The sequence below is a fragment of the Hydra viridissima genome, unplaced genomic scaffold, assembly GCF_058129835.1.
Source record: "Hydra viridissima isolate aposymbiotic clone 2 unplaced genomic scaffold, HvirCarnegie_v1 scaffold_14, whole genome shotgun sequence".
NCBI lineage: Eukaryota > Metazoa > Cnidaria > Hydrozoa > Anthoathecata > Hydridae > Hydra > Hydra viridissima.
In genome coordinates this window covers 8,767,167-8,911,345 of record NW_028324313.1, presented here as the reverse complement: position 1 = coordinate 8,911,345, position 144,179 = coordinate 8,767,167, and the positions used below count along the sequence as shown (strand labels likewise).

General features: G+C 29.8%; 10 protein-coding genes, 2 long non-coding RNA genes and 2 pseudogenes across 31 annotated transcripts; 3 read left to right on the top strand and 11 right to left on the bottom strand.

Moving 5' to 3' along the window:
- Nucleotides 1-6,550: 6,550 nt before the first annotated feature.
- On the bottom strand, nt 6,551-8,370 carry LOC149879175 (5-hydroxytryptamine receptor 1E-like). The gene is made up of 2 exons (XM_090072153.1): nt 8,285-8,370; nt 6,551-8,061 (listed from the first exon to the last, which is right to left on the bottom strand). Exon 2 carries the CDS (start codon nt 7,762-7,764, stop codon nt 6,679-6,681), a length of 1,086 nt encoding a protein of 361 aa, XP_089928279.1. The 5' UTR covers nt 7,765-8,061; nt 8,285-8,370; the 3' UTR covers nt 6,551-6,678.
- A 16,978-nt stretch (nt 8,371-25,348) lies between these two features.
- Nucleotides 25,349-26,505, bottom strand: LOC149879174 (uncharacterized). Its single transcript, XM_090071291.1, has 2 exons — nt 26,475-26,505; nt 25,349-25,917 (listed from the first exon to the last, which is right to left on the bottom strand). The coding sequence occupies exons 1-2, from the start codon at nt 26,503-26,505 to the stop codon at nt 25,349-25,351; spliced, it is 600 nt and encodes a 199-aa protein (XP_089927417.1).
- A 1,822-nt stretch (nt 26,506-28,327) lies between these two features.
- LOC145181985 (5-hydroxytryptamine receptor 1E-like) lies at nt 28,328-34,809 on the bottom strand. The gene is made up of 2 exons (XM_090072152.1): nt 34,225-34,809; nt 28,328-29,757 (listed from the first exon to the last, which is right to left on the bottom strand). The coding sequence occupies exon 2, from the start codon at nt 29,659-29,661 to the stop codon at nt 28,558-28,560; it is 1,104 nt and encodes a 367-aa protein (XP_089928278.1). The 5' UTR covers nt 29,662-29,757; nt 34,225-34,809; the 3' UTR covers nt 28,328-28,557.
- A 3,173-nt stretch (nt 34,810-37,982) lies between these two features.
- LOC149879173 (uncharacterized) lies at nt 37,983-39,435 on the top strand. The gene is made up of 2 exons (XM_090072155.1): nt 37,983-38,706; nt 38,854-39,435. Exons 1-2 carry the CDS (start codon nt 38,047-38,049, stop codon nt 39,091-39,093), a joined length of 900 nt encoding a protein of 299 aa, XP_089928281.1. The 5' UTR covers nt 37,983-38,046; the 3' UTR covers nt 39,094-39,435.
- Nucleotides 39,436-41,206: 1,771 nt separating this feature from the next.
- Nucleotides 41,207-43,554, bottom strand: LOC145181986 (uncharacterized). Its single transcript, XM_090072154.1, has 3 exons — nt 43,316-43,554; nt 43,063-43,176; nt 41,207-42,319 (listed from the first exon to the last, which is right to left on the bottom strand). Exons 2-3 carry the CDS (start codon nt 43,172-43,174, stop codon nt 41,487-41,489), a joined length of 945 nt encoding a protein of 314 aa, XP_089928280.1. The 5' UTR covers nt 43,175-43,176; nt 43,316-43,554; the 3' UTR covers nt 41,207-41,486.
- Nucleotides 43,555-46,005: 2,451 nt separating this feature from the next.
- LOC145181839 (uncharacterized) lies at nt 46,006-50,381 on the bottom strand. Of its 3 annotated transcripts, none has more exons than XM_090072149.1 (2): nt 50,196-50,381; nt 46,006-47,470 (listed from the first exon to the last, which is right to left on the bottom strand). In XM_090072149.1, the coding sequence occupies exon 2, from the start codon at nt 47,412-47,414 to the stop codon at nt 46,137-46,139; it is 1,278 nt and encodes a 425-aa protein (XP_089928275.1). In that variant the 5' UTR covers nt 47,415-47,470; nt 50,196-50,381; the 3' UTR covers nt 46,006-46,136. The 3 variants fall into 3 exon arrangements, with proteins under 3 accessions (XP_089928275.1, XP_079913138.2, XP_089928277.1); XM_080057012.2 differs by having other exon boundaries at nt 50,229-50,381; XM_090072151.1 differs by lacking the exon at nt 50,196-50,381 and adding an exon at nt 48,883-49,838.
- On the top strand, nt 50,051-52,038 carry LOC149879172 (uncharacterized). 2 transcript variants are annotated; one of them, XR_016446999.1, is made up of 3 exons: nt 50,051-50,240; nt 50,936-51,148; nt 51,606-52,038. It is a non-coding gene; the product is annotated as an uncharacterized LOC149879172 (long non-coding RNA). The 2 variants fall into 2 exon arrangements; XR_016446998.1 differs by lacking the exon at nt 50,051-50,240 and adding an exon at nt 50,516-50,714.
- Nucleotides 52,039-54,159: 2,121 nt separating this feature from the next.
- Nucleotides 54,160-63,988, bottom strand: LOC145180880 (uncharacterized). 2 transcript variants are annotated; one of them, XM_090071376.1, is made up of 5 exons: nt 63,846-63,988; nt 55,749-58,992; nt 55,352-55,471; nt 54,558-54,844; nt 54,160-54,271 (listed from the first exon to the last, which is right to left on the bottom strand). In XM_090071376.1, exons 2-4 carry the CDS (start codon nt 58,963-58,965, stop codon nt 54,576-54,578), a joined length of 3,606 nt encoding a protein of 1,201 aa, XP_089927502.1. In that variant the 5' UTR covers nt 58,966-58,992; nt 63,846-63,988; the 3' UTR covers nt 54,160-54,271; nt 54,558-54,575. The 2 variants fall into 2 exon arrangements, with proteins under 2 accessions (XP_089927502.1, XP_089927501.1); XM_090071375.1 differs by lacking the exon at nt 54,160-54,271 and having other exon boundaries at nt 54,526-54,844.
- On the top strand, nt 60,176-70,180 carry LOC149879171 (uncharacterized). 7 transcript variants are annotated; one of them, XR_016446828.1, is made up of 5 exons: nt 60,176-61,943; nt 67,934-68,085; nt 68,447-68,525; nt 69,598-69,631; nt 69,767-70,180. It is a non-coding gene; the product is annotated as an uncharacterized LOC149879171 (long non-coding RNA). The 7 variants fall into 7 exon arrangements; XR_016446830.1 differs by lacking the exon at nt 60,176-61,943 and adding an exon at nt 64,744-64,964; XR_016446829.1 differs by lacking the exon at nt 60,176-61,943 and adding an exon at nt 65,155-67,735.
- On the bottom strand, nt 69,391-73,113 carry LOC145181994 (uncharacterized). 4 transcript variants are annotated; one of them, XM_090071378.1, is made up of 5 exons: nt 72,807-73,113; nt 72,287-72,500; nt 71,764-71,924; nt 70,865-70,910; nt 69,391-70,520 (listed from the first exon to the last, which is right to left on the bottom strand). In XM_090071378.1, the coding sequence occupies exons 3-5, from the start codon at nt 71,901-71,903 to the stop codon at nt 70,335-70,337; spliced, it is 372 nt and encodes a 123-aa protein (XP_089927504.1). In that variant the 5' UTR covers nt 71,904-71,924; nt 72,287-72,500; nt 72,807-73,113; the 3' UTR covers nt 69,391-70,334. The 4 variants fall into 4 exon arrangements, 3 of the variants coding, with proteins under 3 accessions (XP_089927504.1, XP_079913347.2, XP_089927503.1); XM_080057221.2 differs by having other exon boundaries at nt 71,764-71,863; nt 72,807-73,101; XM_090071377.1 differs by lacking the exon at nt 72,287-72,500 and having other exon boundaries at nt 71,764-72,249.
- A 189-nt stretch (nt 73,114-73,302) lies between these two features.
- Nucleotides 73,303-97,076, bottom strand: LOC145181982 (oxysterol-binding protein-related protein 8-like). Of its 5 annotated transcripts, none has more exons than XM_090071500.1 (23): nt 96,928-97,076; nt 95,340-95,377; nt 90,294-90,392; nt 88,660-88,761; nt 88,283-88,363; nt 88,062-88,184; nt 87,829-87,913; nt 87,533-87,596; nt 86,058-86,119; nt 85,786-85,811; nt 85,179-85,224; nt 84,918-85,000; nt 84,531-84,596; nt 81,566-81,678; nt 81,290-81,371; nt 80,997-81,192; nt 80,808-80,906; nt 80,561-80,658; nt 80,384-80,473; nt 80,004-80,204; nt 79,703-79,854; nt 73,831-74,019; nt 73,303-73,748 (listed from the first exon to the last, which is right to left on the bottom strand). In XM_090071500.1, exons 1-23 carry the CDS (start codon nt 96,983-96,985, stop codon nt 73,502-73,504), a joined length of 2,400 nt encoding a protein of 799 aa, XP_089927626.1. In that variant the 5' UTR covers nt 96,986-97,076; the 3' UTR covers nt 73,303-73,501. The 5 variants fall into 5 exon arrangements, 4 of the variants coding, with proteins under 4 accessions (XP_089927626.1, XP_089927627.1, XP_089927628.1 ...); XM_090071501.1 differs by having other exon boundaries at nt 90,294-90,383; XM_090071502.1 differs by lacking the exons at nt 90,294-90,392; nt 95,340-95,377; nt 96,928-97,076 and adding an exon at nt 88,846-89,081.
- A 12,026-nt stretch (nt 97,077-109,102) lies between these two features.
- On the bottom strand, nt 109,103-111,129 carry LOC149879170 (uncharacterized). Its single transcript, XM_090071841.1, has 4 exons — nt 110,697-111,129; nt 109,824-109,967; nt 109,591-109,729; nt 109,103-109,449 (listed from the first exon to the last, which is right to left on the bottom strand). The coding sequence occupies exons 1-4, from the start codon at nt 110,874-110,876 to the stop codon at nt 109,313-109,315; spliced, it is 600 nt and encodes a 199-aa protein (XP_089927967.1). The 5' UTR covers nt 110,877-111,129; the 3' UTR covers nt 109,103-109,312.
- A 23,824-nt stretch (nt 111,130-134,953) lies between these two features.
- LOC149879169 (uncharacterized) lies at nt 134,954-135,647 on the bottom strand (annotated as a pseudogene). The gene is made up of 2 exons (XR_016446869.1): nt 135,519-135,647; nt 134,954-135,357 (listed from the first exon to the last, which is right to left on the bottom strand). The product of XR_016446869.1 is annotated as an uncharacterized LOC149879169 (transcript).
- A 545-nt stretch (nt 135,648-136,192) lies between these two features.
- LOC149879168 (uncharacterized) lies at nt 136,193-138,165 on the bottom strand (annotated as a pseudogene). Its single transcript, XR_016446868.1, has 4 exons — nt 137,911-138,165; nt 136,932-137,813; nt 136,398-136,678; nt 136,193-136,275 (listed from the first exon to the last, which is right to left on the bottom strand). The product of XR_016446868.1 is annotated as an uncharacterized LOC149879168 (transcript).
- Between the last annotated feature and the right edge of the window lie 6,014 nt (nt 138,166-144,179).

Genomic DNA, 144,179 nt, shown 5'->3' with positions numbered 1-144,179 from the left:
CCATTAATCGAGTTTTTTTGGGGACTAAACAAACAAGGCATTTGATATCAGAAAAGAGTGATCAGAGACAACGATACGAAGATGCCTAAAACCCATTAATCGAGTTCATGTACATAAAAATCTTTGAGTTAATTCCGGCCTCAAAATTTTTTACCACGCATTATTAGTAAGCAAAAATGTTCTTCCGTTTTGAATATTCGAAACACTTGAAACATTTGAAACGTTTGAATTCCTCTCTTGATGTAACTTTGAAAAAAAAAACAGCACTTGGATTAAACACATATTTATCTTTATAGACATTCAGAAATGCCGATCTCATGACATTTTTTACTCTTTAATACCTGAATAATAACCAAAGACCTTTTCTTTGAAAATATTCATTTACTTCCAAAAACCGCATCTTTTTCGGCTGCAAAATTTTACCTGTTGGGCTTTTTGTTCTTTTAAAAAACCGCATCTTTTTCGGCTGCAAAATTTTACCTGTTGGGCTTTTTGTTCTTTTAAAAAACCGCATCTTTTTCGGCTGCAAAATTTTACCTGTTGGGTTTTTTGTTCTTTTAAAAATCCTATTTTAACAATGAATAACTCTTTGTGTGTAAAAGGAACTTTATCGCATTTCTTGTTTCTATACTTTCCCAAACTGAAGTTGTATGCCTTTTCGTGTCATAGTAACGAGGCACGCAAAACATTTTAAGGCTAAAGCGGGGAAAAGTAAGGCCGAGAGGCAAAACATGAGCTGTCTGACCATTAAAAAAGCAAAAACATAAACAACAAGAAATTTTAATTTTATTTTTCATCAAAATCTAAAATTGTTATCTAGAAAATAGATGTTTAAGATGTGTAAGTTGTTGACGTAGAGTAATTTTAATTGGCGTCTCTTTTCACTTAGTTCAATTAATGTTTTTTCTTCTGTAGTTTAAAACGCATCCAATGTAAACTAAACTTTAGCAGGAAAAAAAATATTTTTCCACATATTCTTTGCTTATAAGCTTAAATTTTAAAGATATTTTAGAAGAAATGAAGACATTTATTCGAGTTTTGTAAAAATACTAGTTTTTCTATGTAATGGTAATGTAGCGGTAGTTCTTTTACTGTTATTTATTGACAAGAAATTTCCAAAATATTTGCTGTAAAAGGGGTCGTCTACGTATTACGTCACACAATTTTGGACCATTTTTAACCTCTCCCATCCCCCCTTGTAACAATCCATATGCAGAAAAAAGTTACTTTCGAAATGATAACAGCTGGATGCTCTTCAAGTGCAAATACGGGATTTACTACTGTGAACAAAAAGTAAGGTGAATTTTTTTATAAAATGAAAAATCTTTATTTATTCTTCCAAATCTGTATCGTCCCCCTCAAAATAATCCCCCCCGGCCCCAATGCACTTTTGCCAACTTTTTTTCCAGTCTTCGAAGCATGCCGAAAAGTCCTCGGTAGGGATAGCCTTCAATACGCGTGCCGATTCACGTTGGATCTCTTCAATGGACTCAAAACGATTTCCCCGGAGTGGTCTCTTGAGCTTTGGGAACAGCCAGAAGTCACACGGTGCTAAGTCGGGCGAATACGGTGGTTGTGGAGCAACATGGGTAGAGTTTTTGGCGAAAAACTCACGAAGAACCAGTGCTGTGTGCGAAGGCGCATTATCGTGGTGCAAAATCCAAGAGTTATTGGCCCATAATTCCGATCTCTTTTTGCGAATAGCTTCACGCAAACGTCGCATAACGCTTAAATAATATTCCTTGTTGACAGTTTGGCCAGTTGGAAGGAATGCGTAGTGCACGACACCACAATAATCAAAGAAAACAGTCAACATGACCTTGATTTTTGAGCGACTTTGACGTGGTTGCTTCGGTCTCGGCTCGCCTTTTTCACGGTATTCACTCAATTGGTCGGTTGTTTCAGGGTCGTATGCGTAGACCCAAGTCTCATCGCCAGTAATAATTTGTTTGTAGACGTCTTGATAGTCAGAAAGCATTGCTTCACACGTTTTAACGCGACGCTCTTTTTCAAAGAAATTGAGAAATTTCGGCACCAAACGTGATTTGAGTCTTCTGAGGCCCAAATGATCCTTCAAAATCGCTTGCACCAACCCAAATGATATTCCAACCATGTCAACAAGGTCTCGAATGGTTAACCGACGATTTGCAAGCACCAATTCTTTGATTTTGTTGATGTGGCGATCATCAATCGAAGTCGATGGTCGTCCGGAGCGTTCCAAGTCATCAACACGTTCTCGGCCTTCTTTGAAGTCTTTGTACCACTTGTAAACATTTTTTTGAGTCTCTTCACCGAAGGCCTTTTGCAACATTCGATACGTTTCAGCAGCAGAAATATCATTCCGCAAACAAAATTTAATAGCACTTCTTTGCTCAACAAAATTAGACATCGTGAAAATCGCCGAATGCACTTTTGGTACTTCAGAAACAAGCGTAAACAAAAAAAAAAATTATGAGTTTGACATGTAATTTGGCGCAAATGTTAATGACATTCCTACCAACTTAAAAATAAAAAAGATTGGACGATTCGAATAAGGCGGGAAGTTTAAATTAAAAATTCACCTTACTTTTTGATCACAGTAGTAGTTTTAGGGAACACAAATGGTGCAATGTTTTAGGGATGAAAGTGTGCGCCAAAAACGAGATAAATGTTCAAGTTTATGGTATTAGTAGCATAAAAAAAAAGTTTTAGACACCCTATTTCTGTCTCATATGTCGACACCAAGACTCTATAGGCACAGTTAGCCTATTTGTAAACATGATTATGGAGCCCATCTATATATGCAACTACATAGTTCATTAACTTTTCAGTTAAATCACATAACATTTTTTACTTTTGGTATTAGCGTCTCTCTCTTTTTTCAAGAGCTGCCGTCCCATAAAGAGCAACATCATAAATCGTTCTCAGTATACATTTTTTTCTCTCGCTGAACAGATTAGAAATTTCCAATCTTCAGCTCTTGATGTGGTCAATTGAGATTTTTCGGGTACTAAATCAACTTCGATAGACCCTACAACGAATCAACCAGATTTGATTCGTTCTCTTCAGTATGAGAGATCAGAGATATTTTTAAATCATTACTATAAATACTCCAATTGTTTACAAATAATTTGAGCTTTTATAATAATGACTGCGTAATTAATTTTTCACAATGGTTTTATGCAATAATTTAAATCTAAAAATGTTTGCGTCACAACATTCTAAACAAAAGAAAAGTAAGCTTTGGAAACTCAGGAAGACCCCTTCAATGAGCGAACAGGTTGTTACTAAATATCCGGACATCAAAAAGCTTTATAACTTTTTTAATGAATTTTTAAGTTTATTAATTTAACAACAATTAAGCTTAAACATATCTAAAAAAATGGATTAAACAAAAAAAGTGTAAAAAAAAAAAAAAAGAATTGTATGCGATCAGTTTTCTATCCTTCCATTGTTTTTGAGCATAAGAATGCAATTCTGGTATACAAGCAGAATAATGCGTTTCGGCCCGAAACGCATTATTCTGCCCGAAACTTTCGGGTGATGACAAAAAAAAAGAGACTGCGTTCAATCTAAATTTGCATGTACTAATTTCTATTAGTTGCATAGATATATTATGTGTATTAAACAAATATTATAATATTTTATTATGTATATTAAACAAATAGAAAAGCAATTAAAATCCAACGATAGAAAATGAAAATAAAATAATTTAAGCAAGAACTTCTCCGTGAACGTATGTATGGTTACCGCATGCTTATTGTCCATGTAAAGACAATATGCAACATGCTAAATATTACACTTACTGTCATTTTAAAGCAGAAAAAATACCAAAAGCAACCATATACCATATAACTAAAAGCGCAGAAAATGGAATAGGAACTAAACGAATGAAAAGAAGTGTCGGGTCGCTAAAAATTGACAAGGATGACGTCTCACAGAGGCAAGCATGTAGAAAATGTTTGAGTGATCAGTGATTTATCTGAAAAACATTAAATAAACACAGAGATATTAAATGCAAAACAAACAAACAAACAAACAAATGTTCCGTTAAGAATAGTCACAAAAACGCAATACCTTTTTTTGTACCTTGTAAGCAATCAATCATGCAAGAATTATATCTGAACGAATGCATGTTAAAAAAGACTTGTTTCTTTCATCAACGCAAACCATCTAGATGACAATTACATATTCTAGCCTCACCTAGCAACACCACATTACGCAAAAATGTTGTGGAGTGCTTCAGGCAGAAAAGCATCAATTTTGTTGAAAAAGGAAGACACCCCCCCCCCCCCCTCCAATCGAATTTTGCGTTTCTTTTTAATTATACGTCTTTTGGATGTTAAATTTCATGTTTAAAGAATAGAATTCAGCAAAGTTCCAAAAAAACTCTGTTCTGCTAAAAAAAAAAAAAAAAAAAAAAAATGAAAACAAACATTTTTTAAATCAACAGTTACAAATTTGGGGCGCAAAGAAATTTTTATCACTGCAATATATGCTTTATCTATCAAATATTAGATAGATATCAAATATTAAATAAACGTAGATTAATTCAATAAAATTTAAATGGTAGTTATAATGCGACGATTATAATGTTTCTCAAGAGAGTTGTAAATTGATAATTAGTTATCATTTATATCACTGCTATAATTTTACAAAAGTAATGAACACGTTTTACACTTTCCAACTTTGAATGTTAGAAAAAACATTGAAGCTTTATGTGAAGCTTCTGCTTTAAAATGTCGTTCTGGCCAATAAATTTTTTAGGAATTGATATGCTTCTAAGGCCTTTCTTTCGCTTTGCTATCATCTTTCTGATAATGCTTAAGTCTCTTTGCATAATATCATAAAGAATTGCTTTATTTTTGATCGGAAAATAATTTACACCAAAGCTTTGATTCTGACTTCAATGTAAATCCACAAAAAATCACGCGTTTTTTTGAAGATTCTTTTGATTATTAAATATTTGTTGTTTTTAATCAAAAACAAAAAAAACTCTTTTAAAATCTTATAAAGAAATAAGTTTGCAACAAAACTTATGCAATTGCCGGTATGAATTATACAGAAGCAAAATATAAACTAAAAAATCAAAACTTTGAATTCATCTTAAGTATGTCCGAATGTTACGAATAGAACAGACTCGCAGGCAGTTATTCTTTCAAGTTCAACAGTTGAGAAAAAACATGATTGTTAATCTGCGATCCTTACTGTTACGAACTTAATCAACAAAAGTTTTTCTAGTTATATTTTTTATCGCTTCAACAAAAATTAAGCAAAAACACATCTTTTTGATTATTTTTACCAAAACTACATAGGTACACTACATTACAGGTGCTGGTCTTCTGCTCCCTGTCTTGCAGCCAACTGGATGATTAGTTTATCTTTTTTTAAACAGTTTCCCGTCGAGGATATTCTAATTTGATCCCTTTTTGTTTTTTTTATTATATATTTTTTCTTTTTTTTTTTTCTTGTTTCTCCTGACATTTTTAAAAAAAAAGTTAAACACGGTAGAATTGTGCAGACTTTTATTTTTTTATTTTTTATTCTTATGATTTTACTTGGTCAAAAGCGCCAAAGGATTGATCAAGATCCCCTTAATAAAGCAATATACGACATATTACGCAAACCAAATTAATTCATCGTGAGTTCACAAAAATTAGAATGAAGCGAAGATAAAAAGAAATTTGAGTTAAAAAAAGCAAAATGGAGAGAAGATTAAAAAAAAAAGAAAAAGAAAAAGAAAAAAAAAAAAGTTGTAAAAAAAGTAACCATAGCAACCATCAATATTATAAATACATTTTGCAAAATTAACCGGTAACCGGTAAACAAACTAGAAGTTAAGCAAATCATACACATATTGTGAATATCATTAATGATATTGTGATTTTAACAAAAAAAAGTAAAGTGTAAATATTATTTCAAAAAAAATGGTCAGAAGTAAACAGTTTAATAAGATAATAGTTTAAACCAGTATTGTGTAAAAAAAGTTAGTCCTTAAAAAAAGTTAGCAAATAATTTTGGGCATGCGCAGTATGGTTAAAAAGCGTTCGTTAGGGAATGAAATTAGACGTTAAAAAAGTTGCATTGTTTCAATAGGGTATGTAAAATGTTAAAAATTAGTTTATACTTTACATTATTAATGGCTGTCCATGTTTATTCAGTTGATGATGTTAAGCAGTATCTTTCTGATGGCATAATTAGATTTTTTAAATCACAACATATCGCTTTCTTGATATTTGCTAACAAATTCGAACTTTGTGGTATGTGTTCATTTATTATTTAATATTATAACATTATTTTAGATTAACGTATATTAATTAATATCATAACATTATTTTAGATTAACGCCTTACAGCGTTAAAAAAGTTGTCATTATTTTGCGCACGCGCAGATTTCACAGTTAATAACTTTTATTAACGACTAACTTTTTTAACGCAACACCGGCGTTTGGTTTTGCTTGTTCCGTTTCATTTCGAGAAAACGATTCCAAGACGCAGACCCTTATTTTCTTACATTTTAATAAAAAAGGGGGAAGGAGGAGGGCTGAGGGCGATTGGAATCAGAGTCGTGCTTTAGTCAGTCAAGTTAGTCATTAAACTTTTTTTTTACCGAAATGCCATATTATTAGATGGTATATATACACAATAAATGTTTTTTTAAAAATAAATATCCAATAAATCAATTTTACTCATGGTTCATTTACTTTCTGCAGCGTAAAATATCCACCATTGAGCGTTTAAACTGGCCGTTAATTACACCATAGATAAGAGGGTTTAACGCACTATTTAAAAAGCCTAACCACATTGTCACTGTATCTGCTGCGTCTATTTTGTGAACTAGCTTTAATGCTCTGGCTATGTTAAAAACACAGTAGGGTGCCCAACAACATATAAATGTTACCACAACTATACTTATAGTCTTCAGAAGTTGAAGCTCTTTGGTGCTTACGCCTACCAAAAGACTTCTTTGCGAGCGAAACTTTTTAGTCACCCATCTTTTAACCGTGAAAATTGATCTAGGATGCTGGTTTCCATAACTATATTCATATATATTTTGTGTTTGGCATCCTTCTTCTTTAGATATGCTATTGTTTAATGAACAGGAATTAACACGAGAAACACAGACAACGTTGCTGCTCTCCTGTTTGTAGCTTTTTTCATTGTTAGTTGTGCTTAAACTGTTGGTTGCCACTATTTGATGAGAGTGATGACGAAGTTTTCGAAAAATAAGGCAATAGCAAGTAATCATGATAATTATATTGATTACGAAGCTAAATAAACCAATAGTAATTGTATGCCATAGGTCCTTGTCAAACAGCACCGTGCAAACCTCTTTCCCAGGTACAAATCCCAGTTCACCCCAGCTTAAAAAAGGTGTTACCGATAAAAAAAGAGAAATGCTCCATACGAAAATAATGCCACATGCTGCACTTTTTTTAGTATTCAAGCGATAAGTGCGTTTCACAACAAAGAAGTATCTCTGCAGGCTGATACCTCCTAAGGAAAAGACCGATGTTAAAGTGATGGTTAGCTTTATTACTGCAAACACTTGACAAGCTTTGAAACCAAATACCCATTTTGAGAAATATATACTTGCGATTGCAGTAGGCATGATTAATACTGCTTGAAGAAAATCAACAATCGCCATATTGAAAATAAAAGCGTTTTGCAGCTTTCTGAGTTTCTTAATCTTTATACAAATCATAATCATGATAAAGTTTCCTATCAAAGCAGTAATGTTTATTAGGATAAGCGAGATTGTCTTTATCCATGCTATGTAATCCATTTTGTATAGCGCCTTTACCTTCAAATGTTGACAGCGTGCGAGGTTTTTTTTCAACTGTTTGATATTCTCCTTTTTTTTTCTTTTTTTTTTTTGCTATGTGTTTGTTTCTAAACATATACATTTAAGCAACTGTTATATAAAATTACTTACGCTGTTGTTGCGTCTGCACTTAGATAATATATCTTTTCTTCTAACTTATCATAAACTATAAGATCTTTCATCGTACGTTTTAATAGCATTTTGCGTCTTGCTAGACCAGCACCCATATATTTGGAGATTAGATGCAACATCAGGCGACTTAAAAAATATAGTGAAAAGCGATTTCATCAGTAAAAATTATACCAATTACAAGTATAAATATCTAAACTTTTATTTTAAACTGTTAAAGAAAAATAAAAATATATATCTTAATTGTTTTTTACATTAACTTGTAAATGAATTAAAAAAAACCCTTTTGAATATTAAAAAGCAACCAAACAGCTTTAAACACTTTAGAAAATTACTTCAATAAAGTTCTCACGTGTAAACATATTTTTAAGCCGTTGTAAAAAAACCATCCGAAGCAGCATGCCATTTGTAGAAATTTCAATTTAAAATGAAACTAAAAAAGTGACATGATGAAATAGGGATGGTACTTTTACTTATTTTGATGTAAAAATAATAGTCACTTTTAAACAACAATTACTTTACATAGCTTAGATAAAATTATGAAATTTATTTACATTTTAAAGTAATTCATTTTTAAAAAAAATAACATTATTTTACATATAAAATTACTTACATAAAGTTAATTTTAAAAATGCGTAATTTATTAAAAACTTATATAAAATGCGTTAATTTTTTTTTACAAGTAAAAGTAGTTTACATAAGAGTTATGTACCTTTTGTAAATTAGTTTTAAAAGTAAGCCGTATCAAAGTAAGTTACTTTAAAAAGTAATTTAGATTTATACTTATACAAAGAGTTTACATCGAAATGTAATTCACTTTTTGCATGTAAAAGTAAATTATTCTTGAAAGTGATCTTACGTAAATATAAGATTTTAAAAAACCGGCATTCACTTTAAAAAGTAAAAGAATACTGCATAGTAAAATAAAATTACTTTTATGTGTAAAAAGTAACAAAAATTAGCATAGGCAACTTACATAAAAAGTATTTGAAAAAAAAAAATTAGTTACCATTACAAGTAATAGAAAATTTTTATCATTGAAATACTATTACTTTACTTTGTAAGTAAAATGTAAGTTATTACATTTACTTTTATCAAATTACAAAGTCATTTTATGTTGTTTTAACGTACTGATTGGTAAGAAAAGCAGCATATTCAGGAGAATTGCCTGCTTTAAGGTTTTTCTGGGTTTTACACTTGGGAATTACTCTGCATGTATGCGGGCCGTTTTTGTGGAGGGGTATTGTAATTGGGGGCAAGTTTAATAAACATGGTGGGTTGCTTCCCACCCATGCCAATCCTTGACTATGTCACTTTTCCGAAGGAGCGCACTTTTTCGAAAACTTCCTTTATAGTGTGCTTTTTGATCAAACATTATTTTTTATGGTAATATAACGCATCAGCGTTATATAATCCCTTCCGGCGGCAAAGTAACATAATGTCGAAACACGAACTCTTTTTGGAGGTGCAAAGCATTGCCGTCCGCCTTCCATAAAGTTTTGCGGGCGGAATGTTTTTGCCTCTACCTACACTAGCTTCCGCCTTCAGATTGGCGCCCGCTGCTGGAATTTTTTTTGGAGGCCGGCGTCAATCAAAAAGTGAAAGCCACTGGCGGTTGCCGTCAGAGGTTATTTTGCATGCAAGAAGATTTAAAGGTTGCATTCTCAACTGGCGTCGGCCGCCAAAGGAGGGGGGAGGGGGTGGGGTACCAAATTTTTGCTTCCTTTAGCCAGAAAAAATGGAAGAAAGTTCAATGTTTGTTTTTACATTATTAAGCAATTTAAAGATTTATTAGTGAAAAATGCATTATTCCAAAAAGTATATTTTTATGCGGAGAGTGAAAATCTCATAATGACAGTAAAGCAATTCTATCGCAAAAAATAATTTCTACTTAGGAAAAAAAATACTCCGTTTTTGTGAAAGCTTTAATCATTGGAAAAAATTCAATTAAAACCGTTAATCATATTTAACGTCCCTAAACATATTTCATAATTCGTTTAACGCATTATTAAATATGTTTAGGATGGGACATTGACCATTCAAAAAGATTTGCAAAAACTATAAATCGAGAAAGTATAAATTATTTGATTACAAACGATTTCCATCAGGGTGGGTCGTTTCCGGGTGTTTCCAGGCATGGCAGGTCGATAGACTTTCTAGCAATGGTTTATGCATCCAAATAGTTTTCATTTTGGTCATCGTGGTTGTTGTTAACAACCACGCTGAATAACAACAACCGTTTTAACGCTATTAACAAGAACCACGCTGAATATTAATTCGAAATTTAGAAAATGATTATGAAATACAGACCAATTTATTCTAGCTGTATTAAAAGTCAGACTCGCAGTATTATGGCCAAATAAATCTTCAAAAAACATCCTTTATTAGATACAACTTAAAAAAAAACCATCCTTTATTTAAAAAACAGCCCCATATTTCGCTGGGGTGTGGGGGAGCCTAACCACGGCTAAGTACAAACCACTCTTGCTTTAGAGGCTAACATTGGAATATCTTTTTCATAGTTGTTCCCAAATTTAGAGACCACCGATCTGTTACTGTTTATCGGATTGTCGGATTGTGCTCCGAAGTATCTATGCTGAACGTTTCAAACATGGACCTATAAGAGATGGACATGCAACCAATTGTTTTTTTTTGCGAACCACGCTCGATGCACATTGTTACAAATCTTTTGTTTCAAACAATAGAAATTAAATTATATTAAAGTCTGTCGGATTCGTCGAAAATTTTGGGTCTCGTCTAACCAGTCACATCAACTTCCTTTTAGTTATTCAAGATAACAGCAATAGTATCAGGTTTTAAGCTTAATTTTATAGAGCTAGACATTCTTAATATTTTAAGAAATAACACTGCTGATAATATAGAAATTGAGATCATTTACTTAACTACTTTAGTACATGTATAACTAGAGATAATAAATAATATCAATAAATAATATCAACTAGCTTTGTAGCTTTCTGGTGCACAATGGTTTCATGTCCAGGGAACTACTCCATATTGCTGTAGACTTCTAGTTTATGAATATTATAGAATTTTCTATTTTTATGTTTAACAATAGAAATATTTACAGGTAAGGATAAATAACTTATATATAAAATGAAATTAAATAAAGTAAAGAAAAAAATAATTTGTCACAGTTTTAAAGAACTTAGCAACGCCAATTTATGGCAAACCGCAAAAATAACTAAGTATTTAATATTAACATAACATGATTTACCAGCTATATATAAACTAATTTTTATTTGACAAAAACTAATGGGTTATTATATGCCTTTTATGACAAATGAAACAACATATGAAATATGAAAAACGAAAACATGAAATGTTTGGCCGCATTTCGCAAGATAATTCTAAATTTGAATAACTTTCTAAAAGGTTTTGCATTATCAAATGAATTATAAAAAAGCCCATTAGAAAATACATCTGCTAAAAAATAAGGCATGGTGGAATATATATTATGGAGCTTATAGAGTAGTCGAGGCAAAAAATGGCGATATATCGGAAAAAATACTCAAAAAATACACAAATTTAACCCTGGTGAATGAAGAACCAATGAGTTGAAAGAAACCAGACCTTGACAAAAAAGTTTATTTAAGCTTTTTTATATTTGGCTATACTTTTTTAGTCATTTTAAAATTATTTTTACAGGTCTATTTTATTGTTGACGGAACTTTGTTTACACGAAAAAAGTTTCCAAATTCACAAATGTTTGTCTTAGAAAAATGATGAAAACCTGTTCGTGCCGACAACTAATTTCCTTTACCTTGGTGTAATTTGTTTAGTAATTCGTCAACGCGTGATGCAGTTACTTTATCCTGAACAGTCTTATTAAACAAATGCTATAAAAGTTTAAACTAATACCACGTGATCAAAGTTTCTGTTTTAAAACTGTGGTCAGCCATTTTAATAGATTTTTTTGTTGACAGGTGAAAATTTAGAGTTTGTCGGAAACTCGCATGGCTCGCTGATTTCTGCGGCCTCTTTGATGTAAAACAATAGGTTGCACGTCCATCTCTTATGGGTCCATGGTTTCAAATTATTTACGATTGACTTGATCCGAAAATAATGTATGGGAAAAAAACTCCTTTTTCGGATCATTTTTTCGGACTACAATCCGGCCTTACATTTTGTCTTGTTTTCCTCCACCTTGTTGAAGAATTCTCAAACATAAGATAGCTTAGGCATCTGAAAAGAAAAAAAAAGAATGAAATTACATAAAAACGAAATAACATAAAAATGAAATAAACTGGATTATTTGAATTTTTCCTTAATATTTGTATTAACAAAAAATTATATTTTTGAGGCATGCATAAAGTTTTCAATAAAAAAAACTAATTAATTTGCCTTAATTGTTGAAATGAACGTAACAATTTTTCAAACTAGTATTTTTCTCTATTTCTATTTTTATTTCTATTTTTATTTCTATTTTTATTTCTATTTTTATTTCTATTTTTATTTCTATTTTTATTTCTATTTTTATTTCTATTTTTATTTCTATTTTTATTTCTATTTTTATTTCTATTTTTATTTCTATTTTTATTTCTATTTTTATTTCTATTTTTATTTCTATTTTTATTTCTATTTTTATTTCTATTTTTATTTCTATTTTTATTTCTATTTTTATTTCTATTTTTATTTCTATTTTTATTTCTATTTTTATTTCTATTTTTATTTCTATTTTTATTTCTATTTTTATTTCTATTTTTATTTCTATTTTTATTTCTATTTTTATTTCTATTTTTATTTCTATTTTTATTTCTATTTTTATTTCTATTTTTATTTCTATTTTTATTTCTATTTTTATTTCTATTTTTATTTCTATTTTTATTTCTATTTTTATTTCTATTTTTATTTCTATTTTTATTTCTATTTTTATTTCTATTTTTATTTCTATTTTTATTTCTATTTTTATTTCTATTTTTATTTCTATTTTTATTTCTATTTTTATTTCTATTTTTATTTCTATTTTTATTTCTATTTTTATTTCTATTTTTATTTCTATTTTTATTTCTATTTTTATTTCTATTTTTATTTCTATTTTTATTTCTATTTTTATTTCTATTTTTATTTCTATTTTTATTTCTATTTCTATTTATATTTAAGTTGAAGAAATATAACAATATAAATTTTATCGGACCAATCCACTGATTGGAGCAAACGAATAAATTCGCAAAGGAATTCGATCCACAAAAAAAAAAAAAAAAAAAAATCCGCAAAAATTCAGTTTGAAAAATTCTTAACTTTTAAATCAAAATAATATAGTAATGGATTACCGAAATAGATGTAAGTGAAGAATAGAAGACTTGTTGATTTGTTGAACGAAGTGTTGTTGGTTAAGATTTCCAAAAAGGACTGATTGAATATAAAATAGAAATCCACTATTTGTAGGACGCGCATATAATAAATATGTAATTTTTTTGGACCGCACCATTTAATGGTGACGCGAACGGAACGCGATTCGTATACTTCGCTAGTCGAATTAAAGTTAAATTGATTCGTAAATATCTTTCGGATTAAGAAGCCGAACATCAAATAGAATCCGTTAAAAAAAAATTCGCTTGTAAGTCGTAAATTAATTTTCGGATTATGGTTTGTAAAATATTTAACAATCGGACTGTTTTAATCCGCAAAATAAGTTTTGAATTGACATTTTGCGGATTTTACGAACCGAATCGCCGGTGCCGACCAAAATTCATCACATTTACACCTTTTTTTGTTTTAAAGCGAAATTGAAAAAAGATAGCTCTTCTTTGATATTTCGCTTTGATTGTGTGTTTTCTATACATATACTGACACCGCATAATGTTGTAAGTATAGCAAATCCATTTTTGTGGTTCACAGACTGCTCAGGTAAATCTTGAAGTTCAAATCGATAATCTCTGAATCTGTCTCTTCTAAAAATGAAAATGAATAATAATATTTTTTGATACGGAAATCTTTTTATAAAATTATTTTAAAAAATTATTTACATAAGTTTAAATATATTTAAATTTAAAAAAAAAAAATTTGTATTTAATTACTTTCGGCTGGTTTGGTCATTTTACAAACAAGTGTTTATAAACGCTGATCTTCGAGGATATTGTCGGAGCATTGTATTTGAAAATGTTTCAACAGCTTACTTTCTGCTCCCTGATATTCTTTTTCTGTATGACACTCGTTAGTTCTCGGATTAAAGAAACATGCCAGCAAAGTTTGTAACATTTGTTTTGGAGATATCTTTTCAATAAAGTATACCATCATAAACTTGAGAAGACTGCTTCGTAGCATGTTTTCTTTCTCGACCAAAGAAAATGATTGTGATAAAAAACATTTAGCTGAAGATTCATTTTCAAAATTCCTAGTAGAGAGAAGTTTAGTTGCTTCAAAGAATGGCGCAAAATTATAGTGTAAAATTTCTAGGAAATTCCAATCTTCTGATAACAGATTTAGTTTCTTGAGTTTACTGACTTGTTTTTCTGTTAACCCATTGATAGTACCAGGATCTATAGTAATTTTATTATAAACATTTTTATCTTTAATTATCTTACTAATCATTGAAAAAGTTAAGTTCCTACGTACGTGAAAAATCTTGCGATAAGTTATTTATTTTTAGCCCCTGTTTCTTAATCTCATCAAAAACAAATGATTGCAATATTGAAGACCTTTTAACAAGAGCTAAAGTTTTTCTTAACCTAAATAACTGATTAACAGTTTCATCTGTTGATGCTTCTTCCTCCTCGCAATTTTTATCATCATCGGAGCTCACGTTTTCCGTTTCATAAGCACACGCATTTTCTACTTGATTGTTTACATTGTGCATTTCAAGTTCGTCCGACGATATATTTTCATTAGACTCGATATCCTTTAACTGTAGTTATTGTAATGAATAAGATCCTCGTCGATATCTAATGTGCCATTTAATAAGTTCTGTGATGGTTTGGCCCACAACTTTACTCCATGATTTAAAACAAGATTTAAGTTATGACAAACGCATGAAAGCCGTAAAGCAATAGATCCTATCGCCTTTTTAAAGTCTTCAGCGTTCTCTGTTGTTATAGAAACAAATTTAGTGTCAATTTCAAGTTTAGTAATTTCTATTTACACGAATGATGTTAGTCTACTACTTGATTGTCTTCCGTAAAATCTACGAAAGCAAACTATATTTGATTTGTATTTAAACTTTTTTGTTAAAAACTGCGCTGTTATGCAAAGCCAATAAGATCCAACCCTATTCTTCCACAAAGCGTTTGCTAGGGCAATATGGGTAACTGACTTAAGTTTAGCTCTAAGATCGTTCTTGTATTGCTAGTACTACTTTCTCAATCGCTTTGCTATTGTCTTTCGATGAGGCGGCTTGTAGGGTGGAGTAAGAATGTTTAGAAAGCGTTGCGTACTAGGTTTATGACAATTGTTAAAAGGACGGCCATCTTGATTAATGCAATATATTATGGCTTCATCTATTTCATCTTTGTTCTGCATCCCAACTAATTTATCTTTAACAAGTAATTTTTTTTGAGAATTGTAAAGGTACTCAGATTTTTTATGAACGTGAAAAATATGTTTTCGCAGATTTGGGTCAGGCCCACATGCAAGGTTTCCATTTTCCTGGCACATTAAACAAACATACTTATTAATGTTAGCAACGAATGAAAATAGGGTCTTAATAGGCAATGCTTTTATTTTACGGACTGATTTTATAACTTGATCATCGTCGGTATCAGAGTTCAAACCTACACTACAAACAATAGTTAATAAAAATGTATTTCATGTATCAACGCAAATTAAAGACTGATACAAATACATGACTGTACAGCTAGTATTTATTCTTGGCCATTTATTTTCTTTGGCCTTTTTGTTTCCATTGGCAAGTTCATCTTAATATTTAAATAAAATTTACAAACATACCTGAATATATAATATTGCCACCAGATCGACGTCTCGCTTCAACATTTGCTTCAACATTTGTAATCAAAAGTGATTTTATATAATTTACTTTTAATAGCCATTTGACTTTAGTTATAAAATAACACGTCTACTTATGAAAACTAATTATATAAGTAAGGTTTATTTACATTTGATAGCATGTAACTTTTTAATAATGTATTTTAAAATGCTTTTTTTTTTTACAGTTACAGTAATATAATTTTTTTAAAAATAAATTCTTTTTAAATGTAAAAGTAAGTTACATTTTGAGGTAAAATTATATTATGTAATGCAACTTTGAAAAAATAATTAGCCTTTAAATGTAAAAGTAATTTACTTTTTTATATATTCTACTTTTACATAACTTACATTTGAAAGTAAATTCACCTTTCTTTACAAAAAAGAATTTGTTTTCTAAGAGTAAATTACTTTTAAAAGAAAATTAAATTTTTTTTTGAACGTTTACAATTATATACGCAATTTACTTTTTAACAATTTACTTTTTCATAAAGGCTTACTTAATTAAGTAAAAAAAAGTAAGTAAAAGTGCCAACCCTTTGATGAAACTATTAAAAAAGGGTAACTTAAAGTTTCATCTTTTGATTATAAATAATGAATTTGATCATAAATAATCAATCGTTCCCAGTGAAATTCCTTGAGATCTGAAGATCGTATAGGTAAAAAATTGATTGAAAGATCCAAAATCTTCATGCATATTGATTTTGATTTTTTAGTACGATTAGCAATCCTCTCTAAGTTTATTTGAATGGCAAATATAACTTTCTGCTCAGTTTGCTTAAATATGTACAACTTTAGAAGCAGTTCGCATAGTACAAAAATCTTCTTTATCTCTTATACTCTCAACAGAAAAACTCCACTGTAAAAAAGTAGCCACTGTATCAGTTTTTTTTAATTACACTGAACTGCGTTTGAAAACTGGTTTTCATTTTGCGCTTGTGAACTATTTTTAAACAATTACGGGGAGCTGAATCCGAGAATTCAACCTATTTTTAATAATAAAGAAATGCTTTCATAAAAACTTTTGAAAAATGACACAATATTAAATACCAATAAATAAAAACAGTTGTTTAAAATTTTTCTATGAATTCAAATATGTTGTTAATTTATTATTATTCAGAAAAAATCTTTATAAATTTTGGGGGCAATTAAATGAAAGTTTCAGTTTCAGTGAAAAATTGTATAAAAGAGCAACTTAAACCAACTGCAATTCAGTGTAATTACAAGTAAGGTCATGCGCCACAATGATTGTGCAAAATCGTGAACCGTGATTTTAGTAAGTCTAAAGTTGGAATTCATGATCGTCAACCATTTCTCAATATTGATACGAATTCACGGTACTTTACAAACTTTCACAATTTTTCACGTGTTTTTTACCAATTTTCGCGCTTTTTCACAACTTTTCATGACATTAAACCATATTTAATAAATTTATAAATGAAAGCGAATTGCTTACATCAAAATGGAAACATGTTTCAAGAAACCATTTTGTCAGTTGCAAACTCTATTTTCCTTGGTTTTGTTCATTTTCTATTGTAAACTTATAGCGAATTTTATAAGAACGCAAAAAAAATTGTGAGCTTTCACAAAATGCTTTTTTAAAATTAAAAACAAATCAAATTTATTAAGATCACGTAAAGTTGGAATATTTGCGACTGAGGTATTAAAAAGTGACCTTTAAAATGCTTCGACCTATAAATATTAAATTAAAACTGAAAATTCCCGTGAATTATTATGCTACCGCAGAGTTGATGCAGAATTTGGTATTATCAAGGTTTGGTTGCTCATGGTACCGTATACGACTCTAATCACACCAAAATAGCTTCATTCTTAAGAAAAGGTAAGAGAATGATTTAGAAGTTGTCATATTTTAAATATTTTCAAAAAATACTTTTTTTTTTTTGCCTCTAGAGCCTGTAGAAAAAGTGAGAGAAATTTTTATTAATCTAACTAATTAAACAATTAATTGAATATTCTAATTATTTAAAAAAAAAAAAGACATTTATCAACAGCTTCAGTATGTAATGCCATAGCAACAAATTTAAAACGGTTAGTTTTTAAGTAAAATTTCCTACGGGTGAAGGTTTTATAACAAAATAATGATAATAACAATAATAACAACAGTAATTCTAGGGTCAATCAAAAAGTTCATATAATCAATTTTTTTTATAACAAAGAATAAGCATAGAACAATTAAATTAAGAGTGGATCATATGTAGGCACCATGCTTCAAAATAATCTCATTTAAATCTGTTTTCAGTTTTTCAAGTTGCCGTTGCGTATGATCATGTGAATAAGTTTTATTTACATGATCATATGCAACGGCATATGATCATGTAAATAAAACTTACAAACTTAAGCTTGTCTCCATGGCTTCTTGAACCTCTTCTATTGTCTGAAAATCCAAATCCTTGCGATAAAATTCAAATGAAGAGAAAGCATATCTGTCCAACAAGTTAAAGTCAGGGCTATATGGTGGTTGAATGACACGGATGACTTTTTTCTCAGCAAGAAAGTCTCTGCAGCAGACACATGTGGTCTGGCATTATCGTACTGAAGGAGGATTGTGTTCCATGTTACTCCTTTCATGCCTTTGTTGACAAAATTAGAATGCATATTTGATAGGAAAAGCATGTACATTTCTGAATTGACCAATTGTTCATTTGGAAGTACCTCAACATAGGCCTTGCCATCAAATGAGATAGCGCAAATTGCCATACTTTTTGCATCAAATTGCGATCTCCTGATACGTTTCGGAGCTTCTTCACCCTTTGAAATCCAAGCGCGATTACTGCGTTTGCACCCGATCGATCTGTGGTAAATCCACTTCTCATCCACAACAATTAGACGTTGTTCAACATTCAGTTCATCTCGTAGGATGGTCAGAAATTTATGCGCAAGTTCAACCCGATTTTGTTGATTTGCTTGGGTGAGGCCATATGGAATCCATTGTGAACAAATTGATCTTTTCATCAATTTTTCGGTGATTATTGAATAAACTGAACCAAAAGAAATGTTTACGACATCACAAATTTGCTCTATTGTTAAAAATTTGTCTTCATCAAGCAGTTGTTGAATAATCTCAATGTTGTCTATAGTTGTTGAGGTACTGGGTCTACCTGACCTCAATTCATCTGAAAACTGACTATAATCACTTATGTTTGATGCAGAATACTTTTGATAGTACTTGCATACTGTTTGAATGGAAGTTGCATCCTCACCCCAGACAGTAGTTATGAATTTGTGAGCATCAGATGGAGACTTCTGATTACGACGACAAGTCTTAATTAACAATCTAATACAAACTTTGTTAATTTGCATTATAGCTTTAATTATTTAAATGATCTAAATTTAAAAATATCTATTTTATTAAGCATATATGTACATAAGTTAATGTTAAGAATATCTATAAAAAGAATGTTAAAACACGAATTATACGAACTTTTTGATTATGCAAATAATAAAAATAACAAAAACAACAAAGTAATAAGAATAAGAGAAATTAAACTAATGATGATAATTATAATAATAACTTAAGAAGCTTAGGAAATGGTTCAATAACCTCGAAGTCAACAACGAGGTAAACAAGTAAAACACATTGAAAGAATTAATGCTTCAATCAGTGAAAAGAAATTACAGGGTGCCTATTATGTAGCATAGTTATGTACTTTTAGAAAAAGGAAAGAAGTAGCCAGTCAAGCTTATGTTAATTCGTAGCTTAGTAATAGTGAAAGAGTTGTTTTCAAAACAAAAACAGTAAACAGCGAGTTGAAAAATTTTTCATGTAAATCCTAAAATCAATAACGACTTAATCATCTTATAATTTTTGAAATATTTATGAAAACAATTTAAAATCATGATAGCTATAAAGTTTAAAAAAGCCTCTTTTTAACTTATTATAAATTAACTTAAATACTCAAAGAAATGACAATTATTTGAAGGTTTAAATTTCTTGCTCAAAATGAAAAAGCAAACCAAAGGCTCATGAAGATGAAGAAATTAAGGACTCATGTAGTTGAAAAAAGTTTTTACGCCTAAATGATGCATATGTACCAGATCGTTATATAGCCCATTCTCATATAATATTACCTAATAGATGTAAGTAATACATGTTATCCCTAAAAACTTTTATTATCTTATATCCCAGGTTCAACAATTTTATATATGTAATATAATTATATTCCTATTAATACTAATACTAAAAACATATTGGGCTGAGGAATAATTCATGAGCGTTTTTTTCAAATTTATTTTAAACAAAAAAACTACAACGATTTAATCAATAATATACTCTCCGTTGTTGTTTACGACTTCCTCCCATCGTTCAATAAGTTTTTCGATGCCTCGGCGATAGAAATCTCCCGGTCTTGACTCAAAGAATTCGTCCAACCAAGCCCTCAATTCCACGTCATTATTGAACGATACACCGCGCAAAGCGTTCGAAAGCGATCGAAACAGATGAAAATCTGACGGCACCAAGTCTGGAGAGTATGAAGGATGAGGCAGCACTTCCCATTCGAGTTCTTGAATCGCGGCTTTGGTCATATTGGCGATGTGAGGACGGGCGTTGTCGTGTTGCAGAAGAACGCCATTTTGCCTATTTGGTCTTTTTTGCTGAATTGCTTCGTTGAGTCGGTGCAGTTGTTGAACGTAGAGCTCCGCATTGACTGTTTGGTTGCGCTCAAGCAGTTCGTAATGAATTATGCCTTCCCAATCCCACCATACACACAACATGATCTTTCGAGGAAGAAGGTCTTTTTTGGCTCGCGGAGTCGCTTGTTTTTTGGGGCTGAGCCATTCTTTTCGCTGCTTCATATTGACGTAAAGGCACCATTTTTCATCGCCAGTGACAATACGGTAAAGAAAACGCTGTTTGTGACCATGTGTTGAGCGATGACGAGCGAGCAAACCGGTGGCGATTGTGGAACGTTGATTTTTGTTGTTTTCGCTCAAAGTGTGTGGCACCCAAGCGCCGAGTTTCTGAACCTTGCCCATTGAGTGAAGGTGGTTTACCACAGTTTTTTGATCACAATCCATCTGCTCCGCCAATTCTCTGGTCGTTTGACGTGGATTTTCGTGAAGAAGTTGATTCAATCGCTCTTCGTCGAACTCAATTGGTCGACCGGTGTGTGATCCGTCCTTGAGGTCAAAATTCCCATTTTTGAAGCGCGAAAACCAACGGCGGGCGGTACTTTTAGGCATTGCTCCTTCTCCATACACAGCACAAATCTCACGAGCAGCTTCGGCGGCCTTAACACCTCGATTAAATGCAAAAAGCAAATGGTGTCGAAAATGCTCAGTTTTGTCCACTTGACATTCCATTTTAATGATCTGAAAATACACAAAAATAAAAAAACTAACAAATCAAAACACACTATCTTGTAGAGCAAAACATTCTCTTTCAAACAACATAAAACATTTTGCCAATGCATTTTATTTCTGCGTGCATTTTTAAATTTGAAAAAAACGCTCATGAATTATTCCTCAACCCAATATATATAAATTGGCATTGCATTAAGTTACAGCTCGGTGTATTTCTAGCCTAAAATTCCAACTCCTTGTCTTGAGTTAACGATCGATTGAGTTAAGGAATGGATAAGATAATTCCTCGGTTTAATTCTAGCCTAGCTTTTAAAAATTTCTACCCCAGTGTCTCTATTCATTTTAAAGTTGTCATTTCTAATTGGATTTTGTTTCTACTCAGTGTATTTCTAGCCTAATTCTCTTAGCTCTAAGCTAGGGTCAATGTTAAAGCTAGTGTCAATGTTAAATTGAAATTTCTAATTGCAATAATTTCTGCTCAGTATGATTCCTTTCCATTCTAAAACTTCTAGCCAAGTCTCAATATTCGTTTTAAAGTTATAGCCCAGTGTCAGTTCTTAAAAATCGAATTTCTCCATGCTCTAATCTAGTGTTCATCTAACAGTTCCAGCCCAGTATCACTATTCTTTAGAATGTTGACGTTTCTAATTGGATTAAGTATCTGCTAGGTGTTTTTCTAGGCTGTTTCTCCAAATTCTGGCCTATGTCTGTTCTCAAGTTAATATTTCTTAGTGGATAAAGTAATCGAACGGTGTAAATTTAGTCTATTAATCAAGTTTCTAACCTCTATTAATATTCGTTTTAAAGTTCACACTTCTCAGTGGATAAAATATCTTCGTGTAGTTCAAGCCTTTATCATTTTTCGTTTAAACCTTTATCATTTCTGAGTGGATTAGTTAATTCCTCTAAATCAGTTATTTCAATCCAGGCTAATTCTTTAACTTCTAGCCTGGTATTACTGTTCCTTTTAAAGTTGACTTTTGGAATTCAATTAAGTGTCTGGTCAGTGTAATTCTAGTGTAGTTTTCTAATATAGAACAAAAAATTCTTTTAATCAACGATTACAAATTTGGTACGCAAAGAAATTTTTATCGCTGCTTGAAATATTAGCACCTCTTAGTTCCAAAGGTTTTATCTATCAAATGACGTAGATTAATACAATAAAAGTTAAATGGTAGTTATAATGCGACGATTATAATGTTTCTAAAAAGAGTTGTAAATTGATGATTAGTTATAATTTATAAAATTCTTCCAATCAACAAAATAAATTGTCCTCAAATCCAAACTATTGGGGCGCTTTCCGGTTTCGTTGAGAACGTCTGGGAAAAGGGCTAGGTTGTACTTCTGGATGAGTTCCATTTTAGATACCGTATAAAGCAAGTTTTCTCGGTCTGCAATTAGTGGTTTATTTAGTTTTGGGGTATGCTCTGAGTGAATGGAATCCTTTTTGTCAGCATTTTCAGGATTAGGATGAGGGTTTTTTTTATCTCCTTCTAATGGTGCTAAATCTCTAATTGATACAGTAGATTCTCGTTCGTTTTGATATTTGGTTCTGCTTCTATTAGATTGGCTTCTTCTACTAGGGGATCGTATTTACTAGATTGAAAGTGCTTCTTTACAAATACTTTCCCTTGTTCTAGCAACCAAGTTGGGATAGATTGTCCGTTTGTAGATCTCCGTGGAAAATTGCTGAACCTTTCCTGTGGTGTTGCATTTATTGCAGTACAGAGTAAAGAACGTATTGAATGTAAGGCATCTTGTAACACAATTTCCCAGTTTTCGACTGGTAGATTTTTCGATTTGAGGGCTAATATTATTGATTTCCATATTATTTCGTTAAAGCGCTCTACTTCTCCGTTTCCTCTAGGATTGTAAGGTGTCGTTCTGCTCGTTGCAACGCCTCGAGTATGAAGGAAAGTACTTAGTTTCTCTGACGTTAGAGAGCTGCCTCTGTCAGAATGAACATAAGCAGGAAAGCCAAATAAAGAGAATTGATTCTTAAAACACTTTATTACCGACGAGGAAGAAGTACCAGGTTAAGCGAAAGCAAATGGGAATCGTGAGTATTCATCAATAATTGTAAAGGTGTAACGATTTTTAGTTGATGTTGGAAGTGGGCCTTTAAAATCTATGTTAAGGCGCTCGATGGTTGGGTTGCTTTTATAAGATAAGTACTGAGTGGTTTGTAGAATCGAGGTTTCAGTTCGCAGCAGGTAATGCACTGGTTTACAACACTTTTAATCTCTTCTATGGAGTATGGTAAGTTTTGACTGTGGACAAAATGATTCATTCTTGTAATGCCTGGGTGGCAGAGATCATCATAAAGCTCTTCTAATTTTACTTTATTGTTGCTTACATACGAACAAAGTGAGCTTTCATTTTTTGATCATTTTTGAGTCAGTAAAGCGGAGCATGAGGAACCTGTTAAACAATCAGCTGCTTGGTTATACTTACCTGGTCGATACCGTATGTCGTAGCTGTAGCAACCAAGTTCAGTACGCCATCGCATAATTTTATCGTTTATAATTTTGCCTCGATGGTTCTGATTGAACATATACGGAACAGCTTGTTGGTCGGTTACTAAGGTAAAATGACGTCCGGTTAAGTAATGTATCCACTTCCGAAGAACTTCTACAATCGCGTATGCTTCTTTTTCATGCCGGTTGGTGCGTTTCATGTTGGTTTTGAGATTTCGAGAAGAAGGCCATTGGCTGACCATTTTAGTTTAATGTTGCAGCCAACGAAAAATCAGAGGTATCCGTTTCGACAACAAATGAGATCGTTTCCTCAATTGTTTTTACAACAGCATTTGCAATATCGTTCTTTAGTAGTTTAAAAGAGTCTGTGGCTTGCTGGTTGAGTGGGAATGTTAGACACTGTAACAATGGACGAATTTTTTCAGAATAGTTACGGATAAACATTGAGTAGTAGGGGAAGAGTCCTACAGTTCTTTGTAAAGCTTTACCATTTAGAGGTAAAGATAAATTAAGTAGGGGTTGCAATCTTTCTGGGTCTGCCTTTGTGCTATTATAAGATACAATATAGCCAAACAGATTTATTGAACTAAAATTACACTTTTGCTACTGTTAAAAGTAAGCTTGTTTTCCTTCTCTGCTTCGTATAATTTCTTTAAACTAAAGTCGTGTTCAGCTTAAGTCATCCCTGCTACCGAAATATTATCTAAACACGCGAAGGTGTTTTTTAAAGAGTTCTCAATTACAAATTCGTCAATTTTCCGTTGGAAAACAGCAACGGCATTTGTTAGACCGAATGGCAACCGAGTAAATTGATATAGTTTGCCATCAGCTTCAAATGCTGTATATGGCTTGTCTTCTGTTAGAAGTGGTATCTGATGATAGGCGCTAGTAAGATCAAGAGTACTTAAAAAGTGGTACTTGGACAATTCGTTAATTTGGTCTTCTATTCTGGGTATAGGATAGGTATCGAGGTAAGTGAACTTATTTGTAGTTTGGGAATAATCAACACACATTCGTTTTTTGTGTCATTCATTTGTAGTGATTACAATTTTTGCCCTCCAAGGTGAGTTACTTGGTTTTATAATTTCTTCCTTTAATAATTTCCTAATTTCGGACTGAATGAACAGCTTATCAACGTGACTGAATCTTCGGTATTTAGTTGAAATCGGTCGACAGCCTTTGGAAAGATTTGCAAATGATGTTGCAGGTGATATTTGCGATTTCTTTACGCTACAAACTGACAAAGGGGGTAATATTCCTCCAAAAGGGATTGTTATATTGCTATGCTGTTTCATAAAAGCTTGACCAAGGATAATATCAGCGCATAAGTTAGGTAAGATTGACCAGGTGATATTAGCATACTTTTGGTTTTGGAAAATCATATTTACCCTACAGTAGCCTTGGGTTTTTGTACTCAGCGATGATAATGGCATCGATACGCTGCCGCTACTTTTCGTATATGGGATTTGGTAATTATCTACTATGTATTTGTTGATAAAGTTGTCCGAGCTTCCCGTATCTGTTAATGCAGAAAAGTTCCACCCATTTATTTCCACTTTCCGAATTGCGTTCGAAAGACAATTAGTTGTCCCAGCACTAACCATTGCTAGTATACCATCGGATTTAGTAATAGCTAATGAATTGTTTAATTTACACACTTTTTCAAAGTGTCCTCGTTTTTAAAATTTGTGACATGTAGTCTCTTGAGCAAGACAAGCACTGCGTGGATGGCGATTGTTTCCACAAAAATTACACAGTTTTGTGGACGGCGGTGAAGTTAGTTGATTATCATTGTACTTTCTTGCATTATGCATTCCATTGATTTGGGGTACGCTAGATTGGTACTGTTCCGAGTGCTTTTGAGCAAGTTCTAATGAGCGTGCTTGGTCGAATGCCGATGTTAGTGTGAGCATCGTGTTTTCCAGTAGCCTTTGGTGTATTATGCTTGAGTTTAAGCCAGTGATAAACGCATTCCTAATAGACTCATCACAATAAACATCGGCTATTACTGCTTTGAGGTTGCAATCTTTTGCAAGAGTTCGGAAAGCTTGCACAAATTCCTCTAGTGTTTCGCCAGCTTGTTGCTTACGTGTTGCCAATTGATGCCGAGTTAATATTTCGTTTTTTGGTTTAACGTACAACGATTTGAGAACGTCGTTCGCATTTCCAAAACATAGTGAATCGGATATGCATTCATAAATAGTTGGTGATACGAAGTTTATTAATATTCTTAGTTTTTCGTCAGATTCTAAAGATAAAAAGAAACTTTTGAGAGTTTTAAAACAGTGAGTCCATTCTTTATCTGATGTTGAAGAATTTGGATTTGCGTCAAATCTTTCAGGACGCAGATTTTTTCTCCATAAAAATTAATTTTACTTTTTTTTTTTTTTAATTTTTTAATTTTTTTTATATTTGATAGATAAATTAAAATAATAACACCTCTTAACTTCAAAAGTTTTATCTATCAAATATTAGATAGATATCAAATATTAAATAAACGTAGATTAATACAATAAAATTTAAATGGTAGTTATATTGCGACGATTATGTTTCTCAAGAGAGTTGTAAATTGATAATTAGTTATAATTTATAACACTGCTATAACTTTACAAAAGTAATGAACACGTTTTGTAACTTGGAATATGAAATACCACGTTATAAAACATCGATCAGTTCAAAGACTTTTTTTCGCTTTGCTATCACCTTTCTGATTATGTTTAATTTATTTCATTTTTAGTTTAATTTATTTTTGCATAATAACAAATGATTGCTATATTTTTGATCTTTTATCCTGACTTGATATACTTCTAAGGCCTTTTTTTCGCTTTGCTATCATCTTTCTGATAATGCTTAAGTCTCTTTGCATAATATCATAAATGATTGCTCTATTTTTGATCGGAAAAGAATTTTCAGCAAACCTTTGATTCTGACTTCAATGTAAATCCACAAAAAATCACGCGTTTTTTTGAAGATTCTTTTGATTATTAAATATTTGTTGTTTTTAATCAAAAACAAAAAAAAACTCTTTTAGTTAAAATTTTATAAAGAAAGAAGTTTGCAACAAAACCTATGCAATTGCCGGTATGAATTATGCAGAAGCGAAATATAAACAAAAAAATCAAAACATTGAATTCATCTTCATTTGTTACCAATGTTACCAACAGAACGGACTCGCAGGCAGTTATTCTTTCAAGTTCAACAGTTGAGAAAAAACATGATTGTTAATCTGTGATCCTTACTGTTATAAACTTAATCAACAAAAGCTTATCTAGTTATATTTTGAATCGTATGAACAAAAATTGAGCAAAAACATATCTTTTTGATTATTTCTACCAAAACTACATAGGTACACTACATTACAGGTGCTGGTCTTCTGCTCCCTGTCTTGCAGCCTACTGGGTGATTAATTTCTCTTTTTTTAAACAGTTTCCCGTCAAGGATTTTTTAATTTGGTCCCTTTATTTTACTTTTATTACTTTTATTATTTTTTTTCTTTTTTTTTCTTATTTCTCCTGACATTTTTAAAAAAATGTTACACATAGTAGAACTGTGCAGACTGTACAGACTGCACTTTCCTTGGTCAAAAGCGCCAAAGCACTGATCAAGATATATATATAAACTTTTTTATCCGTCACTGGAATATAAGTTATACCATTACTCACCCAGCCCACAGCTGACTTCATGCAAAATGCAATCAAATAAAACAAAGCAATTCACGACATACAACGCAAACCAACAAATAGTGATGTGAGTCATAGTGAGTTCACAAAAATTAGAATGAAGCAAAGATAATAAGAAATTTGAGTTAAAAAAAAAGTAAAATGGAGTGAAGATTAAAAGAAAAAGAAAAAATTGAAAAAAAAAAAAAAAAGTTGTAAAAGATGTAACCATAACAACACCATTAATATTTATAAAACATATAGCAAAATTAACCGGTAACCGGTAAACAAACTGGAAATCAAACAAATCAAACATTTCAGCTGTACAACGTCAAAACACAGTATCTGTATTTTTCATAATTGGATATGAAAATGGTTTTGTAAGTTACGTTGGGCCGCCAACTTAACTTCATACTTATCACTTGAAATTTCATACTATGAAGCTTCAAGTGATAAGTATGAAGTTAAGGAGGCAGCCCAACGTACTTTACAAAATCATTTTCATATCCAATTATGAAAAATACAGATACTGTGTTTTGACGTTGTACAGCTGATTTGTTATGAATATCATTAATGATATTGTGATTTAAGAAATTTTGATGAAAAAAAAAATAAAGGGTGAATAACATTTCAAAAAAATATGGTCAGAAGTAAACAGTTTAATAAGATAATAATTTAAACCGGCATTTGTTTATTTTGTTGTGTTTTTTTATTTAATGAATTATAACAAATAATGACCAATTTTATGTTCGATTTAATTTAAATTACTGGATTGGTTTGTAAAGCTTGTTCTTTGGTAATATAACTTACTTTGACTTCGTATTTCTTCTATTTTAATAAAAAGGAGGAAGGAGGAGAGGTGAGGGGGATTAGAACTAAAGTCGTATTTTAGTCAGGGCGACCATTAAATTCTTTGATTTCCATTACTTTGTTTAGTGATATATATATTTTTTACCTTTTAATTTTTGTAATAAACATATAATAGTCAAATGATAAACATTTTTCTGAGATATATGCTGATATTTCTATACACATTTATGTACAGCGTGCATTTATATACAGCGTGAATTTATATACAGCGTCTGTGTAAAGATTAATCATTAAACTTTTTTTTTTTTTTTACCAAAATGCCATAATATTAGGTGGTATAAACTAGATAGATAAAATGTTGCAATAAATGTTTTTTTTTTCAACAAATATCCAATAAATCGATTTTGCTCTTGGTTCATTTACTTTCTGCAGCGTAAAATATCCACCATTGAGCGTTTAAACTGGTGGTTAATTAAACCATAAATAAGAGGGTTTAACGCACTATTTAAAAACCCTAACCACATTGTCACTGTGTCTGCTGCGTCTATATTGTCAACTAACTTTAAAGTTCTGGCTATGTTGAAAACACAGTAGGGTGCCCAACAACATATAAATGTTACCACAACTATACTTATAGTCTTTAGAAGTTGAAGCTCTTTGGTGCTTACGCCTACCAAAAGACTTCTTTGCGAACGAAGCTTTTTAGTCACCCAATTTTTAACCGTTAAAAATGATCTAGGATGCTGCTTTTCAAAACTATATTCATATACATTTTGTGCTTGGTATTCTTCGTCTTTGGATATGCTATTGTTTAATGAACAGCCATTAGTACTAGAAACACAGTCGACGTTGTTGTAATCCAACGTGTTTTCCTCTTTGTAGCTTTTGTCATTAATAGTTGTACTAAAACTGTCGTTGGCCACTATTTGATGCGAGAGATGAAAATGACGAAGTTTTCGGAAAATAAGGCAGTAGCAAGTAATCATGATAATTATATTAATTATGAGGCCAAACAAAGCAATAGTTAATGTATGCCATAGGTCCTTATGAAACAATACCGTGCAAACCTCTTTCCCAGGTTCAAATCCCAGTTCACCCCAGCTTAAAAAAGGTGTTACCGATAAAAAAAGAGAAATGCTCCATACGAAAATAATGCCACATGCTGCACTTTTTTTAGTATTCAAGCGATAAGTACGTTTTACCACAAAAAAATATCTCTGCAGGCTGATGCCTGCTAAGGAAAAAACCGATGTTAAAGTGATGGTTAGCTTCATTACTGCAAACACTTGACAAGCTTTGAAACCGAATACCCATTTTGAGAAATAAATACCTACGAATGCAGTAGGCATGATTAATAGTGCTTGAAGAAAATCAGCAATCGCCATATTGAAAATAAAAGCGTTTTGCAGCTTTCTGAGCTTCTTAATCTTTATACAAATCATAATCATCATAAAGTTTCCCAATAAAGCAGTAATGTTTATTAGGATAAGCGAGATTGTCTTTATCCATGCTATGTAATCCATTTTGTATAGTGCCTTTACCTTCAAATGTTGACAGCGTGCGAGGTTTTTTTTCAACTGTTTAATATTCTCCTTTTTACTTTTGTTACGTTTTTGTTCCTAAACATATTTTTACATTTAAACAGATGTTAACTAAAATTACAAGCAAAAAATATTGTTTACCATTTTTGTTATTGCTGCGTCATATAATATAAAAATATCATCGATAATATATATATATATATATATATATATATATATATATATATATATATATCATATATGTCAACTGTTAACTTTTTTATGATAAAAAATGAAAAATAAAAAATGTCTTAATTTTTTTTTTTACAATAAAAGCTTAACAGTAAATTTAAAAACTCTTGAATATTATAAGGCAACAAAGCATCTTTAAACAGTTTTGAAAACTGTTTCAATAAAATTCTCACATGCAAAAAAGTCCATATTTTTAAACCGTTATAAAAAACCATCCTTACAGCATGTTAGCTGTTGAAATTTCAATTTAATATGAAACCTAAAAAGTGATTCAATTTGGATTCAAAAATTTGAAATATTTTAAATAAAATCATCTTATTTTGATCATAAATAATGAATCGTTCCCAGCGAAATACCTGGAGATCCGAAGATCCTAATGGTATAAAATTAATAGCAAAGTCCAAAATCTTTATATGTTGATTTTTATTTAAGAATGATCAGCTATCCACTTGGCGATCCTCTCAGTGAGTTTATGTGAATAACGAACGCAAATTTCTGCTGAGTATACTTAAATATAAATAACTTTAGAAGCAGTATGCATAGTTAAGCATTTTCATGATATTCACTTTTTAGTACAAAATCTTTTTTATCTTCTGAAACTTTTTAAAAGAAAAACTCTGCTGTAAAAAAGTAGCTGTCATATAAATTTTGTTTCTAACAACACTGAACTGCGTTTGAAAACTGCTATTTTTAAATAATTACAGGGTGCTGAATCCGAAAGTGTAACTTATTTTTCATAATAAAGTTATGTTTTCATGAAAATTTTTGAACACAGGCACCATTGATATAAAATAAGTAAAAAAGATTTTTTTAAAGTTTTCTACGACATCAAAAGTGTTGTTTATCATCCTTCAAATAAAAGCCAATTTTTTTAAATTTTGGGGGGGGGGGGGGGGGGGGGGGGGCAGTTAAATTAAAATTTCAGTTTCAGTAAAAAGTTGTATATGAGCAACTCAAAGCAACTACTTTTGGATGCTGGTCAGTGTAGTTACAAGTGCGCAACAAAGATTGTGTTGAATCTTAAACCTTAATTTAAGCCTAATATTAGGATTCATGATCGTAAGCAGTTTCGTAATATTTTCCATTACAAACTACACTTTCAAGAACTCACGGTACTTCACGACTTTTCATAATTTTTCACGAGATTTTACGATACTTCACGCTTTTTCACGACTTTTCATAACAATAAACCATATTTAACAATGAATGAAAAAGATATTGCTAACTGCAGAGGGGAAAAGATGTTTCAAGAACTCTTCCCTTTTTTAAAAGTTTTTCAAAAGAAAAATAAAGGTTAATAAAAAACTATTTTGTCAATTGCAAACTCTATTTACGTTGAGTTTGCTCCTTTTCTATTGTAAACGAAGCACCAACCCTTGAAGATTACTATCGATAACTCGTTTTTTATTTTTCGGACATGTTATCTTTCAGCTGCTCAATAGCTGAAAATAATAAAATAAAATAAAATAAAATAAATTAAAAAAAAAAAAAATTGTAGCTACAAATTTCACAACAAAAAATATAATTAGATCATCAAATTTATCGGTCGATGCTGAGTTCCACCTGTTAGATTTTGTGTTCGGATCCAAAAAATATTTTGAGTGTAAAGCAGTTTTATTTGGGCTTTAAAAATCTAAAATTTACGAAAACGTGCTACACTTTAGATCAAATTAATGATAGTTATTAATGTTAATGATAATTTGTTAAAGTAACTAACAAACTATCAACATTAAAGTTGATGAAGTAATTCGAGAGCTCTCGCAAAGTTTTTCTCAAAAAATTTTTCTCACAAAGTAAAAATATAAACCATTAGATTTCACAAAATTTGGAGAGTATTGCTGGCTTTAATTATTAATGCGCAAAGTTTTAAAAACGAAACTTTTCGAAAAGGTATTTCAAGGGAGGTGTGTCCAGGAATTTCGCTTAAACTTTCATTTCCTTTAAAAGATAAGAAAGTAAGTTCCTATAAACCATGAACAATTTAAAGAATTTTGATTGTAAATAGTAATCTTTAAAACTTGTGACATTTACTATAATAAAACTGAAATACTAAACTAAAACTGAAAATTCAAGAGAATTATTAAGCTGCCGCAGAGTTGATGCTGAATTTGGTATTACTAAAAGGTGTGATTTATGTAGATATTATACCTATCACCAACCCAATTTTAAGGTCTGCTTGCTCATTATACTGTATACCATTCTTATCATACTGAAAAGAGCTTCATTCCAAGAGTAAAGGGAAGAGAATGATAGAGAAGTTGTCATGTTTTAAATGTTTTCAAAAATCTTAACAGATTTTTTTTTTTCGTCTTAAGAGCAAGAAGAGAAAGTGAAAAAATTATTTTGATTAATCTAACTAATTAAACAATTAGCTGAATAACTAATTAATGAATTAGCTATATGACCTAGTTATTGAAAAACAAACAGATTATTCAAGAGGTGTTCATTCATCAACAGCTTTAGTTTATAATGCCGTAGCAACAAATATTAAAAAAAATTATAAATAACAAAAACAGCGAAATTAATAATAAGAAGAAAAATTAAATTAAAAATACTACTAATAGTAGTAATAACATGAAACTTAAGAAATTTTGGGAGATGCACTCGAACTTTAATAATCACGTAGTAAAAAACAAGCACATAAACGCATTTGGAGAATTAATACTGCAATCGATGAAAATAAGCTGCAGGGTGTCTATTATATTAAACCGTTGTAGACTCTAAGAAAAAGCATGTCCAAAGAAAAGAAGTAGCCAGTCAAGCTTATGTTAATTCGTAGCTTAGTAATAGTGAAAGAGTTGCTTTCAAAACAAAAACAGTAAACAGCGAGTTGAAAAATTTTTCATGTAAATCCTAAAATCATTAACAACTTTTAATCATCTTACAATTTTTGAAATATTTATGAAAACAATTTAAAATCATGATAGTTATAAAGTTTAAAAAAGTTGGAAAGAAAAATTTTTTAATGAATTCAAAAAAAAATCTGCAAAACATCAAACAAAATAAAACAACCAAGTACTTGTATATCAAAAGGTCAAAAGGTAAGTACTTGCATATAGAAACAGGTAAATATTTGTTTAAAACGAACGAAATATTTATAAATATTAAAAGGCTATTTATTTGTATGGCGAAAAAGAACTGTATGTTATGAATGAAAGACTTGAATTGATTTTTCCAAATGAAATGAGACACTTAACGCCAAAAAGTCATGATTTATATCTACGTACAAACGGCTTTAATTTCAAATTTAGACTTTTTATATAATTTATATCTATTATAGTATTTAACAATATTTAAGAAAATTTGCTCATACAATGAGTTCACTTTTAAAAGTGAGGAACAAATAAAATGTGATAAAATTAGAATCAGAGAAAATCAAAAAGTGAAAAAAAAAAAAAAAATTTATCAGTGTAACACTAGTTTTAAGTGCTCTCTTTAGTTAAAATAACTTTCAGTATCGGACTGGTTTTCACCTGGGATAAAAGCTTCTTCTCCTATAGTCGTTAAACTAGTCGTACTGTTGTGTACCAATGTGCAAATTTCTTGAGTTCCCAGAGAAAGAAATTAATTAAGTTTTAAGAATATTGAATGAGTAATTATTAAGAATGTATAGATGGAGAATTAATAGGTAAAGAGTAGATGGATGAAAAACATATAGATGAAGAATGCACGGATGAAGATTAAATTGATGATCTCTCATGATGGTGACAGACAGTAAAGTAAAAATAAAGTATTTAAATGTCTTTTCAGGAAAGCGTTTCAACTAATTGTATAGTTTTTGGTGGAGTAAAAAAAAGATTTTTCGCCATGAAGCAATAGTTATGAATCCAAAATAAAACTTTTTTCAAAATTTAACTTTGAACAAAAATATTTCATGAGAAGTTCATTGAGTTTTATATTTTATTTAAATATAAATCTATTCTCGATGAATCACTTCTTTGCCTATTGGCTAAGATCAAGTATTGCTAGTGCAGGTTTACCAAATATTAAACTGATGCTTTTTATGAAGGAAAACTCTTGGACAACTTTCTACAGGGTATTTGTCGGAGAAGAGCAGGCAGTTCTCAAGGAATTAGCTGGCGGGCTTGAAACACAATACCTCAAGTATAAAATCTATTTCATTTTCAGAAAAGAAATGCGAAGAACTTCCTGTAAACAAATACATTTTCTGCACTGGACCCTACTGCAACAAACTACATTCTACTTCTTTATTAATAAGCATCAAGTCAAAAAGCAAAAAGTATTATGTATGCATATACGGAAAATATTTATATACGTAAATATATATAAATAAAAGTACTACAAAAGTGTTACCTAACAAGTAATACTTCGGGACAACCTCTTTTGTAGCATGTGATTTACGTCTTTCGATTAATAAACTCTTACACCTTTTACAACTTTCGATGAAGTATCAATTATAATTGTTGTAATGACAATTTCTTAGTCGCGTTTATAATCTTATCGCATAACTGACATTCATTATCCTATTGCAAACATACCAGTCTTAATCTTCTCAAATTTATTCCCGTCGATTGCACTTTTCTCAACATAATCAAACAAATAAACCATCCTACGCAGCTCGAAATAAAGTACGACAACAACTCGAAACCAAAAATTAAAATTTTTCGCAGAGGTTTTATAAACTTTGACAAGCTGAAACCAAATCGTGTTACGTCCTGTCAAAAAATATTCTTCTTGTAAATAAGATTACAAGGAAATTGTATTTAACTTTACCCATAAACATCTTGCATGTAACAAACTCATTAATTAAATATAGATTTTTGTTTTTGTCTGCTGACTTAAATACCTTGATAACATTTGGATGCCGCCTATCGACAAGAAGCTTTTTTTATTTTCTAACAACTTTCTAACAAACTTTTTTTTGAAAAACCTTTTCATTTAATACAAATAACATCCTTAAAACAAATGAAGGGCTCGATTAACAAACAGCTCGATTATATGTAAAAGACAATATTTGCAGTAAATTTTGCGAAAGATATTAGGTAAATGATTATTGATAGATTTAGTAGACAACAATTATTAAAAGTCTTTGGGATTTCGATAAAAAAAATTATTCACGATGACTCATTTTAAGAGTGGGTAAATAAGGATTTAAAAAGCGGTGCCGTTTTTTTGTTTTTACAGATGTTGCTTCAAATGTTACTGCAGATGTTGCTGCAGATGTTGCTGCTTCTTGACAAATTTTTGATCTTATCGTTACAGAAAAAACCTTTTATAAATTATGCTGGAAATAATTGATCAATAGACAAATATAGGAAATCCGAATTCGATGACTTAATCAAAAACAGAAGCTTAAAGCCGTTATTAGTTGAAGGTTTTATTAATCCTTCAGATGTTTAATAAACTTGCTCTGTTTATAATCGAATGCTGTTTTTAAAAATAAATTTATGCTGACATCATTAATTTCCATCTTTTGAGCGTTTAAAGTATTGTTAATACTTTCGGCTGTTGTTTTTACTTCATTTCATTTTCATCTTTAACAACTGTTGTATGACAGTTTTTTAATTTATGCTAACTATTTAATTTATATCTACTTTTTAAATCATGGCATTTTTTAAACTGGAGCTGGTTGGGTAATTTTAATATACACTCTTTATGGTTATGGCTAATAATCTGTGGTTGTGGAGGCTGTAATCTGCAACCTAGGCATCAGTCTTTTGTTTTTACATAAAAGAGCAGAGGATTCCCTTTTTGCTTAAAATACAAAATGGGGTTTTCAAAATTCGTCGTTTAAGGGCCTGTTTATATGGACAAGGGCTAGCCCGTTTGCCGAGCTAGCCCGGAAAACGAACCAGTTTTAAAATAGTGTTTATATGAATTTTTTGCCAAAAAAATAAAAAATGATATCGAGGTCAGCCTGGCTTTTTCTAGCAGGGCTGGCCTCTTTATCGGTAAAATAATAACTTTAAAGATGGCGGCTAGCGACAAAAAAAAACATTGCATTTTAACAATATGTTTAACTGGTATTATAACACAAATAATGCTTCTTAAAAGCCTAATTGTGTTATATAAGCTTTACAAATTTAAATTTGATAATTTTTTAACTATTATTCTTTTACGAAAACGATCACAATCACTTCAAAAGATGAAACAAGCAAGAGAGAGGTGCCTTAAAAGAAAAAATCGTTGTTGCTGGTTTAAAACTGGCAGAACTGATTTATGGTGGCATAATATAATAACTGGTGTAGCTCCCATTGATGTATGGAAAACAAATTTTAGCCTTTCACGGTTTCTTTTCATGAATTTGGTTTCAGAATTAAGCCCTTATTTATCTCCTGACCCTTTTTCGCCTAACTCTAGAGCTCTATCAGCAGATAAAAAAGTAGCTATTACTTTATATTACCTAAAAGATACTGGATCTTTGGTAAATATAAAAGAAAAACAACTAAAATTTTAATTACAAGGAAGTTGTCAGTTTTATTATTAAATTTATTATTTTACGCGGAAGCTTTCAAATTTAAAAAATGTAAGAGTTTATACGCATGCGTACAAATTTATATAAGAAATTAACCAGCCCGTTTGCCAAGATCTCGGCAAAAAAAAGTGAGATCTCGCTATCCGGGCTAGCTCGTTTATTCATATAAACGCAAAATAAAATTAAGTTAAAATATTGATGACGTCGATATCTCGGCAAACGGGCTGGCTCGGCAAACGAGCCAGCCGGCTTTCCATATAAACAGGCCCTAAATTTGAATTTTAAGTACAAAATTTAAATTGTGACTGTTCGGCTCTGACTTCTTACTTTGGAAGTTTCAGGAGAGTTTATTTATTTCCTATATCTGGAAGGAGAATATTTTTTTTCTCCCAGATAATGTTTACTTTTCTTCCAGAATGCTGAGCAAAAGCAAGGAAAAAAAACTTTTGATCTGCAATTATCACTTTCCATCCATTTCTACTGCAAAAATTGGAAATGCAATTTTTTTTGGTTTGACGAAGTTTGAAATCACCATTGCGTAGGCAATTGAAGTCCGAGTATGGTTTGCGGTGCAATTTCTTTTTATGTCACAAATTAATGTATAATGATTTCTTTTGCAATTTGGTAATATGTCCTCTTGCTTTGATAAACCTGAACTCTGTGTTTATCTCCCGATCTAATTTTAATTTCTAGACAAGGACTTAAAAATAAAAAAAATTATTATTTTTAAGTCTTTATTTAGAAATTAAAATTAGATCGGGAGATTTTTAATTCCTGGACACACCTCCCGCTAAATATTTCCCCACCAGATGCAGCTAAATAAACATTGAAGTCATTCGCTGATGATATTTTTTATGTCATTTTCTTCAAAATGCTTTTGCAGATCATGTCGCAGTGGAAATAGATCTAGACAGCAAAAAACCGTTTAATAACTAAAAACAAAACTACTTTAAAATCTACTTCAAGCTTTAATTTAAAATTGCTCGTTGTTACGAATCCATCGAAAACTGTTTTGCTTTCACAGAAAAAAAAAATCTCTCAAAGGTATTTCTTTCACTTAATCAAATCTTGATTAAAATGAGGAAGTAAAACTCTTTCTGGGATTTGACCCCCTCACCCCGTTCCCTCCAACTTGAACTAGGTACTGCTTAAAATTTTTTTAAAAAAGAGAACTTTTTTTAAAAAAATAAAATTTTTAATACAGTTTTAAATTTCTTGAACTTTTGGCTCATAGTTTTTAACGTTAATTAAAAAAAAAAAGTTGCCAATGAAACACAGAAAAAATTTTGATGCACTTTTCCAGAAACTCAAAAAAAAATGTTCAAAAGCATGTCTTATGTTGGATGATTAAAAAAATTTTTTAAAGAAATACTTTCTAAAGTTCGTAAACCGGATTTGTTACTCAAACAATTGCATAGCCTGATAATTATCAAATGAGTAATAAAACCGCGTGTTCAATTATTTAATTCAGCAACGGTAAAACCAGGCTTCTTTATAACATCAAATTGATATTACTCAAAACTTGAAATTTATTGAAAATCAAAAAAATTTACGCATTCAGAGTCAAAAAAATTCAAGTTTGCGTCAAATTTGATGAATTAATGACGTCGATTATTTCTTGAATGTTTTTTTTTTTTTTTTTTTTTTGCAAAAAGTAACTGCTAAATGATGTTGCCGTCAGAGTTAGTTCCGCTTTCAAAATGTCGCTGAATTTACGAGACAGGCAAAAAGAAGAGAAAGCACTCGAAGACCTCTTCTTTCATAGCTGCGATAACATTGAAAAATTTTTTCCAAATATCCTCTCTAATTTTGCAAATAAATCAAACGAAAAGTGTTTATCGAGATGGGAGAACGTCTTTGTTAGTAAAAATGCCGACTCTTCCGCATCAAAAACAAGTAACACGTTAGAAAAAGATAAATTAGAGTTAAAAGCATTTGATTCAAAAAAAAAATCACAATCCAAACATTCAAATTATAACAATACTTTTTCACATTACGAAAATATAGAAGAGTATGCTAGACAATATCGCGAAGTTGTCAAGCAAAAATGCTTTGTTGCTCAGTTAAATAAAGAATTGTGCATCAAAAGTTTTAGTTATTGCGACGTTGCTAAGTGTCTTCAAAGAATAAAATCAGAGTCAATCGCCCATAAATCAAGTTTTTTATCTAGCTCTTACAAAATTCCCCGAAAAGTCGGTTATGCTGATAAGAAAGACGATAAATTAGCTAAAGTTGGCAATTCAAACCACAAAGTTGTTGATAAAAATCCAAAAGATAAAACACACGAAAGCAAAACAGCTATAAATACATATAGCGGAAGTTTTAATTCAAATTCGCTCAAGCGAGACCAATTAAATATGGTAAATAATTTCAGATACTAAATCATCAAAAACTTTTTTAAAAAACTAACCAAATATAAACTATATTTAAATTACTTTGATCTTTTTAATAAAAGGTTACACTTTTCTATTTACTCTGATTTCGTAGCATTTTCTTTTTTTGTTGAGGAAAATTGCAAGTCCCGCAATATTCACATAAACCCGATAAAGGAAAGCTCGAAATCTCTCAACATTAATTCGTCTACAAACTCAAAAGAAACTTGTCAAGATTTGATAAAATATTCCACAACTTTAAAAAAGACGGCTAACCAAAAATTGAGTAAGCAAGAAATTACAGCCAGCCGATGCAATTCATTACAAGCATGTCTTACGTCAATCAATATTGGTATTAAAAAAAGTAGGAAATGAAAACTGACAGATTTTTTCACAGCTCAATTTTAAAAATTGAGTTTTTATTGAGTTTACTGCGTTATCGAGGAATTGAGCGTTTAAATGTTTAATTCGCCAAAAATAGCTTTTACTTACCACAGAGAGATTTCGTAAGAGTTTTGTAATGAAGGAAGGGTACGAGGAGTGTGTTTTTTTTGGTTGTCTTTGAACCTTTTTTATCCCAAATGAATGAATACGCACGAACTCAACTATAACAATAACCAAGAATATTACAAAAATATTCCATGAAATATCATCTGCTTTTCCTATAACTTTTATATTTCTTTAAAAGTAAGATAAATGTATAAAAAAGGAATTATAGATGGACAAAATTAAAAGTCCTAGAGACCCAAGAAAGTTTTTTGTTGCTAAGTTTTTATTTTCGTTTTTTGAGGAAGAGAGTATAATCTGAATATTACAGAACTGGATGTTTTACATAATATTTGTTGAGCTGAAGTTTTTTCATTCTGCTGTTTAACCCCAAATGCATTTTGTTGAGATCTACTTAACCTTCGATTTTTATTTTACGTTCTTTTTTTCTTGTTTTTATGCAGCCATAAAAATCCGGCATGGTTCCTTTTTTAATTTAAGCGGTTTATATTGTGGGTACAAATAAGCTTTGAGGGTTTACAAAAAATGGCGTAACTAGCATTATATCGCAGCGGACCATTTTGTAACTATATTCTATTTGAAAAGTCATCGTTTTCCACTAAAAATTAGTTTGTGTCATCGTGTTCGTGTTGCTGAAGTTTAAATGGCTTTCTTTGTACTCTAGCCATGTCAACCTTTGTACCAACAAAACAATAATTTGCAGGGAGCACTGATTTTTTTATTTCAGCTTAATGAAAAGTGTAGCTGATGGATATTGATTGCTGTGAAAAGCACATGGAGAACATACTCCATCAATAAAAACATCTAAGTACTGGTTCCGGCGGTGATTTCAACACCAGTAACAAAGAACGCTAATGGAGGCTAGTAAAGTTTGAAGACACTGAGTTTGAGGCATCATTGGACCAAGATTCATTCCAAACTCAAGAGAGACTTAAAACCTTTGGAGTGACTCAACAAACAATTTCAAATTATCTAAAGGCTATGGATATAGTGCAAATAAAAGAAAATTGGGTTCCGTATGAATTCCAACCGAAAAATGTTGAGCGTCGTTTTTCAAGAGCAAAAAAAAGCTTTAAAAGGAAATTCGGAAGGGTTTTTATACATTGAATTGTGAGGGGGGGGGGGGGGGATGGACGACGATTAAGTTGGGTTGATTCTTGGATCGCCTCAAAAGAGGAGAAATATTTTTAACGCGGAATCCGTATGCTGTCTGAAAGACGGGGAAAAGTCTTAGCATAATACTTTGAATTAAATACACAATACCAATATCTGTGAATATATTTTCAAGATTACAAAAAACCCTTAAAACTAATGGGTACCCTTAATAATTGTCTCAATAAAAGTTCAAGCTGAAAGTAAAAGGTTTATTTGAAAGAAAACTTGCTACGAAAATATGCTACGAAAAATGCTACGAAATAATAAAATTGCCTCACTTCTCAATACGAAGTGTAAATCAATTGTTCCCTATCAAACTTAATATGAAGTGTACGCATAATCACCCTATGACTTTTTCAAGATTTCTTTGATCTTTATGAAGTTTAATAATCTTTTTCAAACTTATCTCTGGTTTATCACGAACATCATTCTGTTAAGAAAAATTTTCAAAATGTCCTGAATTGATATCTTAAAAACTCTTTATAGCAACAGCAGTGATGAAACGGGTCTCAAACGTTATTATGAGTACATTTATCATGCGTAGATTTATTATGCGTTTAATAGTTTGTACGCATAATAAATGTACCATGTCGGTACATTTATTATGCGTACAAACTATTACACGCATAATAAATATACGCATAATAAACATTATTAAATTTTACGCATAATAAATGTACCGACAAGGTTACTTGAAACCGTTGCTGCAATTTTCTTATTTAAAAAAAAACAAAAAACTTTTGTTGGTTTATTTTACAGAAGAGAAAATCGAGTTTCTGTTCTTCGAAAAGTTTAATTTTGTTTTGTGACAAATTTGAACAATAACTTTTTTTCTGATTTTTAATATTATCTAAATTTAATCTTAAAAAATGCATACAATCAATCAATTGAAATATAAATATCAATATAAATATCGGATAAAAAAGTTCTTCTATAAATAAATTTATCAACTAGTGTATTAAAAGCCGTAATAAAACTGCGAACACAATAAATATTCAATAAAAGTGCGCATCTTAATTTCTTGCCTCCAAAATATGTCAAACAAGTATTCAAAAGTTTGCAATAAAAACAAATTCAAAATTTGAATAAATATTTGAGCATTAACTTCAAGTTTTCTGTTGATGCGATTGTAAATGAAATTTTAAATTAGATATTTTACAGAATGTTTTACCACATTCAACACAAGAATGTGGCTTCTCTCCACTGTGTACCAAGCGATGGTTCCGCAGATTACCTTTTTGATGAAAACCTTTTCCACAGATTTCGCAGTTAAAATCTTTTTCTTGCGAATGCGTCTTCATATGAGTTTTCAGAGTTGACGAGCGATTGAAAGCTTTATTGCAATTTGTGCATTTATGAGGTTTTTCTGACGTATGAATAATTTTGTGTCTGCATAGTGTGCTAGATAGTCTAAACCCCTTGCTACATATGTTGCAAACAAAAGGTCTAGTCTGGGTATGGTCAGGCATACGCATATGTATAGCAAGGGTGTATTTAGTTTTAAATACTTTGTGGCACTGCCCACATTGGTATTTAGCTGGAAAGTATGAACGCGTACTTTCTTCTAATGAATTTTCAGATTTTTCTGATTCAGTTGGACTTGGAAGATTAGAAAAGGTTTTATGACGATTCCAAAATGATTTTTTACCAGAATCAGAAGGAGATTTTTTCAATCCCAAACATCCGTCTTCTTTAAGTTTCAATAATTGAGCAGCAGCGAGCAAGGTCTCTATATTTTTCCATTCAGGATTCGACGGCACTTTTTGCTCCCTGCTTCCAACATTCTTTAATGACTTTTTTTGAGACGCAATTATAGAAAGTTGGTTAAGGGGGTTAGAACCTAATGATCCATACAATTGGTTTGTCGAATTGAGTGAGCCCAGAGATCCACACGGTTGTAAAGAGTAAAGATGGTCACTAATGAATTCTTGGTACGTTTCTAAACAAAAACTCCTATAATATTAAAAAACGTGCAATTGAAAGTTTACTTCAAGATTTTAAGGAATATTTCTTTTAGTATTAACATTTGTTCCATCCGCTAAATTTTTACATTCTTACGAAACCGGTCTTCTGTTTGGGGAAAACGAGGAGGGAGAATTATTTATAAATTGGTTTAATAAATGCTAATCAACTCTAAATATTTCTTCAAACAGCATTTTTACATTTTGAATAATCAATTACTATATTAGTATTTTGTTTGCGTTCAATAAGAACATGCTAGGGACATTCAATTAGCAATCATCTCGGAAGTGGAGAAGCGCATCAATGATAAACCCTACATTTCTTCACAATGAAATGAATTATTTAAATCTAGCTCCGAGCAATAAATAATGCATTAAAACGATGCGAGCAACACCGTTAAATAACCATCTTTTTAAATATTAATAAATAATGATAAATATTAAAAAGCACTTCTAAACTTGCTATTTTTGTTTATTTTTTTTTTATGTAAATTTTTACCTAAATATTCTTAATACTTTTTTTATGTTTTTAATGAATGAAATTTGAACGAAATGTAAAATAGATGTAAACAGCAATAACATCAACGATATCTGCTACTACAACACAATTACTACTACAGCAACAACAACTTTGGAAGGAATAAAAAACTTTGAATAGAAAATCATGACCATTCTAAGTTGTAAAATATTATCTTTTTTTTAACGAAAAATTAAACCAGACCTTTCGATTCTTCTCTTTCTTTCTCCTCAACTTTTACAGTTTCATTTCCTACGTTTATCACGTCTTTTGTCGAGTCGTTAGAACTTCGTCTCATCAAAAAAGATTTAGGCATATCTGAAATGCAAACTTTTAAAAAAGAAAAAACCAGAGAGTCTTATACATAAAAATCCTTCAAAATTTTCTGAATATTTCTTATCAACTCATATAATTAAAATATCATTTAACTTCAAAAATATTTTTTCATCGTACAAACCTTTTCACTCCTTCCGACTTTAGGAACAAAAAAAAATAGCATTAAACTTTTCTTGAATAAGAAAATACTTTTTCAAATCTCAGCAACAATAAATTTTCCCATAAAAATATCTGCTCGAACCAATACCACCGCACAAGATGGTATTTTTTACTGCCTTCAAAACTAGTATTTTCAAAAAGTGGGAAGACTGCTCCTTTGACTCGTTGGAAAAAAAATTTTATTGTTGTTTATAAATAATTTATACACAAAAATCCATTTATAAATTAAAATTCAAAAGAACCAATCCGATTTCTTAGTATTATCAATTAACCAATCAAACTTTTCAAATATTTTCATTAAAAATTAAAATAAAGGAAATAGTTTCTAACGAATTTCCACCTGATATTTTTCAAACTTTCAATTAAAGTTTAAAAAGATTTGTACTGAATATGACTAATAGGGATCTAATTTGGAAGAAAAGCTTTGATACTGATCATTAAAATGACTCTGAGTTGTTTTTTAAAGAGCGTGGTAGAATACAATTATGAAGATTCAAAATTATTCGCAGACGTTTTCACATCAGACATGGTCACAAATAGTACAGAAATATTCTGCTTCATTTTCGGAAACATCTTTTAAAGATTAAAAAATCGAAATTTATTAAGCAAACACAACTTAAAATTGAGTTTTTTCGATTTCGATATAAATACATCAAAGCTGAAAAGAATCCTTTATCGTTGAATCCGATTTCATGTGAAAAACTCACCAATCAAAGTATAATTTTTTAATTGCGGTAGAGCGTCGTCTAACTGAGATTTTTTATTTTGGGATTTTTAACTTCTTTCTATCCTTTGAATTAGTGATAAATTCATTAAACTTTAAACCGTCGATGGTTATTCTTGCTCATATATTATCCTCATATGTCTATGTATGGTTCTTTTGTAAAAAGAAATATAGAAACAAAGTAAAATGGGGCGAATTTACTCATCAGTATCAAAAAAACCTGTTTAAGCTGTTTTAACATACTGTTATATTTTGCTTCGTTATTTTTATTAAAACGTAATCATTGATTACCACTCCAAGAGTGTCATGAATTGAAAAAGATGGACTACATCTTAACCTCAAGCTAATCAATACGAGCTGCATTTTTTATCATAATGCATGCACTTTTAAAATTTCTACTGCGTAGATCAAAATATTACATTCTCTTTTAAAAAAAAGTAGATGCCAAAGAATCATGAAATCATTCGCAGCAAAGTATTTTTTCTTCGAATAATTGAACATAGATTATTTGGGGCAAAATAAAAAAAAGTTTATCAATCAAATTTAAACGAGAGTGGAGACTTTTCCGGTCTAATATGTAATTATTTTGTAATTTCTTGCTTTGCCAATGTGCATTTTGCCACGAAAGTTGATTTGCCTTAAGAGTAACCGTTGCACATTAAATTTTTAAATCAGTAACAGGAATTTTAAAATAATTACCGCCTTATAAGAGTATTTTTGCAATATACTAAAAGTTGTCACAATGAGGTACGTTATTAAAATATAATAATTAAAGTAGTTAAGGTTGAAGTAAAAAGAGAATGGGTTGAGGAGTTGTTAAAGAGATTGTTCCCTGTAGTCAGTCCGCAAATTCATCGAAATATATAACACGTTTTTATTTTGTCTTATAATCAGCTACATTTCGATGGAAACTTGGACCATATGTCAACAACAACCATGAATAAATATGATGAATTGCGAGTTCACTTGTAATCACTTTAACTCGCTTTAGAACTTGTAATAATTCATGTCAAAATGCGCAATGGCAAAACGAGTAATCACAAACTTGATAAAATTTAGAGCACTTGATAAAATTTAGAGCATAGAGATTTACAGCAAAATAAGAATAAACTTTTAAAGTTTCGCCTGTTGACTGGACAATAACAGATGTTATGCAATAGTCAGAATGGATTATATCGTGGGTAAATTTAAAACGTACGTCATCGGTATAATTACATATGTAGTAATTTTATACAAATACTTGTATTGCAAATAAAGACAAAAGTTGTTTTGTAAACTCTCGACAATGTTGCCATACAAAGTAATTGCATTTGTCAATTTGACAACCCTCAGGGGAGATGTACAACATTGCATTTACAGTGACTATCAATCAGAAATGGGTTTTTAATCAAGTTTGTATTGGAATTTTTTTAATTCTACAGGTCATTTTCATTGTGCTTACTATCCCTCAACTATCTTTTTGAATTTAGCTTCTTTTTTAATTAAAAAAACGGCCGAAAACTATTTCTTATTTGAACTATGATTAAGTTTAGATCGAATTTTGTTTCAATGTTTAGTTTTGATTCTAAACCTTATTCAAGATACAGCTTTACAACTCAATATGATTGCAGCTCTATGATTGTAGCTATATAATATGATTGCAACTCTATGGACTCGTTATAAACATCTTCATCTTCATCGAACGACTCTCACATAGAGGGTGGGTGTTAACATTATGCCTATTTTCATATTGGCATCATGTCAACAGCGTATTTGACATTTGTACAAACGTTTCAACTTGTCTTTAGCTCCTCCTATTTAAAATAAATCTTGCTAAAGCATATTTTCCTAGTAGCACTTATAAAGTACACTAAGCATGTTTGTATTTCTCATCAAAGTTGCTTATGTTTTTAAACTTCTGCAATCTAAAATTACTCAAATATAATGCCTTTATTTAAAAAATACCCTATATAATATGTTTAGTTTTATAAAAATGTATACATTTTTGTATATATTTCATTTTTTACATCGAAAGCCAACTAATATAAAAGTGTACAGGGAAAATTGTGTTAAAAATACCCTAATCGTCATTGTAAATCAAGTCGGACCACGTGACAAATGACGTTTTTCTGTAATATTGCTGTGAATTGTTTTCTGGGATTGGAGATAAACTTACTTTGTTTGATTGTACAACCGCTCCCCCCTCCATTGTTCTGTAGGGCGACAACTTCACAATTTTACGTTCCGTTTTCAGGTTGCTCGTTTTAATGGAAGCTCTTCTAGATGTGTTTGCAGCTTTGTTTGTTATATTGTTTGTTTTTGTGTCAATTTTTAATTGCGCAATTTTGTATTTATCATAATTTATAGTTGTTGAGACTATATTTTTTCTGTCTTCATTAAATTTTTCAGTTTTTTTGCACGAAAAAGGGGTGAGTATTTTTACGGTCAAACACAATCTCTTAGGTATTTGCATTATCTTTATCACATCGTCAATGCTTAGATCATTTACTGCTACTTTATTGATTTGGATTATCTCATCACCGACGGTCAGCAGCTCATATTTATCAAAAACACTACCTAAATAAACGCGCGATATATATATTCCGTTCATGTTTTCCCAACCGTCTCCTTTTCGTACACTAAAACCTAAGTCAGGCATATCGTTTTTACAAATTTCAATTGTTCGGTATTTAAATGCGTTCGATCTGGATTTAGTATCTTTAACTGACAAAATATGTCTAAACGAACCTTCAACTACTTTTACAGGTTGGGAAGAGCACGTGCGCAAAGTTGAAGGATCTGGCGAGATTATGTCATCTGCATATTGTAAAATGTCTTCTAGCTCATTTTCTTGAATTTTATTAAGTATTTCCAGCGTAATTCTAGTATTTTTTGAGGCTAGTATCTCTGTATCCTCAAAGTTATTTTCTGTCCGTTTGAGAATGCCAGACAAGAACGGTTTTACTTGGTCAGACACTGATCGAACACTGTTAGACTGTAAACTGCTGTTATAAGATACAAAACTACCGTTCTGTGATTGGTTAAAAGCTTGCTTAAAGTTTGAAATGCTTGTTGAACAACTCTGAAAACCGTCGTCGGTCAAAGATTCCATCGAACAGTTTGATGAAAGATCATTGTACGATAAAATAGAACTTGAAACCTCTTCAGAGCTCTCAGACGGATATTCATAAGAACACGATGATATCGGTTTAGAGCCATAACTTCTGTGATCGTTAGAAAGATGGATGTTGTTTGAAGGAAACTGGTGAGAAATTAAATAAGGAGAATCATCGTGGAAGAACTGGTGCTCCCTGTAATTTAAATCACTCCTTTCAATACTCAGTCGAGATGTATTCATGTTCCTCAAAATTACACAACGTTTATGCTATATCGTATTTTTCTTCCATCTTATTGCTAAAATAGAAAAGATGATGTCATAGGTAAAATATAAAAAAAGGTATATGAAAACAGAGGTAATGTATAGATTAAAAAAAAAAGTTAACAAAAGAAAACAAAATTAAAGAATGCTGTTTTACTAAGAGAATTTAAAAAAATATTTTTGTCATTAATTGAAGTATGCTTAAGTAATAAATTATATTGATTTGTTTTTAATATGGTTTTTTAATATTGAAAAATTCAGAAAAAATTCTTTAAAAAAAATCATTAAAAATTAAATAAAATTTAAAATAATCTTTTAAAGTAATTTGTTAAAAATCAATAAAGAAAAATCTAGTAAATATTAGCAATAAAAAAAAAATAAGACGATTAAAGACTTTTTAACTTATAAAAGGAACTTTAACTTTGATATAAAATTTTTGCTAAGCTTTTTTTTTTATCCTAGCAGGTGTTCAAAACGCAAAACGCAAAATTTTTGATAAATAAGGGTTTTCCTTCATATGCAAAACCGTGCTCTACACAAAAGACTTTTTTTCGTTTTAAAAGTCGCTTTTGACGTCTTTTACAGTTAAACCAACACATGCATCTCGACAGCGACTCAAACTACAACGTCAGAAACAGAAACAAGGCGACAACAAAAACAATAGGAAATGTAAATTGATAATGACAACGAATGAAACGCTCACTGTAACATAACAAGGGCAACAAAAAAAAAAACGGTACCATACCAACCCAATATGGTTCTTTTTTTTTTTTTATGTAGATATGAAAAGTTCTGTTTAAATTTTCACCCGTTTTTTTATGAATGTAGTTTGGAATGTTATTGTGTTAATACGTGGGAATGGAGACTTACTTGGAAATTAACAATGTTTTTGTGCGTGTGTGTAATTTGTAAAAAATGTTGTATTTATAATCGATTCGGTCTTGAATGTTAATAAGATCGAAAAGTACTGTCTTAGTTCTCTGATAAACAACGTTTTTCCTTGATTAAATTTTTACAGTTTTCATAAATAATCATTTATTTATAAAAACTAAAATTTTAAACAGGAAAAACAGTTCTAAGATGTGTTTAAAATATTGAAAGATCTCTGATATATTTCACGTTTTTTATATTTACATAGCATAGCTAACAAAATACATCTTTTACTGCTACAGTGTCTAATTCTTATACGAATCATAAACTGTTAAGTAATTCAATAATCGACCTAAGTCAGTATCGTGACACCCAGGACACCCAGGGCTGCTTCAGATGACGTTCTTAAAAAGCAAAACAGTTAAGTGAGCAAAATTTTGTAATGTGTTAATTTTCTCCTTTATAAAAAGATTCTGATATTTGATTATAAAAAAAGAAAATAATATTCTATCTGCCAAGCATGTCTTACACTTGCTAAAGAATTTAAATTTGTACAGTATAAATATAAATATTTTACTTTACAAACTTGGCCGCTTTATTTTAAAAAGCGTGTCGCCGGACATGTGTTATATTTGTTCGCTCTTCAATATTTACACAGAAGTTCTTCCAACCGTAACGGTTAATTTGATGTTCGACAAAAAAAGAAGATAAAGTTAGATAATATAACTAAATAATATTACATTAGAGAAACACGCTCAGGGATCTAGTATAAAAAACCAAAACTCTTTCTTAAAATATCACGAAGGCCATCAGTTTAAACAAAGATAGAAAAATAAATTTTTCCGAATGTTTTCAAAATCTTTTGTTTTTTAACTTTTTGTTTACAAATATTCAACATAATTCAAACAAACATGCATACATACATACATACATACATATATACATACATACATACATACATACATACATACATACATACATACATACATACATACATACATACATACATACATACATACATACATACATACATACATACATACATACATACATACATACATACATACATACATACATACATACATACATACATACATACATACATACATGCATGCATGCATGCATACATTAATCAATGCATACATACAGATGGCGTAATCAATGCATCTTCTGTTTAATGCCAATTAAAATATTTCTCAAATTAAAAACACCATAAATCTTTTTTATATTCTTAATGGTATAAATTTAAGTGGCCTTTTTTTTTTTTTTTTTTTTTTTGTTTTTTCTCTTATTTTTGCTATATAAATTTTAACGACCAAAAATGACCCTCGGATTAAAACTTATTTGGCTCGCAATATTGCATGAAAAAATACTCTAACCATGGTGGGTAATAAGAAACATCTCACTTGCTTCTAAAATTACGTCTTCGTTTATTTTAGCGTCGTTTATTATTTGTTATGCTTTAGCGTAAACTCAAATATTACACTAACAAAGCCACTTTTCATCGCTCTTCAAACAAAGACATCGACCGTTCTTTTAATTTAATTTTTTTTTTTTTTCATTTAGACAAAATAATCTTCTTGTAAAATCTTCTAATACTTTTGGTAAAAATTAATTCTTTCGTAATTTTCTTTTCCACTTTAAAACGGTTGCCATTATTCTTCATTATCAGAAGATCATAGTCAAGATTTTTCGTTATAGACGACTACAGAAGTGAACACCGAATGAAATTTTATTTAAAACTTTTTCAGAAGGTAACGCAGATGGCTTAAAAAAACTTCGTTTCTAACTGACTTCAAAATAATATTAGAACTAAAAACGCTAAAAAATTAAAATTCAGCCGTTCATTAAAACAACCCTAAAGTTTAGACTTTCAAAATAATAACTTACCAAGATATAGAAGCTTCAGAACACAAAACTTACTTTTTATTAAAGGTTAGTAAATCTCGTAATTTTTTTTTTGCCAATCCACTAAATCGTCTTCTGGTTTATTTATCGAGCCACTTTACAGATACACACAAATCGCCTAAAATAAACCACATTAGTAGAGAACTGAGCTAAGTAATATTAAATTAATTGCTTTGTTTTGTTGTGAGAAAAATTACCCCCCTCTTTCATTTCTCACTCATGACGCACAAACCATTACAACATTTGTTTCTATTATGGAATTTCTGCATTACCTTTGTTTCCGCTACAGCAGGAAGTTTAGGCTTGTAACAATGCAGAGCGAAGTTTAACTTTAAAAAACGTTTTTTGAAAGTAAAAATTTTATTAATAACTTGATTTGAAATAAAGTCCATTTAAGTAAGGGAACGAAAACAGGGGCTCAGTAGGTAAAACAGAAAGAGAAGTTTGGTGGTTTTGATTTTGGTGTTTGGTATTTCAATTATGGCTGCTGGAAGCGGTTGGGTAATTGTTATTGATGATTTGTTATTGTTACTAACTACTCATTAAACCTCATATTTAAACAAACTTGTTTTGTAACCAAATGAAAAACTGGAATAGAAAATATTTGGTTTTTTGTCTCACTAACCATACCCCCCCCCCCCCCGGTTTTTCTGATATTTTGTTAGCAATTTTAATCATTCTAAACATTTGTTTAATTATTTAATCATGAATAAATTTTTTAGTTCACGAGTTAAACCATGAAACATTCTCAATTGCATAAAATAAAAACACGAAAAGATAAACGAAGCAGCATCAGAAGTAAAGATCGTATCTTTGTTAATGCAACAAGATCAGTTACAAAAGCTCAAAATATAGAAACTTAAATTGTAAACGAATTGAAATGAAAAATTTTTTCAATAATTCTGAAATCATGGCGGCAAACTAGCTGATCTTGGGTATTTATAAAATACTTTATCTAGCATCAATTTAAATGTGGTTTTACTTCCTTAATAAAAATCGCACACTTTTGTTGTTACACTGTTTTTAATATCACGAATTTCCTATTAGCAAACAAAACTTCTAGTGAGAGTTTAGATTTCATCAGCGAAACCATTGCATTTTGTTAAGGTTTTAAATATGACACACACACAAAGACACACTCACTCACTCACTCACTCTCTCTCTTTCTCTCTCTCTCTCTCTCTCTCTCTCTCTCTCTCTCTCTCTCTCTCTCTCTCTCTCTCTCTCTCTCTCACACACACACACACACACACATATAGTTATTAAAATGTTTAGGTAGCTAACAGGATATTTGTTAATTGTTCCTTTACAAAAGAAAATTTTGCAAAAAAAACTCAGCATTTTAAGAAACAAGTAATAACTTTGCATTTATTTTTATTTTTACGGTGAAAGTATTACGGTGCTACCTTTAAATACGGTGCTTGTTTGGGAAATGGAACCGCTGCATGTTTGTAAGAAAAGGAAGATAAATGTTGTGCGCGTGTAAGTTGAAAAAAAGCGAGTGTCAGTGTACATGCTGTGTTCGTGAGGGAGAGAATGACAAACGTACAACAATTCTACAGAACAATATTTGGAGAATTATTTTTATTCGCGTAATCAAATATTAAAGCTTTTCATTAAAAATGAAAACAGGACAGCCGGACGCACATTGTTACCGGAGTTTTTAATTAAATTGTTTATCATCCCGTATACTATCCAGCGTAGTACTAATACACAAATAAATGAATAGCTAACAAGAAATGTTCCTTTTCTCGGTGTGAAGCAAGCTTTTTTATTCACAATCTTTAATCATTCACATATATTTTGCAATAGAGAAATAAAAGCCTTTCTTCTACTTTTCTTTGTTCGGGCCGATTGTTATTATTTATGTTCTTGCTGTTGCTATTATTGTCGTTGCTATGCAGATAAATTACAATAAATAATTTTAACTTAAAGCCGTAAACAAATAATGTCCTGGAGAAAGATGGTTGTTGCAGCAACATCGATTGCTTTTTGTTATAAAGGTTGACAAGAAAAAAATAAATAAAAAAACCTTTTGTATTTGAAATAATGTTTAAAAACTGACGGGAACTATGTAGATGATGTTAGAGACGACAGGATAGAAAAAGTGTTTTAAAATTGCATTGCTTAATTGAATGGTTCAATAAAACTTTTTTTTTTTTTTGCAAAATTTGTAAATTCCAGCAAAATCTATAAAGGCCCACTTACTTCTGGGACAGTTTTTGATGTGAAGTTTATACCGATTTCGTTAACATATGCATTCCACAAGATTCTATTTTGAAATAAGTTATGTTTTACAAATATTTAAAAGTTTACTGTAAGTGTTTAATGAAACCTTGTTTTTAGCATGCAAATCTTTTATCAATTTATGTATCTTCCGCTTAGAATTTTTGTCTAAATGTTTCTGCAAACATATAAAACATGACTTGATTTGAGAATATGTCTCAACAACATCGGTTCACTGAATCTTCTATAAAAATAAACCTTTTCAGAATAAAAAAAATTAAAACTTTATGAATAATATTTTCTTAAATAAAAATTCAATTTATAAATATTTTAAAGATAAAGACAAATTTTTAAAATCTTTTTTTTTTTTTAGTTGGTTTAAAGGATAGAGCCTCTCATAAAAATTCGAGAAATCTAGTTAAAGTTCTCGGCCTGCTTTATGCAAGTTCCCATGACCTTTAGCTAATGTGATTTCGCGGTTATAGAATATCTTGAAAATGTTTATAAAAGAGCCAGGTAATGAGTTTTCATCAAAGTCAAGAATATTATTAAGGAATCTCCTTTCAAATAAAACTACTACTTTTTATGGTACGGCAGACATCTTTGGGGTTCTTTAACGTAATTCAAAGAGGGAAATATTCTCACTCGAATAAGGTAGCAGAGCTCATTTAAATGAAATATTTTAAGACGATTTAAATATTGATAATAAAAAAAAAACAAAAAAAAAAAAACGAAAAGCGAAAAAAAAAAAAACAAAAAAAAAACGACTTTGAACTTAAAATTTTTTCCTTCTTATTTGTTTTATTAACATTTACTAAATGGTAAATTTCTTTTGTGCTTTTTCTTTCTTTCGTTTATTAAATTTTTACCTCCGGGATCTCGTTTGAAATACTCTTGTCTCACTTCAAGCGCATAAAAGATAAAGGTTATCAGTGAGGATGTCAAGAGTTGATTGGATTTTTAAAGAGTGTATTTACTTTGTAATTCTATACAATTTATACAGTACTACATAGTGCTATATAGTACTATATTACTATATAAGACTATAAAAATTGTTTTTACATTTACAGTTAAAAAGCGTTAGATTTTTCCGTTTTTTTTTTTTGTCAGACTTTAAAAAATGCTTAGAATTATCTGTTATTTAAAAATTAAAAAAACCCTATTACTTTTAAAACAGTTAAAATTTTTGTGACAAATTTGCATCTATACAAAAATTTTTTAAATAAAAGTTTAATAGAAATTGAAGAGTGAAAAAATAATCCATGCGATGTATTACAATTTTTTTTCTGAAGTCTTACAGCTTTGTAGAACTAAATATAAAAACATTCAAATTCGATCAATTTGAAATGGCTGATATGGGGGTTTGTAACTTTATTTATGTTATTAACAGAAAATCCAAACCCCCAACGCTTAAACGAACCTAACGGATGCGGAAACGAACAAATGGATTCTTTCAGGTTTTTAATGACTTAAACGAATCTTTAATTCAGATTTTAGTTTTATCAAAGTTCTAAAGATTTTTCTTAAAATTTTTCAAAATTTTATTCACGGTTGTTTTATATGATTATCAAACTATTTGGTTATTTACATCATCATCATCATAAAACTTATGATCTTACCGATCCGTATCTAAACTTAGTAATTCATTTTCAACAGCCAATTTATGAGATTCTCTGCATAAAAACTGAAAGAGTTAAATGCTAAGGACAGTGGTTTTGGTAAGTTTGCATGTATATTATCATCAAAGTTGTTCACGAAACTGGTTTCAAAAATTTCTGTTTGTGGCGAAAAAGTAACTAATATTCAACCAAATGACGTCAACCATCTCCACACTAAACAGACCAAATAATATATAATAATAATAAAAATAATAATGCTTACAACAACAACAACAACAACAACAACAATAATAAATAATGATAAATAATAATAACGATTTTAGGTGTGCACTTTGTAGTAAACATTTGCCATTGTAGTAAACAATAATTTTATAAAATAATATATGCAACAATAAAAATAACGCAATAATAAATCAATGATGAAAGCATAACAAAATATGACCGTCATCAGTAAAAACTTCAGGATATTTTAAAAAAATATTATAAAAGAAGCATGTACATTAATAATTGCATTTCCTTACGGAAATGTAAAAACTATAGGAGCTTCAAAAAGATCAATGTTTTCAGAGCGCGAGAAGTCAATCTCATGATCGATGCTGCTGAGCTGTTTGGCGATTGTGTTGCATTGTTCAATGGATTTCTTTCTGTCACTACAGATGCATGATATAGCTTCTTGAGCGTTCTCGATTCTCTTCCTTAGAAAAGACAATTCGGATTCCTTAGCTTCAATGAGAACATCCGTATCTTTGATTTCATTTTCGCGTGCACGAAGTTCGTTCGTAAGATCTAAATAGAAAAAAAATTAAAGAATACTTATCAAGATAAATAAGATATGGATAGTAAAAAAGAAAAAACTTTTTTCAGTTAAACAACATTGGTAACTTAATTGTTAGTGATAGAAAATAAGTCATCTTTGCGATTAAATAAAAGGAGTAGAGCAACATTGAAAATACGAACTATTAAACTGAGTTTCGATTATTTTCTTTATCTTTGAAGTCATTAAACAATTTTAATGGCATTCAATTTTGAACTAACGAAAAAAACTGGCATGAAATCTACGATACCAACGCAGCAAGCAATTTTAATGAGAATATTGTTACCATTTAACTTATTTGCTGCGCTATCATTAAAATGAATTGATTGTTGTAAAATACAAGAACTTGTTTATAAATCTGGTACTTAATGTTTACAACAGAGTTTAAGCAAAATCTTTTTGATAACATATTAATAAGTGTAAACATATTAAGCTGTTAACAAGGTAAAGTAAAAGAAGAATTCATTAGTCAAATTTACCAGAAATTCTCCTTTGCTCCTCCTGAAGCTGATTCGAAAGCTCTTTTCTCTTTTCACTGTAAAACTTTAGAAAATCCTCCATTGAGCCTTTCTCCTGTATATAATGCCGCATAAAATGCACTAAAAGAAAAAGAAATAAAAAAAATCAGAATGAGAATTTAAAACTAAGAAACTACAAAAATTTAAACACTAAGACAAAACTATGAAGCCCCAAAAGTACATCCTGAGCACAGCAGAGCTTAATAGCAATTATTTTTTATTGAACTTTAAACAAACATAGAACAATACACGTTTTTTACAAAAAGAATCCTCACAATTGCATCCTAAACTCATTTTCTCCTATATAATAAACAAACATTAAAAATTATTTTCTTACAAATCAATACAAAATATATACCTAAGTCATTTTTTCCTGTGTCATGAGAGTTTGAAAGTGGAGAAGTTTTTGAGCTATCTTGGGAACTTTCAACTGAAGGGGACTGTAATTGCTTATTTTCAGTACAGTTCTGAACTTCAGGACAATCATTATCAAGTATAATTACTGGAGGTGGTGCAGTATCCATCTGGATCCCTGATAAATGACGAGATGGATTGCTTTTTCGCTTCTGAGAGCCATTTTTAATAGAGTTTATACTTGCTTCAAGACTTCGAAGTTTTTTTGAATGTATATCACCAGATGTAAGATAAACTGTATTTTTTTGAGACAACTTATATTCTGATGGTACAGTTTGTAAAATATGGTGATGATTTTGGTTATTATTAGATAAAAGAGGTCTACTAAATACTCCTGGAGTTATTACGTGAGTTTGAGGAGAAGAAATATTTTGTTGATACTGTGGCATTGATGAAAAGTTATAGCTCTGATTAAAGGGCATGTCTCTACCTAAGTTAGGACGCCAATTTGAATGAACATTCTGATGGTTCAATGTGTTTGGGTATGATGAAGATATACTCACAAATGTTCCGGGAGACAAAGAACTAGTAGAAGGAACCATATATCGAACACCATTAGGAGACATAAAGAAAAAAGGTCGAGGTTGAATCATATTTTGCATAGTATTTCCAACTAAGTGCTGTGACTGATTATTGAACGACGAATTGTTGAACTGAAGCTGATTTAAAAGTTGCTGCTGCTGTAAATTGAGCTGATTTTGTTTTTGAAAAATTTGCTGTTGAAGTGGATGCTGCATTGCAGAAGGCTGCTGGGGTGTTAAAGTTGGGGAAGCCTGAAGGGAAACTCGCTGCCTAGTTTGATTTGTAATAAGCGATACAGGAGAAACTAGGCTTGAAGAGACTGATGGCTGTTGAGATGCATTTATTGGCATTAGGTTGACAGTGACAAGTTTACCATTTGGTGTACGAACAATAACATTGTTTTGAGACAAACTTGAAAAAGTTGGGGTTGAAAAATTTGAAGATAAATTGGTAGTTGGTTGAAAATGAGGTGCATTAGGAAGTTGGATGTGACTTGATACAGTTTGTACACTATTTGATGTTTGTAACAACTGGCTATTACTACATACAGATACTTTTTCATTAGAGAATACTGATGGAGATGTAAGAACTAAAAGGCTGTTTTTGCTTGAGACAGCATTACTAGAGCATATGTTTGCTGATGATAAATCAGCTGTAGCATTTTTTGAGTTTTCATCAAAACTTTTAAATCCCTCATTACTTTTTATTCTTTCAGATTTTGGTAAAATACTTGAAAAATGAGAATTACGAACTTTTAGTCCATTTGTAATCGGAGGGTTTAAAATATTTACTGTTGAAGGGTCAAAAATATCAGACTTATTTTCTAAGCTTGATTGTTTATAAATATTTTCTTTGTGACTTTCTGTATTTTCATTAGAAAGACTGACTGAAGTTGAATGAGAAGCTGAATCACTTACACAATTGCTTTGAATACCTTCATTGTTTTTTTTATTTTTATCTGAAAGTCTTTCATTAGTCATTTTTTTAAGGTGATCATTGGAGTTACCATTAAGATTTTCATTATTTTTTTGTGCAGGAAAATCTTTACTTTGTTCTCTTTTTTCTGTTTTATTTTCCCTAGAACTTCTGACTGGTGTAACTTTTATTCGAGGCCCAGGAGTTGTTTTAGTTGTTTGTTTTTGTAATGAAAGTGGTATTCGAAGACTTGCTGGCTTTGAGACATTTTTAACTGTTGAGATTTTTGTACCTAATTCTTGCTCAATACTTTTAGATTGTTTTTTTTTTTGCCTTTTTGATAATGATGAATATTTAGGTTTTTTAGGGGATGAGTTTTTCGTTTTATTTCCTTTTGCAGAAAAAACTGCAAGTTCTAACAAGTCTTCAGAAGGAGGAGAAGGTGCTTCTGCTTGAATATCTGTGACACTTTGGTTAAAATTATTTTTTATTTCAAAATTGGCTCCTAGTTCTTTCAGTTGATCTAAAAAATTGTATGAAGCTCTGTCTAACGCAATGTAATGACTAACAGTAAAACCATCATGATCTTGTAAATTAATAAGACGCTTTGCATCATCAACAGAGGAAAGTTGAACTAAACAAGCATCAAACATACTTTTACAGAACTGGTATAAACGAAATGGTGGCTTTTGTCGGGTTTCATCTTTCAAGAGCAAAACAGTTTCTGAGATCAATTTAGCATTTATGTGAAGTGGAGTTTCTTTACGTTTATTAACGAACTTTAAGCAGTCAACAAACTCTTTTAGCAGCAAATTAAATTTTTTCGTTAAAACATCCATATGCCCATGAGTACAGTTAAATAAATACATGTCTTTTACAAGAATATGAAGAACATTGTCACCAGCTTCAGTTACTGTAGTTGTAGGTTCATGACCAGACTGACTTAAAGCAAATGAGCAAGCACATTTACCCATAAGTGCTAAATAATGCAAAAGTGGATAATTCGTATTTTTCCACTGATCATTGATGGGATCACTAGGCTTCATCTGACCATCAGCACCACCATAAAAGCCTTCAACCTTTTGTAAAAACTGGATTGTTGTAGCAGAATCATTTTCGATGACCTTTCGAGCAGCTAAAAGTAGTGGATGATGGGTTAATGTACAATTTGTGCGACAAAAAGGAGGACAATCAGGTCGAATAGCACCTTTAGACTTTTTTGATGGTGTAAACTTTGTGACTTCGTATTCATCAATCCATGATTTACGCTTAATGATTCGCTTATTAGCACGAAAATTTTTATCTGACAAATTTAATTGAGAATCATTTGCTAAATGTTTTGCTTCTGTGTCAGAAATTTGATCACTTTTATCAACTAAATTACTGCTAGAAACATCTAAAACATCTGAAGATGATAAACTACTTGTGTCAATTTTCATTTGCCACTTAACTTTTGATGATGTTTTTCTTTGCTCTTTTTTTTTTCCAGACTTTTTGCCATCACTAGTAGAGTGAAGATAAGATTTATTTTTTCCATCATTAGAAGAACTAGTAAAGCTTGTAGTTTTTTTTCCATTAGAAATATTGGATTTTTGTGACTCCGGTTTGATGTTTGAAGAAGTTATATTTTGATTATTATCATCGATTTGCAAATCCATGGCTTTATAGGTTTCTGTGGAGAGATCATTTGTGCTAGATACTGTATTCTCACTTGGATCATTCATTTTTTGAAAATATTTAATAATTATATCCTGTAGAGAAATTAATAATAAAGAATCATTATTTGTTTAAAGGAAAATATTTTGTAAAATTTATAGAGAGTAAATCCTAAATGATTTTGACACCAAAACACAGGCATGGTAATTTGCTAACACTTTCAATCAATCTAACACAGTTATAACAACATAATAGTCATAACAACAACATAAATGGACAGAAAACAAATAAAAGTTTCTAATTTGGTCTTCATTCTTTGTTTTTTTTTGTTGTTGTTATTTTTTTGTTTGTTTTTTATTTAAGACTTCAATTATATTTTATAACAGAAGTAATTATTTCTGTTACAAAAAAAAACAATTGAAAATTAATTTTTTTTAATTAGTTGCATTTTGTGAATTAACCACATCATTTGATATTTTAAAAACTTACTTAAAAATACTAAAATTATTACATGTAAACCAATATAAAAAACATACTTCATGCTTTATTACACATTTAAGATCATGGCTAAACTCACCAGTTTTTATTGCTAACAAAAATACATTATTTAACTATTGAAAACCAGGATAAGCTGGTTTCTACACAAAAAACATAAGAAAGGATGGTTTCTCCTCAAAAATATAAACTCTGAATTATAAATGTAATTGAAAAGTACACTCCACATTAAATCCAGATCTCCTTAGTTTCTAGTCCACAATAATTATGATTCAAAATATTTGCAGTCAACCATGCATAAAATACTCTGCAAACATTTATTTGCACGCCTTCAGAATAATCGTAAAAGATAAAATGTCTTTTATAAAAAAAAAAGGTTTTTCTAAGAGAATCCAAAAGCTCTCGTGTAAATGAGCACAGTAAAAATTAAAGATATTAATTATAAAAGACTTTTATAATTACTCTCTAATATTCGCCAAAAACAAAAAGTACTCATGATGATAATAATACTAAAAACAATAATAATGAAAGCAAAAAAAAAAAATTTCCCGATAAACTAATAAAAGAAAACATAAGAAAAACAGTTTAACAAATTAAACAAATCACACAATAACACACTAAAAAACTGTATAACCGGCAAACTTATGCAGAAATATCAAACCTGATAAAGATTTTTTTACAATAAAATTATTTACAATCAAAAACATAAATCAAAAACATAACCTAATAATCAATTTAAAAATCATGTAAGTTGGCCTGATACTTATAATAATTTACTTTTTTCGTTTTTTTTTTTTTTAAATAATGTTTTCTTTATAAAATTATAACTATTCAAATTTTTAGCATTTTCTTTAAAAGAGTAGCATATGACGCAAAAAACAAACAAAAAGCACTTAATAATGGCTGTTTAAATTTTACACTATTAGTTCCAACTTTCCCTTCTGTTTTTTCCACATTAAAAGTATACAATAGCAGATGTTTTTAACAGTAAGTAAGTTTTATTAAATGTCAGATGTGAGATTAAAGAAAAAATGTACAAGTACTAAATAAATATTTCCCTTTAAGAATGTACTAAAAGTTAACTTCAAAAGTCCTGTATGAGAATAAACATGAGTATATAATTAAGTGTTTTAACTATTTCTTTTATACTGTAATTTATTTATATAAACTATTTATCAAATTAAAGTTTATCCATTATATCTAAAAATTATTGAAATAATCCACTACAATGCATGTCGCCTTTGCTTTGCTTTTGTTTAAGTCAACCTCAGCAAGAAAACAAGGTTATTTGGTTTTATATTGGTTACAACTTACTTAGATAAATTAACTAATTGATTTTTAAACTACTTTTTTGTATCTTACAAAATTATATTTACAAACTTTGAAACAGATAAATTCATTAATTACAGATGAAGCTTCTTATGAAACCATGGAGATATTAAAGTGGATATAATCAGAAACAATCAATTGAAAAGAGAGTGATTAAACTATCCAACGAACATAGCTTATACACATACAACACTTACACATGTAAACAAGTATGCATACAAGCATATTCATGCACAAATGTAATAAAACAAGTCAAAATAAGTAATTTAAAAAAAAGGCTACTTAAAACTTCCTTAAAATCCCTTCAACAATGAAATATTAACCAAACAAAGTTGGACGCAAATATTTTTTTGTTCATTTTAAAAAATTACATTTATTTAATATTTTATATTGCTTTAAGATACCCTAGTTGTATTTACCCAAGTTGTATCATGATCAATAAACACTTAAAAAAGAATTAATACAAGAATTATAATAAGAACCATGCATCTTTACTATCACTCCTGTTATAGAAAGTGTTTTAACTCTCTAAAAAAATTCAAAACTTTAGCCTCTAGACTGAAAAAATAAAAACTTCTTTTTAGAAGTGAAGAGGTTTATTTTTCTTTTTTTTTAGACTTTCTCTTAATTTTTAAATGCATAACAACTTTTTTATGTTTGTTCTATAAAAAGAATAATAAAAACGGAAATTTTTAATTTGTACCCGGTTTCTATAAGCCAATTGAATATTTAGTTGTTTCAAATTTTTTACCTCATATACCTAATATAAGCAACTTGATAAAGCTTCTTATCTAAAAATAAGTTATACCTGATTGCAAATATCAAATTCATGAGTTTTAAAAAACCTACAAAATATTTGAATGTTAGTTGATGAGCATTTATTGATTTTAAATTTAAAAAAAAATACAAACATTCGCTACATAAGAAATTTTTAAATAAAATTTTGTTTTTATAGCTAAAAACAGCTAAAGCTCCAACAATTATGATTGTTTAACATTAGCCATTTTGAAATTTGAAACCTTGGCTCTACGCTGGAATATCAATAAAAAAAACCATGCACATTCTAAATAACTTCCAATTCAAATCAATTAAATCCTGACTAGTAAAATATATGATATATTTTGTATCTTATACTATTGAAGCTTTACTTATCAAGCTCATAAAAAGATATTAATGAAAATATAAAAGTTATAAGAGAGTAATACTATACAAGTAAGACAAGGTAATCCAATTACAAATTTTTGTTTTTATTTAAGCATGAAAGAGAAAAATTTAATACAGATAGAGTGAATAAATTCTTTTTTTAAATTCAAATTATTATAGATAAATTTTATACTCTACATTATATAAATAACATGCAAATATCATGCACTCAAACATTATTGTAGAAGTTTCATTTAAGACTGTTTAAATTATTACATTTTCCAAAAATTTTATTTGTTTTATTTTTGTACCAGTTTTTAAAATTCAAGAATAAACACAAGCACAAATACAAATAAAAAAAAAAAAAAAAAGATTTTTTTTTCTTTATAGTTAATTCAAAGCATCATAAAAAAAACCCAATCATGTTATTGTTTTTTTTTAACAATAAAAAAAATAAAAATGAAATAATAGATCACATTTGTACAAATAAGTGTTAATCACAATAATATATAAAAACAAATAATTACATTACAAAATAAGAAAATAATGGCAAAAGCAATACAAAGTAATAGCAAAAATAAAATAGCTACAACAACAAACAGAAAAACTATTATTTAAAGTAACTTCAGCATTATTTTGAGTTAGGTTGGTTTCATGTTCTACACATTTATATCAGTGCAAGTTATGTGGGATGGATCCTCAGCTCGTTTATTGATAGAATCATGCCGTTCTTTAGAGCTTTAATTTAGGAATGTTTCTTGGTTCATGTTTATGTGCTTTTTAAAAAAAAAGCCTTTTACAAGAAACTTTTTTTTTCTTTTAAGTTACTTATTTTAATATCCTTTTTTTCATTAAAAATGATTTGTTTTCACTTTTCAAGCACTAAGCGTATTTCTCACCTTGCAAAATATTAATCTTGTCTAAGAAAGTCAGCATCGATTTTCTAACAGGTGCACAGAGATAATTATTCTTTCTATGTAAAATATTTTCTTTATCAGATTACTTTTTCTAAGCAATTGGGAAACCTACTCATATATTTACTATAATTTTCTTGTGTTTTGTGACTTTTTTGGGAAATCTGAACCAAAGATTATCTTGCACCCTATTTCTTAATGTTTTAGAGTACTTCTTATGCAATCAGTAAAACCTGATTTTTTCGTTGCTATTTCTTTACTGCTAAGATTGAAGCCATCATTCATTACCTGCTTAGTTACCTCACTGCTTATCAACAGATTTTTTAAGATTGATTTTTTTACAAATTAAAAAAAACAAAAAACAAAATAAAATTACTTAATGAAACAGCTATCAAAAGAAGAAGAAAATTTAACAGAAAGCAATTAAAACTTCAACTTAATTTTTATTGCATTTATTTTATAAGCTTTCTAAAACTCAAATTATAAAAAAATGAATTAGGAAAATCCCTTAACACAATAACTCTTAACAAAATACGCTTCTTATCGACAAGTAACTCAGTACTATTAGTTTCTTAAAATTTTGGGCCTTCTAGTAGTAAAAAAAACCAAAAAAACAACAAAAAAACATGCATAGTTGATTGTTGCAATTAATGAAATGTTTATTTAATTGATGATATATATTTTTTCAATTCATTTGTCCTCCCATTGAAAAAAATTTGGTCACTTCATTATTAAGAACATTATATGTGTTATTATTTCTGTCAAAGGACGTATCTTGGATACTCCCATAAAAAAAAGCGTACTTGCCATCATTTTATTTGAATTGTAATTTTTTTTCTTAGTCATTATATGGCAAAAATCTATAGTTTTAAATCTTTAAGAGTAAAAATACCGGAAATTAATTTTACTGTTTCCTATATTCTGAATTAACTTAAAATCAGCTCAATAATTTTTGTAGATTAAACTAGTTATTTATCAAATTTTTTAATTATATTAAATTTAATTCTAAATTTTGTGTACACATGCACAAAAACATTGATGCTTTATACAAAATGAAAACTTGTTACCTGCTAGTGGACAGCCAACTAAAAATTGTAGGTCTAAGTATATCTGGGTCTAATTTTTTTAAGCATATCTTCATCATTAGGTAGATTCCCATTATTAAATTTGAAAATGAAAAGATTACTGAAGCTGAAAAATGAAAAAGTAAAATACTAATTTTAGATCTTGATGTGGGATGATTGCTATCTAAAGCTTTTGATACTAATCAAATTCACTCACAAATACAGTTATAAAAAAATACTTTTGAGGCACCTTTAGCAAATATTAAAAGAATCAAAATATTAAAAGTCAATAATTTCAAAGCCAAATTAAATTTAGAAGTGATCTTTATCAAGAAAAAGTATATTTAACTCGCTATTATATAAAGCTTGATTAAAACATTGGTGAGGAATTTAAAAGAATTTTAAAGAAATCCAAAGTTCAAACATATTTACAGAATTGAGAAGTTTGGGCGAAAGGTTCATGCAGAGCACCTAACCCTTGTTTATATGCAGCGTATTTCCTTAGTTTTCTAAAGTATTTTACCTGAAAATATTTCACAACGAAAGAGGCCTATAATATCACAGACTTATTTATTTTAACCTTTGATATTCGGATTGTTCTTTTTTCAAATAGGGTTAACTTCATTTAACTTATATTTTTAACAGTAGCTAACTTCTTAACTTTCTGTCAATATGTTATAAATTCTATAAAATTATGAGAAAAGGTTAACGTAGATCAGTTACTAGTTATTTACAAACCAAAAAACCATCAAATATGTTTTAGATATTCGAACGTAAGGAATTCCGTCAATTTATTGACTCGCTCATCCAAACTCATTTTTACTGAAGTGTTGTCGGTTACTAAAGATATAAATTTTTATTCATCTTATCCTGATTAGTGATGTCGGTTACTAAAGATTCAAATTTTTTATTCATCTTATCCTGATTAGTTAAAACTGAAAACTGAATCCCATGTTGAAATTTCTTTTGGTTTTGCTGTTGTACGATGCTTGATAATTGACTTTATGATGAAAAATAGTTTTCTTTGTTGTAAAAAGCTGGTGAAATGGTTGGCGAAGTTAAAGTTGAATAAGAATATAAGATACGAGAAGAGAAAGAAAAAGAAGAACCTATAACAATATGGTAACATTCAATTTTTATGAAAACCAAACTTAAATTATCTTTATCTCTTTATAACGACATCCTTCTTCGACAATTAAGTAGCCCACACTTTAACTCACCACGATATATGCATATCGATTACAGTTTTTTACCAATGATTCCTTGAACAAAAAAGAACTGTTATAATCAAGATTAATCAAGAGGGTAAAGTGGATAATGCATTACCTCCCTATTTAAAACAAATACAAGAAAACTTGAATTATGCTTTTCACTTATTTGTTCTCTAGACTTAAGTCAGAAATTGGCAAAATTAAACATTTTTAAATGTTGTTCTCTGTGTCCCAGACTACTTCACTTTTAATAGGAGTAAATTTTGGGATGTTATGACAAGAATATTGAAATGTTATCTCTATTTTCGGATCAAATAAAACAAACATTTCCTTTCTCCGAAATGCTTTATTTCAAAAAATCCGTCCATTTCAACCACAAATCATAACTAATTATGAAAAGATTCTGATATTATAAGATAATAGTCTTGCAACAACCGATAGTCTTGTAACGAACAGTTCTATAGTTTTAAAAAATTGTTCCATAATATGAATGTATCTGTTAACAGTGGACCCCATTTTCAACTTGAAAGATGAGCTTACAGTGAACAACAACTTTGTTTTTTAAACGTATTTTAAAATATATTACTAGATATCTTCAAACTTCTTTTTTTTTTTTTTGATGGGTTTTTTTAATATCCAAATATTCAGTTTCAAATATTTAAAAGTTTGATAAGTTTTTATCAAGCTGACCTGAAGGATGAGGTTATCGAGATCAAGTTTGCTTTTATTGAAATATTTAAAAAGAATATATTGCTAAATCTTAATTGCTAAGAATTTTCAAAAGAATACGTTACGCGAGCGTAATTAAGATGAGATATTTGGTTAGGTTTAGATATTTGATTCAAACAACTAATGCTCGAACAAGCTCGAAAAACACGCTCACTCGAGCATTAGAAGGTTGAATATGCTCGAACAAGCTCGAAAAACACGCTCACTCGAGCATTAGAAGGTTGAATATGCTCGAACAAGCTCGAAAAACACGCTCACTCGAGAATTAGAAGGTTGAATATGCTCGAACAAGCTCGAAAAACACGCTCACTCGAGAATTAGAAGGTTGAATATGCTCGAACAAGCTCGAAAAACACGCTCACTCGAGAATTAGAAGGTTGAATATGGTTAAGAGATGCTAAAGTATCACATATGCGTCCTCTATTGATCAGCGTCTATCTGCTGTCTGCTCAAATCATTCTAAGATGCAATCTGTTTGAGGTTGTTCTTTTAAAATTGCTTTGTCAGCAAATGATAATGACTCAGGGCAATCTTCAGTTGGCTTATGAATAAAACCTAATTAAAATAGAGCACCTTTTTTCGTAACAATTTTAATTAAACCTTTATTGTCTATTTAAATTAACAATTTGTCATTTTTTAAACACTGCTTAATGTTTTTTAACTTACACTTTTAATCATTTAAAGAAATCAAATAAATTTTAACCCAAAGATGTAGGGGCGCGTTTAATAAAGCTTATATACGATTTAGTGCATTTTACACTAAAAAGTAAATAGGGGTTAAATTTTTAAACTCCTCCTCCCCCTCCTCTGCCAAAAACAAAATCCTATACACGCGCCTACAAGAATGACACCCCATTGTGTTTTCAAAATGTTTTTGATGCATTTTAGTGCAATAGATTAGATTTGGATTAAATGGTATTCGCGACAAGACTAAAAAAGGAGCTACTTTGTCAAAAAGTTCAAACGAAGATTTACAGGATACAATTGACTAATTAGTAACCGAGCTTGCAAATTAATCCATGAATCTTTGTTTGAAATTTTGAAACAACGCTAAAAAAAGAAGGAATACAGAACGTCTATATTGGTGGATAAAATGAGCACATAAAGGTTATAAAAAAAATTAACAAATACTTAAAGAATTGCAGGTTCACTTGAAAAATTGGAAAAACACACATAAGACAATTACTCTTGATTACTCTGGAGTTGGCTTTTTCTGACAATACCTTAATGAAGTAATTAGATACATAAATAACTGGCGTCTTAACGTCTGCCTTTTGGTTTTCAACTCCTGAGTCGCCAGAGATAACCTCTTTCTGGGAACGTAACCTGCAGTGATTGAAAACCGTCTATGACGTGCGCCCGAAGAACTGTCTTTTTTGGACATAAATCTTAGTTTTATGGTCAACATCGTGAAAAGATGAGATCAGCTCTTTTATTAGGTCTACTTTACCATCTGACAAGCGATGTGACCTGGTGTTATATTTTCCTCTATCATCTAAAGGAGCTTGCAAATAGGAAAATTTTGAAATTTTTGTTAGCAATATAAACTAAAAGTAAACATTAAGTACCACCCCCGTCCTAAATAAGCTTGGTGGTCATTTGAAAACACTTAAGTCTTTTTAATCTCGCCTTATCTATATTATCAATTGTGTAGAACTTATACTTTCTTGTAAACATGTTACGGCTTGTAGACTGTTTAAAAAATATCAGTAAAATGTATTTCATTTACGTTCAAGTAGTAATAAAGAAAACAATAGGAAAAAGCAAACCGCTATTATCAGTTTCTGAGTTGAACACAAAAACCTACATGCTTTTTGAACAAAAGTCACATTCAAGCAAACTCTTACTGACTCATCTTGGCAAGTGAGAGGGGGACAGAGGAGGTAAAAAGCTGCAATACTTGATTGTCACCGGGCATAAAATGAAAAATATTCCCTACAAAGTGACGTGGAGGTTAATGTAATTCTCATGTGATGCGACTACAACCGCTTTTCATTTGAAAGAAAAAAAACTTTAAAGTGGAAGGAATATATATAATATATTATATATATATATATATATATATATATATATATATATATATATATATATATATATATATATATATATATATATATATATATATATATATAATATATTATATATATTTAGATCACCATTTAATGTACGCACACGTTTTTCAAGTAACGACTATTTAAAATTAAAAGTTAAAAATGGAACTATGAGCTAGGGGAGGTAATTCAAAAGTTTGCAAATTAAGACTGCATCTGTATTACAGATTATAAAGACAGATACTTGACCAGGTATGTAATACATGTATACGCTTTTTAGAACTAGAATTTTTGCGTTTTATAAATAGTTTTAACAATATATCATTTTCCTATGTCGCGGAGCATAACTTTAGTTTTAAGGATCTTAAAGTAAAAGAAAAATTTGCATAGAAAATTATTTCTTCCTTGAATTACTTATTAAATGTAAAAAAGTATGACGCTGCTGAATAGACGCGCTTTAATTCTTGAGAACGACTTTGAATAATAGATATATATAAGTTCAGCGCTCCATCGTGAAAACGATAATCATTTTAATTAACGAAATGACGCAAAACAGAAATTAAAACGAAAGAAACCAACGAACAAGTACCGTTATGAGTAACGTTGTTTATAGGATTTGCAAGATGTTCATTTATTATTCGAGGATAGGAAGTAGATAGAAAGAAGAAGACCGCAGAGCAACAAACGGAAAGGTAACTGTTTTTTTCTTAACAAACTTAGTCCTAATGTTTCGTTAGCCACATACTTTATGATATAAATGTTAAAAAAGAAAATTCTTTTGTAAATGCACTAAAAATCGGAATGTTAAAAAAAAAAAAAAAAAAAAAAAAAAAAAAAAACTATCCGAAATCTCATGCCTAATTTCACTGTTTTCTTCGCCTAAATTTTATTATCATTTTTTTTAAGTTGCATCGTCTGAAGCGATAGTGTACGAACTCAGTTTTTGTTTATTCTGAGTTGAAACGAGGACACTTAATTGTGTTCTAGGTCAGACACGAAACTATGTTGTTTGACCGATCCTAAGCATTGTTTTATTGTTTTATATTGTATTGCGAGACTACTAATTTTCAAATGTTGTTTATACCTTTATATTTATGATTAAACTCTAATTTTAGGTCAATGAAATATAACAATCGTTTTTATTGTATTAAATCTAAATTTTGTGTAATTTTTGTAAGCTTATCGGTCAGTTCACCATTAATTTATCAAACTTACCCTTAGATTGCTATTGTAAATAAACCGCTTTCGCCACTAATATGGCTTCTTAACAACTATATACTCATTCAGAGTAACTAGTCCTGACTGAAAACTTACTTTACATAAATAATTAGAAATAATTTAATTTATCAAATTAAGGACTTACATTAGTAACTTTTTAACTATAGATTCATAGAAAATCACATTACTCGACATCATTTTACGCAGCAAAATAATTTACCAGATTTGTTAAATGGTAAATTTACCATAATCTCATGTAAATCGAACTTTCTTCACATGTTTCGGAAAAGGTAGAAAGAGGAAAAGACTTTTCTATAGCTTCAAAGTCTAAGTATTGCATTTTTCTTTTTGATTGAATATAGGTAGCCAACAGTCAGTATATGCAATTTCAAACTGCATTAACACTTTTGAATCTTCAAAGGTTCGAACTAAAACTTAATATTTTCAAAGATTCTTTAAGTAAAAAGTTTAAATTAAACTTTGAACAAAATTAGACTAATAAGTTTGTCAGACTTAGAGTTAATTCTAATTAAATTTAATTTTTAGGCCCAAATTTGTAAGAAAAGTCTTCATTTACCAGGTAATCAGGACGCTTGTTGTAGGACAACAAGCTGATTTCGTTGTAAAATTACTTTGTTTCCATCGAAGTTTCAAAATTGATTCTCGTTAGTATTTTATAATTTTAACTCATTATTTTTTTAGAATTGTTTATTAGCCAAAAGTGTTCAAAATCAAGTTTAACGAAAAAATACGATTAACCGAGTGACCGAGGAAGAGCAGCTGCAATAAATTGCAAACGACGCATGGACATTCACCCCCAAGAAGAAAGATTCTCGTAAATTCTACGTCAACTATATTATTTAAATTAAATGTTTGAAACACCTTACAGAAAAACCTAGTAAAATGGTCTTTATCACGTTGAGTTTAGCAGCATTTTTGTTGACTGGCTTTGGAACTTGCGTTCTTTCATGTGCATTATACGGTCTAATGAAGAGGTTCGGGGACCTAGAGTACGAATTTAGAAGGCAAAATACAGCATGGCGACGGTCACAAGGAGCGTAAATGATAGTATTTATTAGAAAATTGTAAAAATTTTTACAGATATGAAAAAACTCTTTTACTCCGATACATACATTCACTTTAACTGCTTTTACAAGGCTGCAAAAAGTAACAAATTATTCATAAATTCCAAACAGTTCATAAATAATTTTCATGCTTCATAAAATATGAGACTGTTTTTGAATTTTTAAATTTTAATAACGTTTCTGAACATTTCAAAATGTTCACGTGATTTTGACAGCTTCAGCTGCATTGCAAGATAAAAAATCTTTTGAAATGATCTCAAATGAATTTTTATATACATTTTCTAAACTTGCTTTTTCCAAAATATCAAAATTTGATAAGACGTAGTGAGTCACTTCATTTGGGTTTAGCGGCCTACCAATACCAACCCTTAAGCGTCGGAAGTTCTATAACACGTAAACATTAAATGAACATAACATTGACTTGGTTGAAGACGACATAAAAACTAAGTTAAAATGACATGAATTTGGTTTAAGCTCTTAATTCATGAATTCAAATATTCAAAAGTGTAAATAGAAAAATCATTAATCAAAGAATAATTTAAAAATTCTTTTTAGCGATGACTAAACACACGACATAGTTTTTACAGTAACTAAACACACGTGTTCTTTAAAGTTTAACGCAAGCATTACGTTAGTTTAAAAATTCAATTTTCGGTAGTAACCAATATATGATAGCCACAATGATGTTGAGGTAGATAAAACAGGTAAAAAAAAATGAAATTACTTACATCAGTTCCTAAACAAGATATGATTGACTTTACACCGTTGTGACCACTAAAAAAAAAAGATTTTTTCTCCATTTCATAAAATATCTTTCGACACTTAAATATATCTTACGATACGTACAATTATAAGCATATGAACAAAAAATATTATTGTGAATTTAATCAGAATTTCAGATAACGACAGCACAAGGTTATCTTTCTTTTCTTAACGAACACTCAAACGTAACGAACACTCAAACGTAACGAACACTCAAACGTAACGAACACTCAAACGTAACGAATTCTCAACGCTAAATTAGTATGCGAACAACGTTTTTGAGATCAAAGTTATCTCCAAGTAAATATTTATTGTGACTGTAGAATCGATTTGGGCCACCACAGGGTTAAAAGACTACCGCAAGTCGATTTTGCATTGATTAAACTAACGAATAAGGAAATTAAGATCTTGCTTCTGGAAGCTTGGACTCAAAGTCCAAACAAAAGATACTTAAGGTTGAGAGTTTGATACGTTTGATTGTTCGTTAAGTTTTAAGCAAAGAAAAATAGTAAACGTAACACTTCTTCAATATCTGAAATTTTGATTACTTTGCTTTCAGAATAATCATATAATTTTCTATCAAGGACTTATTTTTTTCTGAAACAACTTGCTAAAGTTTATTTTGTATCAAATTCTCTCTGTAAACTTACATCATATGAACATAAAATTTATATTAGCAGTGATTAACTACATCAACAAATCTTTATTTTTTCATTACTACTAGATTCATTACAATTTCTGATTATGCAGAAAAGATTTCAATCAGTTCAATCAAAGGTTTATAGTGATACAAAAATTCTGATAAACTTTTCATTATTTAAAAACTAAAAACAATTTTTACTATGCCAATACATAACTTTTTTACCCAGCGCTTCCACAGGTCTTCAAGCTTAATTTCCCTAGAGGTCTATCTAGATCATCGTGTATGACGAATATATTTTCGGCAGATACTTTTAAATCTCTTACTAGAATGAAAAAAACTTTAAACCCCATCTGTTTGCTCATTGAAAACTGCTCGAATAAAGCCTAAAAAAAAAACTCATGAAATATTTGATTTTCGGACGCAATCTTGATTGAAACAGAAGAAAATATTCAGGGAAAAAGTTCGTAGCGTTTTTTAGTTAAAATCAACTGGTTTTTTTTTCATGATTGTCGTAGTCTCTCTAGTTCTCCACAGCAGACTTGAGAATCAATCGTCTGATCAACAGGAAATAGATCATCTTGGACAATCCCCTTCCAGTCCCACCACACACACAACATCACCTCGTTCAGCGTCATTTCTCGCTTCGCAAACGCTTGTTATCCCCGATCTTTGACGCCGTCTATTGGCAAAAACGCCATGAACTTTTTCCTAGAACCAAAAAGTAATAAAAAATGACTTTACTCACCGATACCTTTTACACTTTTTCCATTCAAATTCATGGGATATTTGGATTTGAGAAGTAATACATCTTTAGTTAAAAAAATGAATTGTGCTGTGTAAGCCTTATATTCATGGCTGAAATTCCATGACAAACTGAATTGGGAAGCAATCATATCACAGATGCTCATTCCTACACTATGACGACTCTGAGGATAAATATAATTGCCCAAACCTACAATCTTAAGAGAGAAAAACAGACACTGTGACAAATGTGAGGAAAAGCATTTCAAATACGAATCAAGTGAACAACTTGAAGGTATTACAACTATTACTGCTGTTATTAGTATTCTGTTATAAAAATATTAAGTAGTAAACTTAAAAAAAAAAAAAATTTAAACAGATATTACGCACTGTTTTGTAAATATTTTGTTAAAAGGCCTTCTTTTTACAACAGAACATGTAGTACTTTTTTAAGTTGTAATTAGATTATTAAGTAAAAAAAAAAAAGACAATTTTTATTGAAGAAAAATATTAAAAAAACCTACAAGAGAAAGTGATTTGTTCATTCCTGCAAAAATGCTAACATAATTTTCTTTTTCCCAGTCTCTCAATCAAGCTTCGAAGAATAAATGATTTTTTAAAATCTGCAACAAGTCTCAAAATTTTTTAAAGGTTATAAAAATTTGTTGTATATTTGTAAAATATTAATTGCTCAAAACATTCAACAGACTTCAATTCACATACAAAGCAATATATAACATACAAAGTGTATCATAAGAGGTTTAATAACGTTAAAAGATTTAAAAAAACAATATTTAAAAGATATCCCAAAAAAAAAAAAAAAAAAAAAAAACAGGAATCAGAGCAAGACATTTCTTCCTAAGAATCGAATGATTTCTACATAATATGCTTCAAATTTGTTATTTATTTGGTTTTTTTCACGAGAAGAAAAATAGAAAAAATAAAGAATAAAAAATATTTAATGTTTTAATAAGTTAACATTCTAAAAAAAAAAAAAAAAAAAAAAAAAAAAATTTCATTAAATAATATAAACTTTAAATTGTGCATATAGACTTTGTAAAATTCATATAAATACCTAATAAAAACCTTAACTAATCCATTTACACAGATCACTTAATGGAAGTCCAGAAACTAATATTACTTTCTAAAAAAAAACCAAATAAAAATAAATGTAATATCACAATTCAAAGTTTGTATAAAAAATTTTTTAGCAAATGTTCTATAACAGCCTTGAAAAAAGAAAACTTGCAATCAACACCAGAATAACCAGAGCAACATCTTTATAACTAAGAAAAGGCTTAGATTTGAACTGCTCACGTATACTATGGACATCCAATCGTAATAAATGCATGTTTTTTTGAGTTTCTTTTTGATCACTTGATAATTGTGATAGCATTTCAACTAACTTACTGATTTGTTCAGTAACTCGAGGATTTTCATCACTATGAATTGTTCCAAGACTAGACCTAAAATTAAAAAAATATAACTCGTTTTAGAAATAATTCTATAAAAGTAAGAACTTTATATCATACCAAAATTTAATAATACCTCCTTGAACCACCAGAACTTCCTTCAGGTATTTTTATTAAAGGCAAAGCTTTGTTTTCATTTGCTGGAGCTGCCTTAGATGAACTTACTCCATGTTTGACGATGGCTACACGACGACGTGTTTGTGTTCTTATAATGCCTTTATATTCAAACTGGAAAAGATCAGTATCAGGGTCCCATTCACGTAAACTGAAATAAAAATGTTAGTGATTGGAATTATATGAGATATATAATTAGTATAGTTTCTAAACATGCATGTATATACTTACATATTAGGGTTGGTCAATTTTAAATTTTTTTTTCAAATATCAAATTGAGTAATACTGCAATTACTGTCAGGTATACTATGTTAAAAAATGGCTTACAAATTTGTATTTAAAGACCTCAGTTATGACCTAACTTGGCTAATTTGCTAAACTACTACTGTTTCCACACCTACTGTGAATCAACACTTATTGTAGGTTTCCTAAATTCAACAGAAATTTTTTGACAAGTGGTTATTCATTTCTTAAATTTGCATTTTATGTATGAATATTGTGGCCATGCACTTCTATTTGAACACAAAGAAACAGCAATATAACTGTTACTTTTATGAATACGGCAGATATATTACATCAGCAACTTAAAAATACTTTTTTTTTTTTAGTAACACCAATTAGAATGTTCTCAAGCAAGCAAAGCAAACTTGAAAGGATTATGTAAAAGTTTAGTTCTAAATTGAACTTTATTAGATAAGTAAAACATGAATAATTTTTAATATTTGCAAAACTGTTCATCATTATAGTATAAATGTAGCACTTTTGAATGTATGATAACTATGAATTAAAAATATGAGATTTCCATACTTATGTAAGTCTATTGAATGATACATTTATGTATTTTTACTGTATAAAGTACTTACTGTATAAAGTATTACTGTATAAAGTAAAAATGAATATTATATTTACAATGACACAACAAAGAAAAAAAGACAAACTGGGAGCTGAAAGCAAAGACTTCAGTATACAGATAGTCAATTATGCAATGCTATTGATGCTGTTAAAAAAAGTATGATTGTGTTTGCAGCAAGCAGGACATTTGGAAAAATTTTCTATTGAACTTAAAGAATTTCACTCTGAAAATAAAATAATTCTTGTTGCTTTGTTCCCAAATACAACAAATATCTTCCAGCCACTTGATGTAGCTGGTGATGGGCCAAATAAAGCAAAATGGAAATCTTTTTGCTGACAATGTTGCATCGACCATGTAGGACAGGAAATAAACAAGGAAAATGTATGAGTAGCTTGCTTTTAATCCATTCATAATTGATCCTACTATGTTAAATATCAAAAGTGGTTTTAAAAAGACTGGAATTTTTCTGTTTGATACTAATAGCGTTGAGTATACAAAAATTATTCAAAAACTTCCTGTGCTAATTGTAATTGATACTGCAACAACTTATTTAGAGCAGGACCTTTCAAATGTGACTTTATCAGCTTCTCACATAATCTTTATTCAGCTGTGTATTGATCCAAGTAGAGGAGTTCAAAAGAACAATGACAATCACTTAGGTTGGAAAGGTGATCTTGAATACATGCTGCTATATCATTTTTGAAAAAGAGCCTAAGACAAGTAAAACCATAATTTTATCTGATGACATACAACAGAATAATAGAAATGAATTACCAAGATATAATGTAGAAAATGTGTAAGTTATAGCCGATGTAGAAATGTTAATTAGAATATTACAGCGGTAAAAGAAAGTAACAACTTGTTTCAGTTTAAAAACAGTAACAAATAGTAAATCCAATTGAAAATGTTTTAAAATGACCAAAACAAATGTCTAAATGTCCAAAGTGCAAAATAGAACATTTACTCTCAGTTGTGACATCTAAAATGTTGCAACAAATTAAAAAAAAATGTTAAAAATGCATTAATCTTTCATTCGAAATCATGAGTACATTATAAGTCAGAAACAAAAGTAGATTTCAAAATTTATCCAATAAGTGTCAACACTATATGCGATAAGTATGAAACATATGATAAGACTAGAAAACTATGCTTGAAAAGTTTGATCAAAATTTGTACATAAACAATTTAAGTTTCAGGGTGAGAACAATTTTAAATAAACCCTTAAAATGTTACATTGGAGGTGACAAAAATTCATTTCTAATGCCTTTGTACTTTTTTCAGTAATCTAGTTTATTGTAATATCTTTCGTTAAACTCACGGTAGGTGTGGAAATGACCCAAGTTATCACACTTCAAAATATCTTGCTTTGAATATAAATAGCAACCAATAAAATGTTTGTTATATTACAGCTGGCAATTAAAATTACTGGGACTGGATGATTATGATAAGGAGCAAATAAAATGGTAAACCAGTGTTAAGTTGCATTATTTGAATTTAAGTTGATTTAAAACTTGGTCAATTTTGAGTAAATGTTCCATATTTTAATGAATAGTTTTTTAACTTAGTTGGTATAAGGCCAAGTTTTTTATTTATAATTGTTTAAGTAAATTTATTTTACATATTATGTTAATTTCATTAAAGCATTCTATCAATCTAAGAATTCTATTTCATTAGTATAATATTTCTATTTTATCAATGTAACAAATCTGATTTCATTAATGCAATATTTCCCATTTCATCCATGTAATCTTCTAATTCTCATCTTGGAAAATATAAAAGCTACATAAAATATATTAAAAAATTTGTCTCATTTATTAACTACATAGCAAAATTTAAAGTTTTCTCAAAGGTAAGCACAAATCTTTGTCATGATACTGCTCATCATCTTGCACACAACAGATTCTAGAACTTTTTCACACTCTTTCTCCCATGATTTCAACATAGCATCAGCAGTTTTAACTACCTGTGAATTCTTAGACATGTATCCCTTGATAATCACCCAGAAATTCCCAATCAGTCACCATTGAGGTCAGCTTGGAGGATTAAGCTCTTTTGGAACCAAAACCAACTCTTTGGCATTCACTCAATCAATTGTGTGTTTGGTGTAATGACATGAGGCGAGATCTGGCCAGAAGGTGGTGGGGCCATTATGGGACTTAATAAAAGGTAGCAGACATTTTTATAAGCACTCAGAGACATAAAGTTCCTTGGTCATTGTCAAAAAATTCAACAGACTTCAATTCACATAAAAACAATATAATTTGATGTTCACAACAACTTTAAGTCTCAAAAGTGCAACAGAACTTGTTACACTTTTAAAACTTAAAGTTGTTGTGAACATCAAATCGCTTGTTTGAAACATAAAATTGGGGACCTGGGATCGATGATAAGGCAGCCATTTTGATTTATCATCACCAAATCAAATAATTTTCTAGCTTGCTTTCTTGTAGCCAAATTCTGTTTCTCATTACAATTAGATACTTTCATAACTTTTAAAGACTTCAAATTACAGAGTTTGCGCACTTTCATCACAAATGACCTTGAAGTTCTATATCATTGAGCTCGAATTCTGTCCGATAAACTGGGATTTTGCTTGAATGAATGCTTTAAGTTCTCAACTTATTTCTTATTGAGGAATCCTTGTTTTCTTCCTGAACCTTTCTTGTGTTGAATAGTTCCAGACTCCCGGAATCTAGAAATCACATGATGGACTGTTGATCAAGGTATTTTAGTTGCCTCTGCAATTGAAGAATGTGAAGCGCTTGGAATTGAAATAAACCTGTGCAGAACTTTTTTACGAGGTTTTTCTTGTTTCAATGACATTTAAAAAATATGACAAATTTCCTTTACAATGATTTACTTTTTCAATAGCTAAGAGACATAGCTTTAATTTAAAACATAAACCAAAACTTTAGACTGATATTTTATTTAAAATATTTCCCATTAAAAAGTGCTCAAACTTAATGTAGCCAGTCTTCAACATGAATTATATTATGAAAAACTTCGACATGAATTTAGCGATATCTTAAAAATTTTAAACTACAACTGAATCACTACACCGGTTGGCTTCATTAAAACTCCATCAATATCTAAAAACAGTTACTTTGAGAAACAGTGTTTAACTGATAATTGTTTATAGCAAGATTGTACAAAAATATCACCTAAACAAGCAATTCATATTTTTAGTCTAGCTCTACTGGCAGTTGAGATGAACATGGATATGTTCATTCTTTCAACCAGTTCCTTAAATAGAACTAGAAAAGCAGTAAAATATTAAATCGGAAACAACATATACATTTTTCACTAATTGCCTCTTGTAGCTGATTTTGATGGCAAAATTTAACTGGTTTTGATGAGGCAAACTATGATTACCTTCCAGTAATTGTATATGGAAAAGATGTATAGAAACTACTAGGTATCTCTAAGATCCATGAACCTGACATCACTATGGAAAAAACAGTTAAATTACTTAAGAGCTAGAATGGTATTTCAGAGCAGTTAGCCAGCTAATGTTTTGACACATGCTTTAATACTGGTGTTCATAAAGGTGCAATAACAACATTTCAGAAAGCATTTGTTAAACCACTTTTATTTTTAGCATGCAGACATTGCATTCTGGAAATTGTTACTGGGACTGTGTTTGATTTGTTTTACACTTCATCTGAACCTCAAATTGCCATTTCCAGTTGATTTAAAGTTTAAAGGCCACTAATCAGAAAAAATATGCAGCTAATGACAAAAACATGACTAGCTATATATTTTTATACTAATGCTGAATATATTTGGTTACAAAATAAATAACCAAGTCACCGTAAAGTCACAGTAGATTTTCTTCAAGATCAATTAAAATTTACTAAACCTTGAATGATTATTTGGAGTTAATAAAGCTGTCCCCCATCATACTTAGTGCTTTGGAACCATGAAAGTTTGTGCATTTGACTTCTCCAGGAGTATATCACAGGGGATAACTAAAAGCAACTACTGTTTAAAGATCTTCTGCTTTTGTGGACAGTTGAAATCCTCATGAACAACAGGGATTAAAACAGATTTGTCTATTCACTGTTTTCAATTTTACTGTGCTTGCAAAATGGTAGTTCAATACAGTAAACAGCTTCAGTATGCTTCACACTATACTCTTACTCACACTTACACCTTACACTAACTTACACCTTTGTTTTCTTAAAACTGTAGAATCCTTTAAAACAGTTGATAGAAAACTTCTGGTAACTAGGTGAAGACTTCAATGGTATGGGACTTTTTTCCAATCCTGTTCTTTTTGATGACAGAAGACTTACATTTAAAGCTTTATACAGACCATCAAAAAAAAAAAAAATTAAGAAAATTAAAAAAAAAAAAGATTCTTTCCAACCAGAAATTAATTAAGATTTTTTAATAATATGTTTGAAAAAAGATTTACTTTTTTATGCACTGAAACTAAGTTAGGAACTTTTTGTTAGTTATCCAGAAACATGGCCGCAACTACAAGACTGCAATAGTGCAAAAAGTTTAGTTTCATCAGTGCATGTTGTTAATGATTGCATCTGATGTTAATGTTCTTTACTTAAGATGAAAAGCAGTTACTATTATAAAAAAGTTATTATAATCATAAAGGTATTATTATAAAGCAGTTATCATATACAAACTTTTGAAAATTGAAAAAAAAAAAAACTTGGAAAAAAACTATACTAAAAAAGATTAGGTTATAGAAATAAATGCACATTTTAATAACTTAGAAAACAATTTTTTTTATTTCAAAAATTTAATAAAACACTTTTGTTGAAAATTGGTCTATTTAACCAGATTCTCAACACTTTGATATCATTAAGAAGTCTCTTCACATTTTTTGGTCAGCTTGATCTTTTTTTTGTATTTTTTTTCATATTAGTAAGTGACATAAGATAAGCTCATATGCCAAGTTAAAGTCAAAATTTTTTTTCTCTACACACACACAAACTATTTAATCAAACTGGTTGGAACTTACTCTCTGTACTTATAAACCCATGCATGTTCATTTAATGATTCAGTGTCATGCTCAAAGTAGCGTGGAACCCATTCTTTATTGTTTTCAAACAACTCTTTATGAAGGCGCCGCTGTTCATCTTCTAACACCAACTTTTCTTGAGTAGCTGCTGCCTAAAATTAATTATTTAACATCTTCAAAAGTGTTATGAAATATGCATGAAAACAAATTCTTATTTATCATTAGTCTTTATTTAGATGTTACTTTAAAAATATTTTAAAATTATGACTGCAAAAAGTTGTATTTTGAGACAAAATATTACTTGGTCAGCATTACGAATGGCTTCAGAAACCTTTGACCACAAGTATTCAGATTCATAATCTTCTTGCTCTTCAAGGGCAACATTGAAGCACTTCAATCTAGAATGTTTCACCTCTGGAGTTGGAGCAAAGAAAAGCTGAGGTTTAGGCTCCTCACTTGATGGCTGATTGTTGGCATACTCATAAATATATATTTCACCATCCTAGACAAAAAATGAAGTTATTATTTTCATTACCTCTCTATGTAAATGCAAAGCTATGTACTTAATTTATACATAGCAGGGAATGGATATGCTTTACTTCCATAAAAAATCAAGTAAGTATCTCATTAAAGTATCATGAAGTAATTAAATATTTATAAATATATCTTGTGAAGAATTACCCATTTTCCTTCAATTTTTGTGAGCACAGAACTTCCCATTCTTATTTTTCCAGAAACATAATTACATTCTCCACTTTTCTTCCAAAATGGCTACAAAAAAAAAAAAAAAAAAAGAAAAAAGGGTAGATAAAAAAGTTCACCTAATTTTATCTAAACCTTGCACTACCCTCAACACACCTTGAGTTTAAATTCAATATCAGCAATATATCCAGTCTTTTCACACTTTATTTGAACAACTCCACCATATTCAGCAGTTAATGAGCCAATTAAGATACCTAAAACAACTCGCAACAATTCACAACGATACCTTAGATTGACAAAAACTTAAACAAAGTATTGAAACTAAATGAAATAGAGGTTTTCACATGGAAAATATTATAATGTTCAGTTAAAAGGCAGATTATTAAGTTCAGTTGAAAATTACCTTTAACATGAGCATATGGCATGTTCATTGTGTATTCTTCACCTCTTTTTAAAAATCTTAATTTTGCAGTTCCATCCAAGATTGCTGATGTAGAATTACCTAGTTAATTAAACAGAAACGATTATCAAGACCTCAGAAAACAAATAATACCACTATTTACATAATGATAGATAAAGAAAAAAAACAAACCATAAAACTTTGATCGCGCTAGGATAGAGCCACCAATTGTATAGCCATCTTTTCTATTGGAACAATAAAAAGCAGAAACTGGTGGGTGATGTGATACTTGCTCTGCTATAAAGAAGGTGCGAGATGAGTTTTTCTCATCTTTCCACATACAACGAAACATTTCTCCAATTATAGGATTGTAGGGTTTCTTTAACCCCTAAATGGGTAAATATTTCAAAATTTTAATACATTTACCGAATTTTTAAAGAGTGAATAACTCATCAAGAAAGAATTATTTTACAAACAGCATCTACCTTTGGCTTTTTGTAAAACCCAGACAAATACCACTTAACAACTTCTTTCATACGATTATATGGATTTTCTTCATTAGCTGCACTAAAATATTTAAAGAATGCAATTTCTAAACTAATATTTTGCAAATCTGTATATGAAAATGGGATATTTCAAAAAGTAATACAAAAAAACAAACTTTAAAAAAATACATCTGTTTTTGAAAACAGGTTTGTTTTTAAATGAAACCAAGTTTTTTTTAAAAACATAAATATTATTTACTATGAATATAATCTTACATTGCAAGTATATTTGAATGATAATAATAGTCTGAAAGCTTTTCAAGAAATGATCGTGGTTCAAGTATAAAAGTAGGAAGAGTAACCTTTGATAAATCCATCCCAGGACGCACCTATATAATAAAGAAATTTCTATTTTAAATTTTGTTATATATTAAACAAAAAATCAGCTCACACTTTTAGCAGATTTCTTACACTTACAAAAATTAACTTTTACTAAACTTATGAATTATCATTAATATAATTAATTACATAAAGTTATATAATACAACAGTACAAAGTATATGTATAGTCAGAACAAAAATTAATTGTAGAAAGTCATTTTCAAGTTTAATTCTGCTAAATTTAACAAACAGTACCTCTCAAGCACCATCCTATTCTTTCCTTCAACTCAAACAACACCTGAAACGTGTCATTACTATTTATGATAATATGTACCTTAAATTGTACATATATTGCAAATATTTTGTGAGATTAGTCAAGTAAATTTCAGATGGTGGACACTTCAGTCTGAACACTATACCATTTCTGACAAATTTGTAGCAAAAGTTTTTGGTGCTTTCTTAAGTGAAACAGTGATAAGTAAAATTAATTGACAAGCAAAATCAAAACAAATGTTTTTTGATATTCTGTTTTTTGATAATAGGTAATTAAATTATTTTTTGTGTGTGTAGTACATCTTTTTGATATATTTTTACAAGTGATTGTAAGTGAGTTGTAAACTTATCAAAATATTTTACTATTCCCAACTTAGTCTGCTTAAGGTCATAAAAAGGAAATAAATAAACTAAATTTTTTAGCAACAAAGATGATTTTGATTTGGTGATGTTTAGATTAGTTGATGATATTTTAAATGAAAACAAACAATATAGTAATCAAGATAGCAGCAGTAAGGAAAGTGATGAAGTAGCAGTAAGGAAAGTGATGAAGTCGCAGAAAGGAAAGTGTTGAAGTAGCAGTAAGGAAAGTGATGAAGTAATTGGTACAAGCAGAAAAAAAAATAACAATAGACAGGGAAAGTGAAGATTCTTCAGATTATGGCATTAGAGAAGACAAAGATAATTCTGAATAAGATGTTATTGAAAATTAAACAATTTAGTATTAAAACATGTTTGTGGCATGTAAATAAAAATGAAACATGAGAATAAAATATTTTTGTTTAAAATTCTTATGCTTGATGTATAACATTGTTTTTTCAAAATTATTGTTGGGTAGCTGAATACCCATCCTAAAAAATGGTTCAGACAAAAAAGGGTTAAAATAATTATGAAAAATTTTTTTCAGTTAATTATAGCAATTCCTTGTTTATAATTTTTCATTAGAAGTATATAAAAGTTTGTTACAACAATTTTGCAACTTTTTTTGGACAGGTATTAATTTACATGCACAGAAACAAATTGTACAACACTGTTTTGTTAATAGCTTGTAACAAGTGTTTTTGATATTTCCACCTTATCAAATATATATTTTATCATTCATCTTATATTTCAACTATACTTTCAGCAGTGAATCATATATTTTGTAAAAAAAAAACATCAATAAATATGTCATCTAAAAGGAAATATTTGAATAAAACAAAAACTTAATATAGACTTGATTAAATAGTCAAAACTTATAGAAAAGTACAAAGTTACAAGTATTCCATTTACATTAAAAGGAGCCATTGTAAAGGAATTAAACTGGCATATTTGAAATTTGTACTAGATCAGAACAAACGGTGAAGACAATTCCTAAAAAAATGACCAATTCAAACATGCAAAAAAAAAAATTGCAAATAATTTGAAAAACCTTAAAAGAAATCACTATTTCACCAACATCAATTAGAAATCATATTCACAGGGTTTAGCAGATATATAAATATAGCTTGTAAGAAACCATTTTTTACAAAGAATCATATAAAGAAACTGAACTTTGCAAAAAAGTATTATTTTAATTCCCAGTAACATTTTGGAAGAAAGATGTTTCGTCTGATGAATCTAAATTTAACTTAAAAAAATCAGCACAAAGAGTTTGTCGAAAGAGGGGAGAAGCATTTTTTCAGCAAGATAATTATTCAAAACACACTGCTAAAACAAACTCAAGCTTTTTTGATAAAAGTAACATAAATGTTTTAGGATTGTCAGCACAAAACCCTGATTTAAATCCAATAAAATAATTATAGACTTTATTATATGAAAATATAGGCAACAGATCATTTAAAAAGAAGATTTAAAAAAAGGAGGTTTGAACAAACTCAAGCCTTTTTAGGAGCAATAGGAGGAGCAACTAAATATTGAAGCGTATAATGTGAAAATAGATAAACGTTATTTGTTAACTGTTTTACAAAATAAGTGTACATAGCTTAAGTATGTAAATAATAATCTATAATTTTTCTTGTACAACAATTTTCTGTGCTGTTGCGTTTTAAATTTGCTTTTTTAAACAAAATTTTAAAGTAATTTACAAAACAAATGATAATATCATTTTTTGTTAGTCTTTCTCTAAATAAAAGAAAAAAAAAAAAAAAAAATTTTCTCAGAAAAAAAAAAAAAAAGAATTTTCTTTTAATTAATCTAAGTAACAAGTTGACTCATTGAGTTAAACATTTAAAGTAACAAGTTGACTCATTGAGTTAAACATTTAAAGTAACAAGTTAACTCATTGAGTTAAACATTTAAAGTAACAAGTTGACTCATTGAGTTAAACATTTAAAGTAACAAGTTGACTCATTGAGTTAAACATTTAAAGTAACAAGTTGACTCATTGAGTTAAACATTTAAAGTAACAAGTTGACTCATTGAGTTAAACATTTAAAGTGACAAGTTGACTGCACAATTAAATTCTGTTCTGACTGTATATACATATATATACAAAATTATAAAAAAAATGTTAATAATATCAATCTATCAGTGTAAACAATTTTAACCTTAGCAACAATATTATATGAAGTATTTACTACAATATTTAAATGAGTGAAAATGCTAACTTGTTTAAGCAATGCCCAAAGAATGCTCTTATTCTCTTCTGCCATTTCTTCGGCTGTCTCTCCACTCTAATTTTTTTAATAAAAAACAACTTTACAGATGCAAATAGTTAACCAGCTTTTACATTTAGACTAAAATATTTATACAAATATTCAGATTTAGACTACTATAATATATATACATGTGATTGTAGTATTAGCAGATCATACTAAAACTGGAAACTCTTTTGGTTTCAGAAACATAATCATGAGAAAACTTAAAATAATCATATAAACATCAACATATTAATTCTTATACAAAACTGAAGACTTTTTTTTGGCATTAGAGAGTCATTTTTTTGCTGCAGTATCATTGATATTTGTTTCAATAAAACAATCTTAAATCTTTACCTCACCAAATTCTTCATTATTAACCAATGAAGAATATGTTGTTTCTTCTGGTGGCCCCTCTTCTGTTGCACAAGCAATGAAAGCTAAAAACAATAAATTTTAAAGTTTAAAAATTTGAAGCATTAATCTTTGCAAATCAAATTGCAAATCAAATTGCAAATCAAATTGCAAATCAAATTGCAAATCTAATTCCAAATCTAATTACTTAGCATCTACTTTGTAAATTTTAAACTAATACAACTCCTTCTTATAAAATAATACCCTCTTCATCTTGAGGTTCTTCAATACTTGACTCATCAGATTTCTCCTATAAATTAGAGAGAAAAAAAAAGAGTTGATTTAATTTGTATAATTAACTAAAAAAACTTTATGATAAAAATATTATCCCAAAAATAAACAAAGCTTTGATTTTAATTTTTGTCTTTCTTACTAAATAATAAATTAAAGATATGTAAAGACCATTTAAAGTTTACAAATTTAATACTTTGGTAGGGAACACAAACCCTTCTGAACACAACACATTTGTAAACTATGAACATATATGTTAAAGTCAATATTAAACAAAAAACAAGGTTCAGATGTCTTGACAAATTTAAGATAAAGATTATAATTTCAGAGATTACACTCAATGCTATTGCAGATTTGAGGTACTTATTATTTGATTCTATGAAGCTAGTATTGTAGGTGTAAGCTAGCTAGGTTATCTCTTTGAATGCGATGTCGAGGGCATTTTTTAATACATATAAAAGAATGAGTTATGTAAATAAAAGCTGTTATTCATTTTTTTTAAGCTTAAAGTAAAAAATGATATACAAATAACAACAAAACAAACAAAAAAATGGCACAAAATGTAAAAACAAATTCTTACTCCAACAAATGTGTCTTCAAACTGAGCTGAAATATATAAAAAGTTTTATAAATCAGTTACTTAACTGTATAATTAATTAATTTATCCTGCATATATATAACTAATATTTCTTTATTTTTTCAGAATCAGTTTAAAATGAAGTTTTTTTTTTATTTACGATCAAAATATAAGTTTGAATAAAGAGCCTGTTGCATTAGCTAAGTAGCTAACTCAACTGAATAATAGGTATTAATAATGCTAACTTTGAAAAATGAAAAAGAATGAAAACTTACATGAAAAGTTCTCAACACCCTGTGAGGGCAAATTACTTTCATCTCCGTATAAATCACTATGACTAAAAAAGTTACCAGACCATTATACTTGTGTGTGTGTGTGTGTGTGTGTGTGTGTGTGTGTGTGTGTGTGTGTGTGTGTGTGTGTGTGTGTGTGTGTGTGTGTGTGTGTGTGTGTGTGTGTGTGTGTGTGTGTGTGTGTGTAATAAGAAATAATCATTTTTATTGCATAAAACCAAAAAATGAATTTTTTTCTCAAGATTTTTTATCAAAATTTTTCATGATATAGTTTTAATGAGAACATTCAAAAATCTTAGTCAACCATCAATCAAATGAGATTTGCTCTGATATGATACTCAGATTATTCTTCCGCAGCAACTCAGAGCAGAAGTTGGTCCATTCCTAAAATCTTTCCTGTCAGGTGATACTTCATATCTATCACAAGAGGACTATAAGGAGATCATTGAACTATTTCTCTTGATTTTGGACTTTACACTACCAAGGCATCTAGCTAAAAGATGATATCATTTTAGACTATCAGGTGTATATAACAAGGTGGATGTCAAAGGTTATAATGGGAAAGGATGGCAAAAGTTATATTGCATGAAAATTTTCTTGTTCAAAAATGAATTCAAACTAATAGTTACTGAGGGCAAAACACTGTCTGAATTAAGCATTTTTGCTGCTCATATCCAGTAAGAAGCGATACCCCAGTGTTTGACTTTATATACAAATTTTCAACCTTATGTATTTTAGCATATCTTTTTCTATTCACCTGAATAGGGCCACCCTTAGTAATTCTGTTCAGGAGAATGATGAAATATATTAGCATTCATAAGAGTTATTTCACAAGCAGATTTAAAGAAATTGCAGAGTATTTTATCAGCTCAGAAAGAGTTTCACTTCTTTCCAACAAGTTATCGAATAAAGAGAAGCTGATTGTGGAAGCCATGATTCTTATTGGAAATAACTGGAGTGTTAGAGGAATGAAATGCAAAGTGGCTGAATATAATGAAGTAGACAAAAACCAAATCTATGAGCTAGTGAATCAAATACACGAACTAGTGAATAATCAGTTACTTGAAGTTAATGCAGTCCAGATATGAGTCTTTAATTTGGGATGAAAGTGGTTTATTTTAAAAAAACATGTTTCTAAAAAAAAAAATCAATGATGTTGCATTCAATTGGTGAGCTGATGAGCTATTTCAATCAATCAGCAACAAGAACAGAACCAAAAATTTCAGCCATAAAAATGCAACTGCAGCAAATGCATCTGCACTGCTAAACTTCACCCCCAGTGAACAACTGCTCAATATTAAAAAGTAAGTGCAAAAATTTGCATACAAATTTTATAATTATATGCTTGACAAAATACAAATAACAAAAATGTTACTATGCAAATTAAAAAACAAATAAATCCTATTTTACTATTACTTTTTCTAAAAACTTTATTTCTTTTCTAAAAATTCTCTTACATTTTGTTTGAGGTGACCAGAGATGAGCATTGAGCAACTTCAAGTGCATCTAACCAGCATTTACCTGTCCATTAATTTTTATTCAAAAAATGTTTTAAAGCTCTAACTGAATAATTTTAAATAAATAGCCTTTAAAAACATATTGGAAACCATTTTATGAACTTTTGAAACTACACAACTAAGCTTAATCATATAACTGGAAATATTTTTGGCTACATTAAAAAAAGAGAATATTTTCACTTCTCATTAAAGCTGAAATGAGTGAACTAAAGCTTACATCAAAAGATTCTTCTTACCTACTTGCTCATTATCAGCTCGTAGTATTAAATGATCTTTGGGCATTGGCTGAACAAGAGCAGCTGCTATCTCTCCTTTAGGTCCCTAAAAAAAAAATCCATTTTTTCAAAACATTTTTTTTGTTCATCCAAAATTTTCATAACATTTTTTCTCTTTTAAATGATTTTTTTTTTAAGAAAATTAAAAAATTAATTAAAAAAAAACACCACTTTAAAAAGCAAGTAAATATTACTCTGGTAGCCCATATTGATTCACCATAAGGCTGAAAAATCTTGAAACAGAATCCCTCTTTTGAAGATGGCCTTTCAAAGAACTCACAATTGTTAATAAGAATGGTTCCAACCCAATAACGCTGCTACAAATATTAATGAACAAAATCAATAACATTAACGAAATAAAAATTAATGTCTTAAATCAAATCAAACAAACTAATCAGATGAAAGAAATTTATACTTTACTGCTTTTATAAATAATAACAAGTTCAGGTTTGACAACACACCAATACTTTGCCCAGCTTTTTAAAGTGCCTCGAATCTACAAATGACAGATGAAGAAAATGATACTGGAGCTTATGCAGCATGTTTATGCAGATGCAATAAATTTTATTTATGATAATAACTTAAAAATGTAATAACATATACACTATGATGATAATAATCACTCAAAAAAATAAATAAATAAAAATGTAAAAGATAATTATCTATTATCAATCAAAATATTATTCTAAGTATGTTAAAAAAAAAATTTTAATTTATTTATAGCGACAAAATTATCATTCATAGAATTCAAAAAAAAAACTGCATTACAATTAAATATTTTGTCATGGTTACCTTGATCCAAGAAGAAAGTATAGTAACAGATTTATCTTTAAGAGCTGATGAAAACTCTTTTGCAACCTTTTTCTTCTTTATTTTGTAAGTTTGTTTTCGAACCTAAAAAATTTTAGCTGTTTATTACAACGATTTTATTTTAATTTAGATTATCATCAAAGCAAACTCTTCTAAGATTCAACTTACAGACAACATTTCTTTAACAGACTTTTCTAGATGACAATTTAGCTCATCACCTATACTAACTTTTACCATTTTGTTAAATATTATCTCCAAAAGCATTTGGTTTGTTTAATTCATTTGTATTTGCGTATGATTATAAGAAACAAATTGGTAAACACACTAGGAAATAGATGGTAAGAACTTATAAATAGGATTTTCTTTTTTTACATAAAGCTATCACCTTCAACAATAGAAAATATGTTTATTAAAAAAAATATTTGGCCTGATAAAAAACCAACAAAGAACCAAAATCAATAAGAAAACAATTTGAATAAAATAAAATAAACCTTTTGAAAAACAGTTTACACAACAAAAGTTTACTAAAGAAGAATTAAAAAGAACATCTGCCATGATGAGCATTGAAAATCTCTTGGTAATAAAAGTTGAAATATTTAACACACAGTAATTTTAACTAAAAAAAAGCTAAAAGTAAAATAATATACAGATTTAAGTATTTATTTAAGAAAAAGAATTTTTAGTTATAAATAATATAGTTGCAGCAGGAAATAGTAAAACTTATTATGTAATAAATAAATGATAAAGTTTATTAACAGTTTAAATTAAATAAAACAAATTCGTTTTAATTTTATTTTAACACCTATTTCATGAAATGCAATGATGTCTGGCCTTTGCTTCAGTAATTCATAGTGTTGAAAAACTTCTAATATTGTAGAATTACTCTTAAAATATTCTGGTAGAGTTAAAGATAAAGAAACTTAAACAGAGAAATTAAAAAAAAAAAAAAAAAAAGTGCAAAGTTTGTTCACCAGAAAACAGTTTTTTAAAAATATCAACTAAAATTTTAAAAACCATTTGAAGTAAAAAATACCATTCAATACCATTTTTCATATAAGCATAAAATGTAAGTTTTTTTTTGGGAGACCCATTTCCCTTATTTACTTAATACTTGTTATCCATCATAACTCAATGTATCTAACACATTATTTTGTAAAAATCAGCTAATCCTTTTTTTACTTATTTTCTTTTTTTTTTAATAACTTTAAAAATATTTAAAGCTAAACTTTTTAATTTTTTTTCTTTCTATTAAGATGCAAAGTAACATTTAAATTTTTTTGATTATTTGAATTTTAAGCCTGTAGGCCTTTAAACCAAGACTTTTTTTTGTATTTTAAACATTTTGTACAATCAGTACAAAGTTTCTTGTGTTTTATTTGACATGCAACACAAGAAACACTATTTATAAAACTTTACATTTTTAGTTTATATTACAGGTCAATAAAGAAACACAAAACACATGAATCATTAAGAAATAAAAGTTATTTATATCTTTTAATTTGTGGCAAAAAATCTGATAAAAGATACAACTGGTCTGAAACATTTCTGTTTACAAACTTTAAACTAGCAGTTAATTAGTAGTAGCACTAGTAGGTAAATATAAAACATTCACAAACCTTAATACTTTTTTTATGTGCAAGTCGGTCTTTATCATCTCCATTAAGTTGGTTATCAGATGAATGAAAGGGTGACACTGCTGAATTTTTCTGAACAAACTTTAAAGATTAAATAAAGTTTTAGTATAAAATGAACAGCTTAAAATTTGAAAGTAAGTCTTACCAAAATAGACTTAAATAATACACATACACAGTGGCACCAAAAAGTATTAGCACAGTAGGTTACATTAGTAAACCGTAAGATACAAAAAATTTTTATGATTTTATTTTTTACCTTTGAGTTTTTGTTTCATTTTTCACTAATAAAAACATATCCAGATCAATCGCAAATGTTGTAAAACTAATGACAATTAAGTATTTGTACACATGCTAATAAAAATCTCTTTAATGCCTTATTAATCTTTAATTTAAGAAAAATATTGTGATCTATAATTTAAGAAAAATATTGTGATAAACATTTATAAACCTAACTTAATTTGTCTTAAACTAATGAAAATTTAATTTATATTTCATTTTTTAATTTGGTTTTCAACATGAGTCCAAAGAAAGCAATAATATTGTTATTTGAAAGAGTTCAACGAGTTCAAATAGTCTCTAAGTAAAGAAGGAAAAAGCTTACAAGAAATAAGAAAAATTTTAAAAAAGTCCTTTAATACTGTGAGATACAATATAAAAAAACTTGAAAATTCCAAATGTATTGAAAGTTTGCCACGTGAAGGTCAACCAAAGATTATTAAAATAAGTGCTCAAACTAAAGCATGTGTAATTGCAGGAGCATCTGGAAAAACAGTGTGTGCAGAAACTGTTAGAAAGGTTACAATAAGTGAAGAAAGCCATTTTTAAATGAACATGACATACTCAAGCAGTTAAAATAAGTTAAAGAGTACATCAACAAGCTAATAGAGTTTTGGAAAAGTGCAATTTTCTTTGTTGATAGTAAGTTTATTTTATTTTCATCAGATGGCAGAAGAATGTTTTGGAGGAAACCAAATACTGAGCTAGAACTTAAAAAATCTAATCCCAACTATAAAGCAAGGAGGAGGTAATATGCTCACTTGGGGAAGTGTGTCTTACTCAGGGGTGGGTAATTTGTATTTTATAGAAAATAATATGGATGGAATATTATAACATAACTTTGCTGACAGTACCAAAAAAATGAACATGGAAATAGAATAATGAGTCAAAACATTATGCTAGGATTGTTAAGAAATGGCTGCTTTATAAAGTGCATCAGACTTCCCCATATACCACAAAATTTGAATCTTAATCCAATTGAGAACTTGTGGCATATTTGGACTTGAACATTTGAAAGTACCATGTAATGAATAAAAACAATCTTAAAAGCAACTAAACAAAGAATGGGAAAAAATTTTGCCAGAAAATACTTCAAAACTTGTTCTTTCAATGCCTAATAGACTAAAAGAAATCATAAATGTGAAAAGGTTGCATACAAAATATTAATCATATATTTTATAGATTTTTTAATTGATGTGCTAATACTTTATTGACTTTCATTTTGATAATTTTTGTTGTAACTGCCTCAAATTATTATATTTTTATTAATTGTTGTAAAAGAATATAAAATATATAGTAATCAATTTTTTCTTGCTACTTTGTGCTCTTTTTTAAAAGCAATATAGTGTGAATAGTTTATAGTGCCACAGAAACACACACAAACACACACACACAAACACACACACACGCACACATACACACACACATATATATTAGGAAAGGCTGATTTTACCATTTTTTTCGAATATCAAATTGAGTAATATTGCAGTTATTGTAACTAAGGTATAACAACAACTCCCACCAAATTTCAGGAACTCTGTATTAAAAATAGCTTACGGATTTATATTTAAAGTCCTCAATTATGGCGTAAATTTGTTCGTTTCTAAAATATTTGGAATTTCAATCTTTGAAACTTTAAACTCTAAACATGTTATCTTGTTTCAAAACATCTTGTTTTGAATATATAATACATCCAATAAAATGTTTGTTAAGTTACAGCAGCCAATCAATTTAGCGTGTCTGGCAATTGTTAAATGAATAAATAGATAAATTTAAAATAGTAAACAAAAACTTCAACAAGAATTACAAATATTATCAACAATAAAATTATAGCCACACCTATTACACAAAAAAAAATGGAAAGAAGTATGGCGGTGGTCCATGTGAATCATTAATGATGGAGCCAAGTACTTACAGGCAGGTTATTCAATACTACTATTATCTTATTCATGTAAAGCCAACTGCAGATATTATTGAAGTTACTGAGCAAACTAAAAATAATTTAAATTCAATTTGGGCTGCAGTGAATCCTAATCTACCTCTAATAACTGACAAATCTATTGCAGAAGATCTCATCAAAGTAAAGGATCTTGTCATTCTAGTGAAAAGCATTAATCACAAGCATTGTACTGCAAGTACAAAACGAAATTTTGTCGAAATTAGGATAAGATTTTTGATATTTCTGCTTGTTCTCGCTAATTGGATTAATGGTGCCTTGCAGTGATAGAAAAGTATCATGCAATAAAGCAAATTGTTCAGAAGAACATATTACATGTATCCTCAAAACGCAAAAGTACCTCTTGAAGATAGAGTTTATCTTTGAGATCAGAGTCAGAATACTGGTCCAAAAAGGAGATATCAACTTCTTCAGTTGATAAAGAAGCTTTCAAAAGAAAAAAGAGGATTGATAATGAGCAATAACAACTATCTTAAATGGTAGTTGATAAAGTAGAATCTCATACAGCATACAAAGTCATCTGAAGAAACTAGCTACTCAACTGAAACTAAGGTAAACTTATTGTAATTTTACTGATATATTTTAAGTTCATGCAAACTTTGTATGCTGCAATTTCTTTCAGGAAGATGCTGAGCGGCAACCAATAAAGAAATTTCCTGGACACTACAACTTTATTAAACTTCCCAGGTTTGCTATGGAATTAGTCAGAAATGAGTGTTCATCAAACTTAGGTGCAGCTCTTGCAAATGGTTTACTACATGACATTAAACATATTTTGAGAAAAGATGATATCAATCACATCTTGATTTACAAATGTTAATTAGATAGGGCTAAAGCACAAGTAAAGATAGCTAGTGAAGGTAAAGATCTAGAAAAAAATATCAGTTAATTTTCTTTAGTATGGATACACACTTGATCAGACCACTCAAACTTCTAGCATAATAAACTTACCTGAAGGGGAATTGCTCAAAAAATCTATTGAACCTGAACATCACCTCACATTTACTTATGAAGATGGAAAATCTACTGGAACCTATTTGACTCATAGAACAGTTCCTATTATTAGCGCAACAGGTTAAGTACATGCAAAAGAGACGTTCAGTGTTTTACAAGAATTTAACAGTGTTGAAAGTATTCAGGCAGTTCCTCTTGATAATACTGCTACCAATACTGGCCCAATAAGTGGTGTAGTGGTAAAATTTGAAGAATTTTTAAAAAGAAAACTGTAGCTCATTGGGTGCGCGCTACATTAAAACGAACTTCCTTTAAGAGCTCTTTTTAAAAAACTAGATGGTGTAACAACTGGACCAGAAAGCTTTAGTGGCCTTCTTGGCAAAAGATGTGCTGAAAATATTCATCTACCACAAATCCTATAGTTGATGGGCGTATTCCAAAAGAAGTACAGAAAGACCTTAGTAGTGAACAAAGACCTTTGAGCATTGCAAAGAAGTAGGGTCTGGTAAGGTTGCTGAGAAATGGGCTGCTTATAAAATTGGCCCACTTAACCATGAAAGGTGGTTAACTCTAGCTATTTGCATTCTCTGTTTATATACAAGAGACAATCAACCAAACCAGTCTTTAAAAAAACTAGTTTATTGTTCAAGTTTATGCTCTAGCATGGTTTGAAATAAGGACATCATCCAAACTGCATGACTCTCCTCATACTATTTTTTCTACTATCATTCAACTAAATATTCTCCCATTTAATGATGTGTTATGAATTGTGAAGCAGAACATCAAAAATAATGCATTCTGTCTAAGACCTGAAAACATTCTCTATGCCATGGTTAAAGATGATGATTAAAGGATCCGAAATCATGGTTTTCAATCAATACTGGCTTTTAGACAAAGGTATCTTTTTAAATTATTTAATTGACTGAGTAACTTAAAATTATTTTATTATTCTTTTAAACACGATCATAACACAGTATTGATCACAACTTTATATTTACAGAAGAAACTTGACCAGTTTGCAAAATGAATTGAAAAAAAGTCCTATAATAAATTTTAATGCCAATCACTGGTAGTTATTATACCTCACTGCTCCAGGCATTAAGGAACCTCCTACTATGCAACATTTTACAATTCAAGAAATTCAATACTATATAGACAATTCTGTTGAGCCAGATATTAAGGACTTCCTATCTTACTCCCTGAATGTAGAGCAAACTGTTAAACTAGTATCAGAAGCATCCCATTATGTTTACGGGTTTGAGAATCGACACAGCTGCATCTTGATAAAATTGCTTATCAGAGAGATGCATCAAACATATATGTCAAAAGGATATTATTCCCATTCATAAGATGACATTTTTGAATAAATTCAAAAACTTACTATATTAGATGAACAACTTTTTATAAATTTAAAATCATAAGTTGTAAAAAAAGGCATTTAGAAAACATTTTAACATATTCTCACATGTGAAAATATTAATTTCCGCTTATTGCGCTTTTTATAGTGTTTTTTGTACAATCACAATCATCTTTAAAATTGAATCCAAAAACCATTTTTCATCCAAAATCACTGAAGCTTTTTGAGGTATCTTATTTCAACTACCTCCAACTACTGCAACATTATGCAATGGACCAGGGTAAAATCGACCTACCCTAATATATATATATATATATATATATATATATATATATATATATATATATATATATATATATATATATATATATATATATATATATATATATATATATATATATATATATATATATATATAACTAACTCATCATATAGTAACTATATATTCACAGAATAGAAACTTGAATTATAAAAAGCAATATACTTTGCTCTCTGGAGTGATTAACAATGTTTCTGGTGTATCTAAAAATATTTAATTAGATGGCATACAATTTTTCATTCTTTTAACATCAATTTACATAAAAAACTTGCTATGAAAATTCTTTCCATAAATAGATAAATAAATGCATGCATGCATACATTACATGCATACATACATATATACATGCATACATACATACATACATAAATATGGGGCTTGTTAGACTGGCAGGTTTAGTGTATAAGGATAGTGATGCTAAAGGGTACTCCACCCCTTCCCAAAGAAAGAGAATAGTAAGTAAAGGATCAGAAATGAAGGTCAGCTTCTAACTGTATATTTGAAAGACAAAGTATGTGCAAAATTTTCACCCTTATTTGCTGTTAATTTTAAACTGTCTATTTTGAGAGTCAATGGTAGAAACTTACATCATTGTTAGAATTAATTGTTTTAAGTGAAATCTGTATAGATGCTTCACAGTCAAAGATTTTAGCTTCAATTAAACTACTATCTTTTAAAAAAGCAACATAAAAATTTATTAAAAAGACAAATTTATTTTTCTTCAAAGAGAAACTTATTTAATATAGAAATTGGAAGTATATATGTTAAAACTACTTTTATGTAATAAAAAAAAACAGCTGAAAGCATGTGGCACTTTTTTAAATAAATGCATTAAGCGTTATTTCTAAAAGTTCACAATAAAACTCTTTAAAGGTTGGCCAAAGGTTGCAGAAGAGATGCATATAGCACAAGTATCAAATAGAACTTTATCCCTAATTGATTGAAAATAAATTAGTTCTATTGCTTTTGTTGTTAGTGTAACTGTTTTCAAGGTATATCTAGACATTTAAGCACATTTGTGTTGATGATGTCTGTACCTAGAAATCACTACAGAGCAAAGAATTCTTAGAAAGTTTAAAATGTTAAAACTTTAAATGGAAGGGTAGGGAGCTAAATCATTAAATTCAAATAATTTAGCTGCAATTTGTTTAACTCATAAAATTCTAAATTGAAGTTGTTAATTTTCTTGCTGCAGCAATATCACCAAGATTATATTTGTTGTATTGTAATTGGAATTACAACTTTTTTAATAAAAATTTAATACTTTTGTTTTTTTATTGTTTAAAAGTGAGCTTAAGCATGTTTACCTGGTGACAAATAATCTTAATGATGATCTCCTAAATAAAATAATAAAACCATTAACTAAATAATTTTTTATTTTGTTAAAAACTTATAAAATGTTTAACACCAAAGGTGAACTTAAACTTTTATGTAAAGAGTTTATGTACTTCTTATCCTTAAAAATAACAATAAATTGTTTATACGACTTCCTTCTTTTCTATTTGTTTCAAATAAATATATTCAACCAATAAGTAAACATTATGGTGTAAATTTCATGTATTCATACAACTTAGTACACGAAGTTCAACAAGTTTATAAACTATAAACTGAATACTGAAATTTTTAGTTTTTCTTTATGTATTCTTAAAAATAAATGATGAATTAAAAATAAGTTAATTAAAACTGTGTACTTAACCTTGCTATTTTAACTTGCTTAACACTTACACATATACAATATGCTGTATTTACATACCTTGAACAGCTTCTTTTAACTTATGATTACTGTCGCTTGATATTCCTTTTATCTCCATTTTTGGATATATCTTGACTACTTTTTTAATTTAGCATACTAGTATTTACAAAATACAATATTTGTAAGATAATTATTATATACATAAATACAAAGTGCCTTGTACAAGTAGCCTTTTCACAATTAACTATTCTTAGCTACATCCTAAAGCTAAAGGTAATTTAAGAGAAACATCATAGATAAGAGACTAATGTTGTAATTCTTGGTAAAATCTTCAACAAAGAACTCTTCTCAAGTGTGCTATGGTACTTTTAAACTTGAGAATAAGTAACACACTACAGCAATAAATCAAACTTAGATCATGTTAGCACAGTTTTCAATATGTAAATGGTTGTTTACAGCTTACATATGTAAAAGTTAATAGGTGGTAATCACCTGAATATGAATGTTTACAGTTTGTATTTTAGTGCTCCGAAATAAGTACCGGATTAGCATTGTAAGGATGTTGACTTATACGTACGCATGCGTCTTTTAAATTTTAATTTGAGTTTTCGTATTTTTGTTTGAACAACAGATAAAGGATATACACATACGAAAATTGTTTATGCTTTATCCTTTTCTAAATGAAATTTTCATGCTATCCGAAATTAGGAAAACATTAAATTGAATACAACTTTTCTAAATCTATCCTGAAGATTTTTCAAAATAAACAAAATCATTTTGGACACTCGTTAAAAAGTACAAATATTTAAAAAGCAAGAGCCTTTCCTTGTCAAATTGACATGACTGAAAGAGGCCTTCCCGGATTGAAAAATATTATAATCATAGAATTCCTCGCTCTCTTACAAAAATTTCCTTACTTAAATTTATTAATTTCCCCCAAACTCGAAAAATTTATATAATTTGGTCCTCTGGATTGACATTTTTATAATACAGTCAAAAACCAAATGCATATTGAAAACTGAAAAGATAAACTTGAATAAAAACTCTCTTGTGGATTTAAAGACTAAATATTCCAAGATCCGCGAGACTAAAAAACCTTTTTTTTTTTTTTAATAGAAAACCAGGGGTACTTTTAAGGGGTACTTTTTAAAGTACTTTTCAAATTACTTTTTTACAACTCTAGTGCTAAATGTTTCTTAAGAGCTTCTTAAGTTTCAGATTATCAAAAGAGAAAAAAAGTAAATAAAATGCAATTTGAAAACATGTTAACAAGTTAGATAAAATGTTTTACAGTTAGTCAACTAAACTTATTTGAACTTATTTCAAATTTAATATCAATGTCATATAATCCTCAGATTTGTCCCTCAACAGAACAAAAATTAGGAAATATTCCTCAAACTCTTTGTGAAATAAGTTTTTCATTGGAAAGTACCAAAGTACTAATTGTTTCTTAAGATTTTGGGGCTTCTAGCACCAGTTATAAACAAGTTTCTTATAAAAAAAAAACAACGTGTAGGTGAACATTCCAGAGTGAAAGAACATAAAATGATATCAAGTTATGTTCTCCTTATATTGTAAAAAAAGAAAGGAATTTAGAATCTAGATATTGTAATGCTGGCTCTCTATACTGAACTCGCATTTTTCATTTATAGTTAGGAAAAAAAAGAAAAAAAAAAGGTTAAGTTCTGGAGTAAAATATTTTATTACTAAGATAAATGATTTAACAATGGAATAAAATTAAAAAAAGAAAACTTTTTCAAACTTTTCCCAATTATTTAAAGAACCTTGAAACTTCCTTTTTTACAAAACAGAGAATTTATTTTACAAAACAGAGAGTTAATTTTTCTAAGGGTCTGCGTATCGTTTCATTTCCATATCGTTATCATTCCGATATAATATCAGAAAAAAAAATCATCGGAATGACGAGAGTCCGGTATATACCGGGATTTAAACTCAACAACATTACCGGTTAAAATTTTTATAAGGATATTACGTCGTAATCATTCCGATGACATTTTTTTTTCCCGATTTCATATCGGTATGATAACGATATGGAAATGAAACGATACGCAGACCCTTAAATTTTTCAGGACAGAGAACTTACTTTACAGAACAGAGTTTATTTTACACAACAGAGAGTTATTTGATTCTTGAAAAAAATAACTGAAGAGTTGAAAACAAATGTATTTTTCTTTTAATTAATCCTTTCCCAGTAGGCACTAGACGTCCTTAGACATCCGGTGGACGTCTAAGGACGTCCAATGCCTACTGGGTTAGGAATTATAAGTTCAGGCCAGGAGCTTTTTTGTTCTGCGTAGTCTCTCATGATTAAGACTGGTTGCAAACAGTCTTAATCATGATAGACCGTGCAGAACAAAAAAAGAACGTGGACATTTGTCCTGATGCCGAAGCAGACAACAGGACAAATGTCCAATTTGCCTACTTCGGACTGTCTAACGAATAACCAATTAGCTATGGAAAAGAAAAGTTATAACTCCAATTAAAATTTTTAATGAAGTGAAAGAGGTAATTCCTTGAATGAGTGAAATGCAGTGACCGGAGGAGGTTTACCACGTTTTAAATCAAAAGTAATATCGTCTTTAGACGTAGCGAGTACCTTATATTAAAAACTATGAACACTTTGCAATTTCCTTATCATATTTCTGTATTGTAGGAAGTGTGTGATTTTGTTATAAAAACGTCTTGACATCATATTGCTAACATTAACAAAAGTTTATGCTTCCTCATTAATGACACAACCAAGTGGACTACAAAACGACAATAATTTTTTAGTGGAAAATGTGTAATTTCAAATGATTGTTCTCAAATAGATTTTATAAATAGGTGAGAGCTTGTTAAAATTAATAAATAAATATTAAATCGAGAAAAAGTTTTGGAAACTTTTCTTCAAATTCTTTCGTTATCAAAAGTTGACTATTCAAAGTAGACTAGTGCTGCTCGATCTTGAGTTGGATTTATTTTGCGGCGATATAAAGAGACTCGACGTATTGAAAGAAAAGTGAGAAGTAGAAAAAAGAAAGGACTTAAAAAAAATGCAAAAAAAAGTCAATAATTCGCTTCATAAAGGCAAATCCATGTCAGTCGCAGAGAGATCTTGCGAGAATATTTAAATGCAGCAAAGCTTTGATAGAAAAAGTATTTATATCTGAAGAATATAGGGTATATTATAAAAAGTAAACTCCAAAGCGATCCATTGATGGTGATGATGCATTGATAATGATGATGATCCATTGATGATCCAATGAGAAATTAACGCGTCGTTCAAAAAAACCACATAAACTTATAAGCCGAGAAAACCTGTGCATAATTGAAGAAATCTATTGCGAAAAGAATTTTTCACAGCTGTCAGGCCAGAAATATTTTTATCAGTCGAAAGGTAGATATGTCGCAAACAAGATCAAGTAAATTCAAACTAAAAAATCTACTCCCAAAAAATCAAAAAAGGAATCCTATCAAAAAGCAAGAAATTAGCTTCAGATGAAGAAAATTTAAATAGAAAGTGGAGAGCAGCTTCAAAAAAGTAAATAAAAACAAGATCCTTGAGATGATGTCAAGTACTCGCAAAAATATTCGGTTTCTATCTAAGCGTCCAATAAAAAATGTAAAAAGTGATTGAAATAAATAAGTTAGCTTTCTTTTGCAAAAAAATTAGAAAAAAGCGTTAAATAGTTTTTGAGAAATTAACAATTAAAGAGTGATAAATTTTATCACGTTCAACCAATATTGTCATATAAATCTTTTGGGTGCAATAAGTCTTCAAAATTACATATGCTGGACTCTCATCTGGATTTCTTTCCGGCAAGTTTGGGCGCTATGAGTGATAAACAAGGTGAGAGGTTCTAGCCGGACATTTCCTTAAAGGAGAAGCGCTATCAAAGGAAATTGAGTCCAGAATTTCTAGCAGAATATTGTTGGAAACTTAGATGGGACCTACCAGAAGCCAAATATTCAGAAAAGCTATAAGAATTTATTATGCATTAAGCAACACTTTCTCAAAGAGTAGCTGATATTTGCCGTCACAAGGAAACCTGACGTGTCAATTTTTTTTATTTGATATTTTTTTTTTGTTAGGTGGCCCTAACACATTCAAAACTTGACATTTATTTCATATGAAAAAAAGAATTTTTTATGCATTAAGCAACACTTTCTGAAAGAGTAGCTGATTTTTGACGTCACAAGGAAACCTGACGTGTCATTTTTTTAAATTTGATATTTTTTTTTTGTTAGGTGGCCCTAACACATTCAAAACTTGACATTTATTTCATATGAAAAAAAGAATTTTTTATGCATTAAGCAACACTTTCTCAAAGAGTAGCTGATACTTGCCGTCACAAGGAAACCTGACGTGTCAATTTTTTTAATTTGATATTTTTTTTTTGTTAGGTGGCCCTAACACATTCAAAACTTGACATTTATTTCATATGAAAAAAAAAAGTTAAAAAATTGTTTACCAGTGTAATTTGACCAAATTGAAGTTAATTGAACCGGTTATAAAAATAAGTTACATTTTCTTGAGTAAATAACCTGTTCATTTAGTAAGGTTGGAGTTTGGGAAAGTGTGACATCTAAGTTAAATACTAAGGTTGGTTTAGTAAACGATTTTTTTTGATAATATTAGTTGAAAAAATAAAAAAATACGCAAAAGCATCAGTGAAATATCAACTGTACTTCAAAAATTACCTTTTTCAAACTTTTTCGAAAATGTGATGGTTATTCCATATTCGAGACAACTTAAAGAGCTTCTGCTAAACATTTTCTGTTTTCTAAAACACACGGTTAATCACGACATGTTTTCGAAGGAATTATTGGCGCCAACCTTTGGCGCTAATGTTTCCTTCAAAAAGAATTTTTATATTACATCAATTGTTTATAGTTGCATAGCTGATCCAAGCTCTTACTGCCAGATGATTGTTCTTCATCAGTGATTACTAGGTGTGAACAACATCAAAGAAAAGAATTTCCTTGCATTTTATCTAAGGCGGCTCCGAATGTCTTCATTTGTTCAAAAAAGCCGGCTTCGAATGTCTTCATTTGTTCAAAAAAGTTTCTAGCTTCTCTTTAAGTAATCGAATGTCATCCATTAACTATCCAATCTTTGCAGGTATTTTTTCATGTTTTCCCCCTAGAAGTCAGTTCCAACGTGTCTCATTGGATAACTGTTGTATACACTCTTTTTTTTCTCCTTTAAAGTCCATGGGCAAGAGGAACAGTTGTAAAATGCTCTTGAATTTCTTCAATCTGCTTTAAGATCACTGTGTAAATAATATCATTTTCCAACAAATCATATGATGAGCACTGCATCCATATGTCAGAACTGCTAGATAGTCTTTCAATCAGTTCCCTCACCATCATCATCCTGGTCTCATGATCTGTTCAGATTGCAAGCACATCTTTTGCATACTGTGTTTTTATCTAAAGAATCTTTCTGATATGTAAATACTCTGACAAAAAAAATTGTTCAGGTTTGAAGATTTCAGTCATTTTGTCCAACTTTCAAATGGCATTTTTTTCTTTAATCATGCAAAAAGAGTATTTGATTTTAAAAAAGAGCAGTCAATGTTCAAAGAATTAGTTTACATCTAAATCTGAAATCTAAAGGCTTAAACTAAAATTAGAGAAAAAAAACCCAAATAAACCCAATAAAGCCAAAAAAATCCAAATATTCACTGCACAGGTTTTTCTCTTTTTTTTTTTAAAAAAAAAAACAGATATTTTCCAACCCTTATTTATACTGCTAATAAGAATATTGGCAGGTGGTTAAGTTATCAACTAATTATTAAATATTGAACTTTTTTCATTTTTCAGTATGAAGGTTTGTTTGCAGGAAATAGTAAACGAAGTTCAAGACCTCAAATTTAAATATTAAATAAATAGATGAGACCTCAAAAAGCCAATACCAAAAAAAGTACCATGACCTAAGTTTTCTTATCGGTATGTCACTGTGCAGTAAAATATAAATTTTAAGATGGAGAGGATGCGTGATTTATTATAATGCTGACTTTCCAGATAAATTTTTATATAATATTTATATATATATAAGTGTTATATATCAAAATATTTAATATGAAAAGAAAAAAAATTATTAAAAAAATATTGTTTTCTCACGCTATTGTGTTTAGTTTAAAATTGAATTTTAAATCAACAAATATATCCCAAATGATTTCATCAGCTGATAATTGGCTCCTTGTCGGCATTTGTTCAATAATTACTATCTAGATCAACAGATGCATTTTAATGGTTGAGATTGCTTTTTAATGTTGAGATTGGTTTCTTTTATAGTTAGAAGTTGGGAAAATAAAAATAATCTAAGCAATATTTTTCTACATTATCCTGTGTTGAAGATAGTTCTAGCTGGATATCTTTTTACTGGAGTCCTGGTCCCTGCTGTCTCACTGGAGTCCTAGCTCTTACTGGATTCCCGTTACTGTTATTTCTACTCAGAGGAATATTGTTGATCAGTTAGTTCATTAGTGAATCTTGAGTAAATCAGAAAAGAGGACTGGTGTTTTCCATAATAAATAACGCCGGAAGGTCAAAAAACTTAAAAATAAGAACGTGCCATACAGTCTTCTTCGGTAAAAAATATACTAATTAAAGCTAAAGTTACAGAATATGAAACGTTTTAAAAAAAGTTTTCTTTTTAATGAAAACTTTCTTTGAAACGTTTCACAGTTTTACAAAGGTCCCACCATCATCTGTAAGTAAGGTAATACCATCAAAAAGAATTAAAAAAACTAGGAATGTATCGAAAGAAACTTATATTTATAGAGTAATAGTGAAGGGACGCGGTCCAACAAATATTCAATCAACGATAAAATATCTTTAAATAGTGATTTTTTACTATGCTATCATATTATGAGGAAGGAGAATATGATTGTAAAACAACGATTGGAACAGATGTACAGACGATTACTGATCAACCTGCCATATTGATAAATGATAAAGCGGGAAGAAAAAAGGTAAAAACAATTGGAAAAGACGTAATCACAAAGATTCATCAACCTGCCATATAAATAAATGATGAATAGGTATCGCAACCGAAATCAAGCAAAAAATATAAAAGCTCAAAAAAAAAAAGAAAGGAATTTGAAAAGAATTTTAGAGAGAACTTTTATGGTTGAAGAATTTTTGGATAAACAAGAAGTTTTACAAGTGTTGGAAGAAAAAAAAAGAGAAATTTTTGATAAACAAGAAAAAAAAAAAGGTTTTGGGAGTTTAAAATAAAAAAAAATAGAAAAGATATTCCTTTAAAGAAGAAAAATGAAGAGGAGGAGTAATTGATAAAACTAGTATTGAACACTAAAAGTAGAGTAAGAGAGTATTATTTGCATTTTATAAACGTGAGGAATAAAGAGTGCTAACCATTACACACTAATAGAATGCTTGTTAAGATATATTGCTTAATAGAAAATACTGAGGACGGTAAACACAACTTTAACCCTTTAAAAATTAAACCTTGCCCAATCCTAATCAAACAGTCCAAAAAACTTGCCCTTTCCTTACGAAAGTAATTCCCAGCCCTCAACCTCAATCCTAACCTCCACATTACCTTCCACATAGCCCTCGCACTCATATCTCCTTAAGCTTACTGCAGCTTTATTCTACAAAGATAAACATTATTTATTAAAAAACGCCGCCCTCACAGTATAAGGTAATATATTAAGATATTTAACAAAATAATATTTGTTATTCAGAATTATATTAGATATTATGATGATATTAAGTAAAAATTTTTGCTTCATTTTTTTGTCAAATAAAACTTACCGTATATACTCGCGTATAAGTCGATCCAAAATTAATACAAAATCAATATTAAATGAAACATTTTTTAATCTTAAAAAAAGAAATACGAAAAAAAAAATTTCTAGGAATAAATTTGTTTTTTTTCTGACCCGCATAAAAGTCGAATTGCTGTTTTAGAGTAAATATTTCGTCCAAAATTTCTCGAATTATACGCTAGTATATACGGGTAATTCATATTTATTTTATATACTTTGTAAATATGTTGATGCGACAGTAAATGGTTTTTTTTTGCGCAATCTGCAAAGTTGATTAACTTTTAAATATTATTTAAGTTCTCACGAACAATTCATAATATCCAACTATTTTTGTTCACTAATGATTTTCAATTCTCTCAGGATTTCCTTCAATATTCAAACTTTTATTTTTGTTTTTAGAGGAATTCATTGAGACTTTTTTAACTTTAATCTGACGTGAGTTCTAAAATCAATAAAATATATATATATATATCAACATTTAGTTTAAGTTCTATAATAAATACATCACGAGCAAATCATTTAGTAAGTAAGGTGATGTAATTTTATAAAAAGCATCGGCACATTTGTGTTCTTATTGGGCGGTCAAACAATAATAATTTACATTCCTTTAATTGAATACCTAATTGTATTTCCTATTTTAATGTGATTATGTGTAACACACTTTAGCTTAATCACCAATAAATCTATATTCAACTAAGTTGTAAAAAAATTTTTACAAAATTTTTATAGAAAGTAAAAAGCTTTAACCAAATTTCTATTGAAATTATATACTCATTATTTATGAGCTGAATTTACGCCCCCTATGTGCTCACAATTTAGGTTTGATAGAGTAGCGATTGTCAACTTCCTTCTTTTAACAGCCAAGTATTATTTGTAAATCTTGCTCCTATTCTTAATAACCTTATATTAGTGCTATGGGATAGGATGCTGTAAGTTCAAAGGATTGAATGCTTTGAGATAAGGAAATGTCTGTTTTGTGTAGTTGGTAGCACTCTGACTTAAATAAGAAACGCGGGTACTTTTTTTTGTGTACCATATTTTCAACATTCATTTCAATTCTTTCCAAAAGATGATGCGATTACTAAGCACTAAATTCTTTACTTTATAATGAAACAAAAATGTTTCACGTCTTTTTTCTCTTTCCTTAATCTGCATCTCTGAATATCCGACCATATACCCGACCATATATCCGACCATACACCCGACCATATACCCGACCATATATCCACATATATATTAACTCTTCTTCTCAATTTCTAATCCATTTCTTTTTTTTCGGCTATCGACTTTTTTCAATATTGTTTGTTACTGTATAAAGTATGGATAGAAGATGTCGGGCGGTTAAATAGCTATAAAAGGCTATTTTGCTTAAATTTTCAACTTGATTTGGTTTTATCACAATACTGTGTCTATAGTAACCGCATGGTTACCATGTGCGTATTATGAGTGCCAACTTTCTATCAGAATAGTATATTATATTGTTGTTTAAAAGTCAAATTCCCTTAAAATGACCATTTATTAATTTTATTCATATTTGAAATTTAAATTATTTACCCAAATGGTCTTAAATAGACGACTTAAATAGTATTGCATATAATTCTTTGTCGGAACTGTAAATTGTATATTGCGTCACCTACAAAAACTACTCACAAATAGTTAAGCATCTGCTTCTCATTATTTTTTTATTCGAGACGAGATGATGATATCCGGGACCCAATTTTTAAATTCCGAAAGAAAATTTATTGTCCCGGTTTATAACTTAATTCCGGGACATTTTATTCGTCAATTTTTTCCGGGATATTTCTCGTCTCGTTATGCTTGTCCCGGTTTATTTCGAGAAAATAATTTCGAGACACAAGCCCTTACTAATAATATCAACTTAATGGGCGAGAGCCCTAAAACTCACTTTAAAATCTTCTCAGTTAAATTTTCATGTAAAGAAACCAATTAAATTTGCCACCAAACATTTCAAAACAGAAACCAAATAAAATTCTCACTTTAATATTTAGGAAGTCTAATATTGGGAAGACTAAAAGGAATGCTGTAAAGCGTCATCAGCTGTAAAGCGTGAGTATATTTTGAGGTAATTTGATTACTTCGTGATGATATTTTGAAGCAATTTGATTTACGTAAACCCTCTGCATTCAAAGTACTTAACATCTATCTCATTTGCTTGTGGATAGATATATCGTGTCTTAATTTACACGCTAATTAGACAAATGGTTCTTACTATTAGATGCATTGTTTTAATTTGATACTTTACAAAATATCATTATATAGTTCTTCTCATGCTCATCTATGTTCATGTTATCATTTGTTCATGTTATCATCAGTTGCCAACAGCTAAACAAAAATAATAACATCGTCATTCATAATAAACTTTAGGATTAAGTTCCTATATTTTTGTTATTATATAAAACCTATATAAAGTAATCTAACTTTTAGTAATTTGAAAAAGATTTCTGGACTCGATTGGTGAAGATTGAAGGACTAGGATTATAAGTAATAAATTTTACATAAGTTGATGGTAAAATCTGGATTTTCTAACTCATTTAAAAGTAAAATTTAAGTTTTGATGACAGCTATGATAATGACGATGATGATGACGACGACGATGATGACGATGATGATGATGATGATGATGATGATGATGATGATGATGATGATGATGATGATGATGATGATGATGATGATGATATTAAGCAACATTTCAAAAACCAAAAACTATTTATAGATCCTTTTAAACTACACAAAGAATCAATGAGCGTCTCAGTATGTTAGTAATTCCTTCCTTGAACAAATCTAAACAAATAACAGACGCGTGTAACAAAAAGAAGATCTTCAGTAATAATACTTAAAACTCTAATCTCATGCAGATACTATTAATAATGCGCGTACAAAAGGTATTATTGGAGATAATGAGTTATTTTAGAATAATAAAAAACTTGACACCTTGTTTACAATAAATAAAATTTCTCGTAAACAAGGTATCTGCTGGCTTTTGTTCCGTAATTCGGACAACATTTAGGTTACGTTTGCAATAGATCAGCAACAACTCAACAATTCCAACAACTTTAAAAATGAATACCTTAATCTTCCCAAAAATGCTAAAATACCTAAAAAATGCAAAGAACGCACACGACCTAATAAATTATAATACAGTTGCTAAACAAGGTCTAAAAAGTTATACTCAACCTTGGTCTAAAAGTAAATACTCAAACCAAAAGAGCAAAAAGGAAAGTTATAAGTAATTAGTAACAACTGTTTGATATTGAAGAAATCCAAAATCAAATTTTAAAAGAAGCCGAAAGCATATAATTGGATCTAAAATATTACCAGCTGTATTAAACATTAGTTATATCGTATCAACGTAATCAAACTTGAAATATCCAAATAAACTACCCAAAAAAGTAAAAAATATAAATAATGCGAAGAATTATATCAAAACAACATTTGTCAACAAAGATATCAACCTCGATCCTCTATTATATCAAAGAAACAATGATTGTGTTTTTGAATTACGGGAGAGAATTTGAACATATGAAATGCTCTCTGTAATTAATCAAAGAATTTTCAAACAACTGCAATGCTTCTTTGAGAAATAAAAAAATTCTAAATGATAAGCCCTTGTGATTATACTTCATTGATTCTTTAATCGTTTGATGAAATTTAGGGATGCTGTTAAATCATTTAAAGTACATTTCAATCATACAAACAACCTCCTTAACGATTTTAAAGTCTGAGACTATATAAATATAAGTTTAATATACTAAAAACTTATAGACTTTGTATGTATGTATGTATGTATGTATGTATGTATGTATGTATGTATGTATGTATGTATGTATGTATGTATGTATGTATGTATGTATGTATGTATGTATGTATGTATGTATGTATGTATGTATGTATGTATGTATGTATGTATGTATGTATGTATGTATGTATGTATGTATGTATGTATGTATGTATGTATGTATGTATGTATGTATGTATGTATGTATGTATGTATGTATGTATGTATGTATGTATGTATGTATGTATGTATGTATGTATGTATGTATGTATGTATGTATGTATGTATGTATGTATGTATGTATGTATGTATGTATGTATGTATGTATGTATGTATGTATGTATGTATGTATGTATGTATGTATGTATGTATGTATGTATGTATGTATGTATGTATGTATGTATGTATGTATGTATGTATGTATGTATGTATGTATGTATGTATGTATGTATGTATGTATGTATGTATGTATGTATGTATGTATGTATGTATTTAATGAAAAATGTGAAATAAAAATTAGTCATTTAAATTAAGAATATTGTCAATAAACAGAAACAAACGAGGTTATGAAAAGCAGACGATAAATTTTTCAAACAATTTTAAGTAGTTAGGATTAACACAACAAAAGCTAAAAAAAAAAAAAAAAAAAAATAAAACTTGTCAAAAAAAATGTCTTAAAATAAAAAGAGTTACATTTCTTAATTATGATTAAATAAACACTCAGGAAATATCAAGTTCTCTGCAATCTAATAAATATGGCACAATCAAACGAAGATCAAATATAAATTAACAATAACAATATAAATATAAATATTCTCTTTAAATGAATATAATAAAATTCTGGTAAATATCACTGCTCTTTATCGCACTTGTTAAAAAAACAATTTAGTGTCATCTCGGAGCACTTCGATGAATCATCTGATTGATGTAAGCAATGTCTTCGGCAAATGCGGTTATTAATGCACGAAGGTTTTAAATTTTCTCTCACTAAAGTAGAATCGAAATTTTAAAACTATAAATATCTGTAAATATTCTAAAGTTCGCAATTCTACTTCATTAATTACAGAAATTTTAACTAATTTTAAATCCTGTGAAAAGTTTTCAATTCGTTATTCAACTAAAAGTCACCTTTTGAAATCTTTAATATGATATCGTTGCTTATTGTCCCAGTTATCATAAAGTTCCGGTTTTCTTTGCAGTCGAAAAAGCTGCTGTCGTATTGATCATCGTAGATTAGTTTGAGGTACGGTTCAATCTCTATATAACCCTAAACAAAACCAAAAGCAAAATGGTTATACATACTTTTAATATTCGTTCAATAAAGAGCAATCGCACAAAACGATGAAGACTTTTAAAATTACCATAATCACACCGATAAGTCTTGCCCAAAGGTTAATATCGTTGATCATGTTGTTGCTTTCTAAATCGAAAACTTTATGTTCGATAGTTGTAGCTAAACACAAACGGTCTCGCCCACAGAATTTCACCAAGTAATATACAATTGACTAAAAAAAATATTTCATGTTAAATTTGAACTTAACCGTGCTAACCACTTATTTTATTGCGCGCTAGGTGTTTGTATATTTTTAAATTTTGCAAACATTATTTCGTTTAATTCCTGCGTTGAACCAACTGTAAACTTGTTTCAAAACGTTTTTCAATTCAGCGAAAAAAATAATTTACAGTAAAGTGTAAATTATGAATAATATAATCTTATGATACTCTATAACTATTGTTTGATTGCATGTTTTTGTTTAACTGATTGTCTGGTGCAGGAACAGTTTTAATGAAAACATTAATTGCGAACGGAAGAATGTATACTTTTTTATGTTATGCTTTTTGATATCCCCGAAAAAACGACAGAAAAAAAAACAAACGATGTCTGAATATTTTTGAAAGCATTAGCTGGAATAAAAGCCACCGATTTATAAAAGATTATCGTCGTCTAGATGATTATTTAAACGACTAATTCAAATAATTGTTATGAGTTATACCTAAATTTTTACATTTTTATTTTTCTCACTAAGAACATTAAAAAAAAATGATAATACAATAAAATCAACGGAAATCATTTTATAATGTTGTTTTAAGGATTTTCAAATAAGTTTTACGACTTTTGTAGTAGTTTTGTAGTTTTAGTCATAGCCTTTTGTGTCAGGTTCTTTGAAATGAACTTTAAATGAAAAAAAACCTCCCAAATTTTGAAAATATACAACTTAACAAAAAAAACTTACAGAGTTCAATAAAAATGTTGCCTTCACGAACTCCATTTCTTTTGTGTTTTTTAGAATATCTGGTCCAGTAACTACACAGTCTGTCAAAGATGAATTGTTTTCTAAAACAGGCATGGAGCAAACTTGAACACCCAAAGATATTAAAAAAATTGTTGCAATCATTTTAACTGAGTTTAACATAGAAAAAAAGCAGACATCGAAGTCGAGTAATCGCTCTAAAAGATTAATGTTTATAGTCTCATCGATGGTCGCTCTCACCAAAGAAGTTGAAGATGGAAAACGTATATCTGTATTTCGATTGTTATTTGCACCAGGATAAAATTATGAAAGACTTTGCAGACGTCGTCGTCATTTACGGCGCTTAACTTATTTTATGACCTTTTAAGTTGTATTTTAATCTCTTTTCTGAACCTTTCACTAGCTCGCATAGCAGATTTTCTCACATGGAGCGCAAAATAAAACCATTTACTTAATCAATAAATTAAGTTTTTAGCTTAGAAATGATGACTAAATAATAACTGTTTTAGCACGTAAATCTCCTCGAATGCATTCTTGACATTTTCTTTGTTCATCTCTATTTTTATAAAGGTTCACAACGAACTCTATACATATACAGATATCCGCTTTTTTAAATCTATGTTGATGAATAGTTTTGTTTTTAACAATTTTATTTACTCGCGCTTCAAAATCTTATATTATACTATAGTGTAACATTTATCATAATTTGTGCTAAAATGCACGTTTGACTTAAAATAAGCAAAACTTTATTATACGATTTATATCGGAGATAAAGTCCGATCGAGTTGTTCGAAAGTTTTAAATGACGTAGATAACTTTCGAAGCGTGTAGGTTTGTAAGCGTGCAGGTTTTATAAAAAAAGCTTCCAGTGAAATGCTGGTTTAATTGATTTTACTATGGCAATATTTCTCGCGGGAAAAAAAAAATTATTATGAAAAAGGAATTAAAAAATGTGTAACTTGATATGTAACCAGCGTCAAGCGCATGGGTGTATATCTTAACTGAAACAGTAAATCTTTTAAACAATCATAATTCTCATATAGCCGAACCTTGCAATATTTATCAGATATTTTGATCATCACAGCAAATTAGCTTAATCAAGAAGTATAGACGATTGTGAAAGTACACTTTCAACTACTTCTAATCTAAAGTAAGCTAGAAATACAAATAATCATCTGATTTGTCTTTTCTTCATTTTGTATAGTTTTTGTATAAAGAAACGAATATACTGCAACATTATATGATAACTACATAATTACTTACTGCCAACAAATAGAAAAAAAAAAATTAAAATACACCTTACTTGTATTAGAAATAACATAAATTAATTTAAGTGCAGTAAAAAACTCATATTTCAGGCATTTAGTTTTATACATTTTTAGCTTGATTTTTCTTACTCAGGTTATAGCTAACTTATATAATAATATTATTATATTTTATTATATTATATTACATTATATTATATGACATTAAATTATATTATATATATAATATAATTATTTATATATAACTTTTTAAGCTATTAATTGAATAAAGTTTTTAACAATCAATTGATTGAAATAGAAACGTCTCATTTTATGTACACAATAGCTTGGTAGACTTAACATAATCACGTGATCGTGTTGCTTTTTTGGTAATTAGAATTAAAGTTTATAATATTTGATATCATCTTATTTGTTATCTTAACAATTCATTTGATTTGATTATTACTTTATTAGATTTTTTTATAATTATAAAACTAACTAGGTTGAAGTTTAATGAAAGAAAATCGAATTTCGAGTTTGAATCTAAAGGATTGCAATTTCTCCTTTATGACACAAACTCAAATAAATTACTTATCATTTTTTAGGCTCAGAACATGTCACCCATCAGATTACAATGTTTCACGTTGATATTTTTGGGCCAGATCAATGCAGAGACTGAGGAAGCTATAGTTTTAAGCTTGGTTCACACAAAGTCCATTAAGATTTAGTAATTAATTTCGGCAATTAAAAAAGTTGCTTGCGAAAAATCCCTAAAAATTATCGTATGAAAATTCTAAAATTTCAGTAAATGAGCAATCTGCGAAGCTTAAATAAAAGTTGCTATCTTGTTTTTTGAATTTTTTAAATTTCAAATCCTACATTTTATTTAAAATTAATTTTTTAAAAAGTTCATTATTTTGATAATTATTGTGATAATAGTTAAATCCTTAATCTAAAAATTTTTTCCATCATCATTGTTGCATTATTACTAATAATTTTTTTATGACTCCATCCTCAGGCCCACTTTGGCCTTAATCATCTTCGCTTTCAAATGGTATAAATGTTTTTTAGCTTGTTTAATAGCGGGGAAAAAAAAAAAGTCTTTACACCGTATGAAAGTTTTAAGTTTTTAAAAAAGTTCTTCCCTTCGTTCCAGGTTCCATTCCTGTTTTTGAAGAATATTCGTGAGCATATTTTCTTGCATGTCATCTGAAATTGATTTTGCCGATTTTTACTGAAATCCCTTTTTATATAATTTAAAACCGCGTCGATCATTAACACCTTAAAATATTATTAAACTATCCATTAGCACCTTAAATTCATTAGCACTTTAAAATATTTCTTAGCTTACAATAACCAACTAATTACTTCAGCTTGGAAGACGTCATTCACAGCACACTCCCCAGATTAAAGCTGTGACTTAGGCTTTAATCAACTACCTTTATCTCGTCTTTTGTGATGAAATTGATTTTCAAAATATTCTCCTGCCGATAGACGGCTCTTGTTCTTGCGCATGTAAACAGTGCAACATATCGTTTTCCAAACGACTTCTCTTGTGATTTATATTTCAGAGGACCGTCAAAATCGATAGCTGTAGCCGTTAACGGTTTGACATCGTCAGCTCTACAGTGGTTACATTGCTCTTGTTTTCGGTAACAGCGGTTTCACTCTTATAAAGCGTAAGAAGGAAAGTTAAATACAACTGGGTAAAAAATGTAAACATGGACACGCATAGACGATAAAGCGTAAGAGAAGTTAAATACAATTGGGAGAAGACATAAATGCAAAGACCAGCTGCATAAACAAAACATAAATTGCTATCGCAACCGAAAAGTAATCAAAAACTATAAAAACTCAAGAAAATAAAGAGAGACGGATTAGGAATAGAGAAGGAATGGAGAAAAGAATAAAAGAGGATAGAGAGGGATTAGAGCAACTGATGAGTACGGTCGTCTCTTTAGAAGGAGAGAAGAAGAAAAAAAGACGAAGTTTTTAAGGAGAAAGTTTTAAAAAAATTTTTAAGAAGAATTTTAAAAAGCGAGAGAGAACTTTGTAATAAGAAAAGTGCTTTGATGAATAAGCAGTTTTATTATAAGCAGTTGAATAAAAGAAGAAAAGAAGAAGATTTTAATATTTGTTAAAGAAGAATAATCAGGGGATTCAAATAAAGAATAGATATTTGTAATAAAACGAAGATATAAAAAAGAGAAGTAAACGATATAAACATTATTATTTATTTTTGCACCATTTTCTAGTTCATTCGATCTATATTCGTACGAGTCAATACTTTTTTCTTTTAAAGGCATTTTAGTGATGTTTAAAATGTCCATTTTATAAATTGAAAAAATGCTATTATTTTTATATATTTGCAAAAAAATTATAAATTATGATTTTTTTAAAGATCTTATCTGCAAATTTATTAATTAGTTTTGTAACAGTATCAACTATAGAAGTCTTATCAAGCTCTAAAGGCTTTTTACAAATTTGTTTAGCAGCATCTTTACCAGCATCAACAACTACAGATGCAATTTATTTTTTCCCTTCCTTGTAAACAGTCTTATGAGTATCCTTGAAATGGTTTCAAAGAATCAATCCTGCCATTTAAACTCATAACTAGATAATAAAATGTGAAGTCTATCTAGTAATGCATTTGGATCACTAAATAAGAGTATAGTCATACCTTTACCAGTTTTGGACTCATTCCTACTGGATTTTAATATATTATTCCATTTATAACTCCTATTCATTCTTGGAGCTGTACCATCTTTATTGTTATTTCTCTTTAGTGCATTTGTACTTTTTATAATCTCTGAATAATTTTTATAATCTTCATTTGTATATATGCTTTCATTTGGCTTTTTCATTAAAATTATTTCCCAAAGACCTTGAGTACCTTACTTGAGCACCATATTCCTTATCGCCTATAATAATATTGGAGAAACCATCTCCAGTGCCAACAATAAGTACTATTACTCTAATATCAAAAGTTCTCTAATACCAAAAGTTTAGTCAGCGTCATCAGATGGCAATTTTTAAAAATATGTTGCTGCTATTGGTCCAACTAGATTAAATTCTACTTCTTATCTGTCCATTTTAGGTGTACACAAAATCGTTTTACAGTTCTCATAGTTTCTTCTCTACCTTTATTAATGTGTGATGATTTTTACTTTCATCTATCACTTTACGTGTATTCTGCCTAATCTCTTCCCTCATCTGTAAATTCGTCAAAGCTGTCACCACGTGCTAATAAAAGATTATCACTAATAGTGCTCAACTTTGCCTATGCTAATGTTTTTATCTTTTCATGTTTTTCAGCCTTTTTAAAAAAATTTTTTATTAACAAATTCACTTACAATACTTAGAAATCTGAAGTTTAATGCTATTGGCTCAATAGCTACTAGTACCCGTGCTGCAAATATAGTGGGTAATGGTCCTACTCCAGAAATACCTACTCTCATAGGTATAGCTGTAAGGGTTGTGTCAGTATTGCTATTTCCAAATGAGGTTCTTTAATATTTCTTACTCAGCTTTTCTTTGATGGATTATTCAGATTGTCTAGTAAACGTCGAATGTCAATAATCTTTTGTAATCTATATCCAGAAACAGCAACATAATCATTGTCAATGTCTAATTAAGGAGCAATTAGAAATGTCGGATATAATTTCTCAGATTCTTTAATTTCCATTTTTACATTTGAAAACAAATTTTTTATAAAAGCTTTGCTTTATGACGCTTTCATCACTGTTAACGCTTTGCATAATTAATCCTTGTTTAAGCGTGCGAGACCACATCCGTTCAAGTGATACTCGAAGTAATACTACATACAAATAATTTTACCTTTTTCAATGACCACATCAGTGTCTCAACTATTCTTAATAGTAATAACAACATCATCAAGATTTTCAAACAGAATCTGACTTTGTAAAGTTTCACTCTTTGTTTTTAAACATATTTTAAAGATCAACATCACGTTCGACGCACCAAGACATAATCAACATCACGTTCGACGCACCAAGACATAATGGCAAGTCCATAGCATTTTAAGCAGACATTTTAATATTTTCTTGTGTATAAATCAGATGAAACTATTGATTTCTTCATAGCAGGTTTTTCGATAGCCTGATTATGCTTTTAAAATGCATATTTTGTTTATAATCTTATCTTTACTTCTTGAGTATGAATAAGTTTGCAAACGAGCATTTTTATTTTAAAATGTTTTTTTTTTTCAATAATGTATTATTTAGTGCAAACAATATCATAATTGATTTAAAGTCATATCACTGCTCTGCAAAAAGCGCAAAAAGCGTTAGAGCTTCGATCTAAGGACCTACTGCTCCCCACAATAAGTAGACGAAGTTCACTCACTGCCCCGCATAGTTGCGCTTTTAACGTTGAAATACCATACCCAACATACGTATAGAGCTAAAAGAACTATTAATCCATGTTTAGTATCAGCTCAATTCTATCTCATTGTTTAAATATGTAATATCTTTATTTGGATCGAATGATTTAGAAATTCTAATTATTTTCAACACACCAATGTAAATATTTTTTTGTTAAATTTATGTAATATAATGTGTCCATACGATATTGGATAAACAAATTATAATAAACTAAAATTGATATGTTATTCTTTAGCTTTTAAGCTGAAGAATAACATATCAATCTCATCAACGTTAAGTATAATTCCTATTTTCGAAAAATCCTTATAAAAACTTTAACTGAATGTTTAATACCTACGTCTATCTACGTGTAAAATTTATACTTCATGAATAATCAGTATTTAATGTTCTCTACAACGTACAAAAATACATTACTAAAACTATGCTAAAAGTGCACTATAAATACTATAAATAAAAATTTTTGTTTCATTATTTACAGCTGAAAAATAATCCTCAAAGTATACAAAATTTCTCTCTAAATTCTGAGCTCTTTAATTTTGCTCACATTGTTAAACATTCTCTACTACTTCAATAATGATCATTTCAACTTGTCACAAACTTGTAAGAGTTACTTGTAAGTATATTCTTCGTAAAGCTTTGTTGCTTCCATTTCTTATTCTTACTTTAAAAATCTAGTTTTTTAAATCAATTTCTGTTGCAAAAATATTTTACATAAATAAATTTAAAGCAAGTGCTTTAACAATTTTGATATTGCAGGTGATAATACATCTATAGTAATAAACAAAATGTCCAACTGTCTTGTTAAAATTCATTAGGCAGTTACTGATATATAAAAAAATTTTCTAGACACAAAGTCTTTAGATTCTTCAAAATTGCGCAAAACTCATTTGCATTATTCATAGACCCCTCACAGGAATCTATAAAAAAATCAATATACTCATTCAAACATGTATCGTACTTAGTAACTAGTGGACTGCACCATGGCTCCTTGGGAACTAACCTAATATTCTTCTTCAAAGTCTTATTCCATCTTTATAAACTTTGCAGAGATTTGTACAGATCCAGAGCTTTGCATAATAAATCTTTTCTTTTGACAAGCATACTTTTTTTTTCTAATGCAAATATACTTTATAAATAAAAAAATATGTTTGTGCTATCAAAATAATACTTTTCTTTTTTCTTTTTGTACCAAGCCACTCAATGTGCTCATCTATTTTCACTAGAATCAAAGTTAAAAATGCCACATTCTTTACTTCTTGGTTTTTAGGTAATAAATGGCATAGATACACACATCCAAAGTTATTTTTTTATCTTTAGATCACTAGCTGCTTTTAAAAGGTTAATTTTAAATATTGATTTGTTATGCAACTCAGTTTCACCAACTATCATTTTCATTTTATGAAAATGATACTTCCAAATGTACTACCTAGATGTAAAATTATAGAAACTCTATTATACTTTATTTTTTTTCCAATCTTCCAATATACAATCAAGGAAATAGTAATAATATTGACTAATCAAGATGATAAACTTGTTAAATGTTGGAGGAGAAAAAGTATCCATGAGGTTTGACCTACGTGAGATGTGATTTGGAGCAACTAAATATTTAACTGGTGCAGAGCACTAAACTGTTGAATGATTTAAAAATTTCTTGCATAATAAAAATGGCAGTTGACGAATTTGGAGAAACTAAAATTTCTATTAAGAACAATAATAGACTTTCAAAACTTTAATGAACTTAAAGCTGACTAAAGTTATAGAGAACTTATGCTCTTTAGAAAAAACTCAACAAGATTAAATTATGCAACTCATAATTATGCAAACAGAAGCCCGTAATAACCATATGTAGTTGAGTTTAATATAAACAGCTAAATGAGCAAGATTCTGATCTGCAGTCAATCATAAATAATGAAGGAAAAGATTGTCGATGTTTATACGATCTAAACAGAAGGCAGAATATTAAGAATTAGTGTGAAACATTATAATAAATGTTTGCAGAGTTGCTTAACTTAAAGATAATGGTGCATGTCATAAAAAGGCCTATCACTTTCAAAAGTATATATCATTTTAATACAGGTGATGTTGTAAGTTTTAATCTTTTTAGAACGCCAGGAAAGGAGTCTTAAATTTACTCATAGAAATTGATTTTGTGGTGCACTCAATGCACTAGTGCAACCTCGCTCGCTCAACCAGGGCAAATCGCTAACGCTTTCAACTCTATTTTTGAAGAACAGTAGTTGCACGATCCTCACAAATCCTCACAAAAAAGTTGTGCAATGCATATATTTTTCCCAGTATCGCAGGTACGTAAGTCCAGTAACAGTATTTGATAATCAACAAATAATATCTGCTTATTTAAGTTGTCAGTCCCAATTAAGTGGTTCTCTCTGTCTCTATTTCACTTTCGTAACCTCATCAATTACTCATTCAAAAAAAGCAACAAAAACTAGTGCGGAATATCGCTTACATAGTCTCGATCAGTAGTTCTACAGCAATCTACACATTTCTTTCGACACATATCTACAGCCTGCTTCATTACATAAAGTCACAACGTTACCATGGCTACGGTTTCTAAATCACAAAAGTATTAATAATATTGCGAAGAGGTAACAATATTATAATTATATTCTATGGCGATACCTAGTTTCATATTGGGGGTGACCTTTTATAAAAATACAGTGGAGCCGGGTATTTTATTTTTGTTTTTAGGTAAAAATTCATCAATTTATGATACAGGAGATGTAACATTTTAAAAAAACTTAAAAAGTTACATCCCTAATATGTATATCACCAGCGGTATTTAAATTGGTACCATTTTCTGATTCATCCGATCTATAATCATGCGAGTCAATACTTTCGTCTTTATATGGCGTTTTAGTGAAATAATAAAATGCTCATTTTTGTTTAAAAAAAGATTTTTTCTTTTTATCAGTAATTCGAAAAACAATTGAGAAATAAACCTTTTTTAATTACCCTAATCTGAACAAATAAACTTTCTACGTTATTAATATATACACTATCAAGATTAATTAAGCCAAATACTTCCTCGAACTTGCAATACAATACTTGTGGTTTCGTCTTAGTATAAAACTTACTACCATAAAATATATTTATTTCTCCCAAGCCTTGAAATTTAGAATGTTCATTTACAGATAATTCTATTTCTTTCATCTTTTTTATTATCAGTTCTGATAGCTTTGTACATACTTTCTGATTTCCTTATTTTGTACCTATAACTTCTAGCAACTTATGCTCTTTAAAGCTAATTTCAGCTTTCTTAATAATATTGAAGATGTGTTAAATTTTTTATGAATCTCTCAACGGAGTTCAAAAAAATTTACATGGAAAAAATTTTTTTAGTGGATTTGCAATTTCATAAAATTTAAAGCCCCTACATCATAACTTTTATTCCAGATCTCTTAGCTTTTCTTTTGAGCTATTCAACATGCATAGTAACTTTTCAATATCAATAGTTTTCTTTATAGCACTTCCATCAATCAAAGCATTAACATATTTGAGTCAACATGCTTTTGAAAAATTTTATTTACAATTTGACTAAAGAAATTAGTATCTTTGAAGTATCATGGATGCAGCTATAACAATTCGTTTTATACCAGCATCAACTGCATCTGTCTTACCAAACTCCAAAATCCTTCTACCAATTTGTTTAGCAGCATATTTACAATCATCCCTTGCTGCAAATGCAAGCCTTATGAACATTATTGAAATTCATTCTTGAGAATAAAACACCTTTATTAAAATACTTTCTTTTAAAACCGTGTTTTTGCTAATGAAATTTACTTTTATAAAGGCAACATTTTTTTTGTACGAGTTTGAATAAAACAAACTGTGGCTTTACAACTGATCAAGTATAGAAACAACTTCACCTCTTAGTACTGTGTTACAAGCGTTTTCACTAACTAATAACAAGTCAAATCTAATTAGTAAAGCATTTTCATCACTAGGTAATAATTTTGTGGTTCCAGCACCTTTACCAGTTTAGGATTCATTTCATATGGGTTTTAGTGTATTATTCCATGTAAGTCCCATTTCCTGTTTGAGTTTACCTTCTTTCACGTTATTTTACTTTAGTACATTTGCACTTTTCATAGTCTCTGAATAATTTTTGTAATTTTCGTTTCTATATACTCTTTCTTTTGGCTTTTTCATCATAGTTAATTCCCAAAGACCTTGAGTACTTTCATACATTTTTATCACCTACTATAGTATTGTTATTACACATACCATCTTCAATCTTTCACTTATACTTGATAAAACATTACCATCTCTAACACCAAAACTTTTGTCAGCGTCATTAAGATGCCAATTTTTTAAAGTATATGCTGCTGCTAACGGTCCAACTAGATTCTATTCTACTTCAGATTTATCCACTTTATGTGTGTTATAAAGAAGCACACGTTAAAACTGCATTACCATTCCTGATATGTTTTTGAAAACTTCCATGATGATCGGGAGTCCCTATAATTAGATCTTGCAACTCAACGGGATGAGGTAAAAAGAGGTTTAAAACAAATTTTTCTGAATGGCTGCATTAAAAATCGATTTAACTAAAAACGTGTAAGCATAGCAAGTTTCACAAATCTGAATCATTTCTCAAAGATAATCAGGTTCTGAAAGAGTAATATTACCTAATGCAGTAAACTGCAATCTTAGCTGTGTACTGTTGACATTTTTTGGTATTACGAATTTCTACACTACCTTGCCAGACCTGTCATTTTTTCAGCGTACTTGTCATTTTGCCATTGCCGCATCAGAGCGGCATTTTTAGTATATCACTTATTTTTTGTCTGCCCTATTAAACTTGTATTTTTAGAATTAAAAAAAATTTCTTGCAGCCTCATCTATGGTAACTTTTTAACATATCTGTCCTTTTGTTTTTATCTCATGGCATTTTCATCATACCAATCATTTAACTGTTTTCTCATTAAAAATTTTGAAAACTTTTAAAGATTGCTCTTGTTTTTTGGTTTCTGTATCTTAAAAAAAACTACAGAAAAGTTGCAAAATTCATGACTAATTTCTTTTTAAAAACATTTAACTTCGAACTTCTTTTTTAAACATTATTTATTACGAACATGTTAAAGAAAGCTCCTTGAACTACTTTTGATGACACCCTGGTCAATTTTCAAGGCCTATTCCACGATGTTTTTTTAAGAACCTTTCGAAAAACATTTCTTGGATCGCTCATTACATCTATTTCTTCGTAGTCGTTGTCTTCAAGTCTGAAAATAGTTACCACTTTCAAATAACTGCATGCGTTTCAATATAACTTTATCTTGTTTTTATGAAACAGAATTTGATTAAACTCACAGCTCTTTATTTTCATTGCTCAAGTGTCATTGAGCGATTAAAATATTGGTTTGTGAGTTTAAACAAATTCTGTTTCATCTTCCGAAATTGAAAGTAAAAAAGATAATCAAGTTTACTTTTCTTTTTCATTTTACTCAACGAGCAAAGTTCTCATTTGAAACAAAACACTCGCTTATTATTTGTAAAAGTCTAAATAAACGCGCGCTAAATGCGCATAAAAACATCAGTATACATGTGGAAAAAAAACTAACAAAATATCAAAGCTAACAAACTTACCTCTTCGTTAGATTCGACTTGATGACATCTTTTTTCGTAGCTAAAACGAAAATGTTACTGGTTTACAACATCAAAATAAAACATTTGATTCTTTTGAAAATTGAAGAGATATTTCGAAGATCTGGACTACTTTGAATTCAAGTGATAAACTTAAATACAAAAAATGAGCTGAAATTACGAGCAGAAACAGCATGCTAAGTTGACTCATTTTTAGCTTGTCTTCTTCACATAAAAATTTGTGAATTTTATACTTGTATCGCGCACCATCTTTTATAGACACCTCTTTAATAGCCTAATAAAACATTTGTTTTGAATATTCTGTGAGTGCGCAAACTGTACCAAGCATGGAAAGACAAATCTCGTCGGTTGCAAATTTTCATCCATAATCCTGAAGTCTAAAAAAATGGATATATTCTTTAAGTTAATTCTATTTGGCTATGTAAAAGTAAATTAAGTTTTAATACGTTTATTTTTTTTTAAAACCGCGAAATAAAGGATATTTAATCTTGTTGATATTTCAGTCATTCTTTTCTTAAACAAATAAAGTTTGTATTGTTCTTCTAAACACACAACAAAAGAGGTGGTTTTCCAAAAGAGTTATTAGATTCGATAATTGAAAGTTAGGTTGTTACTTTTTACCTTTGAATTATCATGCAACTTATCAAATATTTGATGCTACAAATCAAGGTAGAAGTAGCATGAAGTAACGTTTATGAAATAGAGGTCAGTTAGGTAGGTGACGAAAAGAATTGCCAAAACCACTTCTGTAGCAGCGAAATATACAGGGTGCGGCAGCGATTAGCGAACTAATTTTTGCCTAGGTTTTGTGATGTAAATAAAATACTTCCGCAATTTGTTTTTGTTGATTAATGTTCAATGACCGTCTTAGATTTTAATAAAATTGTGAATAGAAAACATTTTAGTTAAAAGTTTTACAATGGAAGCCAAAAGAACCGAAGTTTTAAGTTTGATTCACGCGGGTTTGTCTGCACGTGAATTGATTCGTGTTTCTGGAGTATCTAAAACTACATTTTACAAAGTGAAAAAACGTGGCAGTGCTGAAAGAGCCAAAATGCCATCTCCTGTGAATAAAAAAGTTGATAAAAAGTTCACAGAAAAGCTTAAAAAGCATGTTGAAAAGAATCCTACTGTATCCATCAGAAAGACAGCAAAATTGTTCAATATTGATGAAAGGACAGTGAGAAGAACTCTAAAAACACTTGGAAAAGTCAGTGTGGCCCAACCTTCATGTCAAATTTTAACAGAAAGACTAAAAACTTTACGATTGGAATGATCAAAGAAGCTTCTGAATCAGCTAAAAAGCCATGCTTCGTCAACAGTTAAAGTTTTCTCAGATGAGAAACTTTTTAGTGTTGACTGTGTGATAAATAGGCGTAATGACAGATTCATTGTACAGAAGGGTGACAAGCACCACCTGTGTGTCACACCAAGCACCCTCAGTCCATCATGATGCTAGGAATCATCGCTTCTAATGGAGAGAAATGCTCACCAATCTACATCAAAGAGAAAGAAAAAGTTACCTCTGATGTGTATATTCGCTTACTAAAACGGTGGGTCCAGAAAAACTCAACAATATCTTCATGGCTAATTTTTGGCCCAAACACTTTTGGCCACCATCCAGCCCTGACCTGAATCCCCTTGACTATAGTATGTGGAGCGTAGTTGAGAGTAAGGCTTGCAAAAAGACCCACTCAAGTCTCAAGTCACTAAAGTCATCAATTATCCGTGCTTGGAACTCAATGTCAAGGGACTATATAATAAGCACCTGCCAGTCCTTCCGTCCTAGGCTTGAGGCAGTGATCAAAAAAAAAAGAGACTTAATTGAATGTTAAGGTGGGAAAAGTATTTATCTTCAACTTTTCTCCTATTAATATACCATGAAAATAATTTTTTAGCGCTTTAAAAATTCATTTTGAAAAATGTTCTAAAAAGTTCGCTGCCGCACCCTGTACAGTCGAGGCTATTCAGGACTTTAAAGTTAAGCTTAATGTTTCAGAAATGTAAAACAACTTTAATTAATGTTTTATGACTTCTTTTTAGCTACTTATTACAATTCTTATTATCGTTTAAAAAAGCATTCCAACAATAGACCACAGTTGTTTTCTTCGGTTCAACAGTGTCATGAAAAAAACGAAATTTGAATGAACGATTTTTTTACGATTTTTCAAACAACATCGCTTTTGCTAAAGGGCAACAGGGCAAATGTTTTATCCTTGTGTTTTTACCTTTGATTACGTTGCTAAAAACTATTCTTAGAGCTTACATTAAATACTTCTGTAAATTTGTTGTCTAATTATATTAGTGTAATAAGAGATATTTCTTTAGCCATGATTTTGAGTTTTAAAGTATTCCTTGTTTGCTGAAAACATTTGAGCAAAAAATGTCAGGCTGTTTTAACATTTAGTGAATTAGCGAGACTCTGCACTCTTTTCAAACACATTTTTGATGTTATTAATTTCTTATGTTAGGAATGAGTTTTCATATTGTAATCTTTTTTAATCAACTATTTCGCTTGAAAGTAAAAAATTTTCCGGTTGATCATTAGAGAGCAAACAGCGAAGCTAGGTTTTTTGAAAAAAGAGAAAGTTAAAAAGCCTAAGTTTCTGTGGTCCTTGTTACTGCGAATTGTTTGATTTTGAATAAGTGTCTAATTTAAGTTTTTCAAGTTTCCTGTTAAACAAACGGGTTGCGTTTGATCATTGACACTGGAGCCAGGTTCTTGTATAACCTTAAAATTAAGCGTTAATCCCAGCTTTAAGAAACTACAGTCCAACAATATAAGAACAACGGAGATGCTATGCGAGTTCATGACATACCTGCAATAAGTAAAGAAAATGCGCAAACCAACAAATATATGGGCAAAATGATAGATCTACTGAAAATACTGCTTTGATGAGATAAGCTGAAAACACTGATTTAATGAGGAAACAGCTAAATGAATAGCATGCAACAAATGAAGATTTTTTAAAGCAGTTACAAAATGACCGGTATGCTGATAATGAGCATTTGATGAAGAGGCAACAAAACAACCAGTGCGCTGAGAAAAACACTTTTAATGAGAAAACAGTAAAATGATTGGTATGGTGAAAATGCCATGAGATAAAAACAAAAGGACAGATATGTTAAAAAGTTACCTTTGATGAGGCTGCAAGAAATTCTTTTTAATTCTAAAAATACAAGTTTAATAGGGCAGACAAAAAATAAGTGATATACTAAAAATGCCGCTCTGATGCGGCAATGGCAAAATGACAAGTACGCTGAAAAAATGACAGGTCTGGCAAGGTAGTGTAGAAATTCTTGATACCAAAAAATGTCAGCAGTACACGGCTAAGATTGCAGTTTACTGCATAAGGTAATATTACTCTTTCAGAACCTGATTATCTTTGAGAAATGATTCAGGTTTGTGAAACTTGCTATGCTTACACGTTTTTAGTTAAATCGATTTTTAATGCAGCCATTCAGAAAAATTTGTTTTAAACCTCTTTTCACCTCATCCCGTTGAATTGCAAGATCTACTTATAGGGACTCCCGATTATCATGGAAGTTTTCAAAAACATATCAGGAATGGTAATGCAGTTTTAACGTGTGCTTCTTTATAACACACATAAAGTGGATAAATCTGAAGTAGAATAGAATCTAGTTGGACCATTAGCAGCAGCATATACTTTAAAAAATTGGCATCCTAATGACGCTGACAAAGGTTTTGGTGTTAGAGATGGTAATGTTTTATCAAGTATAAGTGAAACACTGAAGTTGGTATGTGTAATAACAATACTATAGTAGGTGATAAAAATGTATGAAAGTACTCAAGGTCTTTGGGAATTAACTAAGATGAAAAAGTAAAAAGAAATAGTCTATAGAAACGAAAATTACAAAAATTATTCAGAGACTATGAAAAGTGCAAATGTACTAAAGTAAAATAATGTGAAAGAAGGTAAACTCAAAGAGGAAATGGAACTTACATGGAATAATACACTGAAACCCATTTGAAATGAATCCTAAACTGGTAAAGGTGTTGGAACCACAACATTATTACCTAGTGATGAAAATGCTTTACTAATTAGATTTGGCTTGTTATTAGTTAGTGAAAACGCTTGTAACACAGTACTAAGAAATGAAAGCGTTCCAATACTCGGGTGATTTAAGGGACGTCCGGTGTAGCGTTTTTAATTTACTTTCGTTAAAATTTTACTGCTTTAGTTATTATTTACTGACTCTTTTAATATGCAGTTATTGGTGTTTATTCTTTCGGCGTTTTCAAGGTACGCAAAAATATTAACTTTTATGATGTCAGGAAATTTTTGTCAAAAAGTTTCCTGAAGATGGATATGAGAGAGGAAAAAAGGCAAACTTTGAAAGCAATCTAAAAACTTTGCAATTATAGATAACAAATTGATGTATTGCAAAAAAAATATTGGCATGGAGAGGAAAACTAGTAAACTAATTCAAAATTAAAAAAAAATGTTAACACTTAAAACATTTTTTAGTTCTAATTATTGTTTTTATTTAAACCTCTGTAAATGAACTTTCGTTTCTTGTAGGTGATTGTGGGAATAGTTCGAGAAGAGCAACCAAACACAGCTAAAGAAGTTCATGAGGGTCTAGGAACTTCAGAGAGAGCGGTTGGATTAGCCGGTCACCTTGGTATTATAACTGTAAGAAAGCAGATATCTTCAAGATTTTTTTGGCATTCAATAGTTGAGGATATCACAAAGCATATAAATCAACGTGAACGATGTCAGAAAACCTTCAACAGAAATCTTAAAGTCCCTCCTGCTTTAAAACCTGTTAAAGTGGAGCAACAAATAATGAAGCAGGCTGGTGTGGATTTAATTCATTACCTGAATCGAATGGATTCAAATTTGTGATTGTTCTTATTGATTATTTTTCTAAATGGACTGAAGCTGAACCTCTAAGCAACAAAACAACAGTATCAGTAGCATCCTTTCTCCATAAGGTTATATGCAGACATGGTTGTTTTAAAATACAAATCAAGGTCGGGAGTTTGTAAACTCTGTATCAATTGCATTACATGTCATGACAGGTACTCAGCAACATGTTATCTCGGCTTACCATCCACAAGCCAATGGCCTTGCAGAAAGACAAAACCAAACACTTAAGAAATCAATCATTAAGGTCTTGAATGAAAATGTTCAAAATAGGGTGTCAGTTTTACACGGAATCCTTTTTGCTACAAGTGTTAAAGTGCATGATCCAATGGGGTGCTCATTATTTTTCCTTATGTAAAACCGACAACCCTGCCTTCCAATCGGTGTAAAATACATAGATAGACTCAATGATGATGAATATAATCCTATATATGATAAAGAGGTTTTAAGAGGTTTTACAAAAAGCTTTAAAAATGAAAAGAGACTTTGAAGAAAAAGCCATGAACAATATTGTTTTTTTAGAAAAGAGACAAAAAATTGACTACGACAGAAAGCATGTAACAGCATCAAAAAATTGTGTTGGTAAGAATGTACTTTTAAGAAATCTTAAAGGAGATGAAAGGAAAAGTGTAAAAAATGACTTTCTCGTGGCTGGGTCCATATGAGATTCTTCATATTTTATCAAAATCTACGTGCTTATTAAGGAACAGTAAAAGGAATAACACACTGCAAAAAAAAAAAAAAAAAAAAAAATACTCTCTGCATCATCTTAAACTTTTTATTGAAAAGGAAAGTAATTCAAAAATGTGTGAACTATCTTCAGAATGTGGTGATAATGATGAATTTCAATGCCACCTAAACCTAATGAAATATCTCTCCCAAGATATTTGCCGGAAAGTTGCTGAAAAACTTGCTCTCAAAATACTTGTTATGTAAGATCTTATTAATGGAAAAGAAAATGATATACCTTTTAAAATGCATGCATGCAAAGCTGATGGAAATTGTTTTTTTCGAGAAATTTCGTTTTTGCTGTCAGTTTCTGAATGTCAACATGTATGTTTTCGCGATCTGGTTGTGAAACACATGACAGCAGAACCTTCCTCCAGTTTCTTATCAGGATATTTAGGTGATGACGTGGAACGGTATCTCACCAAAAGTGGTATGGCCACATATGGTATATGAGCTACAGATGTAAAGATCCTTGGTACTGCAAATTTTATTGAAATTTATATAGTGGTGTGCTCATTCACAGGACAGAAACTAACGTGGCTAAAATATTTAGCGTCCACTAAACTTGACCAACTAACATCTCATACTATTCTTTCAGAAAATAAAAACAATAGCCATTTTAATGTTATTTTGTCACTAAAAACTTTAAAGTGAGAAAAATTTATACTGAAGTAAAATGTGGTTGGTTTTTCATGTTATTTTACAAGTATATACAGTCCTATAGGAAGTATATCTGAACCCATTCGTCAGTTATATGCGACAATAATTTGTAGCCTTCAGTTAGTGGTAAACTTATTTTATATGTATTCCTAAATGCAAAATCTTCAAATCCTAAGAATAAGAAAAAATGCATGACTTAACATAAAAAAGTAAATCAAAGTTTAGCCTGGAAAGTAAACTATCATTTAGTGTATGCATTAAATAATAAAAGTTTCAGGAAGAAACATGTATATTTTTACTCGCCCCTCCCACAACCTTTAAAACTATAGCTTTACTTGATGACAATAAAAAAATAACGAGCTCAGTAAATTTTTAAAATTAAATTTTACTGCGCAGTAAAATTGTAACGTTAAAATTTCTTGCGCAGTAAAATTATGACGTTAAAAAATCACAGCGCAGTAAAATTTTAACGGAGTAAAATATTAACATGACACCGGCTCTAGTTTATGTTCGGGTAAACCATTAAACAATTTTTATGAGCATGCATCATAAGACATTTCTTTTGAGCATAATTCTATTTGGAAAATAATCCAGTAAAATGAACGTTACCAGAGGAAAGTTATGGAAAGTTAAAATGTTGTTTTTTACAGCATTATGGTATATGACGGATTTTGTGTATTCTGAAAAAGGAAAATATCTTTTAAAATACACATAACCACAAGTTTATTCATGGAGCTGCTATTAGTCAAGATACCATAAGAAGAAGATTTCGTGCTTTAAATTTACGACCACCGAAGAAACGGACTGGCTATTGCAGAATGGCATATGAATTGAGAAAAACATGATTAGGGACAGGTCTTATAAATGGATGAGTTAAGGCTTTGTCTTGTAAGTTCTGATCGCTGCCCAAGAGTGTTTAGAAGACCAAATGAAAAATATTTGGCTTGTGCCATTCGATAAACCACTGTATATTGAGACAGCTCATTGATGGTATGGGACGGAATATCTTTAACAGCTCGCACAGAGCATTTTATTGTTGATGTCGGGCGTCTGAATTCTCCACGATACATAGCAATCATTTTAGAGAACTTTGTGATATCTTTTGCACCGTACATTGATGTTGGATTCCTTCTTATGCAGGATAATGCTAGACCACATGCGGCACATATTATTAATGAATTGTTAAATAATGTTAATATTTAACAATTCATTTATATTATGTACGGCCAGCTTGTAGTCCAGATATGGACCAAAAAACAAACGATTTTGAAACTTAAAGAAGCGCGTACGAACTGAAAAAGAAAAATCGGATGTTGAAAAGAAAAAAAAAATTTTTTTTATTGAAAATTTCTTTTTTAAAAATGGTTAACAAATGTTGATCTTCTTCTGATATTTTGTCTTCTCTCGACATTTCCATCAATTGCTTTTACAGAGAAATCAGTTCTTCGTTTTCCTGTAAGTTGTTGACAGAATCTTTTAACTAATAAACGAGTACTTTGCGGAAATCATTTTTGTATATAAATGTAAAGTTCCTTAGACTTGAGTTTTTCATCAATTGAAATGACAAAGCAGCGCCTTTTGCTTTTTAGTATGCTTATTTCGTTTTTTAGGATTTTCAAAAAAAAAGTGTTATGTCAACAGTAAGTTTGCCATGTTCTTCGATTTGAGGATTTTCGATTTACAAATCTATTAAAAACGCATGTTTTGCATTGGGATTGTAATACTTTAAGAAACACTTTTTCGATCCACCTTTTCTGACTCTCTTTACATGGTTTTTGTGAAGAGGGCAGAGCTGAAATGAAAAATCAACTGAAGCAGCAGCCTTTAATCTACAAAAAACGTGCAATAACAAAACCGTCAAAAACAACAAACAAACCGTTTAAAAACATTAAAAAACATCAAAAAATAGTAAAAATACCGCTTAAAAAAGGAAATGATAAAAAAATATTTACCTTTCAAAATAAAAAAAGGAAAAAATAAAAATGATTTTAATCTTTTAATAAAATAATTAAAGGCTGCTGCTTCAGTTGAACACTCACCGAGTCCTTGGTGGCAGAGCAGAGCTGAAGTGAAAACCATTTAATGACCAAAAAATATTCAAAAACAAACTAAATAAACTAAGACAAGCTAAAAAAAAAAAAACATTCAAAAACAACTTATTCAAAACAAGTTAAAAGACTATTAAAAAAATGCAAAAAAATTGTGCAAAGAACAAACAAAACATCAAAACAACAAAACAACTTCCGTGTCCAAAATTGTTCAAAAACATGCATTTTGGAATAGAGTGGAAAAATGAATAATTTTATTACTTAGGTTACCTTTAACGCCATTTTGAGAACTTTTCATCCGGGTAGGGCTTGTGCGTGTGACTCCAGTCTCTCTCCGCACCAGAGTTAGAAAAAAAGTGTGCAGAGCTGATTACACCTTTTTAAAATTGACGGCCCTTAAGTAAATAAAAGCTTGTATTTTGCAGGGCAGATGAAAATGGAACAATCGAGTTTCAGAGAAAAGTGAACAAAAAAAGTTCTACCGAGAAATCAGAATTGAACTTGTGCAAACAATCTAAAAATAGAAGCCAATCAGAAAATTAATTGCTAAGTGAAAGTTTGCATTCCACATGTTCCTGTGTTGTTTGGAATTGAAAACACGGAAGTGAAATTGAAAAAACGACAGATGTGAAGTAAATTAATTTAACAGTGTTTTCTTTTTTGTATTTGTATTGTTCTCTTACTATTTTTTTTTCTTTTTATTCTTTGCTCATGCTTTGCCATCTTCAAACATTTTTCTCCGGACGATTGTAATTTTTCTTTGTATCTTCGTTTTTGTTCTCCATTCTTTGCTTTATTTGACTTTGTTTATTGCTAAAAACAAAACGAGTAGAAATGTTTGGAGTGTTAAATGATAAATTAAAAGAGAAAGGTTTTTAAATTTGGTTTTTTTTACTTATATTGACAAAAATTAAAGTTAATAAAAATATTGTGGGAAGAAGTTTTGGACAATATGATTTACAAACCGACTCATTTTATTATTAGGAAATTCGTGGTGATCCTTATTCGACGAAAGATCATTTAAATGTTGTCAACGAGTTTTCCTTAGCTTGTGTTGATTTCAGAAAAAGCATGTAACGAAACTCCCTGAAAAAACAATCGTTTAACCAATTAACAGGCAATTTGCTAAATCATTTTCATGTGAGAACGCTGATTTTTTATGAATTTCTTCCGCTTTTAACCAATCATGAAACAGGTCTTTTGTGTTGTTGCTTTTCATGATGTTAATTTTGTTTTTTAAAATTTCCATCTCTTTATAAACAAAAGCTTTAGAAAGTTTATCTTCTTCGACATTTTGACACTTACTCTGCAGTTCTATTAAAAATGCCTTTTTTTTGCTAAAAAATCGCAAAATTTTAAAAACTGCTTTTTTACAAAATTGTTCAAATTGTAAATGTTCCGTTGATCGCGTTTATTGTTTTCTCGAAAATTGGTCGATAAGATTTACTTGAAATGAGAGAAATGATTTGCCTAACTCTGCGGGTCTTGGTTTGCCTAATTTACCTTGCAAATTAGGCAAACCAAGACCTGCACAAAACTGTGTTTGGGTTTTAATTCTGTGCGATCAGCGAAATTTCTTTTGTTGACGATGTGCTCGACAAACTAGCGTTGCGTGGGAGCGTAAATGTTGTTTTATTACATATTAATTATATTGGAAGATCTTTCACAGCAACGACTTTGACAATTTTGTAAACGTCGTCTTTAATCATATGCGATTCGGTTAAGGTGAAGTGTTTGCTGAACGTGTCTTGATCTTGCTCTCTCCATTGTCTTATTTTCTAGCAAAGCGAATGCAACGGCAAATGTTTCAGTACTTTCTTCTTTTCGTTTTTGATTCTTCCATCGTTATTGCGTTTCCATTGAGCTTTTCTTTTTATCTGAGCGGCCTGTCGATCTTTGATTCTCAAAACCCTTTCGTCCAACTGATTGGGCGTATAACCACTCTAAGAGCAAGGAGTGGAATCGATTTCGTTTTGCAAATTGTCAAGATATTGGTCCCAGTTTTTTTTGAGATGAGTTACTCGCTCATTTACAAACGCCTGACAAGAGTTTTCAAAGTGTAAATCGCTCTTTCGGCTCAATAGATATGATCGGCTTTGGTAGAAAAATGGGTAATTAAATTTTCTTCGAATCATTATTTGAAAGAATAAATAAAAAACTTACCACCTTTGTCAGTTGGTAGATAAATGCGATCTCTGAATTCTCTCTCAATGCCGCTAAAAACGTTTTGAAAACCTCTCAAAACGGCGTTGGGTTTTTTTTAAAAACAGCTTAGCAAATAAATTTTTTGGGAATCAACGTCAATCATCACCAGATAGTTTTTGGAAGACTTGTAATTGTAATGTTTTACTGCAATTCCGTAAAAATCCATATCAGACAACAACAGCTGCACTTCGCAACCGGGCAACGCTCGTTGAAAACTCTATTTAAACCAATTTATTTGATTTTTGGTCAGCAAAAAAATTGTTGAGGCCAGGAAACGCAGAGAAGTAATTTTTAACTTTTGTTTGTCTCGAATAACCAAAAACACGCGCTTGCTCAAGTCTTGGTTTTCGGCAAACAGTCATTCCAAAAAGTACTTTCCTTCTCTCTCATTTCTTTCTTCGTCGCTCAGACAAACAATCAATTTGCTATCGCAATCGATTTGCTTTAACTGATATAATATTCATGTAGGTGAAATCGGGAATGAAGTATTATCCGTCAAGTCATATTCGTTGAGCTAAAGTGTCAAATTTAAATTGTTCAACGGGATTGCGAAGCAAAGGTTCGTCTTTGTCATAAAATGAAAACAAAAAGAGAGGGTTCATCATGTCGACAACATCTTTCATGTTGTAACCTTTTGTCTTTAAGCTGCCTATGACGGTTCTTGTCCTATCGATCAGATTTTGCAATACTTTTTCTTGATATTGACGTGAAGACTCGTTTTGTGTTTCATCGAGTCTTCACACAACCTACCGTAAGGTCCGTTATAACACACCTTGCTATTTTTTGTCCGTGATTTTGCTCCTGCGGTGAACTGCTTCTTGTCTGCGTTTGATTTTGCTTTCGATCATCCAACAAGGAACTACAAAATATATTTTATTGATTTGACATTATATTTGCTGTACTTTTTATTTTCATTTTCTCCAAAGTGAGGCACGAATAGTTCACTTCACCCATTTGGAAAGGCAGAGATTGCAATTGCTGACGCGCGTACTGACCTTTTTCATCGTAAAATTTTACGGACTGTTGAAAATATTGAATGGTTCTGCGGCCGGAAAATCTATCGTGTTTGCTTCGCATTTACAAACGCCGTTAGTAGCCATTCCACCTTTGAGCTTGTAGTGCTGCAACGACTGAGGAAAGCAAATCAATTTTCCTCTGTTGACGACGTTTAACAAGCTTGCAAATTTGAATATCGACACCAAATTAATCATGCAAAAGTTGGTGTTTTCAAACGTCTATTTGTCAAAACTGATCAGCAAAACACTCTTGCTCACCCCGTCCATGGCGGCGTATATTTTTGAGAGGTCTGAACGCTTTCGGTTTCAATAGTTTCCACTTTTATTACACGTTTTTGTGTACGAGTGAAATTTTTTCCATTCCCTTTTCTTTTGATTTTCTTCTCCTCAAATAGTTGTTGGCAAAAAGATTTTTTGTACACGCTGTCAAAGCCCTCGCTGTTAATTTCGTTGTAAGTAAGAACAGTTTTTTGTTAATCAATGCGCTCAGCTCTTCGATGCGATTGAAACCTTCGGAAACAACTTTTCTTTTTTCGAGAACGGAACCATGTTTTCTTTAACCTCTTTACGCAGTTCTTCGCTAAGCATGGAAGTGGCAAAATCCAAAGATTGATCGAGAATTTTAAAACTCATAATGACTTTCACGGTCTTGCCGAAAGTGCAAATGGCGATTTGGAAGTACTCTTGGCGATGGTAAACAGTTTTTATTCCAACAAACAATATCGCGTTACGTCGTGTTATTTTTTCTTTTCTGGATTGTTTTCTTCTTCTGTATTCATTTCATTGATTTCGTCATTTAAAAAACTGAAGCATTTCCTAAACGAAAAGCTCAGTCTCAAAACTTGGTTATCGAACCACCATTTATGAGCGTAAACGTTCATTCACGGTGATTTAAGCGTAGGATGTTATTGTGAGCATGCGCATTAAATTACACCATATAAAAAATTTAAAAAAATGGCGGAGCAGTTTTTCCGTAAAAACTAAAAACTTTAGTGATTGATTTCCTTTCTAAATGTCTATTTAGTCTTCGCAATCAAAAAAATAAAAAGTTTTTAAATTATATAATTGATAACCTCTTTATTAAATTTAAAAAAATAATAATAATAAGTCGTAAAGTAAGAGATTTTTTTGTTTAAAATAATTAAGTTTTTAGGTGAAAAAAAAACAGCATCCCCTCAATTATTTAAAGAATATCTTGCGACTGAAAATTTTTTGGATAAAAACTAAAACATATTCTTATTCTCGATACTTTAAGGAAAAATTTTATGTTAATCAATTTCACCAGTCATTTTTTTAAATCGAGATAATTTATATAACGTTGAGCAAAAATTATTTTATTTTTTTGACTAAAAAAAATGTAAGGTTAGCTTATTTATGCTTAAGGGTTAAAATCATTAAGGTCAATTTGAAAATGAAATTTAAATTAGGATTTTGTTTTTCTTTTAAACTTTTAAAATTTATAACAAATTTTCAACTAATTTTAAAATTCTTTTACAAAAATATATGTAAAATTTTATAAACTCATTTTTCTTTTTTTTACAATTGGCTTTATATCTTTTGCTTTAGGATGATTTCTTAAAAAATGTTCTTTAACAGTGCTTTCTAGCCGACTACAACCCTTCATATGCCAGAATAATCTATTAAGATAGTTGAATTCGGCGTGTAAACTTTCATCACCTTGTTCACCATACACACCAATTCCTAATCTCCATTTTTCAATAAACTGATATACATGGTTTTCAAGTAAATGCATTTTAGGTGTTACAGAAGCATCTGGCCATGTAAATCAATAAAATTTCATGAGTTTTTTGATTGCTAAATCTAAACAATTGACGAGATTTTTCGTTATACAATACATAAAGAAAAATAATACTCAATAATATCATACTGTAAAAGTAACAAGAGGTAGTTTAGGTATTATAATTTACAATCAAGAGAAATATTTACAAGAGTAAAATCGAAAAAGTTAGTTATATATTTACCAAGCTCCTGAATATTATTATCTTTGAAATAGTGTGAACTATTCATAATATTATGACACTTAGAATAATATGAAAATAACTTTTTAAATTTCTGGCTCACATCAATAGATTGTAAGTGAACACCAGTATCTACAAATCCAAGGTCTACAACTAGCTTTGGAATCGAATTGCACAACTCAAGCAATAGTTGATGCTATAAATAAAAATATCAAAAAAATTCAAATCAATTCATAAATCAAGGCATTGTTAGCATTGAGCTTTAAATATATTATTTTATGCAATACACTTTTTTATTATATATAATAAAACAGGTTATTTTATACACACACACACACACACACACACACACACACACACACACACACACACACACACACACACACACACACACACACACACACACACACACACACACACACACACACATATATATATATATACATACTTATTTTATACAAATTAGTATAAAGATTAACTTTTATTTTTCTAGTAATTTATAAATTTAAGTGTTTATTAAAAATATCTCAAATTAATGAGTTATTACTTTTCCATAAGATTTAGTAGGTTTTCTATATTTTGAGGTTGGTCATTGATATATGCCCAAGGAGCTAGTTTAATTTCAACAACATCATTATCATTCTCACTTTGAAATGTAAATGGTCCATCTAAAACAACTAAATCATTTCCAGCCCATTCCTTTGCAACAACTCTTTGTATGTTGTTTGGAGCAGTTTTAATATTTTTCGAATTTAACCACCTAGAATAATAATATACAAGCAATATGTTTTGCAATTATAAAAAATTGTAAAAATGAACTACAAGTCCTCAAATAAAAAACGAAATTACAAAAAGTATTTTAAGTTCCATATTTATATTTACCCAGCCATAGTTTTCAATTTATTCCAAGGAATATCCATATCAGCTTTTAAAGCAAACATTTCTTCTGCATTTAAATCCACTCTTCCAATATTGGCTTTATTTAAAATTTTATTTGCTTCATCATTATCATATGACTTTAACATTACAGCTGTTTGACAGATTTTAGAGTCCTTAGAACTACCAGCTGTATGGTTGAATTATATAATTCCTTTTCTTAGAGTGCTGTTACTACAGTTTGCGCTATCTTTATTAGCTTTGGGAGCAAAAACAAAACAAAGTGGCTGTAAATTAAACAAAACTTTACTTCAAATAGAAAATAAAATAATATTTTATATATATATTTTTTTTATAAGTTATATTTAATATTAAAAAAACTAAATCAAACTAGTTTACTCTTGCTTAAAATATAGATTGCATTAAAATGATGTAATAAAGTTTAAATACTACTACAATTCTAATAATTATAATTATATCTAGCATAATAGAAAAGTAAACACTATTTAACTTGCTATAAAGTAAAAACATATTTCTTACCCTAGGCCCACCTGATGAAAAATCTATTGTAGATGTTCTGGACTGATTCAACTTTTTTTTAATGATATGTAAAACAGCATCATTGGCTTCTCGTGGGATTTCACTTGTGTCAGTGATTTGGTAAAAACTGTTTATACTAACTAATTGGTCGTTTTCATCTATGGTGCTATTTGATATTTTTCTGCAGCCATGATTTTCAAAATTTTTGTCTTTCAAAAAGTTTGTTTTAAAAGTTTTTCTGCAGCCATGATTTTCAAAATTTTTGTCTTTCAAAAAGTTAGTTTTACATAATGGACAATTTGATTTTCTAATTTATCTTTAACATTTGATAAAATGCACAAGCTATAGAATGATTGTTGACAGTTCTTTAGCATGACAGGCTGATTCATAACTTCCCCACAAATCTTACAAATGCATAAAACTGTATGTGGATTTAGTTCATGGTTTAGTTCTGTTAAAATTTCTTTATCTTCTTGTATAGGCAATGAATCAAGAAATGATTTTATATGAAATTTTGTCAATTTTTTACCCTTTCCTGGTTGCCCAACATTAGATAGAGGTTTTGGACCAGGAATACCAAAAATACATTTGCATTCAACTGTTGGACATTTTACCCAAATTTTTGGAGCTTTGAAAACTTTACTGCCTCTATTTTCGATGTTTCTAAGAGAAGTATAACACTTCATGCACATTTTCTCTGGATGACTACAGTGAGAATCTTCTGATACATTTATTCCTAAAGCTTTATAAATTCGACCTATTTTACTGTCAGTTTTTAAACTGTCTTTTCCTAAAAGGTTTCCACATATTCTACATACTCTGGAAAGTTTTTGTTGGTGATTACTCGCCATATTTTACGGAGTTTTTTTCGTGAAACTTTCCCTATTCAAAAACACTATACTTTCTTATAAAAAAATGACTGGTAATAGGGATTTTTTTTTTGAAAAGATAAAAAGAAGGAGTATTGTTTTTAACTTACCAAAATCTTACAAAAATTTCAGTTCTTCTAAAATATAAATGAATAAAATGTGTTAATTTCGCTAAAAACAAAGCTTTGTTGATCCCAACAAAGCAACTTTACTACTTCAAATTCTAATAATTACAATACTCAATCAAGTTCATTTGTGATCGGTTTTGCTTTATTTACAAGATCAAGCTTAACAACAACAAAAAAACATAAGCAAACGGGCAAACTAGTGAGCACAGTAAAATGAAAGCTTAACACTTTTAATTAAAATAATGATATTTATATATTTGCAGCTAACGCATGCGCATAATAAAATCCCAAGTTTTAATAAGTATTGAATCACCGTGCATTTTTTGGAATATTGATTAGCACTCCGTCCCGATCATCACTGTTATGAGACCATGTTATCAAGACCGATGATTTTTCTATTCCAGTGTCAATGATTGACAACAACATGATCCGAGAACAAAGTCATCAATTTCAAATGTTATTCGAAAAAGGCTTTTTTCAAGACGTTGTCACCCGCACAAACTTCTTTTAATCCTGGTTTTCTTCCTTGCATAAACGTTATCTGATAAACTTTTCTCATCGTAATGTTGAAAAACAAATCCGCTTCGGGATTTTCCTCTTAGTAAACTCTCACCATTTTGATCTAGGGTTGATTTACGTTTTTCAAATCGACATTTTTTAAGACTGAGACTTTTCAATTCACGGTTCAAAATCTTACGATAAATAGGAAACAAAACACTCCACACCGCTTCTGAAGACATAAAAAGAACCTTGAGCACGTTGCCGAATGCGATCATAATTTTCTTCGAAACACTCTTCCAATATAATTAATATGTAATAAAGTAAAGCGAGAATAAACAGCTCTTTGTTCAAATCTTCTTATTTTTTTCCTATTAAACATTTTCGTGTTTGAGTGTCCCGTTTCAATTGGAAAATATCACAAAGGCTAATGGCTTTGAACAGCCACATTTTTCTTATTTTTAATCAAGAATTACCTATTCGTTCATTTGCGTTCAAGATATTTGGTTATCCCAACTTGACCGAAGCTACTTGCTACATAATCGATAGTGTCAACAAGGTTGTTAACAATCCATGCAGCGACAGCTACATTCAAGCAACTGTCGCTCCTTTGTTTCAACTTGACATTATTTCGGCGAACAAAATTTTGATCGTCAAAGATTTGATCATCAAAAATATAATTCTTCACCCATCAAAATCAATTCCCTTAGAAGTCGAATCAAAGATGGGCTGAGATCAAAAACATCATGCAGGCCTATTCATTGATCTCCTTTAAACAGATTTTCGACCACTACATGCTAATTTTCAGAAAAAGCGATTTTTGCGCACTGTTAGAAGCAGGTAAAACCACGAGCGAATCCGTTCTGCAAAGAGTGACACTCGAAAATCTTGAAAAGACATTTTTGACAACGGAAGAAATTTTTATTAAGAAAAAGGCGATGCTTGTTTGCAAAAGATACAATAGTGTTCGAAGTGTGGTGAATTTTTTAGAAATCTGAAAAAAAATTCGTCGACCTGCGAGTGAGTTTACAAGCAAGCGTTTAAAGCTTTTTATTTTTTAATTATTGGTGAAACTGTATGATCCAATTTATTTTGAATTGTAGTCGAACATTATCGATTGAGCAAAGTTTGGAAATTGAGACATGTTAGCTTTATTTATTCATAAATAAACCAAATTAGCAAAATCAACTGGTTTGATACTTTTGATGCATCTCTTTTTCCATTTTTTTTCCCACCATTTTCTCAATCGCTGAAAAAGATTTTTAATCACAGCCATAACAACTCGCGATTGTTTGCAAAACGGTAAAAACTTTTTTTTTGCTTGGCGAAAGTATCGACTCGCGCTTTTGGTAAACGCTAAAGAAAAAGGGGACAAATTTTTGCCTTCAAAAAATCGCCTAGTTTGAAATTAGGCCTCAACCTCCCTAACTTTTACTATTGCTCAACTTGCTTTACTCACTTACTTTCATTTTTCACTTGTTTTTAGTCCAATATCGTCAAAGCCTTTTAGTTTTTTGCGCGGTTGTTTTTAACGTTTGATCACTTTCTTTTCATATTTCACATTTCCGAAACTTCAAACTTTTTTGTGTTTTGTTGGAATACGCACTTTGACCCCCTAATACTTTTCTGATCAGATTAATAATTATATTGTTTTTACAAGCTCAAATCTGATTGGTCAGTTTGGTGGTTTTCAAAGTTTGCTTTTGTATGTTTTTGGTCATTAAATGGTTATCGTTTCAATTCTGCACTGCCACCAAAGACTTGGTGAATGTTTTTTTTCTATTTTGAATGGTAAGTGTTTTTTTATTTTTTTCTTTCTTTTAACAATTTTTTATTGCTTTTTGAAGTGTTTTAATGATTTTAAACGGTTTGTTTGCTGTTTTTGACGGTTTTGTTTTGGCACATTTTTTGTAACTTAAAGATGCTGCTTCTGTTGTTTTTTTATTTCAGCTCTGCACTCTTTATATAAACCATGTTTAGGGAGTCAGAAAAGGAGTTTCGTTCCGATCTACCTTTTCTGACTTCCTATACACATCATAATAAGTCAAAGAGCTTCTTCAAGTTAAAGTGAAAAAGACTGAAAAAGTAAAAGCGTTAGAAGAATATGGATAGAAAGATAAAAATTGTTTGCTTGTGAAACTTCTTTTGAAAGAACAGCTGCCCAAAGCCGCTGCTTTTGCTGCTGCAGGTGCAATCCTTCGTGCTTTTACTACAAGTGCTGCTTTTTCTGCAATGACTATATTGGCTGCGATCTCTGCGATGATCTGACAACGATAATAGGTAAGCCACCTTGTTCTATTTCTTTTCTCCTCTTCTTCATATCTTCTATCCTTTCCTTTTTTTTCATCCTCGCATTTCGAATAATGGTATCAATTGACATTTTCGTGCAACAGTCGAATCCAGCACTTTTGTTTCCGCAAGTTGAAGATAAAAACTGATATATGGTATTTTTTCCCAAAGGAACCAGTTTTTGAATTTTTTTTCCTCTCCCTTTTTGTCTTTTGTTTCTCCTTCTTCTTTTAATAGTTTTTCGTCAACGATAAACCAATTTCTTTGTATTGGTTCAAATTTTGCATCCTTTATTTAATTGAAAATAATATTTTTTTGGTGGCTTTTAACGAATGTGGAGAGTGTGTTACTTCAGAGTATACACCCGTTCCAGTTTCCATATGTTCCATAGGTACGTTCACGCCTACCGATACTTGATCGGTAAAGTTTTCTTTGAGTTTTAACATGATTCCAAACGCGCTACTTTCTGTCTTGATTTGAAGAGGAGGATTTTGAACTGTTTTATAACTGTTTGTCATGTCAATCACCAAGGTTTGATTGAAGTTCACTGCAGATCAAAATAATCGCCCACGTTAGTGATGAGGGTGTCGTTCTCAGGCCAAACGCGGGAAAGAAATTATCCAAATCGGAGGTTGATGGGAATCCGCCATTAAGAGTGAATTTGTTGATTCAAAATGTAATCGGGCACACCATATTCTCAAATTGTTCGTGAACAAATTAATCGCTTCCATCTTAAAAAATTTAAGCATTGTTTAGCATGAAAAAAAATCTCGTTCACCATGCATTATATTTGTTTTTCTCCTACCGTTACGAACATTCATCAATCGACTCAGATTACACTTCCAACGTGAGCAGATTACTGTCGTATATTTCGTTGAACCATACCCTGAACAGCACAAATGCGACTTTTTTTTAAAAGATTGGGGTCCATTGTATGAAGAAATGAGGAGAAAGGATACTTAAATATCAATTTATTACTTTTAAAATTCTAAAATGTATGTTTAAACTAAAAATATAAACCAAAAAATAACGTAGCTGTCCATCTTAATTAGGTTGTTGCCTTGTCAAAGACGAACGTTCAATGTTTTTCCTCCTTTCACCATATGCCGAATTAGATCGAACAATGCCATCATTTGTACCAGTTTCACGTTGTTTAAATACTCGTCGAATTTAAAATCTCTATTCATAGACGTTGTGTATTCGTCATTATATTTCAAATTGTGTTTAAAGTTTCCAAGAGAATATTTCAAAAAATCAAACACATTTCTAGCGATACTTTTATCAATCATCTGGTATGAAATCATCATGCAACGGTGGACACCATTTCAAATTGCTACTCCTCTGTGTCCATTTGTCTGTCCATTTATCTTCGCAAATCATTTTTCGATAAACATTATTCTCATATTCTTCAAAAGAAAATTTGTTTAATGCACACTTGTCTTCTCTCTGCACACGAGGTGCAAAATAAGGCAAATGTTCCAATTCATCTATTCTTGCATAAAGCAAGCGTTGCCAGTCTTTCAAAGCGTTTACAATTTCTGTTTTTTTTTTTAAATAGAGCATCGTTTTTGCCGCATAAATAATCGTACATTTTTTCGATAGACAGACACTCGTTCTTGAAATATGGCACTTTGAAATTGTGTCCTAAATTGCTCCAATTTGTCTTAACGTGTAAATATTTTAAACAGGTATTAAAATATTTGAATTAGGATCAGCATTAAAAACTTGTCCCGAACAGTGATTCTAATTTGTTTAAGAACACCACTTTTTTCCGTTTTGATACAAATCGTTAATGAATAAACTTTCGTTGATCAGAATCAATTTTGTCTCAACCACTGTCTTCCGACGGATTATTATCATATTCTACAAATAATAAAAAAGGAAGATTTCGAAACTCGTATGTATTTCTCAAAACATAACTTCCATTTTCAATCTTTTTGTAACCATGTCTTGCAAAATTGTGTAAACTATCATATGTGCTGGTATTAGGATTATATTAAAAATTCTGATATTGTTTAAAAGAAAAGCTTTAATATCTCTGCTTGAAAATGAGTTGGAATGAAATCAAAATCTATCACACATTCCACTGTTTCAAATAGAGGTTTTTTTGCTCGACAACACACTCGGTAACGGAAAATGTAACTTATTCCCCGAATTAAATTGCTCTCCAACCATCTTTCGAGAAAGGAATATAATCGTACCAAAAAAAATTTATTTTCTCTCAGTCCTTAAGTTTGAAAACTTTTCTCTACTTTGTTCGATTTTTTGTTCTAATTGATTTTGCGAATGCTTTTTTTTTCTGATCTTAACTTTGAGTTTTTAAAGGGCTAGCAGATACTCCGCTGGAAAACGCTTCAAAAACTTCAAAAACTAAAACGCAAATACAAAAAAATAAATGTCGAAAGTTTGTTCCAATTTTTCATATGATGTCGATATTTATATGATTATATGGAGATTTATAATCATAGGTTGTAAATGAATGACGGAGTTGTTTTTCAAGAGTTTCTCACCACGCTTTCCTAAAAAGGTAAGGAAAATGCGTTAACGACATTGAAATTGTCTTTCACAGAAGAAGGAACACCGCAAATTTTGGAATAATAAAAGTGCGTCGGTTCGTAAAGCGAGTCGTCCGACACTTCATTTCACTTCCCACAACATTTATTTTGTTTTACACTATTTTTCCGTTACTTAAATTTATATAGAAAAACACAATTAAAAACAATCAAAGGTATTGTAATGCTTGCGAGCAAAACACATTGTAAATTTTGATACTTTCTTACTACATAACGCTGAAAGGCGATGAATGTGGACTTTTGACCCTGTCTTATTTGCAATCTTAACGAATGCGAATTTTCCGATTGTTTGCTATTTTTAGATTGTTTACAGAAACTTGTTTTTGATTGGTTGCTTACGTTTTCTCTGAGTTCTGATTGTTCCATTTTCGTCTGTTCTCAAAATACACGATTTTAAAAGCTGTAGATTTAAAAGGGTATAAATAGCTCTGCACAGTTTTAATTTCATTCGGACACAAGCTTAGAAATATATGGGACACAGAAGCCTTACCAGATTGATTACAAAATCCAAGCTGACTAAATCACAGCTAAAATGCACGGAAGTTTAAACCATATTCTTGTTCTAGAATGTGATGAAACTGTTATAAATACTGTATTCCAAATGTAGCACTCGGTCCTATTAAACTGAAGAAAGGGAAAGCAGTTCAATAGGCTGTTTGTAAACTACCTTTCAAAAAACTGCTTTTCCACCAGTTGTCCGAGTCCTTTTACCTTTATAACTCCGGATCTACTTCCTACACTTGTTCCTTAGGAGATTCTTTGAATGCTTTTGAGCTGCTATTTTTAAAGTTGCTTCATTGGTGGTATTTTTGGAGCCAGTGAACTGCACCTTCCCATCAGATTATATATCCTTTTTGAGTAAAGACCAGATATCTCTAAAATACAAAACTC

Coding starts and splice junctions, on each gene's coding strand:
- LOC149879175 (XM_090072153.1), bottom strand. CDS start 7,764: ATGGATTACATAGCATGGATAAAGACAATCTCGCTTATCCTAATAAAC.
- LOC145181994 (XM_080057221.2), bottom strand. CDS start 72,827: ATGAACAAATCACTTTCTCTT. Junction 72,501..72,806: donor TGAACAAATCACTTTCTCTT/GTAGGTTTTTTT, acceptor TTCTCTCTTAAG/ATTGTAGGTTTGGGCAATTA. Junction 71,864..72,286: donor AAAAAGTGTAAAAGGTATCG/GTGAGTAAAGTC, acceptor TTTTCATTCTAG/TAAGAGATTTAAAAGTATCT.
- LOC145181982 (XM_090071500.1), bottom strand. CDS start 96,985: ATGGAGATAAAAGGAATATCAAGCGACAGTAATCATAAGTTAAAAGAA. Junction 88,364..88,659: donor TACTTTCTTCTTGGATCAAG/GTAACCATGACA, acceptor TGTCATTTGTAG/ATTCGAGGCACTTTAAAAAG. Junction 80,907..80,996: donor AGCGCGATCAAAGTTTTATG/GTTTGTTTTTTT, acceptor TTAATTAACTAG/GTAATTCTACATCAGCAATC.
- LOC149879173 (XM_090072155.1), top strand. CDS start 38,047: ATGTCGCTGAATTTACGAGACAGGCAAAAAGAAGAGAAAGCACTCGAA. Junction 38,707..38,853: donor AGCGAGACCAATTAAATATG/GTAAATAATTTC, acceptor TTTTTTGTTGAG/GAAAATTGCAAGTCCCGCAA.
- LOC145181839 (XM_090072149.1), bottom strand. CDS start 47,414: ATGAATACATCTCGACTGAGTATTGAAAGGAGTGATTTAAATTACAGG.
- LOC149879174 (XM_090071291.1), bottom strand. CDS start 26,505: ATGATAGCAAAGCGAAAAAAAGGCCTTAGAA. Junction 25,918..26,474: donor GCGAAAAAAAGGCCTTAGAA/GTATATCAAGTC, acceptor TTTTATCTTTAG/AATCTGACGAAAAACTAAGA.
- LOC149879170 (XM_090071841.1), bottom strand. CDS start 110,876: ATGTTAAACTCAGTTAAAATGATTGCAACAATTTTTTTAATATCTTTG. Junction 109,730..109,823: donor GACTTATCGGTGTGATTATG/GTAATTTTAAAA, acceptor GGTTTTGTTTAG/GGTTATATAGAGATTGAACC. Junction 109,450..109,590: donor CATATTAAAGATTTCAAAAG/GTGACTTTTAGT, acceptor ATTCTACTTTAG/TGAGAGAAAATTTAAAACCT.
- LOC145181985 (XM_090072152.1), bottom strand. CDS start 29,661: ATGGATTACATAGCATGGATAAAGACAATCTCGCTTATCCTAATAAAC.
- LOC145180880 (XM_090071376.1), bottom strand. CDS start 58,965: ATGAATGATCCAAGTGAGAATACAGTATCTAGCACAAATGATCTCTCC. Junction 55,472..55,748: donor CACAGGAAAAAATGACTTAG/GTATATATTTTG, acceptor TTTTTCTTTTAG/TGCATTTTATGCGGCATTAT. Junction 54,845..55,351: donor GGAGCAAAGGAGAATTTCTG/GTAAATTTGACT, acceptor TTTTCTATTTAG/ATCTTACGAACGAACTTCGT.
- LOC145181986 (XM_090072154.1), bottom strand. CDS start 43,174: ATGCCTAAATCTTTTTTGATGAGACGAAGTTCTAACGACTCGACAAAA. Junction 42,320..43,062: donor AGAAAGAGAAGAATCGAAAG/GTCTGGTTTAAT, acceptor GTTTTTGTTTAG/AAACGTACCAAGAATTCATT.